The sequence below is a fragment of the Stegostoma tigrinum genome, chromosome 19, assembly GCF_030684315.1.
Source record: "Stegostoma tigrinum isolate sSteTig4 chromosome 19, sSteTig4.hap1, whole genome shotgun sequence".
NCBI classification, from domain to species: domain Eukaryota; kingdom Metazoa; phylum Chordata; class Chondrichthyes; order Orectolobiformes; family Stegostomatidae; genus Stegostoma; species Stegostoma tigrinum.
Window position 1 is genome coordinate 15,030,184 of NC_081372.1, and position 144,179 is coordinate 15,174,362.

At 40.3% G+C, this 144,179-nt stretch overlaps 1 long non-coding RNA gene across 1 annotated transcript; it reads right to left on the bottom strand.

The window, feature by feature from the left end:
• Positions 1-11,803: 11,803 nt before the first annotated feature.
• LOC132210749 (uncharacterized) lies at positions 11,804-85,822 on the bottom strand. The gene is made up of 4 exons (XR_009446920.1): positions 85,714-85,822; positions 67,386-67,550; positions 50,550-50,592; positions 11,804-13,686 (listed from the first exon to the last, which is right to left on the bottom strand). It is a non-coding gene; the product is annotated as an uncharacterized LOC132210749 (long non-coding RNA).
• Positions 85,823-144,179: the final 58,357 nt, after the last annotated feature.

Genomic DNA, 144,179 nt, shown 5'->3' on the forward strand with positions numbered 1-144,179 from the left:
TTACCATGGACGTCCCGTTCCTATACATCTACATTCCCTTTGCAGATGGCCTAAAGGCCCTCCACTTCTTCCTCTCCTGCAGGCCTGGCCAGTCCCCCTGCACTGACACTCTCATCCGCTTAACCGAACTCATCCGCACCCTCAACAACTTCTCTTTTAATTCCTCCCACTTCCTATGGACAAAGGGGATGGCCATGGGTATCCGCATGGGCCCAAGCTATGCCTGCCTCTTTTTAGGCTCCATGGAACAATCCCTCTTCCGTACCTACAATGGCCCTATATCCCACCTCTTCCTCCGTTACATTGATGACAGTATCGGCGCCACCTCATGCTCCCACGAGGAGCTCGAACAGTTCATCCACTTCATCAACGCCTTCCACCACAACCTTAAGTTCACCTGGACCATCTCTAATACCTCTCTCTCCTTCCTGGACCTCTCTGTTTCTATCTCAGGCAACCATCTAGAAACCAATATCCATTTCAAGCCCACTGACTCCCACAGCTATCTAGAATACACCTCCTCCCAGCCACCATCCTGCAAAAATGCCATCCCCTATTCCCAACTCCTTCGCCTCCGCTGCATCTTCTCCAGGATGATGCATTCTACTCCCAAACATCTCAGATGTCCTCGTTTTTCAAGGACCGCAACTACCCCCCCTCAGTAGTCGAGAACTCCCTCAACCGTGTCTCCTGCATTTCCCACAACTCATCCTTCACACGCCCTCCCCACAATAAAAACCAAAACACAATCCCCGTCATCCTCACGTGCCATCCCACCAACCTCCGGATCCAACGCATCATCCTCCGACATTTCCGCCATCTGCAATCCGACCCCACCATCAAAGACATTTTTCCATGCCCACCCTTATCTGCCTTCTGGAGGGACCACTCTCTCCGTGACTTTCTTGTCCGCTCCACACTCCCCTCCAGCCCCACCACCCCTGGCACTTTCCCCTGCAACTACAGGAAGTGCTACAACCTGCCCCCATACCTCCCACCATACCCCCATCCCAGGCCCCAAGAAGACTTTCCACATCAAGCAGATATTCACCTGCACATCTGCTAATGTGGTATACTGCAGCCACTGTACCCGTTGTGGCCCCCTCTACATCAGGGAAACCAAGCGGAAGCTTTGGGACCACTTTGCAGAACTCTGACGCTCGGTTCACACTAAACAACTGCACCTCCCAGTCGCGAACCACTTTAACTCCCCCTCCCATTCCACGGACGACATGTCCATCCTGGGCCTCCTGCAGTGCCACAACGATGCTACCCGAAGGTTGCAGGAACGGCAAACTCATATTCCGCTTGGGAACCCTGCAGCCCAATGGTATCAATGTGGACTTCACAATCTTCAAAATCCCCCCTCCCCCTACAGTATCCCAAAACCAGCCCAGCTCATCCCCACCTCCCTAAGCTCTCCTTCCTCCCACCTCTCCCCTCCTCCCACCTCAACTTCACAAGCTTCAAAATCTTACCTCCCCCACCACATCCCAAAACCAGCCCAGCTTGTCCCCACTTCCCTAACCTGTCCTTCCTCCCACCTATCCCCTCTTCCCACCTCAAGCCTCACCCCCATCTCCTACCTACTAACCTCATACCGCTCCCTTGACCTGCCCACCCACACTCATCTTTACTGGCTCCATCCCCACCTCTTTGACCGGTCTATCTTCTCTCCACCTATCTTCTCCTCTATCCATGTTCTATCAGCCTCCCCCTCTCTCCCTATTTATTTCACAACCCCCTCCCGCCTCCCCCTCTTCCCCTCTTCTGAAGAAGGGTCTTGGCCCAAAACGTCAGCTTTCCTGCTCCTCTGATGCGGCTTGGCCTGCTGAGGCCATCCAGCTCTGCACTTTGTTATCTCTACTTTCAGTGATGTTGGGTTAGTGATGAATGTTGGCCATAGAGTCAGAGGAGGGGATGCCAAGCTGATGAATTATAGCAGAATAAAGATGCCAGCAAAAGCCTCATGGGTGCATACATTCATTTAAAATTTCAAAGTCATCATGTAAAATGCCCACTGAAATTGAAGTGTTACTAAAATATTAGTGTCCATTTAGCTGCACTTTCCATCAGAAACATACCATTTAAACTTGTAAAATGCACTAAGACATTCTCACTTCCTAAAAGAGTATTGAATTCCCTTGCCATAAATCAGACAGGTTAAATAAACTAAATACAACAAGAGTTTTAATTGATGATGAATTTTTTACACATGTCAAATTAGTTTATGCATAAGTAATACACGGGCTAATTGTTCTGAAACAACACAGTCCTGCCAATTATGTCTCAATTTATTATCGCTTCAATGTTTTTTTGTGCTTCATTTGTTTTGGTGGAGTTTTTTTTTAAAGAAAAGTAAAATGGGTCTGAATAGTGAGGCGTTCAAACACTTTGAAAAGGGTCACTGGTTCTTTTCAGTCAAGCTTCACAGGAGGCTTGTCAGGACGAGGGAGCTCAGTTCCAATTTATTTAAAGGTGGTTTGAAGGGAAGCAGCCTTGTGAGAGCTGGTTGCACATCAAACCGTGTTTCGTGCTTTTGTCTTCAGAGTCCCAGTTAATGCAGCAATGGTTCCCCCAGGAGTGTTTGAACGTGAGCTAAGGCAGATCCCACTGAGCATGCAGGTACACTTTCATGTCCCTCAGTGCTCATCACCTCTGCTAGTAAATGATTCAGAAACTCGAAAGGCGATGACCAACCCTTGGGCTCAAGATGCTCAGCCCATTTGTCTTCCTCAAACTCAATTGAAGTTGATTGTTACACACATTGCTGTGATGCTAGTTACACATGGATTCTGTCACTTGAGCAAGTTCCCCTTCACTGTAAACATCTGCCCGTAGTTTCTCTCATTTCTTCACTTCCCTGTGGATTTACCCAAAAATGTTTTTGAAAAATATTACAAGTTATAATTTCAACTGGCCACAAAAGTTACTTTGGTTATTCTTTTCTTCAATGGTTGTCTGCCTATCATGTTGTTGCAGTCTATCAGATAGGTTGGTTTGGCTCAAGACTAAAGTATCACATGGACAGAAGAAGTATTATTTGTTATAGGAATGTGTAAATACCACTGAAACCTGCACTCTGCATCCAGTGATGTCAAGTTGGGCGTATGCGCGCTGACAGATCAGAGTGTGGAGGGATTTATGGATGAATGTATAGTGCCTGGCATCTGAAGAGGAGTATAAATAGGGGTGCACATTGACCGGGTATCAAAGTACTCATCTAGAAGGCTTTGTTATGTAAATGACAAACACATGTAAACAGGCTATTTGCTAAGCCTTACCTCCAACACACATGTTTTCATTTAGCTTCCACCTGAGCATCAGTCCATTTACCATAAGCCCACCTTGTTCCAAGTTCCTGTAAGCCTCTTTCAAGCACTGAGCTAACCTGCTGGTCAGAGTTGACTTGACTTCAGCTTCACTCAGAAATTCCAGGAATTTGTTCCCCAGCCTCTCATCCTTTTATGCAAAAAAAACTTTTCTTGTTGTTAATCCTGAGTGCCAGCTCAGAGGCAGCAGAACACGATTTCAAGATCCCACTCTGGAGACCTCAGTTTATGGTTAGGCTGTCACTCCTGGTACAGTAGTGAGGCCGTGCTAATAGAGATGCCATCCTTTAGCCAAGCCGTTAAATTGACACACTGTCTACACTCCTGGAGGGACATAAAAGAGCCCTTGACATGATTTTGAAGAAGAAGGGACTGAGTTTGATCAGATGTCCTGAGTAACATTTGTCCCTCAAGCAACTACCAAAACACATCACCTTGTGGTTGGTCTGGAAAGGGTTAACTTGTCGGCTTTACAATAGCTCCACCCACTGATACATAATTAAATGTCTCTGGCCAGAGCTGGTCAGTTGTTAGTTTTTCTTTATTTCTACAGTCCACAGCCACATAACTCAAACCTAGTTATTATCTCTTCAAATATAACAAGCCCTTTACTTGGTGACAATGTAATTAACTTGCCCTCAGTTAATAAAACCTGTTCAAAAACAAAATTACTGGAAAAGCTCAGCAGGTCTGGCAGCATATGTGAAGGAGGAAACAAAGTTAACGTTTCAGGCCCTTCCTCAGAACTCAAGAGCTTGTGAGTTTGTTTTTGTTCCTAATTTACAGCGTCCACAGTTCTTTTGGCTTTTATTTAATAAAACCTGTTACCTTATTCATGTTTAGTCCTTCACCAGTTAACACTAGTAAGCCCTATTAACCAATATTAGAAGAAAAGTTTGAGGATCTCTTCTGACTCAGTGGTAATGTCCTACTTCTGAGCCATAAAGCCTATGTTCAAGTCCCATCTGCTCCAGAGATGGGGCAAAAGATGTCTGAACAGGTTGATTCAAAAATGTCTGCATCTAGGCCTCTTGTTCTTACCTCTGGGCCCTAAGATCTGAGTTCAAATCTTGATGGATCACACCAGGTCCAAAAAAATTGATCCAAATGTTTGGAAGAAGTGGACGATAAATCTACTTGAAGAAGATAGTATGGCAACCAAATACCAGTTGTGGAGATCTCTTACAACAATGTCTGTGGGACCACAGAGTGTCCAATCTGGCTGCTACAGTTCCTGCATTACAACAGTGTTTGTATGACAAAAGCACTTCGTTGTCTGCAAAGTGCTTTAGGAAATCCTGACATCAAGAAAGGCGCTATATAAATGCAAGCTTTTTTCCATTTCTTCACATAATAAGCGGCCTTTCCGCTGCTGTTTTCAGGGAAGTTCCGATAGTAACAGTGACAATAGATCCAAGGGCCAAAATTTCTTTTTTTTTGCCCTGTTCATGTATGTTTATTATTAAGCAGGACAGAAGTCTAATTTAAATTATATCAATAATAATACACTTACAATACCTTTGAAAGTGTGCCAGATTTTTTACAGGAAACTCCATGTGGTGCCTGAACAATCCAGTTAAGTGCTTAAATGTCAACAATGATGGGAACTGATTTCCAACATTTAATGTTGCCTGTGCTAATTACATTGATCGTGCATTGTTTCAAGTTTACCCAGTGGCTCAGTTTGACAGGCTGAGTAGCTGAGCCAAATGGTGAACAGAGACCCCAGGCTAGGTCTCTAGTCTGTGCTGAGTCAGTTGAACTCAACACCCTTCTTGCTGCTTGAGCATAGATCTGCATCAGTGCCCTACGTTCTACATTCTGATTGCTGTGCAGTGACATCACGTATGTGTGTACATACATTGATGTGCCGGTGTGTATGTGCTCTTGGCTCTGGTGTGCATGCAATGTCAGGTGACAACTGAGTTGGAGCAGACTGCTGTGCCTGTAAAGTACAAATGCCCTGCTGGCACTCAGTGTCCAGGTTTACATATGAACACTGATCATTTAGATGCAGAACCAGAGAGCAACCAACACCCAAGGAGTTGCAGCCAACAAGAAATCAAGCAACAAGCAAGGAAAGAGAAAGCTAAATTGAGAAACGCTCAAGCAGATTTGATTGTTTGTTAGTTGTTGTAGTTCTAATAAATGAGACTTTAAAGATGGTGGTGAAAGCCTAACTCTTAATTGTCTGACCACATAATTGATAATGATAGCTGAATTCACTTAAGCCCACCCCTTATCCATCACCGTAGTTACTTCACAGAATACTCCCCTTATGTGCAAGTTTCAGCAGACCTCAACTGGTGGATCAAGGTAGGTGTGCAAATCACAAGGAAATAAGATAATGGCCCTTTAACCCTTGCCCAGCTGGATGAAGATAACTTTACACAATTACAAGGCAATTTATTGTGACTGGCACATTCGACCCCTACCCTGGTGAATAAACAGGAAGTCTACTCAGTTGTACAACATGTAACCTTTAACCTGCTGAATAAACAGGAAATACATGCAGCTGCACCAGAGGACCATGTCACCCTTCTGTGTAGCCAGTGCGTAGGAGCTAGTCACAAGTGTGTTCAATTTCTGTGGCTGTATATAATGTGTCTGACATAATCTGATTGGCACTGACTCCATTGCAATATGCCACATGCCTGATGTGCATTGTGTTTGAACCATAGGGTGCACTCTCAGGCAGAGTGGTTTGTGACTGCAGAACCAGATCTACTGTTCAGATAGGCAATTATTCCAATTAAAGTAAGTTCATCTGGAAATCTCCTATGGTCTTGAAGTTACGTTGAGTGGATATGAGCATCATGTATTGATGTACAAATCCATTGTCTGTTACTTCAACAGACGGTCGGCCCTGGTAAAATAAATGCTGTAAATGATTGATTCAAATAAAGGAGCAGTGAAAGAAATTTCATACGAGTGCCGGAAGAAGAATGTTACTATTTGCGTGGTATAATTTGAATGCTGTTGGATTTTAGGTGGAACTGTGAAACTTGGGGTCGAGTTTCGATTTCTGCCTAGAATCACTGTAGCTGAGAAGTTAACTGAAAGAATGCGTCTGGTTTCCCATGATCACCTTTTCCCACAGAGGATGCTGAGTGACCCATCGGCAGGAATAAAGAGATCAAAGCGTGGTTCTGCACAAAGTGAGTTCCCAGACTTAGTCACCTGCTAAAGGAGAAGATTTTCTAGAATGTTAGAAGTCACATGACACCAGGTTATAGTCCAACTGGTTTACTCAAAATCATAAGCATTCAGAGTGCTGATCCTTCATCAGGTGAAGTCAAGTCACTCCACCTGATGAAGGGGCAGTGCTGTGAAAGCTTGTGATTTCAAATAAACCTGTTGGACTATAACCTGGTGTTGTGTGACTTCTGACTTCGTCCACCGCAGTCCAACACTGGCACCTCCACATTCCAGAATGTTAACAAATTTGAGGAGCTTCGGTTGTGTGGATTAATTTGTAAAAATGATTACTCTTTAATAGGGCAGAGAAGATTGAGGATTTTCATTAGAGATGCTTAAAATCAAGAGCGCATTGGGAGACACTGTTTTCACTGGCAGGAGAGTTGGTGACCAGGGAATACAGCATTGAAATAATTGCCAAAAGGACATGAGGAGATTTGTTTGCATGATGAATTTTTGTGATTTGGAGTACCCTGTCTGAAAAGGGAGGTTGGGAAAGCAGTTGGGAATATACACTTAGGAAAGAAAACAAAATGCTGGAGTCTGAGGAAAGAGAAGTGGAGTGAGATTAATTTTTTGGCCTGCTGAAAACGTTAGTATGCACATGATGGAATAAATGACCACCTTCTATATTTTGTCTTACTATGAAATAGCATCAGAGATGGGAATTAAAGGTAAGCAAGATGAATACTCATAGGAAACTATGAGCTGTAACAGTGCTACTTGACTAGCATGTTAACTGCGCTGCGCCCACAGGATGTGCTCAATAGAATGCAATGGATAAGCCTAAGTACAGACTAAGGGATGCTGCCAGTATAGTAGACATCCAAGGAAGTAAGACAGTAATTTGGATAGCAGTCCCAATTTTACTGCAGATCCTCTTCTCCAGGCTAGAACCTAAAATGGGAAACCTATGATCTTGTGTGAAGCATATTCAAGAATGGGCTCCTCAGCTTTCAAGCAGAATATATCAGACTCTTCAACAGTAACCTCAATTGAGTCTTCAAATTTCCGAGAGCTCCATTATGTAAGAGGTATAAAAAGATGACTTTGCACAATTACAAGGCAAATATTGTGACATAGATATGAAAAGAAATGATTCTTAGGAATTATCTTTGAGTTTTCACCCCAGATACCAAACAAAGCTTCAAACAGAATTATTTATCGGATCCCGGTATACTGGTGTGTCATGAAAATAAAATGGAGGAAAATAATTGTTTTGCAGTAAGTAGTAAGTACACCCTGTTGTGGTTATTTGACCTGGTTGTTAAACGGAGATTTAACCATTTGTGATTTTTTTTTCATTTTACATGCCAGTCATACTATTATTTAGCTCTTTATTAAACATGTACACATAACAATTCCAAAATTATGTCATCAGGGAACTGAATTATACAACAAAAATAAAATTATATAGCTTTTGGCGTAAAAAAAATGATGCAAACATTACAAATATAACTAAGTCAGCCAGCTAAGGATATATTAGCTCAGATGACCAAACCTATCAAAGGTGGAGGTTTGAAGAAATGTCTTAACAGATGTCAATGAGGCAGTAATGCAGTGTTATGAGGGATAAGCTTAATTGATGTTGAGGAGGGTTTTCCCATTCAGGTGTGTGATTGGATAAATATTGAGGTCTCCTGGACTTTGTGACCACTGTTGCATATATTCATAAGTTCAACGTTATACTTCATATTCGTAATTCTTAAAAATGAATTTACTTAGCAACTGCTGGCTGGTGCAGTATTGGAACGTACCAGATTTCATCCCTCAAAATTGTTGCTATAGGAGCAGTCCTACAACCACCTTCAAATTCAAGCCATTGAATTCTTCATCACTGTACAAGTCAACTTGTAGAAAAGTGAGTTTGAAGGATAGGTCTGAGGTGCAGTATGGATTTAACTCCTGTGTTATAACAGCTTGACTGTCCGAATTCACTTTTGGAGGATAACTTTTCTGTTAAGGTATTATCTAGTAATGGGCAGTTAAAGTTGATCCTCTAGTAATGTTCACACCCCATGAAGGAATAGAAAAAAGCCTGAAGTCCCCGTGGAATATCACCAAGTACGAGTCAGCACATTCAATCACACAGTCGAGATTTTGTTGTCTTTTTTGCTGTTGTATTTTGGTTATCTAATTTTAAAAAAACCTAAAACCTAAGCAAAGTTGAAACCTATGGTGACTAACTGGGTTGTTTGGAACTGTTAACCTTGAAAGTGAAACGATCTTATCAGTGGTTTGCAATGGACTTCTCAGTATCAAGTTTAAACAGTACAAGCAGGCCTTTTATTCCAAGTTGAACAATTTGTTTTCCAGGAGTTTGAAGTTTCATTCCTTACTCAGTGTGAATGTGGGAGGATGTGTTTGCATTTAGAGAATTGTCCACTTCCGTTAATCATGTTAATATTGCAGAAAAGGACATTAGAGTGGAGGCATCTAACTTCAGATATCCTGTAGCATTTATAATTTGAATGTCGTGTTGGGCTGGTTGGTTCAAACCACTCTCATAGCTCTGATTTAACCTTGAGGTTAGTTAACTGAGATAGACCATCAATGACGGCAAGTTATCTCAATGTTAAACATGGCTTTGTTTTCAAATCACCCCATGATCTCTTCCTTGCTATGCGTAACCTTAACCCTTAATGATCTCTGTGTTCCAAAAGTTCTGGTCTCTTGAGCATCCCCAAGGCTATACCTTGAGCTGCCTCTGTATTAAACCCCAGAATTCCCTCTATAAGTCTGTGTGTTTCTGTATCACCCCCCCCAACCCAATCCTTATGACACTGCTTTATACTTGAATTTTTTTATAATGAATGTTTAGTTGTCTGTCCTTCCCTTTTTGTGTAGCTTAATGTGATCTTTAATTTAATAATGTTCTAGTGAAGCACATTTGAGCCATCCTTTTTACCACATTAAAAAAGATAATATAAAAGGAAACAATTACTCTGACTCTTAGTATCCATTATTGGACCTGCTGTTGACATTGATTTTTTTTTAGACATTCTTTACCTTCTAAATTGAATGGATTTGCTTCTTTCCTGAGATAAAACTCTCTTTTTCGTCTGCATTTTTTCTGAATTCTCATTGTTTTCTGTTTCCACGACAATTTGAATAAATTCTCCAAAGCTGGGTCTTCTTTAGATTAGACAAATCAGGCAAAGACTCATCAATAATTCAAACAACAATTCTGTTTCTCAGGAATTCTGATTTCAAAGCTCCATAGCCACAGTTTTCCACTAATCTTCAGTGATCACTAATGATGTTATCTGCAGATTCCTCAGATGTTGAACTCTTCAGTTAAATCTTGTTTTCATCTATTTTATTTGTTCTCAGATTAAAGTAATTATCAACAGCTTGTGCAACTCAATCAAAATTATCTGTGCCTTCTTTTTCATTTTGGTGAGCTGCAGCATCACGAGGCATAGGTCTGATTGAATATAATAGTGTATTTAATTGTTCAGCTTGTGATTTAGTATTTGCGTAGTATACCTTAAAATGCCTTTTCTTCAAGGCTTCCAGTCCTAAATTGTATTTAGTACATCTTTAAAATTAAATCTGAAAGACCGTCTTATAAATCCTGCCACTTCTTCCTCCACTTTAAATAGAACATAGAACATAGAACAGTACAGCACAGAACAGGCCCTTCAGCCCACAATGTTGTGCCGACCATTGATCCTCATGGATGCACCCTCAAATTTCTGTGACCATATGCATGTCCAGCAGTCTCTTAAATGACCCCAATGACCTTGCTTCCACAACTGCTGCTGGCAACGCATTCCATGCTCTCACAACTCTCTCAACAAAATGTTTTTGATTATGACAATAAACAGCAATTCCATGGCTGCCTTTAGAATATTTTCTAATTCCAGATTTTTTCTGCATTCAGATATCATAATTTGTTATGGTGGGATTCAAAATCATGTCCCCATAACATTAGTCTGGGGGTCCTTAAACAACTAATCCTGTGACAATACCACTGTGCCATTACCTCTTACCAGGTCAAAAGTAAGTGCTGTTGCCATTAAGTGCTGTTTTTCCCTTGTTGAGCTTTCCACATATTTTTCTGCAAGCACTTTCACTGTTCATATTGCTGTACTTACTAACTGGCTGCCTGAATTGTTCTGAAAGCCAGAAAGTTTTTAAAGCTGTAAGTGCCCACTAATAATCCTGGTCTTCTGGAGTTCTCTGCTCTAAGGCATCTTGAAAGTATCACTATTATTGCCTTATGATATTAATCGAAAATGCCCATCATGAATCACCATGTCATCTTTGTTTTTGGTGTACCAACCACCAATAACTTCTGGTTGGGAGTTCACTGACAGCAACTGAGATTTAACAAGAAAAGACTCCTATCTTAAACAATATGCAGTTTATTGCATGATAGCAATCGAGTACAAGTTACATCAGTAAGATAACCATTAGTAAAAACTTTATGACAAGATGGTCTTCGATCTGTAAGACTGTAAGAAATTCTGTTTATTTCCGCTCAAGTCTATATGATATTATTAAATTGAATGGAACTTAATGCGATCTCCAACAGTCACCATTTCTGAATCATTACCTTATACATAAATTGCTTTGTGTTGCTTTTTCTTAGTGGGAAGGGATGGAAAAATTAATTATATCTGATTATTTTCATGGTGTCCAGACAGCTCAGTGTGATAGGCAAACATATGGTAGTGCCCCATATCTTCCACATTAACCTAATCTCTTGGCTAAAGTGATGTCAAGTGAAAGAAGGGGAAAATAAAAATAATCTACATAGTAACAATATTATAAATATAATGAATTACTCCAATTAATCAAAATGCTATTAAAATTGTACTGTTTATAAGTGCAATGCTGTCATTGGACAAATAATTTATAGATCTATTAAATGACAGACTGCATTTTCAACTATTGCTTCACTTTCTGTATTGTACTGAATAAATAGTCTGTGTTTTATACAAAACATACTGTGTATCTAATGTTTTGGTTATTTTATCTTGTTTTCTTGGTTCTGTACTTTCAAACTGAAGAATTCTCCAAGGTATTAGGCAAGTGGCCTAATTCTTTCTCCCTTATTATCTCTTTTTCACACATTATCTTGGTTGTGTAGCCTGGACTCTTTCCACTTACTAAAGATAGAATATCAGTTACATAGCAATCCCAACCCATCATGCAGTTCAGCAATAATGATGTCACAAATGGTTTTCTGATTACTCAACAAGTTTTATTTCAGTTTTGCAGAAAAAAGAGCAGAACATTGTGTAACATATTTTAAACACCGACAAAACACGCAATCCCACCAAAAACACCACTGAACATCATAATACCAGACTGCAGCCAAAAGAACATTCTGTCTATCACACTAATGAGTAAGCTGGAGATCACAGAAAGCCAGACAGCATCAATGGAGAGGGAGCAAGCTAATGTTTCAAATCTAGACGACTCTTCAGTCTAGATGACTTTTCATCAGAGGTGGAGTGAAGTGTGGAGGGGACAGTATTTATGCTATAGTTAGTGGGGGAGAGGGGTGGTAGGGTGGTGTGTGTGGGGTTAGTGGGAGTAGGGCGGTGGGACGGGGGGGTGTCTGTCCCAATGACTGGTGCATAGTATTAAACAACATGACCCTTAGGCTGTTTGCACAAAGCAAGGCACTGACTTCACCAACCAGACTGTGTTGGCAGAACTCATGACACAGTGTCCTAAATTAGCTGCAATTCTGTGATTGGACAACATTTGCTAAATAAAACTGATTATGCAAAGAATTACATTCACAGCCAGCTTAGGGTTGTCATTCAGGCTTGCAGTGTGGCTGACTTGCATGTATCAAAACAATGCCTTGAAATATCCGAGTCAACCCGCTGGTATAAAATTTAAAGAGGGCTTGGCAGTTAACTGTCAGTTGTCATCTAACTGCTGAATCCTCTTTGGTAATATCTGTACCAACCAGATTCCGCTTATAATGAAGTATTTAAATGTGAACAAACTGAGGAGAACTCCCTGAAGGATACTCGTAGCCAATCAGTCAAGACTGTCTTTTCATACAGTATAAGTGTTATTTTTCCTTTACCTTAGTATTTCTTGCAAATTGTCCTGATGAATGAAAGATGAAAAGCCATATTGTTGCAACCTTCAGGGTATTGCTCAAAGTACTCCTGAGGGATGTCTCATCTCCTTATTCTCATTCAACTGCTTCATCATAAGCAACATTCTTGCCAAATTGAGGTTAGGCAGCAATGATACTGAAATGTCTGCAGTCTGTTAGAGCAGAGGACTTTTTTTGATGAACAGCCCTGTCACTGATTGTTTTATCCAGCAGGATGTCACCAGTATGCTGTGGCTGCAGTATGCAGCATCCCAAAAGTGCATTGCAACACCCTGCTAAGCTTATTTCTGTAACAACCTCCAGCTCTGCAGCCTTGAGTGCAGAGTCAGGACAAGGGCAACAGTTCTATGCCAACACTGATTCCAAGCTCCCCTCAAAGTTAAACTTCATCCTGACTTGGTCTTGTGTTCTTGTTCCTTCATCATTGTCAAGGTAACATTTCCTCACTAACGCTGTCATGTAAGTGCCATCACCACATTGATCTGTTCAAGGAGAAGGTTCCCCACCAGTAAATAGTGATGATAATAAAAATGACCTTGTCAACATTGCCAAGGATGAAAGATACAGGCCATGCAAAGCAGAAGTTGATCGGCTCAATAAATAATTACACAGGAAATATACATTGTTTTTAGCATTCCTTCCCATTTTATAAAAGTAAAGAAAATACCTAAAACAGGGGTAGAATTTATTTTTTAGAAACTGGCTGTCTACTTGTTCTTATTGGTGTCTGTTTCATCTGTATTGTTCTGTAGTTTGTACAGCTCACTGTTGGGATCACATTGGTCCTTGGTGTTATGTGGTTAGCTGAGTCCATCAAGCAACGTTGCAAAGAAAATTGTTTTATTTTGATCCTTCTGGAGTTTCTTTTAGTGATCATATTGTATGACTAATTACATTTTAAAAAAATAAATAATTTGATTGAAGACATTATGAGACATATAGATCACCTTTTCAGTATTTGCTAATATATCAATAATTTCATTACTAAACAGATGAGAAAACCTTCCAACAGATTACTTTTGGTTAGGAAATCCAAAAGAAATGCTTGCTGATTTGAACAACACCCTAAAAACAATACAAAGAAATAGTCATTGCATTAGTTTTTTAAAAATTTCAATGAGCAGCAATAATGATTTACATAAGATCTTTCATTAGGCTGTGCTTCATTTTCTAAACTCAGGATAACCTTTGTTTAAGAGAATGATCAAAGCATTGAAATAGTTTGGCTTATTGGTTGGGTCACCTTTCAGGGGCTATTACCAATGCAATATTTGAAAAAGGAGGTGCTTTCTGCACGGAGAAGAGAGGAGTTAAAAAAATTCTCTAGAAATGGCCGGGGCATTTCTAAAGTAAGCCAATGGAAGGGATCCCTTGGGAATTCTGTCAAGGGTATATTCTAATTGGTAATTAATGTGTGGTGGAATTGGTTAGGGTATGAAGTGCAGACTGAATAACAAAGGACATTAATCACAAATTAATGCACACCTTCCTTTTTGTTGTCAGTTAATTACATTTCTTAATGAAAAATGCATTGCGTTTACATCAGTGTTAGAAGAACTGACTAAATATCACTGGGCTGTTGTAGGTTACTGAGGTCCCTTTGCTGCTTCCTCCGTAGAACTTATCGACAGTAGAGTTAGATAGCACATTAGCTGCTACTAGATGCATAGGCAGCAACTTGTTCAATAGATAATGGTTCTCTGATTAATTAAATGTTTAGACTAACTTTATTGAACAATGATCAGGATATCCTTGACAAAGTGAGATTAGGCAGAAACTAAGGGTGAAAAGCCAAGAGTTTGTTTACTGAAGAGGAACTTCTGTTCAGGATGACATCAATTTTTCCAGACATAACCTAACTGACCAATTAAAAATGTTAATTCAGTACAAGTTGAATTAGCATCTTATTTCTGTCTAGGTCTACCAGTTAGTAAAGAATTGGTATAGCTCTTGGTAAAGATCTGATGAAGTTACTTCAGTCTTGTTCCATGGCCAGTTGCTGGCACCTCTTGTGATTAACAAAATAAAGACTTCACTCTATATCAAAGCTAACATCAATGTACCAGCTGAAAAGTAATTATCCCAATGATCTTGAACTTGTTGGCAGAATTACTTAGCTCACTGTGTGCACTGCACTTTAATGCATAATGGATGATAGGCTGAGTGTAGCAATATTCAATCACACATGACAGTACCAGCACTGCCATGTCTGAGTGTGGACACAAACTCCCTAACTTACACGAACTGTACATTGCCTTACTTAACTCTTGTTTTTGAACTGTGTAGCGATTGGAATAAGGTTGACCAGGTAGATCTCATTGAGTATGAGATCCCTGAATGGGGCTGTTAACCTGGGCCAATCAGGGATGCCTGGCTGACAGATATAGCCAGGACCCTCAGAGAGGCTCCTCACTCTAGGGACGGAAACTGAGCTGGCTGGTCAGAGTCCATGTACCGAGAAAATTTAAATAAAGGGTGACTTAGTGAAGGGATACCAGCCTCTGTGCAGTTATTTCAAATTGGAAGCAATGACCTTTCCTACCATGAAACCCTGTAAAGAAGCTGAGGCCAGAGACAATATCAAATATGTGGATATGAGCCTATTTCTGACAATGCCTCACATAATACAATGCCCCTGTTCAAAAGCAAGACATGGACAAAACCTAATCAGTCAAAGGTTCCGAAAACATTCTGTCCCTGAATTTTCCCACCCAGTTGTCTGGATGCGATATTCATGGTAAACAATCTCAATACTGTCATAGTGTCATATTGGAGTGGTGAAAAGTGAACTAGATGAAACTCATTCTGTCTTCACCCAGCAATTTCCAAGTTAAATTGTAGAATCCCTACAGTGTGGAAACAGGCCATTTGGCCCATCAAGTTCACACCAACCCTCTGAACAGCATCCAGGCATATACAAAGGAATGTGTTGATATTTTTAATGAAACTGGACAAGCATGTTATGACCAATGTTCCCTCTATGCTGTGCATAAGCTTCCATGCATGATGATCAGCATCAGCAGACTGATCACAATGTTGACTGCCAATTCTGGCAGTTGTTGACATACAAGGACCTGAGAGGCTTGCACATTCACGGAGAAAATTAGAGGGAACACTGTTTTTGATGCACCTCTAAAGAAAGTGGGACTGGAGCCCAGGTCTCCTGTCTCAAAGGGAGATATACTACCGCAGTGTCAAAAGACCCCCTCCACGTAAATGTATATGTAGACGTATATCTCCAAATGTATGTAAGTACAGATCCCAGGACCGTTAAAAAATTACTATTATACAATAGAGATGTTTCCAATAGAAGCTAGTTATTTGGAAAATTATCCTTGTGACCATTCAGCTTTGGGAAAGTTTGACAAAGTCAATGGCAGGTGCTAATGAGAGTCACACAGCTTAAAAGCACTCTTCAGTATTTGCACTTGTCAGTATTTTTTTAAAATTCTGATTTACTGAAGTGTTGTTATCTCCACAGAGATTAATAATATTTGAAAAATAAATTTAATCTTTTAATTAAAGCTGAAAGAGTGACATCCAAAATTTTACATTTGAAGACTTTTTTTTTAACTGTGCTATCCTTTACCCTTTTCTGTCACAAAAGATTGAAAGCTCTATTGACTAAGCACTGTGCTTTGAGACAACTTATACTTTAAATCACAGAATATCCATGCCCATCTTTTTATTTTGACACAGCTGAAGAAAAACACACTTCAAAGTGATATACTACACAAGCTTTTAAGTAGATATTCAGTTCTACTGCATTCAGTCCAAGTACTTCTCATCATGAGTTTCCATCTGAGGTTCTACCTGCATTCTGGTCCCCAAAAACCAAAAAAAACCCTTTGGCCTCTTGCTATCTTCCCTGTAAGAGCCTGGAGACTAAGCACGCTTCCTGTCATAGTGATGGTTTAGCAAAACCCATAAACTGTTATGGATAGCTTCCTCTGTACAGTTCTTATCTCGAAGCGTAAGTCTATGACGACATGAATGAAATGGACATTATATATAGGCAGGGATGCTAGCTATCTGTCCTTAAGATGCCAACTCTCTCTTATCTTGGAAGTAAATAGCTTAAAGCACAACCCAATATTCTCAACAGGTTAGGGATTATGAAAACTCCCAGTCCCATTGTTAACACAAAGCACAAAGGCAGCTACTATTTTGCTTTTATTTGAGTGAGTTCTAAACTAAAGAAAAGTCGTAATGAACTCAAAATGTTAGCACTGTTCCTCTCTCCACAGATACTGCCAGGCCTGTTGGGTTTGTCCAGCATTGTATGTGTTTATTTCAGACTCCCAACATCCACAGTGTTTCGCTTTTAACAAACTTTTATCATTTTCTGCTGTCATTCTGTACAAGTTGAAGCACCTATTCCCAATGAAAGAATTTGGGTGGTCTTTAACCTCTAACATTCAAACCACCCAGGCTGTCTTTCAGACACGCTTCAGAGCAGGTCATGTGACTCCCTTCTTTCTACTTTAAAGACACAGCCCCAAAGCATAACAGTCTCATAAACATCACAATTGTAACAGAAGACTTAACACAAGAAGTGGTACGTGCAGAATGAATGTCATTTGGGACTCATGTTCTTATTTAGTAGGTATGTGCATGGTATCTAAAGCTATAGGACACTGCAAGCATTTTTGACTAAAATTTGTAAGTCCCGGGGAAAGTCATTAATCACCAATTTACTGTTGAGTGAGAAAATGCCTTTACTGCTTGAGAACAGAAGTGTTGCTCATTGTGACAGGAAATTTAAAAAAAAGTCCATGTTCACTAAAATCCATTTTTTGTCTTTTAAAAATATGTTGTGGACTTAGCGAGAACAGTTCCCCACCCCACCATTATACGTTATTAATGAGTAAGCATTTCATAGTTACTCAACAATTTTTTGATACGTATTCTTAGCACATGACACAAGTGACTTGGCTGAAATTAATATATTTACAGTTATCACTGAAGGACTAGTGCCAAGATGTCTCACCTGATTTAAACTTAATTAACACCTACATTAAGAACCCTAGATACCTTTGAATTACTGTCTTTGTTATGCTGAAACAACCAATAGATTACATGTGTAATATATTACATTTTTTTTGAACTGTCCCTAAAATACCTTCTACAGAAAGATGTTCTGGAACCTCAGTCTCTTGTGACCATCTCTACACAAATTGCATTCCAATACAGCAAACCTTGCATTGACATGATACTCTTAACATAGAGTCATAGAGTCAGAAAATCATACAGCGTGGAAACAGACCCTGTTCTGTGGAACGTTCACCGATCCAAAACGTTAACTCTGTTTTTTCCTTCACACTTGCTGCCAGACCTGCTTAGCTTTCCCAGCAACTTTGTTTTTAGTCCTACCTGCCCATGCTTGGTGCATATCCTTCTAAACTTTTCTTATTCATGTAATTATTCAAATGTATTTTAAACATTGTAAGTGTACCTGCATCCATCACTTCCTCTGGAAGTTCATTCCACACATGAACTACTCTCTATGTAAAAAAAACGCCCTACATGTCTTGTTTAAATATTTCTCCACTCACCTTAAAATTATGTACCCTTGTTCTGAAATCCTCCACTCGAGGAAAAAGACACCTGTCTCATTCACCTTATCTATACACCTCATGATTTTATAAATCTTTGTCAGGTCACCCCTTAACCTTCTACGCTCCAGTGAAAGTGCCTGTCCAGCCTCTCCTTAAAACTAAAAACCCTCCATGCCTGGCAACATTCTGGTGAATCTCTTCTGAACCCTTTCCAACTTAATGATATCCTTATGACAGGGTGACCAGAACTGGACACATTACTCCAGAAGAGGCCTCACTAACCCTCTGCACAACCTGAACACGATGTCTCAACTCTTGTACTCAAAGGTCTGAGCAATGAAGACAAGCATGTTAAACACCTTCTTAATAACCCTGTCTATACATGATGCAAACGCCAAAGAATTAGGTACCTGAACCATGAGGTCTCTCTGTTCTATAACGCTACACAAGGCCTTACTTTTAATTGTGTAAGTTCTGCCTTAGTTTGTTTTACCAAAATGCATTTATCCAAATTAAAGGCCATCTGCCACACAGCACTGATTCCCTGTGCAACACTGCTGATAACAGGCTTGCAGTCTGAGAAAAAAAAAGCCCGCCAATTTCACTCTCTGTGTCTTGCCATTGAACCAATTTTGTACCTAATTGGTAAACGTAACCTGAATCCATAGTAAAAGGAAACATTGCAAAATTTTTTTAAACTGTGGGGACTTCACAGAGGGTTAAAGCAAATTGGAAGTGATAAAAGAAAGAGAGTTTGGAATGAATGACCAAATGTCGTTCAGTGTCAGATCCTTGGGAGTGTTTCAAAGGAGGAGTACAGGTTGGTGGGGGTGGAGAACCTGGGGGTTGGGGGGAAGCGGTGGGCAGCAGAAGGATCCTGTGGTGGCTGGACAGGGTCACCATGATAAGTGGAATATACAAAAAGCTGGACTGTAACAAACGGTTAGCATACCAGGTCTGGCAGCATCTGTGAAGGAGAAAACAGAGTTAACGTTAACTCTGTTTTCTCCTTCACAAATGCTGCCAGACCTGCTGAGCTTCTCCAGCAACTTTGGTTTTGTTCCTGATTTACAGCATTCACAGTTCTTTCAGTTTTTTTAGTTAGTATTTCGGCAGGTCTGGAAGTATCTGTCAAGTCAAAAACAGAGTTAACATTTTGGGTCTGGTGACCCTTCCTCAGAACTCAGTTCTGAGGAAGGGTCACCAGACCCAAAACATTACCTCTGCCTTTTCCTTCACAGATGCTGCCAGGCCTGCTGAGCTTTTCCAGCAATTTTGTTTTTATTTCTGATTTACAGCATTCACAGTTCTTTCATTTTTTTTAGATTGTATATCAGTGTTGGCAGTGGTGTGCATTATTAAAACTAGTGGTCACTGTTTAAAACTAAAGGATAATGAAGTGTGGAGCTGAAGGAACACAGCAGGCCAAGCAGCGTCAGAGGAACAGGAACCTTTCCCAACCCGAAACATCAGCTTTCCTGTTCCTCTGATGCTGCCTGGCCTGCTGCGTTCCTGCAGCTCCACACTTTGGTATCTCAGACTTTAGCACCTGCAGTCCTCGATGTCTCTTAAAAATAAGGGGTTCCCTGTTAAGACAGAGGTAAGGAGAGTTTTTTCTTCTCACTGAATGTTGTGAGTCTTTGAAACTCTCTGACTCAAAAGGTGGCGGAATCAGAATGCTTGAATACCTTTGAGACACAAGCAGGAACAGAAATCATGGGTTCTGGTCTGGAACCATGACAGAACAGCCATGCCTCCAACCCAAGCACAGTGCGCCGCCAAGAATCTTGGGTCTAGGTTGTGGGTCCTGATGTACACCCTCTCCTGTGCCCTAGGTGAAGGTAGCTATGTCCTTGATGTGCAAGGGGGATGTAAGGTTATCAATGGGCAGGCTGGAATGTGAAGTAATCAGAATAGCCATGATCCTATTCAATGACAGAACAGGCTAGAGGGGCCAAATGCCCTATTTCTCCACCTATTTCATATGTTCCTATGTAGGGCTAAAGGCAAATAGAACAGGCAAACTTAAATACTCGACTAAAACAATTCAGGACTTTGATGAACCGATATAATGTGGGTCTATAAATAACTGGGTTTCATCTAGTTTAGGGCAGTAAAACTTTGAATAAACTGGAAAGAGTTAAAAGGCACAGAAAGCAATTTCAGAAGAATGCTTGTTTGAAATACTTTGAAACCAGAAGCTATAATGTCAATTCAGCTTTGCTGTCTGTTGTTAAAATACAGTTCTGTATATGGATGCTGCATATATAGCACTTGTTTATCAGAATCAGAATAACAATGCCTTTTAATGTTAAAGAAAAACTGAAGACTGTTGGTTTTTGCTAGCATTAAAACTGGCATTCTCGAACTTGCATGGCCATTTTCCAGATCACAGAGGTCTTTATAAACTGGTTTTCACAGTGGTTATGGTTAAACTAGAACTAGGACAAAGATAAAGCAATTCTGGGAAATTCTTGGAAATGTTCACTTATGTACCAGGAGAAATTGAATGTTTGTTGAACTGAAACATCAGAATTCTCTTTCTCTGAATCCAATCAAATCGCAATTGTTCCACTGATGTTGCAGAGCTATTTGATTGCATTGTGCGAGACTGAGCTGAGAGGTCAGGACTCTTGTTGTTGAGAAACTTTTTGCCAGTTAAGTGATGATATTTATTAAGTGGAGAGAAAGAGAGATAGAGGTCATCTCTAGAACACTATGGGTTTGTGGTCAACATAATACTCTGTGCTGTCTACCAACCCCTCATTACTCCATCCTTTCCCTGTGGTCTTGCAAAGTCAATGCAGAAGTGATGAATGGTGGATGTCAGGAGCACAGAGATACGAGGGACGGCTTCCTAGAGCTTGTTTCTGCTGCAAGTAATGAAGACCAGCCTCTTCAGTTCTGATTTGTAAACAGGACAACTGTAGGGCAACCACCACGTTTAAGTAAAATTACTATGGGGACGGTGATTGATTTGATAGATACTCAGTTGAGGTCTTCAGTGTGCAGAAAGGTACCCAAAATTCTTTCTCATTTCGGTGTAGAATGGAACTCTCAATTTTTTGTGTGCTCTGATGCCAATCACTATGAGCTTCTGGTTGGGGTAATTTACTGCCATTATCTCATTTCCTTGACTGGTTAAGGGCCTACTTAATTCCCAGTGGTAGAGCAACGCTGTTAGAGAGTCTTAATGAGAAGAGGTACTCATCTTGAACTGAATGTAGTTTATGGCATGATAGCAATCAGGCACTAGTTACATTAATAAGTCAGACATTGTTACAGAGGCTATGAAGAGACGCAAATCTGTCCACTTTGATATCTTAAGAAGTTCTACCATTTCTCACCTGAGTGAATGAGACATAATTAGATTAGGTATGGCTTAATGAAATCTCCAACATTCACCCTTTCAGAACCATTACTTGATGTAACATTGGACTTAGCACTTATTCCTCATCTCTGTCCATTGCACACAGGCTAGATTTGATCCTGTAGGCAATTGCAAATGGTGTTGATAGTAAGTATTTTACTTCTGTCATATTTTGTTGACTCTCTCATTTTAAAAACTTGTTTTATTCTTTATGAATTTTTAATTATGGTATATGTAATATTTGTTGACCATATCATGTGGACGTCAAAAGAAATGCCAGATGTCCCACATTTCTTTCCTTCACCATGCTAGCATTATTGTGATTCATAGGATAGGCCTCTCAGTAAATTATATGGAGTTTATATGAACAAGACTATCTCCATAAGTTAAATGGAAGATGCTGGAATACAGATACCTAACAGTGACTTATTGAGATCAAGACAGAAGTCAGGACTTCTGCAAGGAATATGCACTCGATGGAGTTGAGAAGGATGAATGGGGATCAGATTGAAAAATACAGAATATTCAGAGGCCTGGATAGAGTGGACATGGAGAAGATGTTTTCACTAGGAAAGGAAACTTGAATCTAAGGGCACAGCCTCAGAGTGAAGGGACAATGCTTTAGAACTGAGATGAGAAGGAATTTCTTCAGCCAGACAATGGTGAATCTTTGGAACTTATTACCATAGAGGGCTGTGGATGCCAAATAATTGAGCACCTTTAAGACAGAGATAGATAGGTTCTTGATTAGAAAAGGGATCAGGGTTATGGGGAGAGGGCAGGAGAATGGGGTTGAGAAACATATCAGCTATGCTTGAATAACAGAGCAGACTTGATGGGCTTAATGGCCTAATTCTGCTGTGTTATCTTATAGTCATATGGTCTAATAATGCAATCAGGATATCTCACTGCTAGTTATACTGGAATTTGGGTGTCCCTTTGAACTGTACCGAGAAAAGAGAAATTGGGAAACCTCAGGCAATTATACAGCAAGAAGGCAAATTGAAGCATGTTTCTGATTTTTAAAAATCACTTTCTCCACCCAATTCCATTTTTAAAAATGGAATTGATTTGTCTGGATTATTCAATGGAGGAGAATTAGAATATCGCTCAGTGAGTTTCACATAGACTAGCCAAATGTGGTTAAATTTTAGTGAATTGCAGAAGAGATGGGAATGAGATACCTCATTATGCAGAAGATATTGGATGCCTGTAATTAACATGAAGGAAATCTCTATAACAAGGAAGGTTTACAGAGTATTGAAGAATCTGGAACACCCAGTAACTTTCGCAGAATCCATAGGAAAACATGCAATTTGCTTTATAAAGATCACATGCATTTCTTGTTGTGTTATGTAATGGATACAGCTATGAAGTTATCAATAAGATAGTAGATGGTTAAATGGAATTTACAAGACTGTGATCTAATTAAGGGCCTCATCATAGCCATAATGGAAAAGATTGCTTGCTTTGTATTCATGATCTGATTCCAAAGATTAGATTACAGTTTTGTGATTCAGTGAAAAGTATCCAGTATTATTAACAATATTCATTTTATATTGAACTTTTCCCATAATCTATACATTCTCAGCTTTGATCTGTATACATTATTTCCAGGCCTATCGGAAGAAAGTGCATGATAATTCAGAAAGCAGACATTCAACTGTTTGGTGACATAGGCTGTCAAAGCTGTTGGTAATGTGCTGAAGTAGGAATACAGATTTTATAAAGAATCATCTGCAGGAGAAGTTGAGTGCAGAGATTGGTGTTACATTTGGGTTCAATCTAAATCTGAATCCTCAATTGCAACTTTATGTAATAAAGTTTTTTTTTCCAGTCCTTAGGAGATTTCATTGAATTGAAACATTAGTTCTGGTTCCATGCACAGAGACGCAGCCAGGTCTGCTGAAAAGGTTCAATATTTATATGTTTTTATCTCAGATTTGAAGCATTTTTTTGTATCATATTTGGCCTGGTTTACATCCAGTGCTATTATTCTATAAGTGCTGCTCACCCTCAGTCTGTCCTGGGTCATGTCTCTGTCCTGTTTCTATTGCAACATGAAAGTCTAATATTGCCACTTGAATTAGCCTGCTGGAGATTTCCATTAATACAAGTAAGTGATGAACATTGCTTGGCATTTTATTGCAGGATTTTTTGCTGCCTCTGGATCTTTGTCCAGCTCTGACTGGATAGTTTGAAAGATACTTATAATTCCTCGGCTGATATGCCATGATTTTCAAGTGATCTATGTCTAAGTTAGCTGTTAGCTGCTTTAATATAGAAGTTTACTAGGCTGCATCATTTTTCTTGTGCTTTCTTTTATCAACTTAGTCATTCCCCTTCTGAAGTTCAGCTTTACATCACTAAGTTGTAGTGATAAAGAAAAAGTTGAAGAAGTTTGAGTTTTTTTTTCCACTGCCAGTGAGAAGGTTCAAGGGTGACCTGATAAAGGTCTTTAAGATTACAATGGTTTATGATAAGACAAAGTTAAGTTGTTTCCACTAGTTAGTAACTTAAGATGGCACAAATTTGAGATAATCAGAAAAAGAATTTAAAAAGACTAGAAGCAGATTTGGGCAGGAACTGGTGTACAATGAGCAATTCAATTCAAATACATCTCCCAAGATGTAGGTCAGAGAATTTCATGCAAACCAAATGGGTGAGAGATATATGCCACTTAGACAACTTGCCAAGTCATAACTAGGAATTTAAGACATCTCTACTCCTGAACTGGCATGACACTATATATTGAGTTTCATAGAGGGAGTGTTGTCACTAGACAGATGGGAATAGAGCTGATCAAGCCTGGACCAGAAACGGGGTACAGTATTTCTGACAGAGCCTGAAGAGGTGCAGAGCTAAAATAATTTAAAAAATGCATTATTTTTATGTTCAGCCTCCAGAGGTTCCTTTAGGAATCTTTGGTTAGGCCACTGAATAGCTGGAACAAAGTGACAGACCATGGTCCACACAAACTGCACTCATTTGATGACTAATTTTGACACCATATTCTTACAAACAAAATTAACGTCCTGATTCTCATGTACATGACACCTAACATCTGTTTCAGGCAGGCTCCCTTTATACTCCACAGTCACCAATGAATAGTGCCCTTTCACCAGTCATCAGGCACAGGCAATTACAATCTGAAACTTGCTTCCCTACTAACATTGTTCTTTTTCAATAAATGAGTGTGTGAAATATCACTTTCTTACTCAAATTATTTGTACAGAGAGGAGTGAGATGAGGAATTCTCTGGCATAAACAATCATTGGAGCAAAGTCTATCAATTACTGAACAAGAATTCAGTTTTTATTTGAAAAAGAAAATGAAAGGGCACAAGAAGCCTTATGCACAGAAAGATAGCCACATATGTGTTTTATCCACAGTAGATCATTTGGCATTGTAACATCCATGAATTTAAGAATTATTATTGACAGTGATCAGGCATTCCCATCAAGCAGAAACATACTAAAAAATAATCAATACTATTCTTTGCCCATTGGTGATCAGATCATTCATGGTATCAGTTTCTGTGTTTAAATCTACAATTGTTTGCAAATATCAGATTGTTCAAAATACAATTGAAGCTGTGTATCCATCTGTCACCAATACAGACACGTGTTTCCTTATCTTGGAAATTTCTACTCCAACATGGGATGAATTAGTACATGACATCAAGTCATTTCCTCATGATTTATGAATTTTTTTTTCACTCACACATAGCACACGGGTATTGTTGGCTACATTAATTGTCCATCCCTGGTTGCCCCTTGAGAAGCTGGTGGTGAGCTGCCTTCTTGAAATACTTCAGTCCACATGTTGTAAGGCCAAGTGCTGTAGGCTGACCCTTAGGGAGGGAATTCCAGGATTTTGACTCAGGGACGATGAAGCAGTGGCAATATGTTTCCAAGTCAAGATGTGAGTAGTTTGGAGGGGAACTTACCAGGTGGTGGTGCTTGTTGACCTTTAACTAGGCTATTATTCTTGCTACTGAATTCACATTGAAAAGTAAAGGAACAAGAGGACAGGCTTTCAAGCCTCTTCCTTGCACTGTTACCAATCATTTAAGATCAGACTGTTTAAAATCCAGACATTTTTATGTTTTGATTTATTGGCTCAAAGTCAAGGGTCCACATATGGGTCAGGTTTTCTGTTGAATAAGTACCCTTTGACCACTCCTGTGGCTTATTCTAACAACAAATTAGCCCTGTTGAAGGTAGCAGCTGTCTGACACATTTCACATTTTCATATATATGAGTAAGAGCAAAACACTGCTACTGCAGGATATCTGAAAATGTGCTGGAAAAACTCAGCTGACCTTACAGCTTCTGTGGTGCCAGAAACAGAGTTAACATTTCGAGTCCAAAGACGACTCTTTGAAACTGGAAGAAGAACAGCTCTGACAAATAATTTTTGGAGCTGAATTGTTAAATCAGTTTCCCTCCCCATAGATTAAAGCCAGACCTGCTGTGTTTTTCATAGATCTATAACTGTGCCAACATTCTCCACAGTTTGAAGACTTTAGTTGATTGGTCAGGGTACTGAATGCGTAACCAACACTATTCTATATCCTCACATGTTGGTTTCTCATTGGCTATTGCAGATCACGGAATTTCAGTAAAAGACATTCAATGAATTAAGGAGCAATCTCAATGAATTCTCATAAGTTTGGCATCACCCACATATTATTTATGGTAATGATTGAGGATTCCTATGAAAGGAATTTCTTAATTCGTTGGGGTAACTTCATCTTTACTGAGTGTTAGATTATGATCCCTTCACAAAGGATCTGGTCTTATTAAGAAAGATGCTTGTGAATGTTCAACTCTATCATCTTCACAATGTACTGCTGTGACCAAAATCAATTGGCACTTGATGCAGTGCATCTATTGCTTGAAGTTTCCCTGACATATGCTGGCATTAGTGTCTTCCAAATAAAATATTAAGATTCCTAAGAAAGAATTTTTATTCATCCAATGTCACTTATCCAGCATATTTTCCTATGACTTCAATTTGTTGTTGTTTCATGACTAGTACTCAATGGTCATGAAAATAACCTTCATTTTTATAGCTGCTTTTTTTCTAATTTAACCATTCCAAAGTCTTTCAGAGGAGGAACAATGGATGCTGACCAGGAAGTAGAAGAAAAAGAATAGGGAAAATATACTCAGAGAAATATATTTACATTTGAAGGCGGAAGGCAGAAACACACAAATATTGATGATATGATGTTTGACAGCAAAATGTATGGAGGATCTGCGAGAGATAGTGAAACTGGCTCAGGGCTAGTAGCCTGGATGTAAGGATGAAGGAGATTGTAGGATGGGATTGGGTTGATGATGGATTTAACAATAAGGTTGAGGATTTTGAATGTACCTTGCTTAAGGGCTTGCAACTAGGTGATATAAGACTGGGATTTTTTTACAAACTATAGAGTTTTAAATAAATTTGAGTCCACATAGAGTGTGCTGGGATGCTGATGGAAAAACATTGAGGTGCCAATAATGTGGATAATACGTACCTTCAAGAAGAGAAACAAATTTGCTGGAAAAATTCAGTAGCTATGACAGCATCAGGGGTGACAATGCAGACTTAATGTTTTGGGTCTAGTGAGCCTGGCTCAGAACATGAAGTCTGAAGCAGCGTCACAGGACCCAAAATGTTAACTGTGCTTTCTCTCTCTACAGATGCTGCCAAACCTGCTGAGTTTTTTCCAGCAACTTATGTTTTTTTTCATACTGATTTCCTGCATACACAGTTCTTATGGGGTTTTTTGTGCATCATTGCAACTTTGATCACAATTCTAGCCTCGATGCAGGCTCTCATTTCCTCAATATCAGTGACTAAGATTACCTCCTAGCAAGACCCAGTTATTGAAGTTTCATCTTCAACTAAGTTACCCTGTCAAATATGTCCTTGATGAGTTTTTTAACCTGTAAAAACTTACATGTGCAGGGGAACTACGTGTATCTCCTCACAATTCAGATTCAAATGTTACTTTTCCTCTCAAATATCTTTTCCTTGAAACAAATAATGTCCTTAGCAAGTTGATGTGATGGAGTGGATCTGTTGATTTTTCTGCTGGCAACAATGAGGTCGTTATAGCCATTGAAGCTCTTAATTCTCAGTGTCACCTTCTTGCTTTATGCCAGAATGAGTTAAAATTGAATCTAAACTAGTTTCATTTACTACAGTTTCCAGGCAGAGGTGTGTAGCTATTGCCAATTAAGACCATAGTTCTTGTGTAGTATTCTTTTAAAAAGTCATTTTTTTTTAGGTTAACTAAACTAACCTCCCAAAAGGCATGGATATAGCCTTAGTTCCATAATCTGCAGTGTTGTATAATTTGTTCAGGATCTTGCTTTTGCTTGGTTGTTATCATATTGATTAATTGGTCTTCTATTTATATCCATATTATCTGAAATCTGCTTGTGCTTCCCTCCTGGAGGCAGAATCGCTGATTTGACAGCCTCCGGTTTATGTTCATTCTGTCAGAGCTGCCTTGACTTCATTGGTAGTTCTTAGCATAATATTGCAGGCTAAATTGTTTTCGCAGTTAATTTGTAGTTAGATGCGGGGTAGTTTTCTTTTTATTTTAGCTCCTGGCAGCTGTCTTCACACTGCCATACTGGTACTGATAGTGCCAGTGCAGTATTACATTAATACAGGTTGAATTTCCATGAGGGATATTCCAGTCACCTGTTGTAAACAGTGTCGTAATCTGTTGGTGTCACCTTTCTGAGTTCTACCTTGCCTTCAATTTGAAGCTATAACCTGTGATTTAATTCTCTGCGACCATAGGCTCCCTCAAACAGTGATGTAAAATGACCAGGTGGTTATTATTTTTTTCTTGTGTGGTTCTTATGGAGCTAATATTGATAAACATAACTCCCTGGACTTCAAAACAGCCTTTTATGTCTATCAGAGGGGGTAGATTATGCCTTTTTTAAATTGAGTCATTGACAGACAGCACCTCAGACAGAGTGGCACTCCTTCTGTATTGCAGTGGAATGGTGATTTAGATATTTTGTCCAATATCTTCGCTGGGATTTGAACACACAACCTCCTGACTCAGAGGTGATTACAGCTGATAAAATGGACCTTGCCGTAGGTCCTGGCACAGACTTCTTGCTGACGTTCAGGTCCACTACTGGCATGCACCTGTGTGTAAAACTTAACAACTCTGCTGAGAGGCAGCTCAAGGGGAGTTACAACTTAGGTGTTAAAATGATATGTTAATTAATATTTTGTCATCTGTGATCTTGCGGTCTGTTTATGGATATCACTTACATATGTCCAATCACATCACATCAGCATTGCTCACTACTTAATCCCCTAATAATTCTCCCCTCTCATTTCTCCTTAGCTAACTGAAGACAAGTTAAAAAGAAGTTCAACAAAGCAGGTAAATTACTTTTAGATTCAGACATGTTTTGTTCTGCAATATTTGATATTTTCTTTTTATAAATGTTTAAGAGCCTTTCTTTTCAAAAGCATAGCTGCTGTGCTCAGGAAATTAAAGAAAAGAATTAAAAGGGTTGGTCTTTGACAAATTAAATTGTGTTAAGTGGAATGATGTCAACTGATTCATTGATTCATTCAGCATTGAAGCAGGCCATTGAATCCATTACACCTATGCTATCTCCTTGAAAGAACAGTTGATCTTAATTTTTTCCCCATATTCCTAAAGTCTTTTCCTCTTCAAGCATTTATCCAACTCTGCACCAGAAGTTACCAATGAATTTGCTTTCCTCATTGTTTCGGACTCTTAATAACCCACTGCGTATAAAAATACCTCATCTTTATGATGTCTTCTCTGGTTCTTCTACCATTCTGTTAATGAAAAAGAGTTTCTCCTTAGTTATTGCATTAAATCCTCCATAATTTGAACAGCTCTATTAAATCTCTCCTTAACTTTCTATTCTCTAACCCGAGAGCTAGACATGACTGCTCAGCAGAACTTGCTTTTGTACAAGGTTCATTTGGCTTTCAAACTATTCATAGCTACACCAAGTGTGAGCAGGAAAAGTTTTACTTTAAACAGTGCTCAGCACAGAATGTTTTAAATGCAAATTTCTAGTTGCCTTTCAATGGAATGAAATGTATATCATTCCTTTACTCTAGATAATGGTGGATTACAGAAGAAAGAGCATATTACATTTATTACAACCTTGGAACATGTATCAGTACAGGGTAGGGCGAATGTTACATTTCTGATAACCCTGAGACAGTGTATACTGATATAAAATAAAAATGAATCACAATCCTGAAAAATCTGGCACCAGTGGTAAGTAGTGTATTACATACCTGATAATTATGTGATTTGACTACTACAGAATAAGGAATGTCTCTTTCCATCTAACTCAAGGATTAGAGTTCAGTGTAGTAGAAAGTACATATTTACCCCCTTATTCCTTATACATTAGGATTAGTGATAAGTGCAGAATAAGAAACATTTATTTCTGTTAATATCACTGCTAATAAAGATTATAGTATAAGCTATTCAGGCAAATATTTTAAGGAAATTAAAATCTAGGGCTGTGTCATTCCAGGAATTGGCTATTTGTCCATAAGAAAATCCATGGAAGTTTGATACTGAGAAAGTAACGTTAATTTTAAGTTCTCTTTATTTAACGCAGTAAAGTGAACCTCAATACAACTTTGCATTTGTGCATTGCAACGCTTAGAGGTTCAAGAATAATAAATGTTTACTGAATCAAAGGCAGATCATATTGGTGATGGCATTGTGGTAAAGCAATCCATACCATTCCAACTGTACTGCTTTCTTCATAACCATGTATCTTCATACGAGATGTATATATTTGTTTCACAACAGTAATCCAGAACTGAGACCATTTTGCCATTCACACTAACTTCTTGTCTTCCTCCAATCTAAAAACTTTTAAAACCCAATCTTGACACCTAATTATTAACATTGTTGTGATCAATCACTTTGGCCATTCACCCAGGCTCTAACACCATATAAAAATATTCAGACAGGCAGAAATGTCGAATTATGAGGGAGAGGTTGGAAGTCCCTAACTTAAGTCCAGATTTATAGCAAGCAGCAAATGAAGTGCAATGTCATTGCTTCTATTAATTTGTTAGGAAAGATTAATTAAAGATACATTGCTACTTTTATAAAATTGTTCCATAAGATGTTTCCTTCTGTTTATAATTTTATGCTAATTTCATTGACACGGAATCACAGACCTTTGCACAGTATTGAAGATTCCATTCAATCCCTGATAACTATACTGGTTCTTTGCCACTTTCCTGGGCCCTTTTAAGCGTTTAACTATATTTATCCTTTGAAATCCATTTGCGATTCTATTCTGTTCACGGTTTCGGACAGGCTATTCCATGTTATAATAGACTTATTAAGCTTTTTAAAATATTCTCTCTACCTTTCCCTCTATTATTTTGGTGATGATCGTAACTTTATGTTCTCTCACTGAACTGTGGAAACTTTTTTTTATATTCAAATTACCAGAATCGAAATCCTTCATATAAACACATTATCATAACTCCAATCAACTTTCAATGTAAAAGAGGCCGTATTTCTCTCATATTTTCTGATAACTAACCCCTCTCATCCCATATTATAAAACCATCGCTCCTGTTGCAGAGATTTCTATTGTTGTGGAGATCTTGCACATTACACCATCACAATTAAAACAAGACACAGTTTTACCAGTCTTCTTCCCTCTTCAAATGAGAAAGTATAATTTATTTTTAATATTAAGCAGTGTATATTAATGATTTACAAGTTATTAGTGCCGGAATTAAGCCAAATAGTCAGTTTCTGCAACAAAAGTATACTGTGTGAACAACAAACCACCACGTGAAACTTGTGTTAAATTATTTCTCTTATCAAAAGAATTTGTATTTATTTAAGTATTCATTCATTGAATCTGTAAGGCCATTTAGTCTAGTTGATCTATTTCAGTGGTAATATTCTAGTTCAGTTTGCATCCACTCCTTTTGTCCAACGCTACATTCAAACTGTACTGTTGACAGGATTTAATATGAATATCTTGAAATGGCATATATTAATTTGTATCATTCTTGATGGGTTGATGACAGCTGGATTCCCAATTAACACACTTTTCCTCCAAATGTTCATGTGGCCTCAGTTTAACTAGGAATCCTGCTTCATTCTTTCTGAGCAAACAGATCCACCATATCCCACAGTGATCTCAAGATCTGAAATCTCTATCCTTTGTGATATTTCTTCTGGTGCCAGAACAACTGACTGTTATCTGTCCCTTCATTCTACACACCAATATTGATGCCAGTTTTGTTGGGTTTGGTACAAGCACACTGCAGAGTGTGTTGTCAGAATAATTTTGACTTATTTTAATTGTAGTTATCTTCCTGTATCTACCTTTTTGCCATCATTTCCCCAAGGATTTATGGCAGTTGGTGGACTTTTCTGTGTCAAAATTGAATGAATGAAGAACAAGTCACTGTGGTAGTATATCTCATAATTGTGATTAAATATGGTCTATTGGCCATTTTTTCATCAAATTGACAGAAAGCAAAAATAGTTGAACATTCCAGAATTCTGCAGCCAGTAGCAGTTGAGGCAAAAACTTTGTTGGTGTTATCTCATTTATCATTCAGTACATTTCACACAGATTCCAAAGGACTTTCCAACTTGGACTCACTCGACAATGGAGAATTCAGATTGTTGCGTCCTTCTCTTGCCCCTTTCCAGGTTCTAAATGACCTGTAGCTGCCAACTTCAATCTAGTATCATGAACAAAAAGCAATGCCGCTGTTGGTTCCACTAGTCCATTGTCAGTGCTTTCTCTCTTTAGCTCACAGATGCAGAAGCTTTGATGAGCAAATTAGAATACACTTACTGATTCTGCCCCCTCCAAGTGAAGTTACATCCAATAGGGGAGGCCAGCTTTTATGGTGACGGCGTTGCAAGTAAATAAGCTTTGAAGATATAATGGTATCAACAGAAGTAGTTGTACCAGGCAAAGAGGACATAATACCAATTAACAGATCTTATTGACTGATTGCTTACAACAACATTTGAGGGGAGGCTATGGCCTGGTGGTATTCTTGCTGGACTTTTAATTCAGAGACCCAGATAACATTCTGGGGATCCAGGTCCAGAGCACATGGTGGAATTTGAATTCAATAAATATCTGGAATTAAAAATCTAACGATGACTGTGAATCCACTGTCAATAGTCAGGAAAAACCCATCTGGTTCACTAATGTCTTTTAGGGAAGGAAACTGCCAGCCTGACCTGGTCTGGCCTACATGTGACTCCAAACCCACAGCAATGTGGTTGACTCTTAACTGCCCTTTGGGCAATTAGGGATGGGCAATAAATGCTGCCTAGCCAACCATGATCTTATGAATGAATAAAGAAAAAATAATTAAGAATCTTGCACCAAATGTACGTAAACGTAAAAGCAATTTAAAAAAAGTTTGTCGTTATTCAATCCCCAGTCATTACTGGGAGGATACAAGATTAGAAAGTGTATGAACATCTCTAACAAAATACCTAATCCTTAGGATTACCCATGTTCTTCATGAAGAAGATCTTGCAGCAACTCAAATCATTTCAGTACTCGTACAGAAGAAGCCATTGCGACATCTCTGGATAAGATTTAGTTTAATTTCTGCTCATCAGGATAATGCCAGCTGTCCTGACTGAATGTTTGACCTTGAAAGATACTCAACAGGTTACTCCTTTCACTTTGAGCTGAAAGGCAGGAGAGGAATATTCAGGACGCTTAGAAGCCGATTGTCATTTTTGACAGACATTTACCATATAAATAAAAATATTACTGAACAGGACACTGATGTGTTTGATTAAGTTATTTAGTCAGGCACGAGTTTATTGCACCTTTGACCCATAAATAGTTTTGTATAAACCACTGGAATAATCTCTAACGTGCACGTTATATTTATGTGAATTTCATAATTCCAAAACTAAGTGAATATGAGAACTGAAAGTTCTTCTGTTTCCACAGTCCCCCATGACCTGTGGAATGCACTACTGCTGGAAGCAGAATTACTCGGCATTTTCATCAGGAATCTTGACAAGTACTTAAAAAAGGAAACAATTAAGACAGGGTTAAAGAGAAGGAACAGATTTAATTGGATAATTCATTCTAATAGCTGGCACAAGCATGGTGGACCGAACAGCCTCCTCAGTGCTGCATCATTCTATAATTGATATCACAGACTACCAAAGCAAAGACCGGAAATCTTTGTTTCCATGAGTGACAGTTTCCACACAGAAGTGCATGGACAAAATACCACCAGTACAATGTGACTTTCAGTCACTTAACTAAAATCAGTATTGATTGCCCAAGAAAAATATTTGTTCAGGAACTGAAAGCTATGAATTAGAACCATATTAACATAATATTATCATTGTTATCTGTGGCTGCAATCAGTGTTTAATGTAAAAGTTGATTATAGATTGAGATTAATGTTTATTTTCACAGGAAGCATTGACCCTCCACTTTAATGCATTAATGCAGTACAAAGGGTAACAGTTCTTCCCAGTCGGAATTAATGGTTTCATATTCAAATCTATAATAATCACATTACACAGCACCACAAAGCTAGTTTCTAATAGCTTCTGCACTGGTAAGCAAAATGTGACTGCTGTGCAGGACAGTATTTAAGTGGGATTCCCTTGAAGTGTAGACAGTAATTATGGCTTGCTGTATACGAATGCTCTACCACATTTGTCTTTCTAATTGCAGCTACTTCATATAATATAATCTTATTTATACCTAGATCATTCTATATCACACTACCACTAAATTGCTTTCCGTCCTTGTAATATTGCAATATAATGCTGTTTTCGTTGTTGATGGCTTCCTCACTTATGTCATTAAAACCTGCAACTTCTTCTCCTTTAATATATATTATGGAGAAACTTAGTCTGAATTATTGTCTGTAACTATCACCAAATTATTAAGGAGACCTGATACATTTGTTGCCACATGCTGTAATCCAGACTTAATGACTCTGTCAAGTAGATAATTTTTCCTCAAATACTGGAGATTGTTTTGCAAGCTGGATGTTTTAATTTCACAAGCAGATGCATAGAAAGTGAGGAAAATGTATCTGTTTGTGGGATAATAACTACCATAGACAGTAATTCTTTTTCAGAACAAATTACTGCAGATGCTGGAATCTGCACTGAAAACAAAAAAATGCTGTAAATTGCAACGGATTAGGCAGCAGCCATGGAAAGAGAGATCAAGCTAATATTTCAAGTCTAGATGTCTCTTTATCAGAGTCATGATGAGCCATCTAGACTCAAAACATTAGCTTATTCTCTCTCCGCGGATGCTGCCTGACTCATTGCGATATCTGATATATTTTGTTTTCAGTAATTCTATTTCAAAAGGAGTATGCAGTGTGGGGCTTGGGGCTTTTTTTCAAAGGTTAGTGTTCAGTAAAATACAATAAAACATTGGTCAAAGTCGGCTGGGGTCATCCCTTCCTCCCAGATGTTAATTTTTTGATATGCATTATCTTTATCTGTTCCATTTGAGCTGACATTTTGCTCTCACTCCCTGAAGATAATAAACCTGATAAATATAATTCTCAAGTACCATTTAGATATTAAACACTAACATTAAAATCCAATGTTATTTAACCACGAGCTACAGTCAGCTCTTGATAAAACAGGACAATGGATCCTTCAAGCAATTGCAGTCAACTAATCTTGACAATCCTCCAAGATCCTCCATAGCCAGATACTCTGGTTTAGGTGAAACTTAGAGAGACTTATATCTTTACCAATAGTGGTCCTTAACTGAAATCACACAAGTATTTTCTTCATTTCACACACCGATAGCTGATTAGTGGTTTATTTGACAGATCTACCCGAGGACTTCGATTGCATAAACTTTTCACAGTGAACAAAGTGAAACTCTCAGTGGAGGATCACTAAGCTCACTAAAATTAACATGCAGTCTCATAAATGCCTCTCAGATGATCTTCCTGTCCTCTTTGACAGCTTTTCATAATAGGTAAAGGACTTTACCTTAGTTTCAGAAATCTGGGAAATGACAAGTCAGTTGCTGTTACCTTTCTTCAAGTTGGACCGAAAAATAATTAATTCAAGCAATGTCCTTAGTTGACATTTAAATCAATCACAGTGATTTATTAAGCAGTTCAACATCAGTGAAACTCTGTAAATATGCAGTTCAGCAAAATTGATATTGTCCAGTATGTTGTTCAATATCATTGGGATCTGGCCTAGGTAACTTGAAAACACGATCCCTTCAGCGTACATTGTTACATTTTGCAGTTAGAATGGTAAGGGTTGTGTAGGTCCTGATATTGTGGCTGGCTTTATATGAGCCACAAGCCAATGCAGTACCATGATTGGATTGTGAAGTGGAACAACTTCGTATTACTGTGTATCAGATGATTAAAAAGGTCTTTTAGCGCTTCAGAAGGATGAGTTCTTTTATAGGATCTAAAATAAGGAGGATAATCAGCCCACTGTGCCTGTTCTGGATCTTTTAAAGAGCTGTCCACTTTATCCCATTTTCCTGTTGTTTTTCCACAGCACTGCTGAATGTTATTGTTTGAGGAGTTAATCAGCTTCCATTTGGAAGTTGCTAGTGAATCTACTTCCACAACCCTTTCAAACAGTCATTGCCTGACATAAATCCTTATCAATGTAGTTTAGAAATAAGGATTCTTTATTTTGGTGGGTCATGTCATACCAACAAATGACATACAAAGAATAAGGATTTCTTTCAGTAAGTAACTCAGAAAATGCTGACAGTAGTGTAGAAAGCTACACATAATTCGCTTATACTCAATAGCTACCTTTGTTTTGAAACTGAGTAAGAACTTAACAACTTCAATCAAGTAAATAGGTGACAATTGGCTCTTTAGCCTCAGTGTGGCTGCCGTGTGTCAGTACTGCCCTACATTTAACCAGCATGCACCCCACGACCAATACTACTGAAAAGAAATCGCATTTCTGTTTCTGGGATCTTTCTGTGCATATTTCCTGAATAACCACAGCAATTACACATCCAAAGTATTTTATGTCCTCTAAAGTGCTTTGGGACATCCTGAGGCTATGAAAGGCACAATATAAATGCAAAACTTTCTCTTTGTTACATATCTCAACACAACAGAAAATAGACTTTGGGATAAATTTTAAGATGGCTTTGGAGACTGAATTGGAGGCTAGTAGGTCCACAATTTCCCACCACCAGCCCAGATGTCACTTTTCTGCCAAAGACCTGACTGTAGGCCATTTACATGATAGAAGGATCGGGGTAGGGAGAACGAGGGATGGCCACACATACACAAATTGCAAGTGGTCCATTAGATCAATGAGAGGGCATTTTAATGGTGACTCAGCAAATATTGTAGAGGGTAGAGGGGGCAGTGTTCTATTCACCCTCGCTACCACTGTGGTCACTACTCTTGCACAACCTTGGCCTGTTAACCACAATCTTTTTGAATGTTAAAATAACCTTATCTTCAGATTCCGATTCCCTCTCTTACCTACATCAACAGCATCCATTTCTGAAGGTAGGGCTGCCAAATGTGTCAATGCTCAAGGGTCTCCTAATTGCCCTCTGGCATTACAAGTATGGCCACAGTCCTGAACTGGATGGCGAGCACGGACTGTGCCCACTGATTGGCCTGTTCCTGGAAAATCACAAAGACCATCAATTGTCAGCACAATGTGGGGTTCACGCTTCTAGAATAAAACTTTAGAACTTTGCATCAGCTGCACACAGTGAACACTTAAATCGTACAAAGTGACCTTGCAGACAGCACAGAAATGGACCTGAGGTTGCGATGGGGAAAAGTTTAATGGGGGAAAGATCTAAATTGGAGCAGTGATGGATTACTTGAAATCGAATACTAATGTCTTTTTCAAGAGAATACAGAGAGGAAAGGAGTGCCTGTTTTATTAAACTGTGAAAATGTTTCTCTGTGCAATGGATGATACTAGGAGCCAAAAGTGAATGTAAAATTATTTTGTAAGATTAGATCTTTCCTCAGTATGTGCCTTAGAGGGAGGCTGCACACATTATTCAAATAAAAAGTCACAGCTGATAAGGCTCTTACTTCAAAAATAACAAACTCTGACTTAATTGTCATGTTGAACAAAAAAATAAATACAGCACAAAATAAGTGTCACATTAGACAGATTTAGCTTTGAAACAATAGCAGATTCAGATATATTTCATTGGGAACTTGCCCTGAGTAGTCAAAAGCTGACAAAGTATGTCCAAGCCATTCATCAACACATGCTCATCATGATCTGGTGGAGAAATGGAGAGCCAGTAAGGATCAGATGGGAGATGACATAGACTGATTGCATTATTAGGGTCAAGGCCGCAAGCCACAGTAACACATTGCATGCATATCTTTTTGAGATGCACAGAAAGCATATGAGTGATGAGGGGCTGGCTTATGAACGCGCAGCGGAGTTGGCGTTTGGGTACAGACATGTTTATCCCTGTCAATTAACCTTTTGGACCATCGAGCTGAATTGTAGCAACATTGCTGTTGCTCATGTGTTTTCAATAATGTTATTAACTATGATAACTTTCAGCAACCAGACATTATCAAACATCAGCATTTACGAGCAATTACAGTAACTGCCCTCTCAAATTGTACTATCTCTACATGTGCCAGTGTAAGCTGGATTCTGTCAAAGTATTTCAAATGTATGCTACATCATCATTAGATTTTCAGATTGTAACAAATGTCCTGGCAATTTTCTTCCTCTGGTGATTGAAAAATATATGCATTTTTCTGTAACTTAGAAGTCTTCCAAAATATGAATAAGCGTTGTTACAAATTTTGAATAACTCTCAATGTTCCATTGAATCATGCACAACAACTTTGCACAATTGATTTTATGTAATGTAAAATCCTAAGATCATAACTTTTTTCTTTTCTTACAGTAAAAGTGAAATTTAAACTGGGAATGGAAAATATTTCAACATTTCAAATCTCCTACCTCGATATTAAGTACAGCTTGATTTAGTTGAAAAGTTATGCCTTCTCTGTCCCAGCAATTAACTGAAATGAAAACGGTGGAGGACCATCTATGGCATTCCTGTTTTCACTGATTCTCAACCTCCTTTGGCGTAGTGGATAGCACTTTTACATTTGAATCTGAGGTGGTGCGTTCTATTTCCACTCCAAAACCGAAGACAGGATATAAGTCAAATAGCCCCGAGGCAGCGCTGCACTGTTGGAACTTCTGTCTTTGATAGGATATTTTATGTAGACTTCATTGATGAAAACAGATTGTTGTACTAGTTTAGCAAGAATATAGCTCATTTGTTGGGGGTTTGGGTAGGCAATACATTAGCCAAGGCTTAAAAAGCAGGGAATCTTTAGATGAGATGATACGTGAGGCTCCATCTGTTCTCAATAAGTGTAGATAGAACATCCCATGATGCTAACGCAAGGAAGAGCAGAGGCATTCTCCCATGTTCTGGTAAATCTCCATCATTTAATCAAAGTCAATTAAAATAAAAACTAATTATTATCTCATTGTCATTTTTGAGATCTTGCTATGTCAAATTGGCTGCCATATTTCAATGTTATAGTAAAAATTACTTCAAAAGTACTTCATTACTTTTAACCTTTTTTGGCATGTCTTGCAGTTGTGAAATGAGACAGATAAATGCCTTTACTTTTTTCCTTTTCTTATCTTTCTTCCCTTGCTTTCTCTTTCAATTCTTTCCCTTTCTTTCTTACCCTCTTTGATAGCCATCAATGATCCCAAATGAACCAAGGGAAGTCTTCTGTAATTTCAAGCCAAGATTTACCTGGCTATCACTAAGCGAGGCGATGGTGTGTTTTTTTGTCACTACTATTTCTGGGTCCCTTGTGTAATAATAGCTGCTCTGTTACACTTCATTAAAATGTACATCATTGCACGTCAAACATGTTCAGACATCCTAAGGGTGTAAAAGATTCAATTTCAATGGTTGCTCTTTCTTCTTACAAAATACCTTTTTTTCTCTTTATGTAAGATGTTAATTTATTGCTCAATCTTTAGTCTCGTGTGATATGGAGTCAAGACTGCTAGCAAATGGAATTTGACCACTTAAATTCATTTTTACCTGAAAGGGAAGGTTTTCATTCTGTTGCTAAGCATTGAATTCAAACCCAGGAACACACAGTGAAATGACAGTATTTCTGACAAATCATGGTACATGGACAGATTTTGAATTTTGTGGAAATGCTAGTAGAGCTTGACATCTTCCTAACCCATCCCCACATTCCTAACCTTGGCTGATTTCCCAGAGCCATTGTCTTTTTAATAATTTAAATCATTTTGGCAGGCTCCGCAGGTATTTCAACATCACTGGGTCATGTCCACAGATATTGGAGCGTCAAATGCACATGGTGCCATTTAACGGCTGTCAATGCTGTCTGACGATTTTACGTTTCCCAGCCCACTACCCTCACAATCCAAATGATACCTTGAAGCCCTGAGTGTGTAACTACACTACTTGGACTGCAATGTTTCACTAAGGAGGCTTGCCATGATCTTTGCAAAGGCAATTAGTGATGGGCAATAAACGTTGGGCTAGCCAACAAGAATATAAAAAAAAAGAGTCAGGCACAGTGTTCTGAACGTTTGATGTTTGTATGATCACATGGCAAAAGGTTCTTGGGGTGGAGCAATTAGAGAGGCCCCTGGAACTGATCCTTTTGCTCATCCCTCTCCACCTTCTTCCCTCAGAGAAATTATGTGGATTCCCATGGCTTGTACCAGATTGTCCTGTCATCTAAGTGCAGCTGATGGATTCAAGTAATGTGAAATTTAAGTTCAGAATGGCATTGGTCTCTGACATGGATGGAGTGGAGCTGGTCTCTAATGTAGCTTAAAAGATGGAATTATCAGTGTTCACATCACACATGCACCATATAGTAGGAGATACATAGTTATGGATGTCATACTAAGAGTAATGTACAAGGCAAGCAAGAACTGCAGATGCTGGAGTCTAAGGCAATGCAGTGTGAAACTGGAGGAACACAGTAGGCCAGGCAGCATTAAAGGAGCAGGAAGCATCAATTTTTCTGTTCCTCTGATACTGCCTGCCCAGCTGTGTTCCTCCAGTTCCACACTATATCAACATTGCAAATGTGGACCTCTTTAACGCACACAATTATGAAATATGTTTAGTTGAGATTTTAAAGATCAGTTTTGGCAATCTGCATTTTTTTTATGTGGAGTGATTTTTCCAACTACTTTTATTGTACTGGAAAATTGAAGGAAAGAAGAGACTGTAATATCGACTTACCAGACACTTGGGACTCTGAGTTAGACATTTAGACTGCAGGCACAGCCTGGAAGATTTCAATCAGTTCCTCAGGCCAAATTAGACTTTTCTTCAGTAGAATTAGCATGACAACAATGTCCCTCAGCTGTTTGAATAGCTGAAACAAATTTCTTGTTCACAACTGTGTCCCCCCCAAGTACCTCACCTGATTTGAAATTGGTTAACCGTTTCTGGTCTATGTGCTTGCCCTTTTGCCTTGGAATTGATTGTGATATGATGGTCGGTGATTGTCCTAAATAAAAACTTCACAACGGGTGAAAGACAACCACTCCTGCCCATTTCTGGATCCCATCTTAGTTTCACTTCCAGCAATGAATGCTATAACGTTTATTTCCATTAATTAGGAAATATTCCATCTCAAGAAAAGATCTTACTGTCCAGCTGGTCTAGAATCAAAGAAGTTAAGATGAATATCACATCTTGTTCTTGCAAGGCGACTTCATCATTGTTGTGTTTTAACATAATAATCCTCCCCATTCCCCCTGGGCCAGGAGGCCTGGGTTCAGCTGCCACTTGCTCCAGAGGTCATAACTTAGTAAAGATTAAAAATATCTACACACAGCTGCGGATAATACAACTCAAAGTTAATGCTTGTATTCCTGTCGACGGCAGCTCAGCCCAAGCAACATTGGACTAAATGGGGTGGAGTCACGTGAGGTCCAGTGAGGTCTATTACAATATCAGGAACAACTCGCGGCATTTTCTATGGATTTCCTGAGCAGCAAGGTGAATTTCTCACTAGGCAGTGACAAGTTGCCAACTGAAAGGGGTTACAGCTTGTTAATTGCTGTATTAATGGCACACTACACTTCATTAATGTTCAGCTTCCTATCTTGCCAAATATACCAAAGAAGCTAGACATCAAAAATTCTGAATGTGTAAGTCAAAGCAGGTATCTGATGACTTCAGCTCACTGCCCAGTCCAAATGACATCCATGTTGGAAACTGGGCATCGACATCTCAGGGCATGCCCACCGTCAATAGCATCTAACATGCAACAGCCTAAAGGAGCCTCATGTCACATCTCCGATCCACTCACAGAACGCGTCTGCACTTCAATGCTGGTAACTCTTATTATAACACTGCATCAAGGATGCTGCGCTGACAGTCACACACCCAGTTCATGGACTGGACCAGTGGCTGTATCTGTTTGCTTGCTGCCTTGACTCTGAGCCTACAGACACTCACAGCATCCCTGTCTTACCTTGTCTCGTTTTGCCTTGCCGCTCAGCCACAAATACCAGACTCACAGCACTGCTATATTGCCTTTCTGTTTAGTGCAGGCACAAAGGCAGGAAAATTGCCATGGTTATCACCAGGCCTTCATAAAATCAAGGGGAATAGCCTGGGATTAAGAGGGTTCTGACATGGTGAGTCAATGGCAACCTTCAATATTAGCCCAGGAGATTGGACACTGTCAGTCAGCTACTCAGGGTCAGTCAGAGCGAGAAGACTGTCTACCTGAGGAGTGAGGAGCTGAATGTTGGGCAGCCCACCATCCATCATGACTCTTTCTGCCCTATCAAGGGCTGTTTACCTCTTGGCAAAGCTGATATTACAAGAAAGGAAAGGGTCTAGACCCGAAACGTCAGCTTTTGTGCTCCTGAGATGCTGCTGGGCCTGCTGTGTTCATCCAGCCTCACATTTTATTATCTATTTACCTGGATGTTGCCTGGATTAGAGGGTAAGAGCTATAAGGTGAGGTTGGATAACTTGGTTTGTTTTTGTTACAGTGTCAAAGGCTGAGGGTGAGGCGACCTGGGGGACGTATATAAAATTATGAAAGGTGTGGATCGGGTGGATAGTTAGAGTCTGTTTCTCAGGGTGGAAATGTTAAATACTGGGGGGTACAAGTTTTAAGGTGAGAGGATAACGTGTAAAGGACATGTGCAAGGCAAGTTTTGTTCACAGAGGATGGTCAGTGCCTGGGTGGTAAAAGCAGACACTGTACCAACATTTAGGAGGCATTTAGACAGACACATGAACTGATAGGAAATAGAAGGATATGGACCAAATGCAGGCATTAGTTTAGAATGCATTATGGTTGGGTCAGACATGGTGGATCGAGGAGCCAGTTCTTGTTCGATGATCTAAGGGATGCCAGTCAATTCTGGGATAACCCAACGGCTCCAAGTTATGTTGGAAATGGCATGGTAAGATGAGACTAGACTCAGATGAAGGCTATGCCAAAATGATAGAGTAAGTCATTAATGAGTCAAATTTGGTCAGATATGGCAGGAAAAGTCACTAGGCATTTTGGCAAAAAGCTCTCCATAACTGGCAACAAAAAGAGGTGGGATTCACCCCTTCATTCCAGAAAGCTGCTCTGAAAGAGCCCTCAGCATTCTTACTTAAAGCAAAAAATAAAAATTAAAAAAAAAATACAGTGGTGCAGTGAATAATGTCAAAATGGGATATCAACAAGCCCTGCCAAGGATACACTGGTAAATGGGTCCAGTGTTCTGCACCATTGAGTTCCCAATCTCAGCAACATTAGGACAGTGTTAATCAGATAAGAATGTAAAATTGGAGATAATCAATCTATAACCTGTTCCATTTCCTTCTTGAGGCATTATCCTTGATGGAATTCTACCTCACCACATTTGTGAACATCCTTCTCTCATGTAATGTCATGCCCAGTATGAACTTTCAGTCATTACTTTTAAAATTGAGCACACAAAAACAATAAAAAAAAACTGCTGCAAACCTTGTCCATTTTTTGTTTCAGACAGTCTTGAAACTCAAGTGAGTACCTTATGAGAAAGGAACATTCACAGCCATGCAAGGTATTCACAAAAGAACAGTAGACTTCCAGGTAACCTTTGTCACTGTTTTCATCCTGGACAAAAGAGAACATCAACGTTCATTGCATAGATCTCCAGATAGCCAAAAACTGGGCACACCTCTCAAAGGACATAATTACTGTATAGGATTTGTTTGGGAAGTTTAAACTGCTGATGACCATATACCTTGCATCCAAAATGCTCTGAAAAAGTCTTCAACTTTGAATTAGAGTCAGAGACTTCTAAGGATTCTGATTTATTTTCCTGGTTAGCTACTCGAGAGATGCTAAAGACAGGACTAACTCCTGTGTAACTGTACAACTGACTCACCAAGATTTCCCCACTTCTCTTGCTGAACCTCCATTCCACCCAGCCCTTCATCTCTCCACACACAACTCCTCTTGACCTCACCTCCCTATCCACCCTCCCTGATGGAGCCTCCAGGAATGGCCAGCATTGAACATTTAGCTTGTAAAGACATTACCATTACCATAGCAAAGTGTGGAGCTGGAGGAACACAGCAGGCCAGGCAGCATCAGAGGAACAGGAAAGCTGACATTTCAGAATGGGACATATCTGAAAAAGGGCTTCTGAAACGTCAGCTTTTCTATTCCTCTGTTGCTGCCTGGCCTACTGTGTTCCTCCAGCTCCACACTTTGTTATCTCTGACTCTAGCATCGGCAGTTTTTTCTACCTCACCTTTATCTATATATTTTTTCCTGTAATTAGTGTAGGTTGGAACAGTTGTGGGGCTGATTGGGAGGTTTGGGCTGTGTGTAATATAAATGTGAATGGATTCTGTGAACCTTCCATTGATGGTCCCTCATTAAAAACTAGAATGGCTGTCTGAAACTTAAGCTCTTAAACACCACATGGTATGTGTAATCAAAATACCACCCATTGTTTAAAAAATGGACTTCTGAAGTTTGGGAAGTTGAAAGATGAGGAGGCCATTTTGTTGTCTGCTTTCAATGCAGTGAGAAGCTGTTCTGCAGGCAAAGAATTCCTTCAAAGGCCATTGAATTACCTGCAAGTCATCTGACCAGCCAAGGTAATGAACTTGAAAATGGAAGATCGTAACTGGAAGAACTGCCCTCAACCTGTTCGAACTTGAGGTTTACCTGGGAACCAGACTCAATTGCAAGGAAACTAGCAGCTTATTGAGAATGCTTTGCTTTTACCAAGACCTTCGCTGCAACTATAGGACCATGAAAAAAACAGTGATCAATATAAGCTATAACAATAATTTACCTTTATCTTTATCGAGTCTTGAAAGGTGTGAGATGAGCGATTGAAATGTTGCATTAATTTCGGGTAAGTGGATGAGAATAAACGACCATTATTTTGAAACACATAAAAAGCTTGCTGCTGGAATTATGTAACTGAGACATGCATTCTGAGGGTGAGAAAACAAACATCTCCTACGTATGAACGTCTTCACCACAGGCAATCAAAAGGAACACTTACATTCTGTTTCTACCACTTGAAAGGAACATTATGATGTGGCTAAAATATACTATTTGCCAATCCGTTGCCTCTTTATTCATGCTTTGTTGTTGTTCTGCCTGCTGCACAAGATCCAAGGACAAAGCAAAAGAGCTAGCAACATTTTTTTTCCAGTTTCCAGTTTCTTTTGTACGCATGGAACTGTCCACATCAATGCGAGAAGGAATAAATAATAAGGACTAGGGATTATGTACATCTGCTCTCCCCGCTTCACGTTAAGTTTTCATTGGTTGATGAACAGGTCATGGACTCTTCCAGATTCCCCAAATCACAGTTCTATGCTAATCCAACAGAAGACATATTGCAGAGGCAGAAGACTGATGAAGTGTCGTTTTCCCACCTCTTATCCCCATTCCCGTTTACCTACAAAGCCACTGAAACACAAAGCTGTTGCTGCCCTAAGGCGCCCCAGGCAAGGAGGGGCTGGCACCAAGACTGATAAAACATATATTTAATTATGGCAACATTTTGTCAGGAATCTGAAGAGCCACTCACAGCTGGGTGAAGCGGACAGGATAAGAGATATGCGTCTGAAATTTGAACTGCTGTCTGGGTCTATGTGTTCTGCAAGCCTTAAAGTGGATCACCCGGTGGTTTGGGCTTGTTCCAAAGATCTCTGCAACTGAAAAATAATCACTCGTCGAGTCGCTACGGGCACAGCTTTGGCAACGAAAGGGTGACAAATTCTTTTACCAAAAGTATACCTTAGCATGGGTGCAGAGGCAGGCAGCTCGCAGTTTACACAGATGGAATAACTCACATGAAAAGGAGAAAGACTGAACCACAAAAATTCTGTCTGCTATCCAACTTAGCACTTCTGAAGAAAGAAAAGCAACAGAGATAGACATAAAATATTGTAGACCAAAGCAATCAATCCAGGCTACAAGAAAGAAACTTTTCTGCTGCTCACTGTCCCAAAGTGCTTTTGTCCTCCTTTGCACTGAGGTCATTTAGAATAATATTCTTATTGAGATGAACCAGCATACAGCTAGTTAGCTGGAAACTGAGACATATAAAAAATGGGATAGGTCGTCAGCTACTTTTGTCTAAATAGTCCCCCTTGTTCTGCCACAACTGTAAAAGAGCCGTTTCAAAGCAAGAACCCAGTTAACCTCTGAACACCATTTCAATTATGCTTTACTGAGCTTCTTTGCTTATTAGGAACAAGATTTGCCAACTAGTGGCTTTGAATACAAAGATAGGTGAAGTCCTGTACAAGAGGATGAGAGATGACTTTTAATGTGAATCCCGTACTCGAACAAGTTTCAAGTATTATAGGTCAAAGAACACAGTCCAGTTACGCATCTAGTTTTAAAGGCTGGGCACTTCAGTGATTATGTAGAGAATCTCCAAACTGATACCCTCCCTGCCACCCAAGTCACTGTAATGATAGGAACACTGTTAGCCTCATTTATGCAACCCACAGCATGACAGTTATATTTTCACTGTCGCCTGAGTGTTCACACAGACACTAGGGAAGTGACAAGATGCCGGAAGTCGCATGTGAGTTTCACGTCACTTTCATTCCTGTCTACAGCCAGCCTTACGGAATTATCTTTTACGAGAATCAGTAATATGCAAACGACAATATGATGCAATGAATCAGAGACACACAAAGCCGGAAGCAATGGGCAAGTTTCTTAGTACTTGAAAGATCCTGACTTTTATTTGGAAAGAGTTCCATTTGTTCAGTTGCTCACTACAGTGCCCAGTTTGGAAGGGTTGGGTGGAGTATTGAGTGAGCACCTGAACAGCCTGGAAGTGCTGCAGCATCTCTTTTGGTGTTTTTGAGGCAAAGAAAAGGTTATCTCCAGATTCCAATCCTCACAGCTATCCAGTGACTGCTATTGAAACGTGTTTAAATCCCTTCATACCAAGACCCATCACTTCTTCGGTAATGTTCTCAACAACACCATGAATCCTGCCCCCAACAGCAAACACATCTGTGATCCACTCTGGGCTCTTGTGCTTCTGTAGATTTTTTTCCTAATCAATCCATTCTCCGTGTCCTTGATGTCAATTGCCCTAATCCCTGACGCTGAAGCTTCCCTACTGAAATCTTCCCACCTCTCAACTGCTCATCCTGAAAGACATTCTTCAAAATCTGGCTCTTGTGGTGATCTGCCCTAATATCTCCTTACCTGGCTTAATGTTGTCCCATTATGCTCCTGGTAAATACCTTTGGATGTGTTTGACCACCGATTCCTGAAGGCAGCAGGAAGGGGTTAATAGGGTGGTTAGGAAGTCATAAAGTATACTTGCCTTTATCAGTCGCAGCATGGATTACAACAGCAGGGAAGTTTTGTTGGAGAACTTTGATTGGGCCACAGCTGGGGTACTGTGTGCAGTTCTGGTCACGATACTAAAGAAGGATATGATTGTACTGGAAGAGGTGCAGAGCAGATTCCCCAGGATGTTGCTTCATTTGAAGCAACTTCGCTATGAAGAGAGGCTGGATCGGGCTATGAAGAGAGGCTGGATCAGCTCAGATTGTTTTTTTAGACCAGGGAAGGCTGAGAGAAGAAACCTGATTGAGGTGTAAAGATGATTATGAGGGACAGGGTGGATGGAAAGCAGTTGTTCCCTGTGGCTGAAGGGACAATAATGATGGGGTGAAATTTTAAAGGGGGGACTTGAGGAAACATTGTTTCACCCAGACGGTGTTGAGAATGTGGACTGCACCACCTTGCAGGGCAGTAGAGGTGGGAAACTGTGAGGACAGTCACATGGGAGTTTCATTTCCCCCTTCACTCATTGTTTTATTTACTGCACCCAATTTACAGTTCTTAAACCATTTTGAAACTTTCAGAAAGGACATGGATGAAAACTTGCAGTGTCATAGCATTCAAGGCTTTGGCCCAGTGCTAGAAAGGATCAGCACAGATTAGTTAATACAGACCTGATGGGTCAAAGGGCCTCCTCAAACTGTATGACTCTATGGCTCTATGTGTTACTATGTTGAAGGTGGTATAGAAATGGAAGTCGCTTAACCATTGAGCGAGGACAAGATCAGGTTTAGTTTGGTGGTGCTCCGTATGCCTGGTGAAATTGAGAGGGAAAGAAGATCTTGCAGTATCAATGCTGTCATCAGTCCATGATGCTTACTCTTTCCTTTGTTCTTGAAGAGCTGCTGTCAAAATACCACTACTTTACAGATGCCAATGTCTGTGGCATTGTTTCATTTCAAGCTGGATATTTGTACACAACTTTTCATGTCTGGATATGTGCAGTTGTCATGTACATGAGAGTAGAAGAAGAGATGGGGATTTATTGAGGAATCACTGAGTTTTAGTGCATCTAGATTAAAATGATAATTCAGATGTCAGTGGTTTTGTATATTCCATGTGTGTTGCTTGGGCTTATCAGATGATCGCCACAGTCATTTTAGGTGGGTAATCTCCTATTTTAGGACCATTCTTGTCCATAAAAGTCTCAGGTACTAAAGTTAAATTCTGAAATCTGAGAATCAATTGATTTGATTTGATTTATTATTGTCATATGTACCTAAGTACAGGGAATTTTTTTTGTTTCGTGTGCAGGACAGGAACTCATAACATACAGAGATCGTAAGGTGATTGAAGAGAGTGAGGAATACAAAGTTACGGCTGCAAAGAAAGTACACAAAAAGCAAGATCAACAATAGATTTAAAATTTGAGAGGCTCATTCAGAAGTCTGATAACAGTGGGGAAGAAGCTGTTCTTGAACCTGTTGGTATGTGTGTTTATGTTTTTGTATCTTCTGAGGTTCGAAGAGATTATAACTAGAGAGCGAAGGGCCTTTGACGATGTTGACTGCCCTTCCAGAGCATCAAGAAGTGATGGTCCATTTTCATTATGATCTTGTAACACCACTGACATTGATTGGAATAAAGGGTACTTGAGAGGCATGAGAGTGCATCTAGCACCAAGTGTGAATCAGTTCAGGAGATGGCATTTCAAGTAGTTAATCATTTTGGAAACCAGAAGGGATGTCTGATGAGACATGAATTTTCTCAAAGTCATAGAAGCACAGAAGACAGGAACAGGAGTAGGCCTTTCAAACCCTTAAGGCTGCTCCATAATTTGTTATAATATTGATTGACCATTAAGCTCATATTCAAATCCCGTGCTCCCTCTGTATCCTTGATCCTTTTAGCCACAAGTCTGTTACTGCAACCTTACTGGAAGAGCATCTGTGGATTTAAGCATGTCAGTGAGGTGGATCATGATAGAATGAGAGCTGCTTCACAAAATTCTTGGTCACTGTGTCTGCTCAACCATTTTACAAAGCAGCCTTGATCAATACTATAATCCCAACTCTGCGGTATCAAGAAACTATGTGAAATCTGTCATTTATCACTTATCATTGAACATACAAGGAAGGGTGTTATGCTTCAGTCATTCAGGATATTGGCAAGACCACATCTTAAATGCTGCGTGCAGTTCTTGTCTCCTTATTTCAGAAAGGATGCAAATACTTTGGAGGTGGTTCAGAGGAGGTTCAGTTGTTTAATACCCAAATGAGAGTTTGACTTATGAGGATATGTTGAGCAGGCTGGGCTTGTTTCCACTGGACTTTAGAATCAGAAGGAGTGACTTGATTGAAGCTTGTAAGATCCTGAAAAGTATTTAAAAGGTGAAAGGGCATTTCCTGTTGTGAAGCAGCCCAGAGTTATTGGGTGCAATTTGAAAATTAGTGGTCATCCTTCCAGGGCAGAGGTAAGGAGGGTTTTTTTTGTCTGTGATAGTTGTGTGACTTTGGAACTGAGCCTCAGAAGTTTGGGGTTTCGTAGTCATTGGATAATTTTAAGACAGAGAAGGATAGATTGTTGTTAGGCAGGGGATTGAGGTTGTTGAGGGTAGATGGAAATGTGGAATTCAAAACACAAACAGGTCAGCTATGATCTTAATGAATGGTGGAGCAAATTTGAGGGACCAAATGTTCCGCCTGTTTTGTAATTTGTACCTTTATAATACTGTAACATAAATCTGTATTTTGCTTGTGTTATTACTCAGGATTATAAGGTACACACAATTTAAAGTATGGTGAACCTTAAGTTAGATCTGCAATATCTGGTTCGTGAGTCATTACTATGCTCTGTTATACACAATGACAGATGGCAAAATAAGCATGTCATTCCGTATAAGTGAAATTTTTATCTGTAGCATTTATTTTAGAGAATTTTGTGCAGTACGATTCCTCTAAATAGCACTGTTCCAACCACATAAATTTGTTGAAAAATAATTACTTCAGTTTGAAAACAGCTAATTGGCTACCAGTACACCTCGCTGGGGTAGTGCGCTGCAAATTACTCTCCCATTCCCAGTGTCATCATGAAAGTTAAAGATTTTATAAAATGCATGAAATTTCCTTAATTACCTGTCCTTTAGGCCTGCGTTGACAGAGATTATGGACCAGGTTTCTGTGTGTAACAAAAATGACATTTTATTTACAAGTAAATACATTCACACACAGGTAAACAATTAGGAACCATTAACGTGTAACTCTGCTAGTTCAAACTCTGACTCTCTTACAAAACTCCTCTTATACACATATATACAGGTAGATCCAAAAATAGCATGTTTAGAATGGAGAAAAAGTTTAGGAATACAGTTCAATATTTCCTGTGCATAGGGTTCACTCAAATATTCCTTTTGAATCCTTGACAGGTCTTGCTGCCGCAGGACTTTTCTTCTCCAGGTACTTTCACTGGCTTGCAGGAGGCCAGAGTAATTGGTTCATAACAGAGAAAGTCTCTGACTTATTGATTTAAGAAATTGTGGTTGGTTGGCTCACTGAGCTGGTTTGTTGTTCCGTAAACATTTCATTACCGTGCTGGGTAACATCATCAGTGCAGCCTCTGATGAAGCGCCGTTGTGATTTCCCGCCTGGTTTTTAAACTCTGGAATCCATTGAGCTGGATTTCTTCACTTCCGGGTTTTCCTTTGTAGTGGAATATCTATAGGGTCGAGTTCTGTGTGTTTGTTGATGGCTTTCTTTGCGGAGTATCAGGATTCTAGGAATTCCCGTGCATGTCTCTGCTTTGCTTGTCTCAGGATCTTGGTGTTGTCCCAGTCAAATTGGTGGCTCTCTTTATCCATGTAGATAGAGAAGAGTGAGTATTGGTTGTGTCTTTTTGTAGCCAATTTGTGTTAATTTCCTTCCTGTTTGCCTGATGTAGTGTTTGTCACAGACTCAGGCCGTTAAAAGTGAAGTTGAAAGTAGCTGAAGCTATGCCTTACCACCCACTTCAATTTCAATGGCCAAACATACAAACAGATCAATGGGATACCTATGGCATCACCCATCTCTGGATTTATAACCGAAGCAGTGATGCAAAGACTGGAAAGGACTGCCCTTCCCCTAATCCAACCTGAACTATGGATATGCAATGTGGACAACACCTTTGCCATCATTAAACAGACCAAACTAGAGGAGACACACAAACTAATAAACAACACCCTCACTGGAATCAAATTCACCACAGAGGAAGAGAAGAACAAACAGCCCCCATTCCTGGACATCCTGGTAGAGTGCAAGACAAATGGGGAACTCTAAATGAAGGTACGCAGAAAAGCCACACACACTGACCAGGTACTGAACTTCAACAGTAACCATCCTAACACACACAAACGAAGCTGTGTGCGAACGCTATTTAAACAGGCAACGACACAGTGCAGCAACATGGAACTATGCCAAGAGGAAGAAGAATACCTCTTCCAGGCTTTCAAAGATAATGGATATCCAAAAAACTGGGTCAGAAGATGCCGATACAAACAACACCAGGAAGATACTACATGCCCTGACACACTCATCATGCTACCTTACATCAGGAACACACCGGAACTAACCACAAGACTGCTATGACCGCTGGCATCTGTGTGGCACACAAACCCACATCATCACTACAATAACTGCTCACCCGAACCAACAACCCATTTCCCACTATGGACAGGACCGGTGTCATCTATTAGGGTCCCTGCAGATACTGTGACAAACAGTACATTGGACAAACAAAAAGGAAATGAACAGCAAGGGTACATGACACCAATTGGCTACAAAAAGACACGACCAATACGCCCTCATCTCTCTACACATGAATAAGGAGAACCACCAATTCGACTGGGACAACACCAAGATCCTGGGACAAGCAAAGCAGAGACAAGCACGGGAATTCCTAGAAGCCTGGTAATCCACAAAGAAAGCCATCAATAAACACATAGAACTCGACTCTATAGACACTCCACTACAAAGGAAAACAGGAGGTGAAGTAATCCAGCTCAACAGACTCCAGAGTTTAAAAACCATGCGGGAACACACAATGGCACTTCATCAGAGGCTGCACTGAAGATGTTACCCAGCAGGGTAATGAAATGCCTGCGGAACAACAAACCAGCTCGGCGAGCCAACCAACCATAACATCCACAACTTGAGCTACATATCCACTCCAAAACCTTAGAGATTTAAGAAATAGATAAGGGGTATTACATTGATTTTCTTCAGGTTTGAGATATTCTCTACAGCAAGCGAAAGGGCAGCTCCTTCCTTTTGGAGGTCCAATGGCTTCTGATCATACATTCACACCCACAAACTGTTGGCAGAATTAAAGCCTTTGACATTGATAACTGGTCATGATTCCATAGACTAATCAGCTGCTTGTTGCCAGCAAAATATCCAGTTGTATGCATCATCTGGCTCCAGCCCACCAGTAACTTCCCATTTGGCTTAAACAAGTGTTAATGTAAATTAGTCTCGGGTAACTTGCTTTTCAAAAGTAGACTAATCCTTTTTATAATACTTGGTTCTCTAAACAGCCCTTTTCCCAATTTCAGTTCATAAAAAAATACAGAGAAACTAAAAGAAATGGTCCTTACATAACAATAGTGATAGTGTTCCCAACTGCTTTTTAAATTTTGTTTCAATATTTTCCCCTCATAATTTGAAGATAACATTTTCGCTGTGTGCAGTTCATCGAAGAGCTGCAGGTCTCAACGCCTCAGTCAAGTGGTCATTCAAACAAGAGCCTAGATTTTAATTTCAGCTAAGTTGTTCAACTAGTTGGCTCTGACCATGTCTTCGTTAAATTTCTAAATTCACGCACATGCACATATAACGATGATGACTCTAATGTACACCAGGCTAGGAAACCTGGGCTGACATTTCCTCTTCCTGAGTCAGGAACATTGAAACTCCCATATGGTGACCACACAGAATTAAAAATGTCAACTGTGACCCAGTAAATGACATTCTTTCCTCTGAGTTAAAAGATTGTGCCCCATTCCAGGACTCCAGCTTTAAAAGGAAAGCTGACATTAGAAGACTGAGGGAGTGCTGAACTGGTGGAAGTGCTGTTTTTCACAAGATGCTAAATTGGGGTGCTGTTTCCATGGCACTATTACAAAAAAGATACAAGTTACCCTTAATGTCCTGACTAATATTTATCCCTCAGTCACCTTCATAAAACAAATTACCACTTTGCTATTTACAAGAGCTTGTGCAGAAATTGGCTGCAGCATTTTTTTCATTATGATAGTGACTGCATATCAAAAATGTATCATTTGTTGTAAAGCGTTTCAAGTCATTTGGTGGTCTTATAAGGCACGTTATGAATGCAAGTCTTCCTATGTTTTAATAACTGAACCTTTGGCCTTTGCAGTCCCCGTGGTGCTATGTCCTCATCACTGGTTCAACTATTGAGCTACTGGGTGTGGAAATAGTCAAGTGGTATTTCAGCTTGAGTGCCAGCCTGAGCCATTCAAATTGGTGATGAAAACAGTCACTAGATTAATGGTAAGGCAATGTACCATCGATATATCTCCCCTGACAGAGTGACGTTAAGGCTCTGTTCCAATATAGCGCTTGCTTACTGTAAGCAGCTGCTGCGATTATATTAGGGATCATTCCATGCAATGCAGACCTGCCTGAACAGTTGGCACCATGCCTCAAGTTATGTTTAGCTTGAGGTTTTCCTTGTTTAATAACCATGGCCCTGGTTATGTACTCCTAGTTGTACACAAGGAGCTTCTAAGTTTTCACCTTAGTTATGCCTGATACAACTTCAAGCACTCTAATCATTTCTTATAGTGCTATGAATAAACATTTGGAGCTTATCACTCTTTATTTGCTATGGGGATCACCAGAAAGCAACTTTAAAAGAAATTTAAAGAGAGGGATCTTGTACCATCCTGTTTATTTAGAAAAAAATGATGTTCCTTCTTATAAGAAGTTCATCAGGAACACACTATGAACTCTTAATTCAAATGAGGCTTTCATGTGGAATAAATCCAACTGAAATTGCTCTCTAAATAGGAGTCTTCTGAACCATTCCTCAGGCACCAGGAATTCTGCTATGTTGAATCACACCCAGTGAATTCACTTTACAACTGACACTCTCGTTTCTAATCAGTCACTTTCCCAATCAATCCCTTTTGTTATCTCTTCTATAAAAAGCTAAACAGAATTTTATCACTCAGGTCAAATATTATATTAACAGCTGAGGAAAGCTTTTACATTTAGGACTTAATGACTCTCCATTGCTCTCCACTTGAGTCATTTGATATGGATATGATTTTAGTGCTCAGTAATTTAGACCCAGGAGACACCAGAGCAATTTTTTTCTGCTTTCCATTTAAACAAGTGAAACAATATTCAATGTATGATCCAAATTGAATGCATTTTCACAGTTAAAAAAAAACTATTTGAAAAGAAAACCAAGAACCTAACAATCTGTACGTCAGAAGTAATTCCTTGTGTGTGAAACATTAAGAGATAAGCTGCAATACAAATGTCTCTTTAATTATGTTCACTTTAAATCAACACATAGTCAATGTCTGTTCTTTGGTACGGCATTTTAGGCATTTCTAGCAGGAATTCCTAACTGGTGATTTATGCCTCCTAGGAACAACAGATTTTAAACTTGTCACCCAAGCATGTCATTGGCATACAGAACAGATGTCTATTATAGAAACCAGCAGCTTTTCCATTTTCACTTCTGTCAATCGAAGTGAAGCTCTATAAGCTGAACTGCATTGCAAGACCAGTGTATTTTCCCAGGCTCCAAGTTCAAAATCTATCCCATACAGTGTCACTGAAGAGGAATCAAGGGTGGCGGTTTTATTGCTGAGAAGAAGGGATCAGGGGAAGAAATGCTTGTGATTCTCAGAAGTGTGTGGCCATCAAAAATGGCTTAAAGAACCATTTCAAGATTTTTCTTCAGCAGGAATGAGCTACAGTGGACTAATGAGATATGTCACTCATGATCATTGATTTCTACTGCGACGTAAACTTTACTCCAATGACATTATCCTGAGAGGTGAGAAGTTATTGATGCCCCCTACTAGTAGGCAGTGCAGGAATTCGGCAGCATTGGTGCGCTAAGATGATATCCAACACATTGATAGAGTGTGATTTCCCTTGTCCAGTGGTTCTGTAGAGTCATAGAGTCATACAGCATAGAAATAGATCCTTCCTTGCAACCTGTCGATGCTGATCATAATCCCAAACTAAACTAGTCCCACCTGCCTGTGCTTGGCCCATATTCTTCCAAACATTTCTTATTTATGTACTTACCTAAATGTCTTTAAAATGTTGTAACTGTACCTGTATCCACCACTTCCCCTCGAAGTTCATTCTACACGTGAACCACAATCTGTGTAAAAAAATTGCCCCTCGTGTCTTTTAAATCTTTTCCTCTCACTTTAAAAATATGCCCCTGGTCTTGAAATTCCCCAACATAGGGAAAAGAAATCTGCCATTCACCTTATCTATACCCCTCCATTCCCAGGAACATCCTGGTAAATCTCGTGTAAGTACGTAGAAGAAATTAAGAAGTATTTTTCTTTAAGCATTATAACTTTTCTCCAAAGTAGATATGAACTGAACATGTTGACTTGAATTTGCAGATTTGTATATGGTTCCCGAATAATTAATTGGTAACTTTTCACCCTTTCGAAGACCTTTTAAAAAGAATTGAAATGGACCAGTTTTAGCTACACTTACTGACTCAGTGTTGAGAAGTTCAATGTGAGTAGAAGAAAGATTTGCACCACGGTGGCTCAGTGGTTAGCACTGCTGCCTCACAGCACCAGGGACCTGAGTTCGATTCCAACCTTGGGCGACTGTCTATATGGAGTTTGCACATTCTCTCTGTGTCTGTGTGGGTTTCCTCCAGGTACTCCAGTTTCCTCCCACATTCCAAAGATGTGGAGGCTAGGTTGGTTGATCCCACTAAATTGCCTGTAGTGTTCAGGAATGTGTAGATTATGTGGGTTATAGTGGGATGAGTTTGGGTGGGATGTTCTAAGGGTCAGTGTGGACTTGTTGGGCCAAAGGGCCTGTTTCCACACTGTAGGGATTCTTTGGATAAACCATGCTTCATGATTTCCCTAGCTGTATTCTAGCCAGCAAAGCAATATTGTAATGCCATCCAAATGTGATATATTCAGTTTGTGCACAGCAAGCTCTCCAAAACAGCAATGGGATAATGATCAAAGATCCATTTTAGCTTTTGTGTTGATTATGAACAATATGGTTAGCTTGCTAATAAGAGCCAGTAATTGGGCTGAGAAGCCAGTGTCCCGTTATTTCAGTGAAATGGATAATGTGGTACCTTTCTTTCTTTTTAAAATGGTGCCATGGATCTTTTATCTCCCATGAAAGGGCTCACAGGATTTGGTTTAATGTCTCATTCCTCAGTTTAATAATCCCTAGTAGTGCAGGGGAATGTCAACCTATTGTGTTTGAGTCTCAGGATTAGGATGTAAAACCACAATCTTCTAACCTGGCAGATGAACGTACCACAACTGGCTGTTGCTGTTCTATGGTCACCTACTACACCCATCTAAAGGAGTTTACATCCACCGACGGATCTTCTCAGAGGAAGCTCAATGGCACAGATATATATCTTTGTTCAGGATCATCACTATTGAAATTTCTTTACAACAGCTTAAGGGAACCAAAACAGAGATCCTTGCCACTGCTAAATTTTTTTCTTGCACTTTAATGTTGTAAGTGATGTTGTAGAGAGCAGAGCATGGTGTGAATATAAACAAAAAAATGAACATGGTACCACATTGTCCATTTCACTGAAATAATGGAACATCGGCTTCTCAGCCAAATTAGTGACTCTTATTAGCAAGCTAACCATATTGCCTTATTCAGCATCTTAATACAGGCTCTGACTTTGGAAGACTGTGTACAACGGTCAGACTGATTTCCTAGTGAGTGAGACATTGCATAGAAATAGTGCAAAGTTTTGCTAAATCTATTCAAAAAATTGGCTATAGTTGACAACTTGTCTGTGATAAACCAACTTCATTATGAACAGGCATAGCACTGGCTTACATTGCAAACTTGACTGTTCCTTTTTCTCAAATTTCACTCTGTCATCCTATAAGAATTACTCTGATCACTGGCTGATAAATTAAAACAGCCATCCTTAAAGTGTCCTTAAAAAGTAGCATTATTATTTTAAGTTATATGAGAAATAAATTAGATATTCTTAGTAGAGTGAATGTTCTCATTCATCATGCTGTCAATTGAATTGTGATGATGCCCAGTTGCCATTTGAGGCAGATATTCTGAATTACACATGTGGAAGCTCTGTAGGCCCAAACTGTCCAATGACTAATGCTGTTCTGCATATCTGAAACATTCTATGATCTTTTACATTGAAAAACAAGTTGACTCCACTGTTGTGGTTAACATCAGTGCCCAAGAGTAGTCTCATGCTTACATCCCTTCTTTATCTTGCTGTCTGCTGGACCTGTTTTTTGTAAACTATCACAGAGGCCTTTTTTCAAGTTCTCCAATTCTCTGAAATGAAATCATTTCAGCATTCATTGTTTTTTCTTTTGCTGTATTGGGAGTTAATTTTAGTGTCACCCTTGGCTCGGTAGTAGCAACTTCGCCTCAGTCGGTTGTGGATTCAAGACCACATTATTTATGTTGGAATTTTAAAGCTGTGCTGAGGGAATGGCACAACCAGCAGTGTCAACTTTGGATGGGATATCAAATGAAAGCCACTTCACCCTCTGAAAGTGGAACGAAAATATCCCATGCCGCTTCTCAATGGAGGGTTCTTCTAATATCCTGGTGCATTCTTCCCTCATCTAACTTCTGGCCTTCAACTCGTTGTGTTCTTGATTCTTTCACAAGGTGTGGTCATCACTGGCGAGGTTAATTGCTTGTCCCTAACTGCCCTTGATCTGAATGGCTACCTCACCCATTTCAGAGGTCAGTTAAGAGTCAACCCCATTGCTGTGTTTCTAAAGCCACAGGGATGTTAAGGGACTGGATACCTTTTCACAACAGTCATTGATAGTTTCATGGTCTCTGTAATGAGACTAATTTAATGTTCTGGATTTATTCTACGAGGTAGAATTTGAACCTATGTCCCCAGAGCATTAGCATGGCATGCAGCGATACTAGTCCACTGACGAGATGGTGGAATAATGAAAAAAGTCAGTGGACTAGTAACGCTGCATCCCAGGCTAATATCTTGATCTGAGGGCAGTTAAAAATCAACCACATAGCTGTGGGTCTGGAGCCATATGCAGGCCAGACCAGACAAGGACGGGTACATCACAGAATCTCTACAGTGTGGATGCAGGCCCCTCTGAAGAGAATCCCACCCAGAGCCACTCCATCCCTGCCACTCCGCATTTTTACCACCACTAATTCACCTAGCCTGCACATCCTTGGACACAATGGGCAACTTGGCATGGTCAATCTGCCAAACCTGCACATCTTTGGACTCTGGAAGGCAACTTTAAGTACATTTAAGTCATCATTGGTCAGGCATGTGGACGTACATGGAATAGTGTAGGTTAGATGGGCTTCAGATTGGTATAACAGGTCGGCACAACATCGAGGGCCGACGGGCCTGTACTGTGCTGTAATGTTCTATGTTCTATGTTCTATGAAACTGGAGATTCAGAAGGAAACCGGAGCTCCTCATTTAATGAAGAAATCCACACAGACACAGTGAAAATGTGCAAAGTCACCCAAGGCTGGAATCGAACTCGGGTCCCTGGTGCTATGAGGCAGTAGTGCCAACTACTGAGTTGCCATGCCACCTTAAAGAACATTAGAGCAAGATTTCATCTGCTGCAGAATATTGGTGAACCAAATGGGTTTTTCAGTCACTTGGCAATAGTTTCATAGTTGTCATTAGACCCTTAATTCCAGATCTTTATTGAACTCGAGTTCCACAATCTGCTGTGGTGGGATTTGAACCCATGACCTCAGAATATTACCTGGGTTTCTGCAACAATAGTCAAGCAATAACAGCACTGGGTTATCACTGCCCCGTGTCCTTCAGGCCATCCCAAAGTGTTTTAGAGTCAGTTAAATATTTTTAGAAGCATAGTCATTGTTGTAATGTAGAAAACCTAGTAACCAAATCACACATAGCAGGATCTTGCAAGTTAAATTGGGGTAGATTAGATTAGATTCCCTACAGTGTGGAAACAGGCCCTTCGGCCCAACAAGTCCACACTGCCCCTTGAAGCATCCCACCCAGACCCATTCCCCTATAAGCCACACACCCCTGAACACTACGGGCAATTTAGCATGGCCAATCCACCTAACCTGTACCTGTCCTTGTCTGGTCTGGCCTACCTGTGGCTCCAGACCCACAGCTATGTGGTTGATTTTTAACTGCCCTCTGACCAATTAGGAATGGGCAATAAAATACTGGCCTAGCCAGGGAAATAAATGAGTACATAAAGTTCACAAAAATTACAACAGAAATGTAATTCATCTTTTAGTATTGATGTGTTGATGTTGTAGAAAGTGGAGCAATCATTGGCTGATATGTTGCATCATGAGGTGTGCAAATTTGAATCATTATGACCATGAATTCAAGAACTTAACAGCACTGTTGAGGCCAAAGGTTTTCAGGCCATGTAGGGAAAGAAAGATTATAAAAGGAGATCAGAAATAATGGGAACTGCAGATGCTGGAGAATCCAAGATAACAAAGTGTGAAGTTGGATGAACACAGCAGGCCAAGCAGCATCTCAGGAGTACAAAAGCTGACGAGGCCCAAAATATCAGCTTTTGTACTCCTAAGATGCTGCTTGGCCTGCTGTGTTCATCAAGCTTCACACTTTGTTATCTTATATAAAAGGAGATGTTTCCTGCATCCCAGTCGTAACTTTAATATTGCCATAGTATTAGAATTAGGTGCACAATATGCAGGGCCTAGAAGATTAGGTTTTGAGGGGAGGGCAGGGTGCGGGGGCAGGGGTGGGGGGTGGTGGTTGGATAGGTGGGGTTTTGCACAGAGACTGAGATCTTATTTTCTGAGAAGCTGAATATTACAGCTCATAATAGCTCGTGGCACAACTTGATTGGCACAATTGCTAGAGTGATCAACAGTTTATTTCCACAGTGCTAGATTTTGCGCTACTTTGAAGATTTATCCAACTTTGCTTTAAAAGGTGTAATAGTCACAGCCTTGACCAGCCTCTAAGATGACTCAGTAACTCAGCTCTCCATAATCTTTCCCTTTTCAAAGACTTCAAAGAAGTAATGCTAAATTTCAGCCCAGCTTTGAAGCATTTTCCAGTTCTACTGCTGCTTCTTAAATGTTTATTTATTTTAAACAGGAGAAGAAACCAAATTACTTATATGTGACTGTTGGAAAAACACTCTAACATCCTTAAACTATGCTGACAGATGAGGTTAATAAAATTGTGTATACTTTTGAAGGGGGAAGCCACCAATGAAGACCTAATTGTCTCTCCATATATTTGAAGAAGAGGTGGAATTAGGTCATGGTGGTGAACACAGGGTTGGGCCAAGACTGGGTTGGCGTCCCTTCTGTCAAGCTATCAGGCTGTGATTCAAATTCCCTTGAGCGAGTGCCAGTTTACGCAACTCTGGTAGTCGCAAGCAAATGGGAGTGGTTTTAATTACATGAGTATTTCACATTTCAGGCCAATAATTCTGTGGCAGCTGGGAGAACAGAGCAAAGATAACACATGATATAAACAGAGCAGCAGAACAGAGCAACCAAAATCAGTAGCATAGTGAGAATGAGAGACAAAAAGTCGGGATTGGCGGGGCGGGGGGTGGGTGTGGGGGCGCGTGGAGGGTTAGAACATGACTGGGTGAAGGCAGGCACAGACACCGGATTTGTATGGAAACCTTAATGCCTGACTACTTTGTCCTGACTATTCTATCTGGAACCTTCTTTTGAAGGATTCAATGTATTTGTGTTTTGAAATCATTTTACATCAGCCGTGTAACAGAGCTAGCTCTCACCAGCTGTATATAGGAGGCAGTCAAGAATACTTCTCTGCGACTAGTTTGTGATTGCAAATATACATGCAGGCTTCTCAAACAAACACAATATCATAATTGTTTTTATTCAGCTGACAGCTCTTCCCAAATGAGTTCCACTGAGAAGGCATTTAGTCATCTGTCAGATCTCATAATGTACAATACAGATAGCTGTAAAAGTGTCTGGGCTGTTCATTTACTCATAGTGTTGCTTGAGTTCTGTTATGCTTGCACGTGAACTAGAAGCTATCACATTTAACCCAAGGGAGATGCCAGAATGAAAGCACATCAGTGACTCAACAAACTAAAGAACTCGTAGGACAAAGGGAAATCAGTTTTTATTGGTTTGGGGTTGTGGTGGGGGCTGGTGCAAGTGAAGGAAATCATTGTGCACCGACAACAGAACTGAAGATTTCAGCCTCTCAATGCACTATTAAACATTACTTGCAGCGCTGCTTGATACATCTTTACTGTGAAGGGTTATTTGTAAAGGGCTTTTCACAGAGTTTTTCAAGGCCTCATGTTTTTAACCCTTGCATCTTCCAAACACAGCTCATCCCTGATTTGAGAGAGTTTTTGGGATCAGACCACATCATTGTGAGAAGTCTGACTCACAAATGTATGGAATCTGACTCACTTCTACCACTGAAAGACTCAATTTATCCAACTGACCCATTGGGTTGGTTAGTGCACCTGCCTGCTCTCAGTTTCAACAGAGTGTTAATTATGTGAGAGCTAAATGGTAAAGGGAAGCTCTTATTTGCATCAGGCTGAAGAAATATAATCACTTAATATCCAGTTACCAAAGCAATCTTATATATTCCACAAATGTGAGGCCAATTCATCAGAATATTTGACAGAATGCCCTGGAGTTTGTGATCAATGGTAAAGTGGAAATGGATGTCACTGACTGCATTTAAAACTACATTACTTTTTCACTTGCTTTCCCACTGTAGGTCTAATTAAGGCCAGAAATCACATGACACCAGATTACAGTCCGACAGGTTTATTTTTATTGTTATTATTAAAGTGGCTTAGTGGCACCATTTATTTCCATTGGAACCCTTTTAACATCATGAGTTAAAGATCCCAAGGACTATTACTAGGTCAGTGACAGGTTAAATGTTGTTGTCATTTTTAATACTTTCTTCAATCTACTTTTAGTTAGAGTTAGGATCATGGATGATGAGCAGTTCTGTGGGTACCAGAGGCAGGAGTGGGTATGCAGAGTTGGGGATACCAAAGTATAAAGACTTCCACTGAACATTATGAGCCTGAATGAAAGCTATTTAATGTATTGCAATGTTTTTATTTTGAATGACCATTTTAATGACTGACCTGTGTGCAGCAGGTTTATGTCATAATTGGCGAATGGCACCCATTTCTCGTAGCTCAATGATTTCCTATTTTGTTATATGTAATTGCAGAATAAATTAATCCAATAGGTGTAAAAGTGATCATTTTCCAGAGTTATTATTGGGTGAAAAGGATGTTTGAAGTTTAGCTTGAAAAATCAAAGGTGGGAGCCAAGAAAAAGAGAGGAAAGTATAATTGGGTCAAATTTTTTACTGGCATTTTTCCATCGCCAGTAACCTCCAGTAAAATTGGTGGAAATGCTAGTAAGAATTATACAAACTCCCTTAAATAAATGAGTATAGCACCTTTTGTTACCTGTCAAAACACATCATAACCAGTGAAACATTCTAAACTGTACACAGCCAAGATCCTAGAAATAGTGACAGAATGTTCTTAAAATGATTATGGTGAGGAAAAGAAGATAAAGACTGTATTGGATAAAAGATAGAAGCTTATGAATTGATAGAATAGGTGGTAAACCCAAGGACTGGGAGCAAATTCAATTCTCATAGATGTTGAGCAGGAACTTATCAAAGAAAGGAAAATAAAATATGAGAGCACAATACTGAAAAAAATGAGGTCAATAAAGGCTTCTTCATGTATGGAAAAATCAAAATGTTAATGACTACAAATATGGGCCCAATGCATTTGGATTCAGGAGAATTAAAACAGTGAATAGAGAAATGACAGAGACCCAAAATGATTACTTGTGTTTTTTATTCTTGTATTTGTCTTTAAGGAGGAATCTACAGAAGCTAGCATGCAGGTGCAGCAAGGAATTAGAAAAGCAAGTAGTATGTTGGTCTTCATTGCAAGCATGCATGAGTATAGGAATAAAGGTGTGTTGAGTCTTGGTGACTCTGCACATTGAGTAATTGGAACAGTTTTTCTCTCCTTAGCTAAAGGAGGATATAATTGTAACAGAGATTCCCCAGAGTAATCTTTAGGATGACATGATTGTTTTAAGAGGAAATATTAAAGAAGTTGTGTATTCTCCAAAATGCAATGAAGAAAGGTGATGTCACTGAAACTTATAAAATTCTGATAGGATATTTATCTTCACTGGCGAGTCAATAACCAGTGGATATTGAGCTAAGTCTTTAAGTTTTGGTGAGGGTGGTGAGACTTTGGAATTCTCTACCCATGAGGACTGTTAAAGCTCAGTTATTGAATATGTTCAAGACAGACGTTGAGAGATATCTGGAGACTAATGTCATCAAGGGATATGGGGATAGCATGGGATAATGGCATTGAGATAGATAATCAAGAAAAAAAATGGATTGAATGGTGATGTATGCACATCAGCAGAATCGTCTACACCTGTTCTTGAACTGCTTACATGATGTTGCTTCAGAGATAAATATTGATTTGGACATTTAGGATAATGTCACTTTTCTTCTTCAAATCACACCCTAGAATTCTAAAGCTGATTACACCTCAGTTTAACACCCTACTGAATGATTGCAGTTCCTCAGCATAACTTTGAAATGTTCGCCTGGACTTTATGCTCAGTTCTTTTGGAATTTTGACTCCCAGGCAAGGATGTTTCTATTTCAACCACAGCTAATACTTCAGCCAATGTACACCAAATATTGAAATGAACCAGTGAGGAACTTCACGATAGCAGGATAAAATCTTGTTTGTAAATTGAGGTCTTTGAAAAGGATTGAAAACATTAGCGTTTAAATTTGAAAAGCTAACATTAAATTCAACCAACAACATTGGAAGAAGGATTAAAGATTGTGCATGAAGGATGGTGAGTTTGTAGAATGAAAATGACCAAAACATTTACATTGGATTAAAGTTCTGTTTTAGGTGTTTATTTGCTTATTAATTGGAAAGTCACTGAACTGCTCCTGATGCTGATTAGGTTTAGTTTTGTATTGTAAGCAGTTGCATGCAGCAAGAGAATTGGACATGGGAATGGATGTAGAGGCATAAAGGCTTGAACGGTTTTCTCTAAAATAACAGCAAGAGAAGTTGGGAAAGCAAAGGATATCAATGGAGATGAATCTGAAAGTGAGCTGTTAATAATTAACATATCGAGCCTGCTGTGACTGTTTAAATCCCTGTAAACTTGAGGACTTCTACATCGACAAGAGGAACGCTACAAACAGATCTAAACATTTTAAAAAGCGCAATGCAGATTGTATTAATTCCAAGATACTGAGAGAAATTAATGTTGGAATGCAGGAGTGAGTCTTGATAGGAAGATCACTGAACTTTTCTTACTTTGTGATATTGCTGAATGCGACTAAAACTACAACAAAGTATTTAATTGATAAATTTAGCACAGTTTTCTATAACAATAGTCCATGACTAAATGTGTTACTGGAACTTGTACCATTACCGTGTGGAGGAGTTTAGGGGATTTCTCTCTTCTTCCCTCCATCATCCACATTTAAGTTATCGGTTTAAAAGGAAGGATGTGGTTTCATGTGGTTTCATTCAGAGTGATTCGCTCCATGCCAGTAATTCAAGTTCATTTGTCTTAACCTCATATTTTCTAATTGGCCAGTGGTATTGGTGCCTGGGAGATTCTAATGAAGTTAACACAGCACAATCTATAGAACTAAATAGCCAATCTTGCTGACCTATTGCTGTGTTTATCACCTTGTTACTCCTATCCTTTAAAGTAGCTTTGGAGCTCAATGGATTATGCACATGTTTCAGAAAACACTGGGAAGCCGTTGATATACAATGAGCTTCCTTTAATGCAATAGTTGGAAATATAAACTTTTGAATGTAGAGTCAATAGATTTTCTATTTTTGTGTTTATTTGATCTGTTGATCATTGTTTGGGAGCATTAGATTTAGAAGCAGGAGTAGGCCATTTAGTTTTCTGGGTTTCTTCCACTATTCAATGAGATTATAGATGATCTGGCTGTTGTTACAACCCCATGTTCCTGTCTGTTGCCAGTTTCCTTGACTCCCTTCACTGTCCATACTAGACCTCGAATAAATTCAATGACCCAGCATCCAAATTTTACTGGTTAAACAGAGTTCCACAGGCTAATGACAATCTCAGAGAAAACAATTCTCCTCATATATCTCTCCCTCTAAAAAAATAAGACTTGTTCCTTTTAAATGGTGTCCTGGTGTTCTAATTCCCTGCATTCTAGTCTCTCCTACATGGAGAAACAGAACTCATCCTGACAGGACCCCTCAGGCTCGATCTTGTATGTTTCAAGAAGATCGCATCTCTAATGGTTAAAGTCCGATGTGTTAAACCTTTATTCAGAAGATAAGTCCTTCATCCCCGAGATGAGTCGAGTGAGCCTACCTGAAACTGTTTCTGAGCAATACTATTCCTTTAAATAAGGAGACCATCGCAGTACACAGTACTTCAGAAGTGGCTTCACCAAGGCCCTGTACAGCTGCAGTAAGACTTCCCTATCTTCCATCTTGCAATAAGTGCCAGTGTTCTACTTGTTTGAGTTCTCTCTTATAACTTTGTATCTGTAGCGCCTCTGTGAATATGGAATTTTCTAAGACTAAATTCATAATTTTTAATTTTATTTGTACTCTTTCTCAGTGTTTTCCAGTTTTCTCCTGTCCTCTCCTAAAGGCAATGATTCCAATTGTTGTTGTTACAAGGGACAGGTTGTCCTTTGGAACCTTGTCCTTGGGCATACGCTGGCCATATCAGGGTGAGGGGAACCGCAGTTGAGCATGATCTTAACTTCAAGCAAATCTCGCAACTTGAGCACCATCTAATAGGAGCCCTAGATTGCAGTCAGGAGAAATGATACTGGGATAAGTCTTGTCCACCCTAGTCTGAAAGGGGTGCAACCTGATGTAGCAGTGTGAAGAACCCGGCCAATTATAGCCTTGATCTTGAAGACCAATGATAGAATCTGAGACCTTCTCTCAGCTGCTAGTTTTGGTTTCATATTTTGCAATTTAATTAGCAATAGGGGGATTGGAATAGCAGAGCTCTTTTTCTTCATTCCCATGTTAGACATGTGTCACTAGAAGGTCAGTATTTGCTGCTCCTTTCTAATCGACCTTGCAAAGGTATTGTTGAGCTGTCTTTTTAACCCACTGATGTACATGTGGTGTAGGTAGATGTACGGTACTATTAGGAAGGAAGTTCTAAGATTTTGACCCAGGGATGTTGAAGGAATAGCAATAAAATTCCAGGTCAAGATGGTGTGTAACTTGGAATGGAGATTGCAACTGTTGATGTTCCCATATCACAAACACATCCACGAGAAAATTTTGGTATCAATTTATATCAATGCACTCAAAATTCTCAGTATACCACATGACATCATTTGATGTGAAAAGGCACAATTTGGAATCTCTATTCATTTGTCATCAAAAGTGCCAAATTTTGTCATCTTTGAACGTGATGATCCTTCTACTTTAGGAGTCACCAAAACACTCAAAAGAATTCAAAAGTCGTTATAATGTTGAGTTTAGAAGCTATCATTAGTATTGAAAATTGATCCCTAGGTGTCAGAAGTGATCATAGGATATCAACATAGCTTCCTATATGTTCTGTGTTGGAAAACTGAACAACAGGTCCCACTGTGCATCCTCAAAAATTTTTTCTGAGAATATCCCTTACCCTTTCCACTTCACCTGGCAAGTGTAGCCCCTCCTTACAATCATCTCTTACTGTCTCCTCCACCACCGTTGCTGTTTCTTCTTCGCCTCTTTCAGCTGCTGCTTCCGTCTCCTTTCTCCATGACAACCACCATGCCATGGATGTTGACTCTGTCTTTGTGGCCAACTGTGGGGAAAACATAAAAAATAAAAGATGCTTCACCAGAGAAGCTTAGGATGTAGTGGTGGTAGTAGTAGTTGTGGGGAGTTACACAATCTGCTACAAGTCAAGACCAACCAACCTTCAGACTGGACCAAAACCCTTATCTCTCTTCACCTCCCTCAGGTCTGTCAGAAATATACCTGCATGGGCATAGGCCCCTGACTGATCTCCTAGCCCCAGATCTACATGGCCTCAAAAGCCCAGCATTTGTTGTCCATCCCTGTAGATGATACAATGAGAAAATGAACATGTCCCTCAAAGACATTTTTATTGAGCTGACATGCCCAGGAGAGACAGAATAAAATGTAGATTTAGGGTACAGAAACTTTGCCTGATATTGTGAAGACTTAAAAAAAAAACATGAATTAGTTCTTCTATTCATAAAGATTACTTGAAATTGCATTTAGAAGTTTTGCCCGAATTTGTTTAATGCAGATTTCTCCAGATCATCACTCTTCAGTGAGCTTATATTAAGTAATCTGCCGACATAAAATACACCAGCTGGGCCTTAGAAAAGCAATATATATGAAACTCAGTCCATTTTGCCATGATTGCTAGAACATGGAGGCTTTCCGTCATGAACGAACTCCTTGATCACTTTTGATGTCAGTTGAATGTCTTCCAAACATTTAAATAATGAAAGTTGATTGCAATCACAAATGATATTTTTTGAGCTTTGCGTGATTTTATTTCACACATTGATTGTATTGATCACTACTTGATGTAAAACAATGACTAAATGATCGTGTTTGAATACAGATAAGCCAAAAATGAATGCTGCTGAATGCAGAATGGTGTCAACATTTGTGGTAGGTTCATAACTCCAGACAAGTGAAGAATGTTGACAGGATTGTCATCCCTTCCACATACCCCTCCAAGCCTGACAACAACCAGATTTAGAAATAATTTAATGTTTCTACAGAATCCCTACAATGTGGAAGAAGGCCATTTGACTCATCGAGTCCAGACCAAACCTCCAAACAGCATCCCACCCAGACCTACCCCATCCATTTAACCCTGCATTCCCCATGGCTAATCTTGCCAGCCTAAACATCTCTGGACGCTATGGGCAATTTAGCATTGGTAATCTACTTAACCTGTGCATGTTTGGATGTGGGTGTAGGTCAAAATCCTGGATCTCCCTGTGCACCACCTTAATGGGAACACCTTCAACTGTCAGAGACATAGCTCTGATAGCATTCTCAAGGGCAGCTTGGGACAGGCAATAAGTACTCATCCTTCCAGCATAGATCTCTCTCTCAAGAATGAATAAAAATAATGACATTTCTGGCTGTAGGTTGCATTTGAGACTTAAGAACCAATATACTTAATGTCTCCCTGAGCATTTCTGTACATAAGTCAGAAGTTCAGGAGGTCTACATATGGAGATTTTCTCAGGTCTGGTGCTAATTAATGCTTTTTCACACCTCAACAGAGAATTGTGGTTCAGACTATGAAAATTAAGATGTGCCCCACTGTATTTGGTGTGGCAATAACTCCTAGTGCAAACTATAACTTGGACCCAGCACTCCTTGAGGGAGGGGGATTGCACTTACTGAGGAATTTCTCATACGAATAGACTATGATCACCACAAGACTGGAAAGAATCAGTTGGTTAACACCATGTTTTGAAAAGCAAGATAACAGTGAAAAATGCTTTTAAAAAAGCTTAGTAGTATGTACTGAAGTCCCTTGAGTTTCTATACCAATGTTGCTTGCAAAATTACAGACCTATTTACTCGATGTCCTATTTTTCTTTTAATTTTTTGACCTGAATTTTCATGAGACAGTCAAATTTTTTGTCCATTCCCAAAGATTAACATCAAGATGCAATAATACTTGATTAAACCTATTGCTCTCAAATTAGTTGTTATAAAGATGACAATCGGATATCCTTTCCAAGGGCATTGGTTTACACAATTACAACAAAACATTTGTGCATGCAGGTGCATTTTGTGACAAATCAGAATAATTCAAAACAGTAAAACTGAGTTGATTTCCAGTCAGGTTTGAAAAATGTTACCAGTGATAAAGAGCGGGGTGGGGATGTGGCATGTGGGGACCTACAGATTGTGTGGAGCAGACAGAGTGAATCAGAGAGAGAGAGAAAATAAACAGACATGCCTACAAAAATAAGAAACAAAAAATGGAGAGATTATGATAAAGAACCAGTGAGAAAGAGACAGAGATTCAAAAGTAGAGAGTGACTGAGGTGCAGACTAAAAGGGCAGTTTTAACCCTACCCATTAGTGGATACCAGATGAATGGATTGCTACTTCAACACATCCCTCACCAACATTTCTGTCTTGGGCTTGCTGTGCTGCTCCACTAATGTGTAGTGCATGCTGGAAGAACAGCATCTCTTTTTCTGCCTGGGTACCCTGCGACCGTCAGCACTCAATATTGAATGCAATACTTTTTGACCCTGAGCACCTTCTTCTATGTCCTTAACCCACCCTGACACCCCAGGCTCTGTCATGACATGGGCTGTTTTCAGCACCGACAACCAGTTTCACCTACTTATAGACCCGATCATCAGCTTTTCTTTTCCTTAACATACAATCATCTTTCCCCTTGTCTTGCTGAATTGTTGCTTTCTTTCTCTGGGCTCCATCTCCACTTACCCACTTACTCTATTCCTCTCTACACCTGCAGTTTTTGGCATATATATCACCTTTTCCTGGTTACCATCCGGGCTACTCCAGGCTGAAGAAGGCCCAAAACGTTAGCTCTGCTTTCTATCAACAGGTGCTGCCAGACCTACTGATCCTCTCCACCAGTTTTGGTTTTGGATCTGCTCCCATTTTCATTGCCATGTGAAAATCGAAGTGCCTTGATATAATCCAGCACTAATTATTGACAGGATTGGGAAGCCAAGTACAGGACTGACAAAAAGATCCGTGGCTCAAAGGGACCATTGAAGAAGAATTTGTTGACAAATTGGGAGTGGGAATAGGCAATTCAACTTTTTGAGCCTGCTCTTATGGGAGCAGAAGAAGTAGGAGTTCATCTCCCAAACCCTTTTTCCTCATTTCTTCCCAAGAAGCTTTCACAGAGTTTGTTCCCCATTTTTCCCAGTATGTCAGTGTATAGCCACCCTGGCCTAGAGCTTCCAGAAATGGGAGATCAACCTGAAGGACACTGCCGAGGGACAGACATTGGAAAACTTAATTGGGGATATTAAAACAAGTTGTGTCTTTTTTTTTCTGTCTATTTTCTTGGAGTTGCCTGTTTCTTAGGCATATGAATATTGGCAATGGGAGACTCCTGCAGATCCATCTCAAAACTGCAATAAGAGTCTGCTTCTATGAAACAGTATTTAAGAGCTCCAGATGCCCAGTGCTACTGAATACATTGGCCAATGCATAATAGTGATTCTCAGAATGGTCAGGAGTCAATTGAGATGACACATAGGTTTTCATATGCAGTGCTGGAGGTCCTTATAGTGGAAGCTCAGAAATGGGGAGATTATCTGTACCTCACTGTGTTTCACCTTCCTTTCCCTACTAACACCTGCTTTTTTTTAATAGCTCCGCTAACAGTGATGGCTTGGCTGTAGGAAGCTAAAGATAATTAGGGATTGAAAGACATGACTGGGAGAGGAGGTCCATTTTGAAGTGCCAATTCAGTTACTAATCCTTTGCTTCTAACAAGCCAGAAGGTCTCTGATTATCCCTCCAGTTTAAAGAGCTCTCCTTCTGCCCCTAATTTGAGAGGGAACCTGTCTCTATTCCAAAGAACTGCCTTCATGAAAACCCCAATGACTAAAAGTTTCCTTCTGAGAGCAAGGTTAGAACCCAGAAACAATCCCAACTCAGTTTCCTATCCACGTAAAGTTGTTTAAATTCACTTGCAGAGACTGAGTGAGAGAGAGTGTGAGAAACAGAAACTGATAGAAACAGGACCTCTCCTGACCAAAGAAAGAAGAAAGGCTAAGTTTTTGTTTAATTGTAAAGCAGGTAAAAGGGGACATTGGATTTGATGGCATTTCCTCTATAACGGGGAAAGACTTTCCTCATCTCAGTCTGGCATTTCTGGCTAACATTAGATGTGGCAGGAGAATGTTCAGGTCTGCCAGTCAAGTAGTTTGTGGTCTCTCATCATCAAAATTCATTACTGAAAATGATGATTTTGTTGTTTTCAGCGCCAATGCAATGCCACACACTTACGTCACATGCTACAGTGATTGGGAGCTTGGGGACCATGTAGTTCTTTGTTGCTTTCTCCATGGCAATACCACCCATTCATTATCAACTTGATAACCAATCAGCACCATTCATCTCCTGAAGCATGAATTATTGTGATTGTTTGAAATTTGGCATTCTTGTTTTTGTCCTGATGAATATAAGATGAAAAACTCCAACAACTTAAATAGCACTTGTGTGAAAATAAATGTGAGTAGTGTCCTTTGCAACTTTAGGATGTCCCTAAACACTTTATAGCCGAGGAAGTATCTTTCTAATTTAGTCACTGTTGTAATGTAAGAAATAAGGCAGCCTGTGTGTACAGCAATGTCCCACAAATAGCAAATATTGACTCTGTTTTTGATGATATTGATTGAGTGATAAATATTAACCATGCAATCAGAGATAAATTCCCTTCTGTTCTTTGAACAAGTGCTGTGGAATCTTTTGCGTCCACCATACTGAGCTAATAGTACATTAGCTTACTGTTTCACCTGAAAGATAGCACCTCTGACAGTGAACCACCCTCCCTTCGTACTGTAGTGTTATGTCAGCCTAGGTTTTGAATTAAAGTCTCTGGAGTGGGTCTATAAACCCACAACCTTCTTACTCAGAGGTTTGGACACTACCAACTGGGAAATGGCTGTTAGCAATGTGATAAAATGAGAACTGAGTGCTTATTCATGATTTCTGTTTAAAACAAAATAATGTTCTTACAGTAATAGAGTGAAGATCGAATTCACAGACAGTAGTGACCTTGCTGGTGGTGATAAAACGGTGTAAGACTATGCAGATTTGTATTTATAGCAGAAGAGTCCCTACTGATAGGCTGAAGATCTTAGAAAGAAATATCATATTTAAATGTTTCCATTATCCCTTTGTTCATGGCATTTAAAATATGCTTCTCATTGTTTGTGCTTGAAAGAATACAAGAAACTCTTTGAATGTCAATGGTTAAAATGGATGTTCATTTCAGCTATCTCTCATATGCCCGCATTGATTTGTAACCACAGTTAAGGGTCAAAGTTCACTGACACCATGAATGAGGTCCTCTACATTTAAACAGGAAACAGGAAAGAAATGATGTTAAAGCAATAATGTTGAATTCCTACCGAAAATATTAAATGGTTTTAATGCAGTGATGTTGGAAGCACATGCCTCACTTAATCTCCCACTCTGCGAAGAAGTCTATCTGTTTGGCTACATACTGAAAAGGCTTCAACACATTCTCATAAATTGCTCCAAGTGAACATGCCTGGCTCTTTTCAAATAGACTTTGTAGATAAATAAGCAGAATAATGTTGTTCAGCATTTATATTAAATATTATCTCTCTTGAAACTCCCCACTGCAGTAAAATTCAGCAATTTTTTTCTACCCGAAAATACTGAACTTCCCTGGCAGCACTAGCATTGCTTTAACATGTTTTAACTGTTTTCATTTCGTGAGGCTCAGAAATGGGCCACTGGGATTTGAAACAAATGCTTTATTGAAGGGAAATAATGACAAGCATTAGAATCATCTTTTTCCTGATGTTTTAACTAGAGGGGTTCAGGGAAGAGAGCAGTCTATTCTCTGCAGGGTCATTAAACAGGTTTCAGAGGTGTCAGTGACAGATACTGTCACACCTTAACCTGACAGTCAAAAACCAGCTGTTGAAATTCTAATTCAAACTATCCAATCTGTCTATCTGTTTTTGTTCTGACTTCTGCTAGCAATTGGATTAAATCGGCTTTTATTTAATTCCAGGACTGTGCATTAAAATACTCTGCATTCAATATTCATGCTGAAATAAAACAGACACTTAAAATTGAAAAAGTGATTTTGCTTCCTCCCAGTTATTGATCTGGAAGATAATTATTGTGTATTTGATGTTTGTAGAATCCAGATATGAAACATATGTAGAAATACATATCTTTGTGAGGTCATTAGGAAGAGGAACTGACATGTGGGGATACTTGGCTGGTTTCTTCCCCATTATACTATGGACACACACAACTATTATTAATTTTCACCTTTCTCTATTGACAAGTTAATAGCTAGCTTATTCCACATCTTAGAATGATTGTAGCATAGAAGGAGGTCATTCAGCTCTGTCGGTCCTATGCTGCTTTCTCCATGTGCAGTTCTTTCAGTCTCATACTCTGCTCGCCCCACTCTTTTTTTTCAGGTGCTAATCCAACTTAATTTTGAAAAACACAACTGAGTCTTCCTTTGCCATTCTCTCAGTCAGTTCAATCCACGTTGTAACTAGGTTCTGCTTCAAATCAATATTTTTCAAGTCACTTTTGGCTCATTTGTCAATCATCTTAAATTGGTGTCCCTTGATGTCCTCCACCAAAGGTTCTCTCCATCAGTTCTTTATGGACTTTTCAAGATTTTGAGCACCCCTGACTAATTTCTGCGCAATCTTCTCTTTTCTAAAGAGAAAAACCCCAGCCAATTCAATCTGTCATTCATCATCCCATCTTTTCTATACCCTTTCCTGAAGCCTTCCTAAAGTGACCTGACCAGAGTTGGACATAATAGTCTTCTTGATTCCCTGCATCCCAATTTAATGATTTGAGGTTAAAAGGCTATCAGTGTAGTGATTGGAATGAGGTCAGACAGGTGGACCTCATAGAATATGAGTTCCCTCATTGGGACAGTGAACCTGGGCCAATCAGCGAGCCCTGGCTGACAGATAAACAGGAGTGTCAGACATCCTGTTCACTCTAGGAGCTGGCTCTGTGCTAGCTGGTCAGTATCATATACTATGTTTGAATAAATAAAGGGCGACTTGGTGATGGGATACTGGCCTTCGTGGAGTTAGTTCAATTAACACCTTCAATATAAACAAATAATCTTCTCATCCTCATGTTCAGATCCTTCTGTGGATCTGTCCCTGCCAATCTCCCAAATGCTGCCCACTTTATGCATCACAATTTACAGTGCAAATACAAGGACCAAGTGTTTATGGATGTTGGAATTCTGAAATAAAAGCAGAATGTTGGAATGACTCAGCAAGTCGAAGCAGCAAGTGTGGAGAGAGAAAGAGTTAATTGGCCATGTTGGCTCCCCAACCAAGCACGGGCAGTCGGGAAAATTCCCACTAACTCAGGAGAAGGTGACACAGAATTTCAAATTTTCTTTGGGAATTGAGGCTGTTCAGGGGAACCAGGCCCCTCCGGCCAAGAAAGAGGCAGCTACTTGGACTGCCAGGGCCTGCCTTGGTTCTTTCGGATTTAATCCCGGCTGATTAAAAAAAAATTCAAGAACAGAACCTCATAGGTGTCTGAGGAATGCTGAAGGCAGAAAGACGTAGGGCAGGTTTGGGTAACAAGTGCAGCGTTGGCTATCTTAGTTGTCAAGATCATCTTGCTCTGTTGTTTTGTGACTTTCACAACAAAATTCCCAATAGACAGTGTCAAGATGACAACTGATAAGGATCATTAAACACGTTGTTAGTGGCACGATATATCTCATGAATATTCAGCCTCCAGTTGTACCAAATTTGCCAGATGGGTTCAACGTTGGGAGATCTTGACAAGGAAACAGGAGTGTGTACCTGCAGACTCAGCTTGCTGCTTGCCCTAAACAAACTTCATGTTGGAAACTAGGCACCGACATCTCAGGTCATTGTCCTCGGGCATTGGCCCTGCCCACCTTGCATCGACAATGTTAACATCCAACCTGTGCCAGTCTCTAAGAACCTTCATCCGATCCACATTGACACATCTCCAATCCACTTATAGGATATTTCCGCAATTCAATGCTGCATCTCAGCTGTATCAGTAACTGTCATTGTAACACTGCAGCAAGGACACTGGGTGTTCAGGAACATGCACCCAGCTCATAGACTGGACCAGGCTGTATCTCTGGTGTAACAAGGTGTAGAGCTGGTTGACCACAGCAGGCCAACCAGCATCAGAGGAGCAGGAAGGCTGACGTTTCGGGCCTAGGCTAGGCTTGGCCTGCTGTGTTCATCCAGCTCTACACCTTGTTATCTCAGATTCTCCAGCATCTGCAGTTCCTACTGTCTCTGTATCTCTAGTGTCTTTGTTTGCTCCCATGGCATTCACTCACTCTGATCCTACCTGGATGCTTGCAGCATCCAAGCAATGCATTGCCTTGCCTTGCCTTTTTGCAGTTGGCCTCCGCAGTCACAAATACCAGGATTTTATGGAACAAAAACAAAGTTGCTGGAAAAGCTCAGCAGTTCTGGCAGCATCTGTGAAGGAACAAACAAAGTTCTGAGGAAGGGCCACCCCACCTGAAATGTTAACTCTGTTTTTGCCTTCAGGACTGAGTAAGGGTCACTGGACCCAAAACATTAACTCTGTTCTTTCCTTCACAGATGCTGCCAGACGTGTTGAGCTTTTACAGTGACTTTATTTTTGTTCCTGATTTACAGCATCCGCAATTCATTCGGTTTTTATTCTTTCTGTCTTGCTGTGCCTTTAAATGCAGACACAAAGTCAGGAAGCTTATCATAGCTGGCCTCAGCCAAGTCAAGGGGATAACCTTTGCTCAGGGTGCCCTGGCACAGTACGTCAAGGGCTGCAGACATGTTTTAAAGTACTTTTAAATATATTTCCTTCACAGCTAAGCTGGATTATGAAGTGTATCGCCCTTGTGTTTACCTGTCAGATATAAAATATACAGCAAACATGTTTGCCTTTGGGGTGAATTTCAGGCGTCACTGTGCAACTAAAGGCAGGTACTTCAGCGGCATCTTTCTTCCTCAGCATTTAGCAAAAAAAGGAGCAAAACTTCTGCGGGCAGTCTATTACTTTAAAATACATCTAAAGGAGCACAGACATCATTTTGATTTGGACTTAGATCCATACTTTACTGATGCCCAGCTAATATCTTGAAATGCCCCATCAAATAGAATTGCTGGGAGTATTATCGTCAAAAAGACTGAAATGCTTCAAGGAGTAGGCACACCTCCACTGTCTCAATACAACTCACAGAGTACAATAAATTCATTCTTGCCAGTTCAGAGCCTTTCCTACTTATATATTTACCGATGTGCTTGTTAAATACAATGAAGCTCCACTAAAGCAACAGCATATTTCAGAAAACCCAATACTTTGGACAAATACATGCTTTGCTCAATTCTTTTCCTGCCAATTTTTCAGTCTTAATTGAATGACTGAATGAGTGATTTAATGGGCTATGTTTCAGGGATTTGTAAATTGGCCATTTTTATCTCAGCTATTGGGAATGTAGATCCAAGCAGACCCTTTCTTGGCAAAGCAGTCGTGTCTTGCTCAGAATTCAGCCCCATCACTAAACATGCTTCTACATAGAAAGCAACATCTGTCAGCGCAGTGAACCGATGTAGGATCTCGAGCCAGGGGTTTTGGAAACTAGATAGAAGTTTTAATAACAGGTGGGAGTGTCTTGTATTCTCTCAGCCAGCTTGATTTGCAGTTTAGGGCAGTAGAACCAAGGCATGCTGAAAGGAATTGCACTTTCTGCTCTTGTTTCGGCAGAACTGAGAAACAGTTGGCAGCTTTTTAAGATCGAGTTCAGGCTTTGTGAACACTTTTGCAAATGAATTGTGAGCTACAGAGTTCCAGACATCCACTGTGTGAATTGTAAAGCTGAACCTCAGTGAGAGTTTGAGCACTTTCAGAATAAATTACCGTTATTTTGCAAAAATGGTAAACCGCTTCTAAATATAATCTTATTGTCCCTGATTGTTTGCAACAACACCAGCTTATAGTCATTCCAATAGTTCAGGGCAGTGGGATTAGATAAGTGTCTCACCAGGCAAGGGCTGGCAAAGTCATACTTATCTCTAGTGTTTACGGTTTTGACTTATTGTTTGCTTCGCTTTATCACACCCATTATCAGAAATCCAGGGACTGCTTTCCAGAGGCAGAGAGTGAGAGTCATGGTCACATCCTTAACTCTTCTCATTCCACGCTTGATGCTTTTTATTGTGTGTTATTATCAGAGCTGTTAGCCACTTTGGAATGAATAAGCTAATAAGAATAGCATTTTTGATGACCTATTTAGAATAGCCATTTGCTTAGGATAGATATGCCACTCACAGTCGTCTTCTTGTGAGTGTATATTTCTAACACATGCCTGTAAGATGATAGGAGAAAGGGAAGCCCAAGGAGTTCACAGTTTTCAGGTGCTATGGAGGAATGAAAAGCTGCAAAAATTCAGGGATGACATTTAACACTTGGCCAACAACAAAAAACAAAATTGCCGGAAAAGCTCAGCAGGTCTGGCAGCATTTGTGAAATTTAAAAAAACGGATTTAAAGTTTTGGGCCCAGTGACCTGAACCAGACCTGAAATGTTAACTCTGATTTTTACTTCACAAATGCTACCAGACATCCTGAGCTTTTCCAGCAACTTAGTTGTTATTCCTGATTTACAGCATCCGCAGTTCATTCGATTCTTATTTAACTCTTGGCCATCTGTTTATGAGGCTTTCTGCTTACTTATGTTAAAACCTGTAACACTTTGAGAACTTAAGTGCTTCTCCAACTTTTGCGCATATTTCCTTTATCGTACCGTTTGTGGCCATGCCTTCAGGCATCTACAAATTTGCTGTCTTAGCTTCACCAACACCCTGTCCTCCTTTAACATACCCCCCTTGTAATTGATCTCTTTGGCCAAACATTCTATAGTGGCTTTGTCAAATTACATTCAATTATCCTCTTGTCAAGCAGCTTATAGGTTTTACTACGTTGAACAAGCTAGATAAATACAGTTTGCTGTTGCATGGTAGTTAAAATGGCAGGGAAATTGTAGGACCTGGACTTTTGTCCATATGTCATGTTCGTGGAGTTGGCTTCACAGTCTGACTTTTGTAAATGTGTGACCGAATGTCAGCTTTTACGTTCAGGGAAGCAGGCCACATGAGGAGTCAGGGCAGATGACCTTGGTCATAGGTGACCCAGCAAGAATTAAGCAACTTGAACTCAAAAGTAGGCTTTCATAAAGACCCCATTGTGAGATGGGCCATCCATAGAGAAGTCACTTGGCCTTGGAGGAGATGGCTTTACTTGACAGGTGAGCAGAAAGTATGTAAATGTTGTCTGATGGCAGATCCTTGAATGATTGGCTCATCATGCGCTTCTCTTCAGAAGAAAAATACTGTTGTTTCTACCTGTTCACAGTGTACCGCACTGAAGCACTGAAAGCATGAAGTGAATTCATGTGACTCAATGTGGTCATGGCATTGTGCTAGCATTATTCTGCAGTGATACAGTTGGCTGCGATGTGGATGAACCATGAACAATATCATGGTCATTATCCCATCCGGTTTCCCTCTTCCCTCATAGATAACAAAGTGTGGAGCTGGATGAACACAGCAGGCCAAGCAGCATCACAGAAGCACAAAAGCTGACAGTTCGGGTCTAGACCCTTCATCAGAGAGGGGGATGGGGAGAGGGTTCTGGAATAAATAGGGAGAGAGGGGGAGGCGGACCGAAGATGGAGAGAAAAGAAGATAGGTGGAGAGGAGAGTATAGGTGGGGAGGTAAGGAGGGGATAGGTCAGTCCAGGGAAGACGGACAGGTCAAGGAGGCAGGATGAGGTTAGTAGGTAGGAAATGGAGGTGCGGCTTGAGGTGGCAGGAAGGGATAGTTGAGAGGAAGAACAGGTTAGGGAGGCGGGGACAGGTTGGGCTGGTTTTGGGATGCAGTGGGGGGAGGGGATGAGCTGGGCTGGTTTTGTGATGCAGTGGGGGAAGGGGAGATTTTGAAGCTTGTGAAGTCCACTTTGATACCATTGGGCTGCAGGGTTCCCAAGCGGAATATGAGTTGCTGTTCCTGCAACCTTCGGGTGGCATCATTGTGGCACTGCAGGAGGCCCATGATGGACATATTGTCTAAGGAATGGGAGGGGGAGTTAAAATGATTCGCGACTGGGAGGTGCAGTTGTTTATTGCGAACTGAGCGTAGGTGTTCTGCAAAGCGGTCCCCAAGCCTCCGCTTAGTTTCCTCAATGTAGAGGAAGCCACACTGGGTACAGTGGATACAGTAAACCACATTGGCAGATGTGCAGGTGAACATCTGCTTAATATGGAAAGTCATCTTGGGGCATGGGATGGGGGTGAGGGAGGAGCTGTGGGGGCAAGTGTAGCACTTCCTGCGGTTGCAGGGGAAGGTGCCGGGTGTGGTGGGGTTGGAGGAGAATGTGGAGCGGACAAGGGAGTCGCGGAGAGAGTGGTCTCTCCGGAAGGCAGACAAGGGTGGGGTCGAATTGTAGGTGGCGTCAGTGTCGGAGGATGATGCGTTGTATCCGGACGTTGGTGGGGTGGTGTGTGAGAACGAAGGGGATCCTCTTGGGGCGGTTGTGGTGGGGGCAGGGTGTGAGGGATGTGTTGCGGGAAATGTGGGAGACGCGGTCAAGGGTGTTCTTGACCACTGTGGGGGGAATGTTGCGGTCCTTGAAGAACGTGGACATCTGGGATGTGCGGGAGTTGAATGCCTCATCCTGGGAGCAGATGCGGTGGAGGTGGAGGATTTGGGAATAGGGGATGGAATTTTTGCAGGAGGGTGGGTGGGAGGAGGTGTATTCTAGGTAGCTGTAGGAGTCGGTGGGCTTGAAATAGACATCAGTTTCTAGCTGGTTACCTGAGATGGAGACTGAGAGGTCCAGGAACGTGAGGGATGTGTTGGTGATGGCCCAGGTGAACTTGAGGTTGGGGTGGAAGGTGTTGGTGAAGTGGATGAGCTGTTCGAGCTCCTCTGGGGAGCAAGAGGTGGCGCCGATACAGTCATCAATGTAACGGAGGAAGAGGTGGGATTTGGGGCCTGTGTAGGTGCGGAAGAGGCACTGTTCCATGTACCCTACAAAGAGGCAGGCATAGCTTGGGCCCATGCAGGTAGCCATGGCCACCCCTTTATCTGTAGGAAGTGGGAGGAATCTCCACGTAACCTCTCCTCTCCACCTATCTTCTTTTCTCTCCATCTTCGGTCTGCCTCCCCCTCTCTCCTATTTATTCCAGAACCCTCTCCCCATCCCCCTCTCTGATGAAGGGTCTAGGCCCAAAACGTCAGCTTTTGTGCTCCTGAGATGCTGCTTGGCCTGCTGTGTTCATCCAGCTCCACACTTTGTTATCTTGGATTCTCCAGCATCTGCAGTTCCCATTGTCCCTCTTCCCTCAATCAGGTTGTACTCAAACATTGATCCTTGACCAAGCCCCATATATCTGTAGTCTGTAACAGGCTAAGGAGTAGCACAGTGGCTCAGTGGATAGCACTGCTGCCTCACAGCGCTGGGGACCTGGGTTCGATTACACCCTTGGGCGACTGTCTGTGTTGAGTTTGCATCTTCTCCCCGTGTCTGCGTGGGTTTCCTCTGGGAGCTCCAGTTTCCTCCCACAATCCAAAGATGTGCAGGTAAGGTGTATTGGCCATGCTAAATTGCCCGTAGAGCTCAGGGATGTGTAGATCAGGTGGGTTATAGGGGGATGGATCCGCGGCGGGGGGGGAGATGCTCTGATGGTTGTTGTGGACTTTTTGGGCCGAAGGTCCTGTTTCCACACTGTAGAGGTTCTATGACAACAGTGTGACTCAGATAGAGTCAACCATTATGGCTGTCAGAGGTTATGGAGTGTAGCACATTTCCTTGGACTGACAGCTGCAATATCGATGGCATTGTGCATTTGTGCTAAAATGGATAAAAGTGACTGAAAACTTTATCACCTGAATGGCTCATGACCCTTTCACCTTACATTTATACTGATGGAGTACCACACAGAGGAGATACAAGGGAGGGATAGGTCCAACTTTCCAACACTTTTTTTGGGTATTTGTGGAAGAGGTCCAGAACCCGGGTCCCTGGCACTGTGAGGCAGCAGTGCTACCCACTGAGCCACCGTGCTACCCCCTAGCCTGTACCCTTCTGATCAATGTAACCCAGCGGTACAGAAAAGAAGGCCTGGAGAGAAATTGTGGATCTGGTGAGTGTAGCAGGAGACCGTTGGTGATCGTGACTTCAATTCCGGGAAAAATTCAATGACCTGTTATGTTCCAGCAAGCTAATTTGCTCAGCTTCTTCACAAAGAAACCTGAGCAGAAGGTGACACCTGGCTCTATCTAAGGTGCAAGACCTGGCACTTACTCCTGTTTTTACATTCAGATTTGTAAATGTAAATATCACATTTGAGCACTTTGTGATAGGACCAGATTTTGAAGGACTTTGCAGCATATATGATTCCAATGTAGTGGTGCCATGTTTCTAATAATATAAATGTGACTGAGTCAAACAGGATGGTGTTATTTCTCTCTCTCCTGAGGGATGAGCGTTCATCTAAATAGTTCTGGTATCAATGTTCTTTAGTTGGAAGTTGTTCACCAGGGACAGATTGATAATAAGTGTGATGTCAGAGGGCCTTGTGAAATTCTACTTTACACAAAGACACCTCTGAAGATGAAGTTCTCAGAGAGAGAGCACAGAGACAGCACTGGCTCCATGAGCATGTCCCCTAGCTGCTTGGCCATTGATGGCCTCCTAATCCTCCTCCTATTGGGAATCATCAGAATGGACATGTGCCTCCTTCCCTTCCTTTTCTCCCTTCTCATCCTCATCTTCCTCCTCCTCAGATGTTAGACCTCTGACCATTGGCACAGTCATCATTGATTTGTAGTCCCCTCTGCTGGCCAGTGTTGTGAAACAGACCGCACACCACGTTTGTTCTTGATATCCTTGTTGGGGCACACTGCAGATCTCCACCTGATCGATCAAGACCTGTAATGTGCATTTTTTAAACAGCCAATGTCCTTGTTGATTATGTTCTCTGTAAGGACATGGCTGTTGTTTTAATCAGACATAACCTGAGGCCTCTTGAAGAGGACTATTAACCAAATTCCAGAAGGAAGAACTTGTAAAATCTGTGTTATGGACTGGACTGAACCCCTTCAAGTATTTCAACATGATAATCTAAACCCTGACTTTTATTTTATTCGAAGGCAAGTACATGGTGCTGTGTTCAATTGTTACAGTACTCGGCTTTAGGGAAAAAACACTTTATTCTTATCCTACCGTTAAAATACTAAGTAAAGGAAGAAGATTCAATATAACTTTAACTCTATTGGAAAACTTAACAGAATAATAGCTTGTGTTAACTACTGAACAGCAACTTTTCCAACATAGTAACATCCCATAAACATACCCCTGACCCTTGGCGAAGGCAAATTCAGTAAAATAGATTGTTTCGCATGCGATTTCTCCAAGAGAAAATTCTGGTAGAGAGACAGAACTCCACTTTGCTGCTGTGGCAGAGAGATGTATCAGCTTCTATAGCCAACTTTCAAAGCCCAACAACTGCTGAAAGTGAGTTCGAAACCCGGTTCTGTGGGAGCCTGACCCCACCCATTAATGTTGCTTCTATTGTTCCAAAATTAAAAGTAAAAAGTCCTGAAGGCCTCACAAGCTGTTTACTTTATTGGACTTGAATGGGCAGCTCATAACCTCTGTCTAAAACCTCTCTTTTTAAAAAAGGACAAAATGCACCTGTTAAAGCTACAGTATGGTCACATACTAGTCCAGCATGTCTTCTGTACTTCAAAATGGAGGGCCAGTGTGACCAGTACATTCATTTATGAGGATTACTTTTTTTTAAAGTCATGTTTTCCTCTGCAAGTAGGTAACCCTGGCCTCCTCAAAGTCAACCACAGCTCTGTGAAGGTGGCTGAACAAGTGAAGGAGTTGGGAACTCCACAATATGAAGGAGCCATGACAGCTACCTTGCACAGACATGATGCGAGATCTTGCTGTGGTCACAAACCATCTAGACCATGAATTAGTGAAAGGACCCATTGCCGAGGAAAGTGTCTGAATGCTGGCTTGGAGTTTTTATGGCGATTTGGGTGCAATCGATGACACCCCTAAACTGAGGCAAACCCGCCAAATGGGCAAAGGATGTGGTTGTCTGTGTCTGAGACAGCAAGCCCACAGATACATTAATGTGAATTCCGATATGAGCACACAGGGTACTGACTATTACTGAGTACTGTTGATATGTCAAACAGGTCTCCTGGTAAGCCCTGGAATGAGACTAAGGCATAAAATTCACTTTGATGGTCACCTTTACAGCCACTGTCAGGGCATGGCCATGTGACTCATGACTGCTACTTCACATCTTCAGCTCAGCCACCTTTGGCTGGGGCTATCCAGCACATTTCAATTTGATGTCCCATTTTATGCTCTTCCAGCAGTTTTGCAACTGGTTATCCTCTGTCTCCATGGTGGCGCTTCTGGATGTTGACCTGTTGACCTCCCTCCGCCCTCGAACTGTCCATGTTGGCTTGTTTCTACGGTGTCTACATGAATGTGTGCCATGCTCATCTCGTATCTTCCTTGAAACGCAACATCCCTTTTCAAGCACAAAGTCCTTCCTGCAGCTTGAGAACATGTGGGGGTCAAAAAGGTAGTCGAGGCAACATAGTTGTCCTGTCCCAATCACTTACTCCTTTGGATTAAAGCAAGTTTCACAGGGGCAACTGCATCTTTGCAAACGGTACTTGACTATCCAAAGCCATTGGCAAAGTACAGGCCTGCTCCTGCCGGTCTGCTCTAAACACTTCATGTTTTAGCCACCAGTAGCACCCAAAAATCACACGAGTGAACTCAGTTGCCACAGAATTGGAGAAATGCAGAGAGTTCTGGAGATAATAAGCTGCAGTAGACTCAGTGATTGGAGAGGGACGTGTAAAACTGTGGAGGGATTTGAAAGCCTGAATGAGAATTGTGAAATCTAGGTATTGACAGTCTGAAAGTCGTAACAGCTCAGTGAAGGGGTAATGGGTGAACAGAACTTTAGCTCTCTCAAATTGATTGAGTATTTCTTTGAATTAAACTTTACCTTACCCAAGATGATATTATTTATCTTCATGTTTCTGGGGTGAAGCTTGAAATCAAGTGCAAAGAAAGGTTACAGAGATAATGGGAACTGCAGATGCTGGAGGATCCAAGATAACAAAGTGTGGAGCTGGATGAACACAGCAGGTCAAGCAGCATCTCAGGAGCACAAAAGCTGATGAAGGGTCTAGGCCCGAAACGTCAGTTTTTGGGCTCCTAAGATGCTGCTTGGCATGCTGTGTTCATCCGGCTTCACACTTTGTTATCGGGAAGAAAGGTTACAAATGTTTTAGCAAAATTGCAACCTCTTTGAATTCTCAGAAAGGTTATGGACAGTGTGAAAGTGAAAGCTTTGTTTGGGGTTTGAAAGACACTCCTATTGCCCAGAATGAAAGTTTCTACCTTCTTGAGTCCTGACCTGAGCCAGTTAATAGATTGTGTCTCCAGCTATCTGCACAGGCAGAGGAGATTCAGGTCAGTTGAATTGCATCCAGGTCTGACCTTAATCCCCAGTCTAAATGGCCCTCTGTAAATAACACTGTTAAACAGTTACTACGGTTGTTTGAGTTCTCTGTTCAAAGGTAGCTTCCCCTGAATCTTCTGGAACATGTCATTTTTAAAGGACAAGCATTTTGGGTACAAAGAGTTAAAAATACTTCTGACAGCCACTCAAATTATTGTAAATTGCCACTAAATATGTACACACTGCTGACTAGATCTTTGTTAATCCAATCCTGTATTTATTTATTTTTTGGAACATACGCGTGTCATTTCTAATGTAGATTTGATGAGATTATCCAGCACTGTTAATCCAGAAGGATTTCTGACTAATGCAGTTTCTTTATTAACTCTCAGGTGTATGCATTACTACGGTAGCTTCATCACCATTATTACCACTCACATTGATTTAAGCGGACAATTACAGCTTTTAATGCTTTGCAAGTCCCTTCATCACTTTTCACACATCGGGTAACATTTTCCAGTAAAGAATTCTACAGATTCACTATGTTCTGAGAAAAGAAATTCCTCCTTATCTCTGTCTTAAATGTGCAACTCCTTATTAATTCTGGTCTTGGACTCTGTCACACTTTCCACATCTACTCCAGCAAGTTCCTCAAAAATCTTACCTGTTTCAGTTAGGCTCCTTCTCATTCTTCCACATTCCAATGAGTATATGACCAGCAACAATGTTCTGAAGAACAGTCATACCAGACTTTAATTTTGTTTACTTTGTTTCTCTTTCCAGTGATGTTGCCAGACCTGCTGATTTTCTCTAGCATTCTCTGTGTATGTTTCAGATTTCATAACACACACAGGAATGTCTCTCAAAGTTATTGCACAAGTGATTAAAACCAACTCAATTTCTACATAGTAGTGTTCTTACCTTTTCTCACCAGCCTCAGTCTTAATATCTGGAATTACTTCCGTAAAATACTCTATGTTTGCCTCTACCGTTAAGACATTAGAACCAACATCTTTAATATAGCTTTCAGTTACTCATAGATGATGAGATTTTCACTCAACCGATTGAACATTACCAGGCTTTATTAAGTATAATACTCTGGATTTTTTGATGACCAGCTAATCGTTTCTGCAGTGCAGGTGGAAGTTTTGTGTTGAGACCCCGGCAAGTCCCTGGCTTAATTGCCCAAGAAATTGAAAAATAAGCTGGGCAATTCCCCTGTGCCTGGAACACTCAGAAAATCTCCTTTACAATTGGACAATTCAGAGGGATCCACTGCAATTAAGTTAATGGTTAACCAGATGCAGTTAAATGATTAAAAAACTAATCTAACTCTTGGGTAACTATGAAATGACTCTCTAACGTACCACAAACACCTCTTAACTACACCTGCCCTGGGCACTTTATACATTCTGGAACCTAACTGACACCCCAGTCTCTCTCTCTCTCTTTCTTCACACTTGCAGGGACTTGGCACCCCTTCTGACTCACAAGAACCAACACTCTCTGACCACTGGACCAGACAAGACCCTTCCCCCAAGATCAAACGCCTCCCCACCACCTCCAGGACTCAACACCACCCCTGTCATCCCAAAGCCTGAGAACCTCTTCCCCCTCCTGAGATCTGACAACACCCCCTTGTGCCCTTGGACTCAATTGTCCCCCTTTGCACCCGGCTCCCTCTTCAGTTCCCAGAACATGAAAACCCCTCTCTTCTTGGGACCTGATAGCCTCCATTCCATCTGACACCCCCTCACCCCAGGACCTACCACAGCCCTTCCTGGTCACCAATCCCATACTGATACACCCACCCCTTTTGCTGGACAAAACTTTTGGCACCATATCCACTTGGCAGCCTACCCACCTGGCAGCCGAACCGCTTGGCAGCCTAACCATACATTTGCCTTTTATACTAATCACTTCTCAGCTACTGCCAAAGTGGCTGTCAATGCTGCTGGATGTTTAACTCTCACAATACAGCAACTAATGCCATGAGAAAGTGGTCATGGTGAGTTTTCACTAACTCTTCAGCACTGCAAGGGCAGACTTGGATTGAAGGAATGCTCTGGATGTTTGCATCCAGATATCGGAAACTCCTGTCAGAAACACAGAGCACTTCTCAACATAAAATAAAAACGAGCAGAGCAGCAAACCAATTGATACATCTCAGATAATTCAGCGTAATTATTTAAAAGGCACACTAAGAGAGGGTGTCATCCTGGAATCTTAACAAACCCGATTCAGTTCCATGTGATTTATTATCACCATGAGTCCTTTTATATGGAGTCCATGGGTATTCTTGGCGTAAATATATAATAAACTGTTACTCCACAGTCACCAGCCATAATGGACACTATTTGCTAGAACAAGGTATTTTACACCATCAGTTACATTTTTTCTTATATTTGTTATGATCACCTTCTCGCTGAGGATCACTGATTGGTTACAGTTCCAGATGAGACACCCAAATTGACAAGCTCCCAGATGAGGAGGGATGAACTGACCCCACTTCCATTTACACCCATTCCCTCAATTTGTTGCGACAACACTAATTTTAAAATGAGCCCCTCCCTCGTGGATGCCTTTCTTCAAGACTCAAATGAATTTGTGGGTTAGGGGGAATTGATGTAGCTAGTCATTCATAAGTTAATAAAAATGTGAGAAGGAATAATAATGTAATGCAAACACATTGAATAGAAATAGAGGTGCATCCAAAAACAAGGTAAAAGTTAAATAACATATAAGGATCAGTGTTTGAGTTATATGAAGTGTATACAGTGGGAGGCTGCACTCCTTAACATTGGCCGATACCAGCAGCACTAATGTTGAGAGGTGAGCACTTGGCTTTGCAGGTCATCGGAAAGGCCTTTGTCCTGTTTCCTTTCAACTTGAACAACAAAAACAGAAGTTGCTGGAAAAGCTCAGCAGGTCTGGCAGCATCTGCGAAGAAGCTATCAGAGTTAATGTTTCGGGTCCAGTGACCCTTTCTGAGAACTGGACCCGAAATGTTAACTCTGATTTATTTTTCACAGATGCTGCCAGATCTGCTGAGCTTTTCCAGCAACTTCTGTTTTTGTTTCTGGTTGACGGCATCTGCAGTTCTTTCAGTTTTCCTTTCACCTGCTGGTTTCACTTGCTTTGTGGCTTCCAACATAAAGAGAGAGTGATTTCCTTCTTTTTCACCTGCAGGACAGAGATATTTAGGAACAAAAACAAAGTTGCTGGAAAAGCTCAGCTGGCTTGGCAGCATCTGTGAAGGAGAAAACAGTGTTACAGCATCTGCAGTTCTTTTAATTTCTAGAGATATTTAGGAGTTTTGTCAGTTATGAACCTTACAGCACGGTTTGGAAGATTGATAGCTCACTCAATATCTTTTCATACACAGCATCACCTCACTGATTCGTGGAGTATTAACACAATGTTACTTACCTTGGAAGATCTAGCCCAATAAATGCATATGTGATTCAGTGATAAAAAATCTATTTCATAACACTCCTGTGAAGCATATTTGCATGTTTTACAATGTTAAAGGTTCTAGAGAAATGCTAATGTTGTTGCATGTGGTCCCTCGTATTATTAAAACTTTCAACCACCACATGACCTGCCAGCTGGACAGTCTTTTCTTTCCCAACTCCAATATTTTAAGATTAATAAACAAGAATGCTATGAAGGAATTTGAGGGAATACCCAATTTTTCTTCAGTTCCTCATAATTTATTTTATACTGGGCGGTGTTCACGCTAGTGTCCAAACAATCAATCTGATTTTCCTGAGGGACTCTAGCAAAATGCTTAAGGTTTGATAACCCAGTGCGCATGTTAGGTTATTGGGTTAAACTATGGAGTTAATAGCCGCAAAAACAGATTTAATTCCTTAAAGGGTCTAATTCTTGAAAGACCAGTCGAGAGATTTGCAATCCGATTGTGATTAAACCGTTGATTAAAACAGCCATATAGTTAAGCAGTATCCAAAACGATTGAAAAAAATAGACTCACAGAATATGTAATGTAAGTAGATCAGACAGCAAATATTTAAATGCTAGACTCAGTTTTTATTGTAGTTATGTGCTGGCTTCTAAAATAAATAAAAACCACAGCAGAGTGTAGTTGTGGTGTTCCTCAAGGAATATGAACATAGAAGCCAATCCCTTCATGATTTTTTCTGACAGATAAATCTTCCTGGGTTGGGCGGCCCAGTGGCTCAATGGTTAGTACTGCTGTCTGACAGCGTCAGGGACCCAGGTTCAGTTCCAGTCTCAGGCCGGTCTGTGTGGGGTTTGCACGTTCTTCTTGTGTCTGAATGGGTTTCCTTTGGGTGCTCCAGTTTCCTCCCACAGTCCACAGATGTGCAGGTTAGGTGGATTGGCCATGGGAAATTATCCTGTAGTGTTCAGGGTTTGGTAGGCTAGATGGATTAGCTGTTGTAAATGTAGGATGCCTTTCGGAGGTTTCATATCATCATCATCATAGGATCCCTACAATGTGGAAACAGGCCCTTTGGCCCAACAAGTCCACACTGAACCTCAACGCATTCCACCCAGACCCACCCTGCTATAACCCATCTAATCTACAAATCCGTGAAGACCATGGACAATTTAGCATGGTCAATCCACTTAGCCTGCACATCTTTAGACTGTGGGAGGAAACCGGAGCACCCGGAGGAAACCCGCCCACGAATGTGCAAACTCCACACATTCACCCGAAGGTGGAAGTGAACCCAGGTCCCTGGCTCTGTGAGGTAGCAGTGCTAACCACTGAGCCACTGTGCCGTCCCAAACGAAGACAAGTAATTAGGGCTTGGTGTGGACTCAATGGGCCCAACAGCCTCTATTTGCCCTGTAAGGATTCTATGATTGCATCTGACCTTCTTCACTATCAATGAGGTACTTTTGAAGCACAGTTCTTCAATAGGAAAGTAGGAGAGTCAATCTGTATTCAGAAATGGCCCACAAACAATGAGATAAACCAGACAATACGTTAATTGAGGGACAAATACTAACCATAGTAGCAAGAGGACATTGTTCAATATGTTCAATATGAGGCCTTTATTGAAGTAAGCTCAAAGTGTGTGTGTGTGTTTGCCTCATGGTACAGATCACATGGTTATGGAAGGAGCTTTATCCATGATTGCACTTCAATCTAAACAGACATTTTGAATGGCACAATATAATATTTTCTGTCTGTCTGTTATTTGTAGACAAGGTCTTATGCAGAAGGCAACAACTCTAACAATCCTTCACCACCGTGTGCGTGGATCAGTTAATGGGTTCAGAAAAGATTTACAAGGATGTTGGAGGATTTGATCTATAGGGAGAGGCTGAATAGGCTGGGGCTATTTTCCCTGGAGGGTTGCAGGCTGAGAGGTGACCTTGTAGAGGTTTATAAAATCATAAGGGGCATCAATAGGCTGAATAGCCAAGGTCTCCCCCCACCCCAGGGTGGAGGAGTACAAAAGTATAAAAGAATAGTGTAGGTTAGATGGGCTTCAAATCGGTATGACAGGTCGGCACAACATCGAGGGCTGAAGGGCCAGTACTGTGCTGTCATGTTCTATGTTCTAAAACTAGAGGGAGACAATAGGACTGACGATTCTAGAAGCCCGAGTTTATGGGTGTGTGGCTGGAAAAGCACAGCAGCCAGACAGTATCTGAGGAGCAGGTAAGTCAATGTTTTGGGCTGAAAACCTTGCCCAAAGCTAGAGAGGCATAGGTTTAAGATGAGAGGGGAAGGATTTAAAAGGGACCTAAGGGGCAGCTTTTTCACGCAGAGGATGGTGTGTGTATGGAATGAGCTGCCGAGGAAGTGGTAGAGGGTGATACAATTACAGCATTTAAAAGGCATCTGAGTGGTAATGTGAATAGGAAGAGTTGAGAGGGATATGGGCCAAATGCTGGCAATTGGGAATAGATTTAATTTAGGATATCTGGTCAGCAGGAATGAGTTGGACCGAAGGGTCTGTTTCCATGCTGCGTGGCTCTATGAGAATATGATTATGATTCTAAGTCCTGGTTTGGGCCTTTAATCTACTATCTTACACCTCAGGTTGATACTAGGGAGCCAAGACGAACTGAATTTGTTGCCAGGTATTCATTGTTTTAATTAATATGAGGTTTAATCCAGCCACAGACTAGTGACATGAGTTATGGGGTTAGGATTCCCTCCACTCTTGACTATGCTAAAGGTCAAAACCTTTGGAGTACTGTGTGTTCTTTGCAACTTTCCAAACAGAACTCCAGATGCTCTCTATCATCTTATGCCTTCCAACAACAATTTTCTGTTAATTTCTGAGGCAGAATGAAAGTAAATTTGGATAAAGTAGAGAGCTGGAATTAACTAAATACACATCATCTTGCTCGATATTTAACTTCGGTGAGAAGTGTGAACTATTTTATCCAATGCTGACAGTTTATTACTTTACTTTTAATCATGGCCATATGTGGCATTCATATGAGATTTGTTACGATCCTAGATTAGCTTGCTGAATTTATGTTACAACCTGGTGGGGGACCAGTAATTCTTTCTGTTTAAAATAAGCGAGTTTGAAATCTCAGTTACTTATTAGAGAACTGCACGACTCCACGGTTTTGATCATTCAATGTAAACTTTACCATACAAGTTTAGAATTTAAAAGAAGAACTTTAATATACACATAACTTATACTCTAACATTCAGAATTAACATGAGGGAAGTATAAGTAATAGACAAACTGTAGTTGAACGCAGACTATGCACATCAAACAACAAATAATACTGAGGTAGATTCTACGGATTTCTCAGCACCATACACCTCCATTGCCCCTGCAGATGTAAGTGACAGTGTGGTCACCAAACCTTATAAAAGCTCAGTGTCCTTCAAAAAGGATTTAAATTCTTCACCTTTGAAGATCTAGCCTTGAAACGCCTTGATAACCACTCCACCCTGGGCCACCCCAATAAATGCTCATCTTTTGTTGCTTGAATTTCTTTTCCTGGGACTGACATCCATTGGATTTTTGAGGCTGCACTCAAAAACCTACTATCGATGCAGTCCCAACTCAGATAACTAATATCACCAAGATAGCACCATCTCTGGCTTTCTCCAATTTTTTTTTAGCTGGCCAAAGCAAATACTGCTGTTGGCTTCCTTCACCATACACTTACATGCAAACCTGCTCGTGGGCCTTCAATGAGCTCCTATCTGCTCAGCACGAACAGTACTTTACCTGCAAAGAGACAACTTCTTTGGCTGTTCTCCTTCTCTAACCTTGTACCTCTTTCTCAGCTCTTCTGCCTTCTCTTGAACTGTGACTTCCTGGAGGTTGCTGCCGGCAGCACCTTTGCTACCCTGAACTTCATCAACGTGCTCCTAAGCACCAGACTGACCAGCAGCCCCAAGGTAGTGCCTGTTTCACAGTGTGAAGCTGGCTGAACACAGCAGGCCAAGCAGCATCAGAGCTGTGTTCATCCAGCTTCACACCGTGTTATCTCAGATTCTCCAGCACCAGCAGTTCCTACTATCTCTGTAACACCTGTTTCAACTGCCTCTGACCAATTGATTGGGCCCTGTGGGCTTCCCTATTAAGATCTCTCTGGTTTTGTCATTTTCTTTTGTGGACCTGTTGTGTTCCACATGTAGGAACACAGTTCCCTTTAATTGGCAATGTTCTTCAGTTGTATAAAAAAGAGCAGCACAGAGCATATGCAATTTACCAAGCTGCTTCTCTGTCTATGTGCTGTAATGTGTGGCCTGTTGGGAACTGGGCTTCTTGCTGGATCCTGAAATAAGCTAAGTTCATGTTTTCTAATAGGTTTCTGTCTATATTCTTGATCTCTATGAGTTTCACTTCATATGTAGGAAGCTCCTCAAAAACAATTTACAACACGAACTATTTTCCGTTACCACGTTATACAAATGCTTAAGTGGATAGTCAAAAAACAGAGTATTAAACTTTGGCACCATACTTCATTTTCTAAAATGATTGGAGGTGAATCGAAAAGCTGCTTTGGTCTGGAGTTCCCACCAGAGCATGTTCTGGGAATAATGACAAAACTACCCACCAATGAAGATAATGCATGTTTTGTACAGCATTTAGTTAGCTCTTGGTGACTTAATCCAGTATAAACTCCATGAGGACATTCATTATGAGGACAGTATAAAAGTATGCCAGACAACTTCAGACTGACAGGTACTTTTTAGGTTTTTGCATTGTTTGTTCGTATCTCCATGTCAACAATTATATTGACTAGAATCTTTCTTGACAAGTGTTTTGCAAGAAACATTTGAGGCTACTTCCTTATTACTTCTGCGCCATGGAGCCCGTGATACAGATCAAGTTTTTGATATGCAATGCAGCCACACATTTAAAATTATTTGCTGCAGCTAGAGGGATGTTTCACAGTTTTTGTTGTTCCAAATAAAATGAACTTTTGTTCCAATGTTTGGATCTACTTTCGCTCACTTCGGTTCACCTCCTTCCCTACCCCTGTGCTTCTGATCTTGACTTTCTGGCAGTCCCAGTTTTTGACCCTTTCCTCCTGTTGGATGCTGATTTCCCAGCTCCCTTGTGTCATCATTCAGTTAACAGTTAAAAATCTCATCAATTGTCATTGTTATGTTGCGGCCCAAATCTGGACGGGGCAATAATACTGACTGCAAAGTTGTTAAAGATAGGACCATACGTCCTATACAGTCTCTCAGTAAGATGAATGGCAGTTACCACTATGGAAGAACCTACTTAACCTTCCAGTGCAATTTTCTGTAGTAGCATTTTGTAGGTCAAGCTTCTTTTGTGGGAGCACCCACCACGTCAGGAGCAATTCATTTGTTGTTTTCTAGCTGTTGAAGAAGTTTGAGACCAGAATTATTTACCTCTTGCAAAGTGTGTACACTGGGATGAGGGAAGGAGTCCTTTTTATATGTTAATTGGGAGACATGGAACACCCTGTCAGGCTGCTCTGTATTGTATGTCTACAAAATGTGTGAAAATTTATCTATGAAGCACTGAACACTCAGGTTTTCAGAGCTTACATTCAATGTGGTCTTGAACCCTCTTGAACCCAATAAGCTGGAAAATAGAGGGCCCATTGGAACTGAGTGGAGAAGGCTGTCAAAAGACAGTGAAAGAATGGTCAAGTCATTCAATACAATATGTTTGGAGTACAATCGGATACAGTAGGGCACTGGGTAAAGGCCAAGAGCATCAGTCTAGCTATGTTGGTCATGTAATAAATCTTCAAATCATTACTCTTCAGATTATTATCCAATTCTCTTCTCAAGGTTTCAGTTGAGTCTGGCTCCAATTCATTCTCAGGCGATGCATAGTAGATCCCGTAAACAGTATTGGAAGGTTTTTCCTGATGTAACTATTGTTTCTTTAGCCACCAACTTAAATTGATGTCCATTTATTCTTGACCCTACCACCAACTGTTTCTCCCTTTCTACTCTGTCCACAGCCCACGTGAGTTTGACTACTTGTATCGCATCTTCTGTCAAGCATTTCTAGGAAGAACAGCTTGTCCAATCCACTCACTGAAGCTTCTCATTCCTGGAATCAATCTTGGAAATTTATTCCACAGACTCTTTAATGCTGGAAAATTCTTCCTAATGTTTGATGCCTGGAATTGGATACAATTCTCCAATTGAAGTCGAACCAAGTCTCTTAAAAGGTTCATCAGAACTTCTTTGCTTTTGTACTCTGTGACCATATTTATTAACGACATGAACCTATTTGCCTTATTAAACACTTTACTAACTTGCCCTACCATCTTGAATGATTTATGTACATATAATCCAAAATCCCTCTACTCCTTGATAGCCTTTAGAGTAACACCCTTTAGCTTATGTTGCAAATTCTTGTCCTTGTAACCCCAGAAAAGTATCACTTGACACTTGTTTGCATTAAACATTGTCTTCCACCTGTTAGCCCATCGCATCATCCTGACTGTGGTCTTCTGGAGTTACCATTATCCTTCCCAAAAGTTCACAACACTCCCATGTTCTGAGGATGATCACTACTGTTTGGTTTAGAAAGCTAGATTGTACATTTCCAAAGGATATCTCAAAAGTTACCTGCAGAGCACAGAATGCTCAAGTTTTTAGAGCTCATATTCAGAATGCTCTTGAATCCAATAGGCTGGCAGGAGAAGACTTCATTCGAGACTGAGGGAAGAAAGCTGTCGAAAGGCAGTGAAGGAAGTGGTCAAGCCATTCAATGTTAACTGCACATTCCCATATCACCTGATGGGAAAGAGATGGGCTGAGATGGAACATTGGATTTTCAATGTGGTGGATATTACCTTCAATGGAGAATAAAATATGTAGGTTTGAAAACTGCCTTGCTCCCAGATCTTTAACAGATTTCCGACTGGCAGCTTCAATTAAAATAATCTACAGCTGCTCAATTCCACATGAAAATTTGTTAAATCAACAATGTAACACATTACACATTGATAAGTATAATGTGACTGAGAAAAGCTCTAGTTACAAACATAAGTTCAGATTTTCACCAAAGTTTTTGTTGCACTAAAGTTAACATTTATTCAGATATTGCTTTTGGCAAGTCCTCAGAAGTGGTTTTCTTGGTTTAAGGAGAACCTGGGTGTGTTGAGACATGCAGAGAGGTGTTTGGAGATAGTGGCATATTTGCAATGGGTACAAGATATTTCATTTTATTGGAAATCTATACTGAGGCACCCATTTAAGACAAAAATGATGAATTTCTTTTCTGAGAAGGTCATCAGTGTTTGGCATTCTTTACCATTAGAGAGGAATGGAGGTTAATTCATGGCAGACACTGAAGATACAAAACAAGCACAGAAAATGCTAGAGAAACTCAGCAGATCTGGAGCATCTTTGGAGATAGAGACAGGTTTAAGAACTAAAAGGTCCTGAAAAATCCCTTTTTTGATTTACAGATTTTGATCTCGAAGGGAGATGAAGTCAATGGACAACAGGCAAAAAGTGGAATTAAGGGGACAGTCAAATCAACTATTGTATTCTTGGTTTGAGGGGCTGAATGGCTTAGCCTTATTTCTTACATTCTTACGTAAGAGAAAAATTGTAGAAGGGACTGTTTAGATGGTGAACAAATGTGACTGTTAAAGAAGGATCATGTGTGGCACAGGCCTCTGCATTCTGTTCTTCAAGCCCTTGAGTACTTCCCTCTTTTGCAGTGTGCTTAAAGGGACTTGTTTATAAGAAGGCCCCAGAAGTATGAGTAAAAATCCTAATAGTGAGCTTTATGAAGAGTTTGGTGGCAAAATGAATCCTCATATTGAAGCTGAGAGGTGCCTTGAAAAATCTATGGCTACAGAGACTCTTCGACTTCTGGAATGTGCTTTCAAACTGAGAAAGCCCACGCATGATGGATGGCCTTAAAATGTAGGCTTATGCCAGCTTCTTTTCTCATTCAGCCCATGGGATGTGAGCATCATTGATGAGGCCAGTTTTTATGGCCTGTTAGGAACTCCATATGAGAAGGTTACAGTGAGCTTCCTTTTAAAGCTGCTGCAATCCATGTGGACTAGGCCAACCCACTGAGCTGTTAGGAAGGGTGTTTCAGGATTTTGACCTATTGGCAATGAAGGAAATTACAATATTGTTCCAAATCATCACGATGGGTCACCGGAGACGTCCTTGTAGGATAGAATCATAGAATCCCTACCATGTGGGAGCAGGTCATTTTGGCCCATTGAGTCCGCACCAACCATCCAAAGAATATCTTACCCAGACCCATCGCCCAACCCTACTCCTGTAATCCTGCATTTCCACAGCAAATCAACCTAGCCTGCACATCCCTGGACATGATGGGCAATTTAGAATTGTCAATCCTGACCTACCCATCTTTGGAAACCAGTGTGCCCGGAGGAAACCCATGCAGACACAAGGGAGAATGTGCAAACTCTACACACGGTCGCTCAGGAGTAGAATTGAACCTGAGTCCCTGGCGCTGTGACGGAGCAGTGCTCACCATTGAGCCAATGAGGCACCTGTTGTAGGTGATGATGCTCCCATGAATCTACAACTAGGCAGTATAGGTGTGGATTTGGAAAGTGCTTTCATCAAAGGAGCTTAGCTGAGTTGTTTCATTGCATCTTGTGGCATAAGCTGTTGCCACTGACTGTGTTGGAGATATTGAATGTTGAAGGTGGTGGAAGAGGTGGCAGTTAAGCAGGTTGCTTTGCCTTGAATGATAGTGTGCGATGTTGACCCTACAATCAGCCAAGCAAGTGAACAGCATTTTGTTTGCCAATTATTTACCAAAATTCACTGGACTCTGAGGTGGTTCCTGCAGATTGGAAAACAGCCAATGTGACACCACTGTTTAAAAAAGGAAATAGTCAAAAAGCAGATAACTATAGGCCAGTTCGCTTAACTTCGGTAGTGGGGAAAATGCTTGAATCTATCAATAAGGAAGAAATAGCAAGACATCTGGATATAAATTGTTCCAACCGGAACACCCAGAATGGGCTCATGAAGGGTAGGTCATGTTTAACCAATTTAGTGGAATTCTTTGAGGACATTACTTGCATGGTGGGCAATAGGGAACCTGTGGATGTGGTGTATATGTATTTCCAGAAGGCATTTGACAAGGTGCCACACCAAAAGCTGCTACATAAGATAAAGTTCCACGGTATTTCAGGTAATGTATTGGCATGGATAGAGGATTGGGTGACCAGTAGACAGCAAAGAGTAGAGGTAAATAGGTGTTTTTCTAGTTGGCAGTCTGTGGCTAATGGTGTGCCTTGGGGATCAGTGTTGGGACTGCAATTGTTTACAATTTACATAGATGATTTGGAGTTGAGGACTAAGTGTGGTGTGTCAAGATTTGCAGATGACACTAAGGTGAGTGGTAGAGCAAAGTGTGCAGAAGACATTGAAAGTCTGCAGAGGGATATAGATAGTCAAGTGGGCAAAGGCCTGGCAGATGGAGTACAATGCTGATAAGTGTGAGGTCATCCATTCTGGGAGGAATAACAGCAAAATGGTCTATGTTTTACATGGTAAAAAATTGTGCAGTGGGACTTGGGTGTCCTTGTGCATGAATCGCTAAAAGTAGGATTGCAGTGCATCAGGTAATTAAAAAGGCAAATGGAATTTTGTCTGCCATTGCTAGAGGGATGGATTTTAAAAACAGGGAGGCTATGCTGCAGCTGTATAGAGTCCTGATGAGGCCACACTTGGAGTACTGTGTGCAGTTTTGGTCTCCTTACTTGAGAAGAGATATACTAGCACTGGAGGGGGTGCAGAGAAGATTGAGTCAGTTGATTCCAGAGTTGATAGGGTTGGATTGTGAGAAGAGTCTGAGTAGACTGGGATTATACTCATTTGAATTCAGAAGAATGAGGGGAGATCTTACAGAAACATATAAGATTATGAAGGGAATAGATAAGGTGGAGGCAGGGAGGTCGTTTCCACCAGCAGGTGAAACTAGGTCTAGAGGGCATCGCCTCAAAATAAAGGGAAGCAGATGTAGGACTGAGGTCAGAAGGAACTTCTTCATCCAAAGGGTTGTGAATCTGTGGAATTCTCTGCCTAGTGAAGCGGTTGAAGCTACCTTGCTGAATGTTTTTAAGGCAGGGCTAGATAAATTTTTGAACAGTAAAGGAATTAAGGGTCATGGTGAGTGAGCGGCTAAGTGGAGCTGAGTCTCAAAAAGATCAGCCATGATCTTATTAAATGGTAGGGCAGGCTCGAGGGGCCAGATGGCCTACTCCTGCTCCTAGTTCTTATGTTCTCATATTCTTATGTCACACTCTTAAATTGTTCCCTGCAGAAGGTGAACAAGTTTAGGAGAATCTGCGTAATTCTGAGCTTTTTACTTGCTTTTGAAATGAAAATAAAATTATTTGTTTGGCCTGGTTCTATTTCTCTTCATGATAATCCACTGGATGCTGGTAGTGGAGGGATTCAACATCGATATTAACATCAAGGGGTAATAATTAGATTCTCTGTTGGTAGAGATGTACATTGCTTGGTGTGAATGTTACTCGCCCTTATCAACCTAAGTTTTTGCCGTAATGAAGGGCCATTTGTATTCTGCGCTGCTGGTAATGAGAAATGAGCCGGGCATCAATAAAGTGACATCCTATCTTATTGGCACTGGTGCCAGGATTAATGAAGGGAGCATGCTTTTCACATGGTGCCATTTACCACTCCTTGTACTTTGGAGAATCCTGCGACTCAGTACAATTACAGTGCTCTATCATTCTAATTGTAACCACTGCGTGGTTATCAGATATAACTCTATAAAACTTTGGTTAGACCGCACTTGGAATACTGCGTCCAGTTCTGGGCGCCCTATTATAGGAAAGATGGGGATGCTTTGGAGAGGGTTCAGAGGAGGTTTACCAGGATGCTGCCTGGACTGGAGGGCTTATCTTATGAAGAGAGGTTGACTGAGCTCGGTCTCTTTTCATTGGAGAAAAGGAGGAGGAGAGGGGACCTAATTGAGGTATACAAGATAATGAGAGGCATAGATAGAGTTGATAGCCAGAGACTATTTCCCAGGGCAGAAATGGCTAGCACGAGGGGTCATAGTTTTAAGCTGTTGGTGGAAAGTATCGAGGGGATGTCAGAGGCAGGTTCTTTACGCAGAGAGTTGTGAGAGCATGGAATGCGTTGCCAGCAGCAGTTGTGGAAGCAAGGTCATTGGGGTCATTTAAGAGACTGCTGGACATGTATATGGTCACAGAAATTTGAGGGTGCATACATGAGGATCAATGGTCGGCACAACATTGTGGGCTGAAGGGCCTGTTCTGTGCTGTACTGTTCTATGTTCTATGTTCTATGTTCTAACTCCTGTGGTGCATCTTTATTCTGTTCACTCTGAAGATGCAAAGGCATTCCCAATAAGAAATCCACCTGTGGCCGTATGTGAATTCAAGAAAGAGTTGGAAGATACAGAAAGTACAAAGACAGAACATAAAGCAGTCGTCAGCAGTGGAAAAAAAGTAAATTATCGTATAAGCCCTTTAAACTTGGTTTTATTTTCCTTTATAATTCCAATAGGCTGTGCTAAATCCTTGTTTTACTCCAACACCAGAAGAAGTGATTTTGGAAAATACGGGAATGAAATGTGGCTGGAATTTTGTGACTGCATTTTCCCTCTCTTTGTCTGCCTCAGTACCGTCTCAAAATTGGGTGGGATAACGAACAAAAACTAACAAAAACAGAAATTGCCGGAGAAATTCAGCAGATCTGGCAACATCTGTGGGGAAAAAAAGAGTTAATGTTTCGAATCCGGTGATCCTTCATCTGAACATAAACTAATATTTGGAGGTTTAAATTAATCGATATAATACAAAAATGCACTGGGGTCAGTATCTGTTAACAAGGCTGTTAGGTTAATATTATTTTTAAAAATCTGCTTAATAGACTTTATAAGCTGAACAAATGCTTTAAAAAAATGTGCCTTTGTTCGCATAGGCTTGAATTTTCTACCTACCTCAGAGATTGAGCAAAGAAAGAAAATGCAGTGTGCTGTGATCATTGCTTTCTTTTGAATGTTAAAATTCTAACCTCTGCAGGTCTATCTGCAGGGACCAGAGCAGAGTTCAATGAGAGAACCCTACTTGGATTACTCGAGAAATGCATACATGGCCAGGGCATTGTAGATATTCTCTAACAGTGTATTGACAGATGAGGGAAATGGTCCAGAACTCTAGGCTACAAGCTGTAGCTGCCCAAACTTGCACTGATTGAAGTTGAGAGTCACATTCAGAACTGGGAAGGTTCACTTGCAGTTTTACTGTTAGAATCAAAAGTCATTTTATTGAGGATCAAACTTTAATGTCATTAAAATCAGTATGCATTAAATACTTCACCAATCCATTTATTCACAACAGCAGCCTGTTTCCAAGCCTAACTTCGAATGAAAGAAGAGAAAAATAATTGACAAATAGATTAATTTTTTTGTTATTCTTTCCATGGCAACAGGAAGGAAGGCTCAAACAGACTGGGTTTTGTTTTGTGTTAACTGCAACACAGTAGCCCTAGTCCACAATGGTTCATTGTACCTGACATGTGAGTGGTGGTTTTTTTTTCATCTATAGTTTAAAATTAATTATTGGAAGGAATTTTCAAATCAAATTTTTTCGGAGCAGAAAGGGAACAAGAGAAAGAGCAGAAGTAGGTGGCATTCCTATAGCTCCCACTTTCAAAGCGTAGAGCATTTGAGACAGCCTGGCAAAGCAGCATGGGTTCGTACATCCTAGCAACAAGCATAGAGAAACACTGAAACACTATGGTGAGGTACTTACCATGCCTACTCTTTAAATAATCGGTTAGCAAGAATGTAAAACTTTGACTGGACTGCCTCCATAGGGTACAGCAAGCAGACATGATGGAAAGGTTAGCTCTTGAGTTTCCAATTTTTCAATTCCCAAATAGACTGGTAAGAAACTGGAAAGGGGCATCTCGTGGAATGAGCCCTCTCACATTGGTTTAGATTTGAGTAATATTGTTAATCTTATTTATTCTCTATGATCTGTCCAGTTACAAGGAAGCCATATAGGGGATGAAGGTCCAGTGGGTGAGGCCATAAAACCAGTCCCATGCCATGAATAATGCACTCCATTGATACACGGTTCTGCACAGGATTTAAATATGGCAGAACAAGTGTAAAATTACTGGCCCTCAAGCCCCACCCCATCTCCTACCTACTAATCTCATCCTGCCCCCTTGACCTGTCTGTCCTCTCTGGATTGACCTATCTCCTCCCTACCTCCCCATCTACATTCCCTTTTACTGGCTCCATCCCTGCCTCCTTGACTGGTCTGTCTCCTCTCCACTTATTGTCTGCTCTATCCATCTTCTATCTGCCTCCCCCTCTCTCCCTACTTATTTCAGAAACCCCTTTCCCTCCCCCATTTCTGAAGAAGGGTCGAGGCCTGAAACATCAGCTTTCCTGCTCCTATGATGCTGCTTGGCCTGCTGTGTTCATCCAGCTTCACACCGTGTTATCTCAGATTCTCCGCATTGGCAATTCCTACTATCTAATTAATTGCTCATCTGCTTTGCCTTTGTCATTAAGACTGATTTGAGTCTTGTTCAAGTGCAGAGGCATTGAATGGGTTAAAATTAGGTAATGACTGTGAATGTGAGTGCTGGAATTTGTTTTGTACAAGGGAATTGAATTTCATTGTTTTGGAAAAACCAATGGAATTATAGAAATATGATGCTGAACACACTTGGAAAAGTCTCATTGTAACAATGGATTAATATATTCAGTCACCAAAAATGAATAGCTCCAAAATTAGTATAGACAATTTGATCAATGACATTGCAGAATTAAGTCAGCCATCTTGTTTACCAGTCACTTACTTCTCTAATAGTAAACAATGAGAAAAATGTGCCACTCTTTATGTTGGAAAGAGAAAGGTGGAGAGTGAATTTTATTAAAGGCTTTGATAAGTTAGGTATGAAACTGGTGAAATGGTACTTTAAAGTTAAGCCACTTGTACAAGACAAGGGATCAAATTATAAACTGGACCGAGGGCTCATATTAGGAAGCATGTTTTACACAAGAAATAATCGACAACTGCAGTATACACATTGGCAAATATCTTTATATCTATTCAAGAGCTGGCTGGATGCTATAACGAAGGGTGTCAAGCTGGATGAACACAGCAGGCCAAGCAGCATCAGAGGAGCAGGAAGGCTGACGTTTTGGGCCTAGACCCTTCTTCAGAAGAGGTGGAGGGGAAAGGAGTTCTGAAATAAATATGGAGAGAGGGGGAGGTGGATAGAAGATGGATAGAGGAGAAGACAGGTGGAGAGGAGACAGACAGGTCAAAGAGGCCGGGATGGAGCCAGTAAAGGTGAGTGTAAGTGGGGAGGTAGGGAGGAGATAGGTCAGTCCAGGGAGGACGGGCAGGTCAAGGGGGTGGGATGAGGTTAGTAGGTAGGAGATGGGGTGGGGCTGGAGGTGGGAGGAGGGGACAAGTGGGAGGAAGGACAGGTTAAGGAGGTGGGGATGAGCTGGGCTGGTTTTAAGATTCGGTAGGGTGAAGGGAGATTTTGAAGCTCGTGAAGTCCACATTAATACTATTGGGCTGCAGGTTCCCAAGTGGAATATGAGTTGCTGTTCATGCAGACTTCGGGTGGCATCATTGTGGCACTGCAGGAGGCCCAGGATGAACATGTCGTCTGAGGAATGGGAGGGGAAGTTAAAATAGTTCGCAATGGGCAGGTGCAGTTGTTTATTGCGAACCAAGTGTAGGTGTTCTGCAAAGTGGTCCCCAAGCCTCCGCTTGGTTTCCCCAATGTAGAGGAAGCCATACCGGGTACAATGGATACAGCATACCACATTAGCAGATGTGCAGGTGAACATCTGCTTAATATGGAAAGTCATCTTGGGGCCTGGGATGGGGGTGAGGGGGCAACTGTACTGGCAGGCGTGGCACTTCTTGCAGTTGCAGGGAAAAGTGCCAGGTGTGGTGGGGTTGGAGGGGAGTGTGGAGCGGACAAGGGAGTCCCAGAGAGAGTGGCCCCTCCGGAAAGCAGATAAGGGTGGGGAGAGAAAAATGTCTTTGGTGGTGAGGTTGGATTGCAGATGGTGGAAGTGTCGGAGGATGATGTGTTGGATTTGGAGGTTGGTGGGGTGGTACATGAGGACGAGGGGAATTCTGTTTTGGTTGTTATTGCAGGGACGGGGTGTGAGGGATGTGCGGGAGACACTGTTGAGGGCATTCTCGACTATTGAAGGGGGGAAATTGCAGTCCTTGAAAAGCGAGGACATCTAGGATGTACGGGAGTGGCATGCCACATCCTGGGAGCAGATGCAGCGGAGGAGAAGTAATTAGGAATAGGGGATGGCATTTTTGCAGGAAGGTGGGTGGGAGGAGGTGTATTCCAGGTAGCTGTGGGAGTCGGTGGGCTTGAAGTGGATATTATTTTCTAAGTGGTTGCCAGAGACGGAGACAGAGAGGTCCAGGAAAGAGAGAGAGGTATTAGAGATGGTCCAGATGGACTTAACGTTGGGTTGGAAGGTGTTGGTGAAGTGGATGAACTCTTCGACCTCCTCATGGGAGCATGAGGCAGCGCCGATACAGTCATCAATGTAATGGAGGAAGAGGCGGGGTTTAGGGCCAATGTAGGCACGGAACAGGGATTGTTCCACGTAACCTAACCCTAACCCTCTTGCTGTGTTCATCCAGCTCTACGCCTTGATATCTCTGATTCTCTAGCATCTGCAGTACCTATTATCTCTGCTATAATAGAGGGGATGGGATTCATGTTCAACACGGATGAACTAAGATGCATTTGATTGACTTTCCTTGCATTCATTATTTTGTGATTTCTTTGTGTACATAAAATCGATGCTAGGGGTTCTTCCCTAAGAACCTTCCTCATGTAGGAAAACTGCGACTGCATCTTCATCTGCTCCTGACGTCAGTCCTCTGCGATGCATTGTCCAAAGCAATTACACAAGACTAGTGACGTGGTGAAATCAGGGCATAAATATTTCATGTTTCAAAATCGATTATACAATGATATTCCAGCTTTTGTGCCACCTATTATTCCTACCTGTGACCTACATTCTTGTTCTGACAATATCTTGATTTAAAATTCTTATCCTTGTGCTCAAATCCCTCTGTAGATTTGGAGGATAAGTATAATCAACCTTTAAAAGGATAATCATCTTCCTGCTACAAGATCTCATCAATGTCACTTTGCATTGTTAAACAGATAGGAGGATGTCCATGTGAGCCATCTAATTCCAGGCTTCATTCCACCTTTATATGTTTAGCTGAAGTGTATTTTTGTGCCTGACTCTATCCTTGCTGTACTTTGATACAATACCACTGCCCTAAAAAAGAGATTAAGAAAAGTACATTTAAGAAGCATCCCTGCTTTTTTTTAAAGATGGCAAAGTGTAGAGCTCGATGAACACAGCAGGCCAAGCGGCATCAGAGGAGCAGGAAAGAATTTTCTGAAGAAGGGTCTCAACCCGAAATGTCAGCCTTCCTGCTCCTCTGAGGCTGCTTGGCCGGCTGTGTTCATCCAGCTCTCCACCTTGCTATCTCAGATTCTTCAGCATCGGCAATTCCCACCATCCCTGCTTCTTTTAAAACACTTTTAGAAATCTTATTTGTCTTTTTTTAAAAATGGATCCAAGCAATAACTTTGCAATAGTCTATAACTCTGCAAGTATTCTAAATATTTTTGTGCTGGAAGATTGTTTTCAAAGATCCTGAACCAATTTCTTCACCGTTAAAAGTCGTTTGAAAATGTATGGATACTTTTGACTCCATTAAAGACATGCTTTTGTAAAGCACCTTTCATGGCCTCAGGATGTTCTTTTTGAAGTGCAGTTTCAGTTGTAATGTTGGAAAAAATATACTTAAACAAAAATAAGCATCCTCCATATCCGTTCTATAAGGACTGTGACAGCAGGACATTTACGTGAAAGACAAGATCATTTTCTAATCACTTTAACCGAAGTACACACATTTAATTGTTAAATGTTGGAGTTAGGGATCTTTCTTATTACCTGTCAATCACAGCTCAAACAATGGAAATTAATGAATCTTTGCTGGTTGATGGCTTTTGTCACTTATGAGAACAGCTTCTTTGCATATTAAGTAAGCTTTTAGAATGGTATCTATTTAAGTCCTATTAATAATATTTATTAAAAAAAGGATTAAATAAGTCATGGGAACATAAACCAATTAACAAGTTAGTGGCACTCTTAAGGAAAATAAAGCAAGAATAGAAACTGAAAATACAATAAAAAGTAGACAGCATGGATTCCAAAAGGTCACGTTTGACCAGCCTTGTTTAAATCTTTGAACAAACAACAGAAAAAGTGACTCATAGAAGTTTACAGCACAGGAGGCCAATTGGTCCATCGTAGGCATGCTGGTCAATAAAGATCTGACTGCAGTAATTACATTTCCCAGCTCTTGGCCCTTAGCCTTGGAGGCTATGGCAATACAAGTGAATGTTTAAATACTACTTAAATGTTGTATGAGTTTCTGACTCAACCATCCTTTCAGGCAGTAAGTTCCAGACTCCCAACACCTGACGAGTAAAAAAAAATCTCTTCAGCTCTCCTCTTAGCCTCCGACCTCTTAGCTTAAACTTATGCCTCTCGTTATGACCCATCGACTAATGGAAAAAGTGCCTTCCTATCCACCCTATCAAGGCCCTTCATATTATTAGCACTTTTAAGAGGTCTCCTTCACTGTTCTAACAAAAACAGCACCAGCGTATCCAATCTTTCCTTATAGCTCAGATCCACTAGCCCAGACAGCATCCTGAAAAATCTCCTCTGAACCCTCTTGAGTGCAATTAAATCCTTCCTATAATTTAATGACCAGAACTGCATGACCATTTGTGGCCTACTTCCATTATAAGTTTTTTGCTCATGTTTTCTATGTCTCAGCTGATAAAGGCAAGTACGCCAGGAGCCTTCTTAATCACTTTCTCTCCCTTAAGGAATGAAGTGGGGCCAATAATTCACCTGGAGGGGACATGTGATATCCAGTGCCATGTAATGGAGAACACAAATATCCACTGCAAAGACCTGAGGGGGTTTACAAGAGGGAATTTGTATGGCACATTCCAGCCGGTCGGTGCAATGGATTTAATGCCGTCTGAGCTGGTGATGTCCCATCGGTTGTGAAACTGATACGTTGTACAGCCTTGGTGAAGTGAGCGCTGGTCATCTTGCAGGCTCACTGGTGTGTAATGGTTTGCAAAGAGCCACAGAAATCCATTTATATGAGTGGGCACAGGTATCTGTGAGCTGTAGTTCTCCTTTGACACTGATTGTCAGTCATCTGTGGGTCTCTCACCTCTGCCTGCAGATCCTGTCTTGAGGTACTAATCCCTCAGCCTTTGAGTTCATTGTCTCTAGTCTCAGGCTTCCTACTGCTCTGCTGATCTTGCTGCTTTTTATTCTCACCAATCATGATATCTGAAAGTACGGCATTCATTTCTAGCACGGCTTTCCTGGGAGTCAGTTAGAGTACAAAATGTTGTGCTCAATGCTCTGGTGCTAACATGATGCCAGGTATTGCCCAAAAGGGTGATGATACCCCACACTAGTAATGTTCTAAATGGGAATCACTCACTGGCCTGTGATTGGTAATTGTAACTCTGACTTCTAAGGTTCAGCCCTTTAACCTTTGAAAAGCACAAAGATATTCCCTTTTAAACTTCACTTGTCTTTAATGAATTGCCCCCCTAAAGGTCCTCAGCTCCCTGCAGCTCAAGTCACACAGAGGACTGTCAAATAGCAGCCACCCTCAGGAAGATTTAAAATGTTACCAGGATTAGGTTTTTATCAACCTGTCAACAGATTTAAATGGACTGTTCAGGAATCCAGGGGACTTGAGGGGCTCACACCTGAGAAAAGTGAAATCCAGAAGTAGGCCATACATCCTGCTACTCAATGACCCTGCCATTTTGCTTAACCACCTTCTTGTTTCTAGTGCTAATTGCAGGATACAGTCATGCAAATCACTAAAAATGAGTGAAGCAGATTGATAATGTCATCAAGGAATTAAACAAAACCCTGGAGCATTCATTTCCAGAAGGATAGATCTTAAAAACAAAGAAGTTAGATTAAACTTAACTTGACTATATTTGGAGTACTGTGAACAGACCTGCATCCGTGTTGTGAAAAAGAAATAGATGCACGAAAATGATGGAAAATGGTTACAAAATTGATAGCAGAACCAAGAGTTTAAACAAAAGGTTAAAGCTACCAAGGAGGCTTGAACAGTCTGGCATCTATGAGCAGAATTTTAGCATTCCCTGCCAACTCTTCAGAGAGCATCACCTAAAAAAACCTTGCAGTATATATTTCAAGAAAAGAGAAGACGGAGAGTCAACCTGATAGCATCTTTAAGATTATAAATGCATTTGTTAGCCTTTGTGTAGGGAAGCTGTCTCGAATTGTTGGAGTGACCAGAACTATGGTTCATACAGACAAAATAATGATTATTAAACCCAATGGGAATTAAGGAGAAAATTACTTACCTAGAGAATGGTTAGAATGTGGAACTTCTTTAACTACAAAAAACAGTATTTAAAGTGACCAACATACTTGTATTTCATTCAGTGATTGGGTTGTGTTTTGTTGTGTTGCTGGATTGTATTTGCATTGAGGTTTTACTATGTTAACTCCAGTTAAATTGACACATGGGCATGTTTCAGGATTAAAGTTCTTTTTGCTTGGTTGGTTTGAAGTGAAGATTGGTTTGGTGTTCAAGTTAATGTAAAATGTTAAGTTAATGTTGGATTATTCTGAGAGTTGATTTAATGTTAGGACAGTACTGCCTTGAAACGTGAATGCAGCTTGAAATGTGGTTGCACAGGCATGGAACACCGAAGGGCTTGTTCCTATGCTCTATTGTTCTTTGTTCTTCTTTTTTCATTGAATTCAATAATAAATTGCATTTGCTGACCAATGAATATCTTGATTTGCAATAGTCAAACCTTTGATTTGTGTCATTATTTTTGACAGAAGTTGAATCAGACAATAATTTTTTAACAGGGGGAAGAGAACACATTTTTTGAGAGCATGGTAGATATTTTCCAGCCAGCCCTTTCAGAGATGTTATTGCACAGCTTTGCAGCAGGTGGGACTTAAAACCTGGCCTCCTGGCTTGGAAGTAGGTACACTTCCACTGCACCACAAGAGCCCTTGTTGAGTATATGATGTAAAATATATAGTAGCTCTCCTTTACATTTATGTCAATTTGAATTATATATTTAATAAAAGCAAAGAAGAATTTAACATATGAAAATATGTCAGGAAGCATACATTCTGCAGCTGAGTTGCAGAACAAATCATTTTTTCAATGTCTTTAAATGCTTACAACCTGATTGTAAGTTATGAATAATCTGAAATGAATTATACCTGATAAAACCCTTCCTCTATGTATGTGTCAGGTGTGAAAGAAAAACAGTTGTTCATGAGAAATATGATTATATTTCAAAATGTAAGCAATAATTCAGAGATTCATGTGAATATTTCATTACCTGGCATATAGACATATAAATAACATAACATGCAATTAGACTTATAGTAGAACAAAAACATTTGCTTGTTTTGAAAAAAAACTCATATATGTTTCTCTTTTTCTCTATCAACAGCAAGCAAGAGTTTGAATGCTGATCACCTTTTGCTCCAAAGCACAAGACATGAAACAAAGACTCTGAGACTCTTCTACTTAAATATTAATTTTATATAGACTTTACCTGGTCTTCCATTGACTAAGCTTTTGCATAAAATTAAACTATAGCTCAAGGATTCTCCTGCAGCACAGTCTGTTATTGACGTTGGTAACATCACAAGTGAAACTTGCATGACTTTTTCACCAAAACATGGAACAGAGTTCGCTCCAGCGATGGACAACATTCTTCAACTCGAGACAGATCAGCCTCTGCTTGCTGTATCACTCCTTGCATGACTTCCTCTTGTCACTTCATCCCTGACCACCCATGCTACTCACACATCCTGACAAGTACTGATGATATCGATTTTGAAAAGAACTTTTCTGGATTAAAACCTTTACTATGTGAAGCAACTCCATTTTTTTCTGCTCTCAATGAGGGCTGGCCATCGGATGTTGACCAAACTACAGGGGACAGCCCTCACTACCTACCAAATAAAAAAAACAAAGAAAGGAAAGATTTCTGTATTGGTGTTAACAAATCTGAGATAAATAACCTTTGTGGTCCAATGGACTTATTGCACCTTGGAGGTACCAGGACAACCCAATTTGTTTTCAAATAAAGATAAGGCCGACAGTGTTTGTAATCTCTTGTCATATAACATCATGAATGTAAAAGACAGTGTAAAACCATAAAACACCAGCCCGCCACTCGCATAGTGTTGATGCCTGACTGACCTGCAGTATTTACTGCTTATTGCCTTGTTGCACTATTGAACCACAAGATACAGTGCAAAGATACTGCAAAGACATCTTTCTGGTCTTCTTCTGAAGGTACAGAAGCAGAAGCCAGTGATTCTGTATCATCATCAAGATAACAACAAGCAACCAAATGGTCCATCACCAGGATCAACACCAGCTTTTCAAACTTCTGTTCTTTTTTTTAATCAAGAATGTATTGGTACCTCAAGGATATGTTATCAGTTGATGATTCACAAATGTCTGCTCTACTACCAAGTCAATCTGATAAAGTCTTATCTTGCTGCTACACCAGGACAGATGAGATGCAAAGTCCCGCTGCTTGTATTTCACAGGGACCACTCAATATGAGTGGCATCTTTTATTTTTAACCCAGAAAGATCAACCAAACTGAACCATCAGTATAAGTAATAAAACTTCTGCAATCAAGCAAAGGTTTAGAGCTGACTTTTTTCTGTTTGAATAACAGTGCAATAGCCTGTATTTATTATGCATGCAGCTGTTGGTAATTTTTTAGGAGAAAATTAAGTTAAAGCCTAAGACTAAAATTGAACTCTGGAAGGCTGAGGAGGAAGCAAGAAGATGAAGCAAGTGTCCTGATAAACTTCAGTTTGCATTATTGATTCACTAGCACTTAAACTGAAGTCATTTTCTGTTTGTTGCAGGATCTTCTCCACTTTGCTTAGATAATTTGCTTTCTTCTTTGCCTTTTAAAGAAAGAAAGTTAAAAATGCTCCCCTGGGTTTTACGCTTTAACTGCTTAGATTCTAGGCAGCTGGTCCCTTCCTTTGCGTGATGCCTAAGGCCATAGTTGGTAGCATAATACACCCCACGAACATAATAAAGTTTATTCCACCTACTGTAACTGTGCCAGTTTATGACTAGATACTCCCTATTTACTTCAAAACCTAAATAAATCACTTCCAAGAGAGGGTAGAGTCAGTTTTGCTTAGGGGATTCGGTGGGGAAGAATATTTATCTTTAAAGAAATCACAACCTATCAGAAAAATGGTAAGGCTATGCAAGATGGTTAGTGGAAATCTATAGAAGATAAAAACAAGCAAGTTTATATTTGCACTTCTTGAATGATTTAAACTGCTAAAGTAATGTTGTGTTATGTGTTTCATATGAGATTTCACTAGATCTCCAAACAGAGTCACATGAGATGTTATGATCTCAGTTTCCCAAGTATTTTTTTAATTCACACATACTTAAAACAAATTGCTTAATGAAAATACAATACTTTGCTATCAGTAGCTTTTTAGCCATGGGCTACTTCCAGATAGTTAATTTTAAGGAGCTTCCATGGCATCTTTGTAATGAACTTCTGTTAGATGGCCTGGGGTCATAATGGTATTGAAAACCTCCAGGCAACAACTTTAAATATTACTCTGTAATTTGGGGACTGATGCATTAATGTTGAATAACTTTGCAGAAGAGATAACTCTTGGGAAAACTGAGATATAGGTGGCAGGCAGGAAATTACTGGATGTGGTACATGTATGCCAACTGTACTCTCGATCTTTAAAAAATGGATTTAAAGTTTTATGAATCATAGCATACAGCAAGAATTATCGGAACAATTGCGAGTTGCTTACATTTATTAGCAGTGAAGCTACCAGCAGCTAACTTGACCAGGCACTAATTGGAAGGCTAATATCTGGGAAGATAACTTGTATTTATATGATTGGAGTACCATGCTAGTGTGCTGAAATTTTAATTCTCCTTATGATAGGTGAATGAATTTTAAAATATCTAATTACTGCTAAAGTTTGTGCACAATGGATGGAAAACCTGTCAGGTGTGAATTATACCATCAAGTCCGATCACACTGTTTAAGCAGATTCCTGAGAGCGGATTATCCCTGGTAATAAGCCCAGGAAAAACTCATTGAACCTTCCAATTTAGTGACAATCACCATGAGAGAGATAGACATCTAATACAGTGACAAACTCTACAACACACTGACATACTGTAATATAGTGACACTCTCCACAGAATAATGACACTCTTCAATATACTAACTCTTGTTAATTCATTCAAGCTTGATGGTGAAGTAGGAAATCAAAACCAGTTCTTTACTTAATACTAGGTTTATTTACAGAATATGACATTACATACGTCTGCCTCAACCCTAATAAGCATCCAATATCACTGAAGTTTCTCTTCATACTTTGCTTTTTAATTCAACTTGTTTGGGCATGCTATAGTTTGTTGAATCTGGACCTGGACCCTAGACTTTGGACCTTTTAGTCCAGAGGTCAGTATGCTACCACTGTACCACAGCAACCCCTACCCCCCGCCATGTCTCTTTATGCGTATTTAATCAATCAATGCTGTCCACTTGTATATCCTTAACCTTAATAATATAGTTAACATACTATTAGGAACATCTCTCAATATAATGACATTTTATTCACTAAAGTGACACTATCATCAATATCATGACAACTCTTCAATATATTGACACACTGTCTGATATAACACCGTTCATTTCAATATAGTTATATTCCTCAATATAATGGCACACATCAATATAGTGATAGATGTGGCAATACAGGGACTCTCTTCAATCTGTTGGCATATCCTGCAACACAGTGACACTGTCAACAACATAGCAGAATTCTTCAATATAGCGACACCAAAATATTGTGTCAGTCTTCAATACATTAACATCTCTTCATTATAATGATACACTCTTCATTCCAGTAAGATTATTTTCAAGGGAGACTCTCTTTAGTAATCACAATTTAACGTAGTGACACTCTTCAATATAATAATACACTTCAATATCATAATATTCTTTGATATTGTGACACTTTTCAATGTTATGACATTTCAGTGAAGATAGTCAGATTCTCTTCCACATGTTGATGCATTTCTTAATACAGTGACATTAGAATTCCATCCTCCAGACCAGACAGGAATCTCAAGCCCGCACTTGCTACATCCAGATTGAAGGAACTGTTTTCCCAGAATGCCCTGCAATTTAACCTCCTGAGAATTCACCATCCATTCAAGGTCAGCGGCTGGTTCCCAATGCTGCCTGTCCAATCAGATAGCCAGTTGTTCTGCTGCTGAGATAGATCCGGAGGCATCCCCTGAGGTGGGTAGTTTTCAAATTAAAACTGTGGCATCATGCATAACGACCCTTCAGACTGGAGGGTAAACCATTCAGGATGGTTCATTGGAGCTGTAGGGCATCCTTTCCTGTCTGTGGCCCCCTTTTTATAGCATGAAGCCCTTGGATCTGATGGTCTTTGTAACTTTACAGAGAGGCTATATCTTCAAGCTGGAAACTTGCCCTTAATGAATCAGGGTGCCATTCCAATAAGGCTCGCCACCTCTTTCCACAACTGGCTGTGCCTCCAAGCCGTTCATCCCAGGGCTAATAATGTTCCATCGCAGGGCTAGTCTATTGGTGCAAATTCCCATTAACTGACATCTACCCTTGAGAATGATCAGTAATGTTTGTACAGTTATGAGAAAAAATGTGCAAGGAATATAGAATCTATTCACACTATAACTTCTTTGCTTTCAGCAATGTGAGTTTTGCAGCTTATAACAACAGATTTCTTCTAGGTTGAAAGTAATAGTCCATCAGGCCTCTGTTCTAGGAAACCATGCTGAAGTTTGCTGTTAACCAGCTGTACAGATGTCTTTCATTTTTCTGGAGAGATGTGCCTGACCTGAGCTGTGAAATATGAAGGCCAACTCACTTTCTTTCAAACAAAAAAAACCACACCTTATTCTTCATCTAGTTATGAGCAGCAGATTCAAAGACTGGTGTGAAAAGTAGAGTAAAATTTCTTAGCCGGTGCTAATGAAATAACTGTTTTCCAGTGTTCATGAATCAATCCAATAGTTATTGAGAATATAAAATAGGGGCATAGCTGAAAGGCAGTATTCTATTTTGAAAAAAATAAGAGATGGATAGTGTCACAGATCCCTGGATATGGGACAGAATCTCAGGTTGCTCAAAATATGCATAGGGTAGTATGGCAAAGGTATTAGGTGAATCACTCCTGAATGAACAGACATTGCTTCATGTAACTCATCAATGTATGGTAGTAACACTGTTTGGAAGGCAGCTATCTCCCTTCCCATCATATCAATTACATAATTATAGAACACTGGAAGTCTCAAGTACAAATTGGTGTTGAATCTTTCAGGTGGCTGATCACATCTTGGTAATGCTTTGCTTTATAGAAGAAATAATAGCTTTCTTTATGGTTTTATTGAAAACAAGGTTTGAGTTCTTTAGAGATCCTTTACCTACAATTTAAATCTAATGATTATAATTATTATTTGATACAATCAGTGATAGAATGCTGGAAGATAAATTATATGCTGAATCTAAGCTTTATTGTTATGATAACAATTTACTTATTCCTTACTTAACTCGTGGTGTACTTCTAGTATTTGCTAAGTTCCCTCCTTAATAGTTGTCACTTCATCCTTCTCCTTTCAAAGTGGTTTATTTGTACCATTTCCAACTTGCAATATTCGCCAATTAATTATGCAAAACTACTTTTAATTTAAATGCTCTACCAGAATTATGTATTGCAACAAATTGCAAGCCAGCGAATAAACCTGTTCAATCCAGATTACACCAAACAAAATTGCAGCAACAGATTGATAATGATTGTCAGTCTTTCCCTCCAACTGTCATATGGGGAGGAAGGTTTACTAATATTTCAGTAAACCATCCAAATTTTAAATAAGGGGGTATCTTGTCTCCTTTGTAAAGTAGAAGAAACAAAGCCTCCAGAAACTTTCAACTCCACTAATATCTTGTTGTATCACATACCTGTACATCCCTTGTCATGCTCACCTCCTTTCCATTTTGAATTTCAGTTACCCTTGGAGGTTCACCCATACTCCTGAGTATGGGCTTAGGTTTAACAGAATTTTAAAACCTTTATGAAATCCTATCTCCCCAGCAGTGCTGGACCACAGATATCAACCTGTCAGCCAACCTTACACTAAGACCATTCAGAGGTTTGCTTAATGTAAACTCCAACTAGCAGAAAGCCCTGTCATTCTTCAGTTTGTTAGAAATGATTCTAGAGATTCACTTGCAAAAATAAGTTATTTTATTCAAATATGTAGAATTTTAGGTTAAAAACCAATAGGAATTAATTATCACAGGTCAAATTCCAGTTGTTGCTTCATCAAATGCTGCATCCTAGAGGTTACTGTTGGAAAAATTGTTTGAATGCTAACACATTTTTGTTTAATACTCCTTTCTTTGTTATTTTTGAAAAAAACATTAAGTCACTTAAAATAAATTGGCTCTTCCCTTATTTGAATAGTGAAATATGATATGAATACATCAACTTGCATCCATTTATGTCACTGATTCTAATTAATAGGTTATGTTCATACAGCAACCTGACTCTACAGTAAGAATGACATATGAATCCAGGGACAGAATGAAAAGGCTTAAAGATGAGTGCCACTTCCTGCAGTGGTTACTTCCCTTGTGAATTTTGCTGAAACAAGTTTGTAATGAATCTAATTATAGACAGGTATGGGTAATCAGTCATATCAGCCCTGATCCTATTGATGGGCAGAGTGGTCTGTAGGTGCCATATCGCCAACTCCTGCTCCTATTTCTTGCATTCATAGGCAAGTTGTAATATAAAGACAATTCAGTCAAAGATTTTGGGCCATATTTTACTTTTTTTACTGAATAGGTTTTAGTGTGTGCCTGAGAAATCAGACAATAAGGATAACACTACCATTGTAGATGCTTTCTTGATTTTTCATCCATTGATTTACTGGATCAAAACTGGTTGGCTGCATTGCTGTATATATTAATCCCTGCTTAATTTTCCTCCATGCTGCCCCAAATTAATCCTTTATCCCCAAACCAGTGATAGAAAACTTTGTCCTGATACTTCAACAATGATGTAAAATTGCAATTCTGCACTATTAATAGCACAGGGGTAGATGTTTACATAAGTTTTTCTCATCTTTTTTCCCTGAATTCCACACACTGCCCCACCTGCTGCGTGAAAAATCAGCAGTGTTCCAGAGAAATGTCATGAATGATCTCAGTTTTCACTCCATTAAAGTTGTGGATTATCTGGGAATTCTGTGAAAATTGTACCCAGTGTTCTCACTTGTTATGATAGTCACAAGTCTCTGATGGTCAAAAGTCAGGAAGAAAAATATGAACTGAGGAAACTTACACCTTTAACAGACAATCCGGTTTACAAATGCAAAGAATATTTTGGCCTTTAGGGGCGGTTCGTTTGTCAGAACACCCAAAATATTAACCCATCTTGTTCTGTAGATTCACACTCAACATTTTGGCCTCGTCTTTCTCATGTTTGTTGTAAGTTTCTAACAGTTTCTGCTTTTACTGGTGTTGTTAAGTAAAACTACAGTCCTAGTTCCTGTCCGCAGGTCCTCAGAATGTTTAAAACTTGACTGTTAGTTATTCCCATCTGGATGTATGCTTTCCTCATAAAAAGACTGAATATGAGTTCAGCAGATCATGTACACATCATTTGGTTCAGGGCAACCTGGCCTCCTGATAATGTATTTCTAGAACTTATATTTAAGAAAACTGTCTTTGGGAATAGTCTCCCTAGCCGGTGGAGATACATAAAAGAAAGTACCACAGGTTTTGAGAGACATCCGTCATAACTCTAATTGGAGGCTTTGTGATACTTTGTGTTTTCCTTTATTTTCTTGTGGGATGTGGATATCAACATTTGTTTCTTCTCCCAAATTGCCCTTGAGCAGAGTGACTTTCTGCAGTCATTTCAGAAAGCCATTAATTGTTGTCAGTCTGGAATCACATGTAGGCTTGACCAGGTAATTATGGCAAGTTTCCTTCCATTATGGACATGAGACACTAGGGTGGGTTTTTAATAACAATTGGCAATGCGATCATGGTCAACATTAGTGAGACTAATTCAGATCTATGGATTGAAATTCAATTCACCTAGCTTCCTTGATAGGATTTGAACTTTTACTCAGAGAGCATTAACCTAGACCATTGAATTATGAGTCTGGTGACATAGCCAGTGTATCACCACCTCCTCACAACTGTAAGATTCTTCCATGCAAGTGGTTGCAAGGGTAACCTGCTCACCATATATTGCAAGGTAAATTGAGCACAAGCTGAAGTATATTCCCTTCTCACTAATGTATGCAGTGGACCTTGAGTAAGTTACTGTTTCTGTTGCTGGCATTGTAATGGACCCTGAGATATTGAAACAAACATGCTCCCCATTCAACAGATTCTGTGAGAAATCAGACCATTTGGAACTTCAGAGAATGTCACAGGATATTCCCCTCTCACTGGGCTCTGTGAATAATCTTGAATAAATGCCCTGAATATTCCCCATTAAAAACCCTAAGCAAATACAATTCCTGAAAGATGATCTCTGTCTTATCTGAAACTCTGAACGAAAATCCATCTTTACTTTATTTAAAAGAAAATGGTAATAGTATTTGTATAGCCCTGTCATGAAGAATTAATTGTTCGCAATTATTGCAAGTCATTAACTGTTTAATAGTTCGACTTCCTCTTGAAGCGCACTGGTTAAGTTTCATGTAAATTTCCTCAATGTGTTATTTTAAACAGTCATTAATCCCAGTTAATGGCTCCACTAAAATAGCACAGCAAAGGAATTTTGTACAAACATTTTAACCAACGTAGGTGAAACTAAAATTCTCAGGAGGCAAATGGGAAGTAATGTTCTGATTGAACTATTACCCATGGAACACTGCAAAAACATTACGCTCAGCAGGATCTATCAGTGGTCATGATGATAGTGAGGGGATGGCTTTATTTTGGTTTCAATATCATTTGAAGATCAACGTCCGTTTATGAAAGTGTGCTCCTCTACACAATTGAGGTATGTCCTATTGGAACATTTATATTTGACATAAATAAGTGTTTTTCATAGTATTTCTAAATGAGACATAATGCACAAAATGTGTGTGCCATATTCAAAATTATAAGATACAACTTCATGCTACATTTGAAGCAGTGGGCTGTTCTGCTGCATGTGTATGTCAGAGAATGCCTGTGCTTACATTTATGCAAAGGCCTTCCTGTAGTTTGCAACCCAGGACAGGCTTTCAGTTCAAGCAGATTTTTTTCATGTGGGAGCACATTTTATGTTAGAGTAAACCTCATGTGTTATGTGGGATCATATCTTACGGCATATCCTGTCTTTGCCAGTCTGTACCTGTCTGTCACTATATTACTCTATTTGAGTAACTTATCAGTGCTTCCTACAGATACTGTCATTCTTCACTGTAAGAGTACTTTTTATCTTTTAAAGAACCACAAAGTAAATGGTTACTTTGCACTGTTTATTCTAGCCCTAATTCTTTTTTCAAGTTATTTTGCATTTCTACTTTTCTTGGGACTGCATCTCCAGGAAAGATTATATTTGGACTCACTTTTGGGCTTCTGTCAATGCTGCTTTACATCTGTATGCTTGGCAGCATGTATAAGCAATCTGAGTGGTGGGTGATTAATCTTGATATTTCCTTTTCTAGCCTTCTCCTGACTAAATGTTGGTATTGCCATCAGGTCTAAATTTTGAGGTGAATCCTGAGCTGTGTTAGAAATATGCTGCTCCCTAGAACTTACAGACATGTAACTGAAGCCTCCTTTCTAACTGTGTACAGAGTGAGGAAGCACAAGGCTGAATGCTGGAAATCTGCTATCATATCAGAATTAGATGCTATGCCACGAGGACCTAGGAGTCATCTACTCTTATCTGAAACTCTACAAGATGTGTATTGCCTCGATGCCTAATGAGACTTGATTGTCAGATAGTCACTTGGAAATACATCCCAACATGTTTGGAGTCTGAGTTCTGATAAGCTCATTATTCCTTGAGAAAAGGATTGAGCAACAAGACACCACAGCTTACTTTTCTATTGAAAGCAGAAGGGAAAAGATACCAAATAAGATTATTAAGTGAATGTTCAGTCTTTTTAGCCAGCTGCTAAGATCTGCGTTACTCACTTGCATCATGGTGAGATGGATAGCAATGCCAACACCAGGTGGCCAGTGAAACAAAACAAACTAAATGTGTTGAACTATTTAAGCTGAAGGCACAGTGAGTCACATCACTAATGTTAGTCTTCCCAAGAGTCTTTGTGTACATTATAATACCTACACGATCAGCAGCAATTTTCCTTTTTTTAACTGTTCTGCTTCAAATCCACTCGCTCTTGTGTAAATGATCCAGGTCTAGGCTGTAAAACGACTGTTAGAATCTCTAAATTGGAAATACTTCCTCTTAGATGTATGAACAGTCACAAACTGCCAGTCCCCAAGCTGGACAAAGGCTTCTTTAGTGGGTGTGGAGGATTGTTTATACAAGTTCATTAAGATTTCTGGTATCATGTGAAGAGGTTTCACTTCTGCACTTGGATTGTGACCTGCTGCCACAGGGCTGCACTTGACACACTTTGTCAAACTCCATTTAGCTCATTATAGTTCTCTTTTTTTTGGGAAAGCAACGTGTAAAATATTCACATAATTAAGTGCCATTAAAGGGACAGAGTCGTGCTCTTAAAGTATTAAGCAACTGAAAGCGATGAATGCGTCATATGGTACATTAATGCGCTGTGTTGCTATTTGCAAACTTTGTGCCAAGTGTGTGCTCCAGCTGATGAAGAATCCATGGAGACACCAGTGTCATGTGATTCAGCACAACCTGCTCCCCACCATTTCTAAGACCTGAGCCAATTTGATAAGATTTACACCTGGAGTAAATGTGTTTCTGTTTCAGAAAGGGTGTATTTTTGGCATTTTTAATTTTTCCTCTTTCCTCCCTGCCACATAACTGTATCTGTGGTTTCCATTCTACCCATCATTGGCAGCTTGAGCAGGATGATAATTAGTCAATATTTTGATTCTTGCAGTTTTATTGCTGGCACATTGCTGTGAAGGAAAACTGTTCCACTTATGAAACAAGACATCAGTAAATGTTTAAATAACAAAGAATACAGAAAAGGCACACGCAATGCGAAAACCTGACCTTAAAAAAGGAAAGATCCCATGGGAAGCAATGTTATCGTACAAATAAAAAATAAATTCTATGCATGGAACTTTTTATAGAATTTTGCTCTGTAGTAAAACAGTAATGATTTTAACTGGACAACAAAAATACTGTGAAGTAGCCTTTCTTCAGTACCACAGTAGATTGTATATAGTGTAGATGCAGGTCAGATGACAAAACATTATGTACATATCTGTATATAATACAACATGATGCATGCTTTATTTATGCAATGACTAGAATACAAATTTTCACTTTCAGATGGAAGAAAGAACGCATTTAGACATTCACAAACAAAGCTGTCAAAGAAAAATGTGGTGAGAAAATCAGTGGGTTCTGGATTGTGGTATATGGGAGTAGGCAGAAAGCAAAAACAAATTGTCAAAAGTACATCAAAATGGCTTGTTTTTGTTTGAAAACAGTTTTGTAGATGATTTCTTTAAAATTACTGTGATTACATCTAAAGGATCTGGCAAAAGAATGACGTTCAAACCTGAATCTCTGTTTGTGTCTGTCTGTGGCAATGCTTCTCCATGGTCATATAAGGATGGTGATTGAATAAATAAATCTGAATAATTATGCTGGACCCTGCCTTGACTCTTGTTAATGTCTTCCAAGAAATCTTGTACCACTTCCACTATGAACAGTTAATTAATTTACATTCAATATAAATTAATTTACTGCCTTCTCATATAGGAAAGGTGAAACAGATCATATGTAAACTCATACAATGAAAAGCCATCCATCACATCCATAATCATAAAAAAATGGACCAGCACTAGACGCCCTCATCACTTTGCTAATTCATTCCGGATAAGACACTGGCAACTTACTCATCAAAATCTAAGAATGATTCCCTATCCATTAAAAGTTATACAGAATTAGTCAAATCTAGCCAATTTCCCAGTCTATCCACCTCCAGCCATCAGACAATACCTACTGGGTAATAAGCTATTCTCTGATGATCAGCTTTGTTTCTCTCAGTTTCTACTTCATCACAGCCTTCATCCAGCTGTGGACATAAGAGCAGGGAAAAGGATAGAGAATAAATGCCATTGATGTGAAGGCAGCATTTGACCAGCTTGAATACAACTAAGGTCAATGCGGATAAAAGAGAAACCCCTCTATAAGAATGGACTGATGTTAATCTTTGTAGTCCCTGGACAATGTTGGAGGAGTTTCTGAAGGTAGTATCTGTTAGTATCCTGGAAAATCACCACTGACCAGTAGCTTATCTGTATCAGCCTTATGGATAACCTGGTTGCAAGAACAAAACAGAGTCTGGGCATTTTGTGATGAATGGTTTATGTCTCGAACCATCAGTGCCTGTCAGTGATGAATTAGGCTTATCGAGTGTGATGGAATACTCACTACACACCTGGATGTGTGCAGCTGCTACAATGCTCAAGATATCATAATCTCTTTAATTAGTGCTACTGTTACTGAGCTCAATATTCACCTTGTCACAACCAGCATGTATAGCTGCAGTGCGTACAGTATAGAAGATGCATTCAGAAACTCAACAAAGTTACTTTGCTAGCACCTCCCTGGATTTGTTGTCAAGTCAATGTAAAGGAAAGCTGCACTATTGGCTGGGGGTGGGGGGGGGGGGAGGTGGTGAATTATGCCTGCTGCTTGCCTATACATTGCAACCATTTCATTGGCTGTAGGAGTTATAAATATTCTGAGGGCTGCACGAGTAGGTCTAACATGCATAACTCTAAGAAAGTGATAGGCACATTGTTCATTATCGTTCATGTTATTTCCCATGGATCCAGCAGAGTTAATAACATGTATCATTGGGCTCATAGAGCCATCAATGTACCAGGCTAATTCCTGGGATGACAAGGCTGACATGAAGAGAAACTAGATCAGTTGGGTCTATATTTTCTTGAGTAAAGAAGGATGAGAGAGAATCACATAGAAATCTATAAAATTCTTAACAGGACAAGACAGGAAGGATATTCCTGATGTCCAGGGAGCCCAGAGCTGGGGGTCACAGTCTGAGAATACTGGGTATGCTGTTTAGAACTGAGATGAGGAGAAATTTCTTCACCCAGTCAGTGGGAAGCCTGTGAATTCTCTGCCACAGAAAATGGTTGAGGCCAAAACATCAAATATTTCAAGGATACAATTATAGTTCTTAGAGCTAAAGAGATCAGAGGAAATGAGGAGAAAGTGGATTCTGCACACTGAATAAGATGATCAGCACACAGTGGGGCAGATCTGAAGGTAAGTGGCTGAGTCCTGCTACTATTTTCTATGTTTTTATGTGTGGTAATGACATTTTCATATGAGCATCCATTGAGCTACATTTCCAGAAATGTATTTTGATTTATTCAATACCCAGCTCACGTGTGGTACCAGCTAAATTATACTTTAAATGAATATATACTGACTAGGAAGTTCCAGAAGGCTTTTTATGCTTCATTAACCTACCACAGATACTCTTGCAACATGTAAGAATTATGTGGATGAAAAGTTAAAGCATGGTAGGCTATGGACTAAGTGCAGGCAAATGGGATTAGCGTAGTTTGGTGTTTGTCGGCATTGACATGGTGGTTGAAAGACTCACTTCTGATCTTTTCAACTGAAAGTTGAGCTGCACTATATTGTCTCCATCAAATACTCTCAGGTCAGGTCTAGCACGGGGGTTAGATACAAAATAAAGCATGCCTGACACTTCCTCATCAGACAATTCTAGGCTAGGGACAACATAGGATTAGATACAGAGTATACCTCTCTCTATGCTTTCAAACTGGAAATTAACTGAAAGTAAGAGTTTTCTCGACAACATTCCCATCAAACACTCCTGTAACAGGGACAGCACAGGGTGAGATACAGAGTGAAGTTTCCTCTACTCTTTTAAATTGAAAGCAAAGCTTTCTTTACCTTTTTAAAATGGAAGAAAAGTTCTCTCCTTTAAACTGAAAGTAAAGTTTCCTCAACTCTTTTAAAATGAAAGTAAAGCTCTCTCTACTTCTTTAGACTGAATGCAAACTGAAAGTAAAGCTCTTTCTAATCTTCGAACTTGAAAGTGAAGCAGCCTCTACTTTTTTAAACTGAAAACAAAGCTTCCTTGACTGTTTAAAACTGAAAGTAAAGTTCCATTGACACCATTCCTATCATACACTCACAGGACATAGACAGCATGGGGTTAGTTACAGAATACAGCTTCTTCAACTCTTGTATTGGAACAGGAAGTCAAAAACAATGATGCAAAAGCCTCTGCTGGGGTACCAAATCAAAATAAAACACAAATTAACAATGGAAAAGTAAGTTATATAACAAAACAGAAACTTACCAAATTAAAATAACACCATCTGGGGTGATGATGCACCCCAGCACCTGTGGTGCCCACCAGTCTCTACAGTCCTCAGCTGTGCTGGTCAGCACTGCATGCTCCCTCTCCAATGACACCTGAGCGTGGGTGGGACAGACAGTCAAAAATGATGAGCCCTTCCAAGGCCCACTGCCTGGACCTGTTGATAGACACCTTGTTCAAGCCCAGGAGCAGACCCACTAAGAAGGCCCTCTGGCCTAACCACACCTCCCCGCACCATGTGAGAGCCTATTTTTATGCTGCGTGACTCTGTGATTCTATGGCACTTGAAGAGTCACAGTTTGTAACAATGCCCATTCATTCATTCCCCACAATGACTGACCCACTGGGGTTCCTTGTTTGGCAATGTCTTGACATAAAATTCTCAAATCAAATCTCTCCCTCACCTTTTTCTATCTGCACAAACCATTTCAGCACTGCAATCATCCAAGATAGCTACACTCCTCCATTTTTAACCTTTTGAACATCCTTGATTTTTATAGCTTCACCATTGGCAGCCAAGTCTATAGCTAACTGATACAAAGCTTTGGAATTCCGCCCCTACAACTTCTCACTTTCTCAAACTTCATCTCCCTCTTTAACTTATGCCATACCTGGATGACTAATATTTTGGCCGTCTGTTCTAACATGTTGTGTATGGCTCAGTGTTAGATTCTGTTTAATTGTCTTCTCAAGAAAGGCCTTGGGGTATTTTTCTATTGTAAAGGGATTACATAAATGCCAGTTTTTATCATTTTTTAAAAATTAGATTAGATTAGATTAGATTCCCTACAGTGTGGAAACAGGCCCTTTGGCCCAACAAGTCCACACCACCACATCATTGATCATTGAGCTGTGGCAGCTCAATGATGTGAGCTTTCTGCTGCATCCTGGGTTGATAAGGGCATAATTTTAATTCCACTCTTGATATTGAGTGAAAAAGAACATGGGACATGGTTTACTCAGGTAACAAATTCACGGATTTAAGTCATGCCACAGCACATTTCAGCAAGAAAATGTGAGCACAGCAGAATCTGGAGCTTATTCAGGGAAATGTGAGTTTTGGGACATGGTGGTTTGGATAGAGTCGGCTATTTTTTGTTTAATAATGAACTTCCCACTGTCATGAAAATGAGTATTATTTTAAAAAAATGATCCTCGACTCTGTTGGCTGGAAACCTCTAACTTTTTTTATCGAGAAATGAAGAGACTTGAATAAGATTCCAATAACATAAGCTCTCAGCTAAAGATGGCTACACATTTCGTATCTCGGTACTTTCCACATTCAAACACCTCTGAGGTAGAGACTATCTGCTTGCAAAGTCCCACCAAAGCCAATGACCTTAAAGAAATATGAATGAACTACACTTCCTACCCTTTCAGTATAGCATTCTGACCCTGGAAAACAACACCTTCAAATTGAGACGAAAAAGAATGCTTATTATTGGCTCAGGTTTTCATTGGAATGGGATTCCTAACAGTGACCTTGTTGACATTGTAAAGGAAATGATTGAGCAATGCAAGACATTCAATCTCTTTTTGCTTGCTATTCAATAAATGTCTTCATTTGCTTATTTTACAAAGAACAACAACATTCAGGCTTCAGTGTTCGCTCCATAAGTCAAGAAAGCAGAGTGGAAACTTTCCTGCTCCACAAACCCAATTTTTCAGAAAGTACAGCAGACAGTTGGATATTCATTCCAGAATGGCGGTGGCAGGGGTTGGGGGGGGGGGGGGGGGGGGGGGGGAGGGGGGAGGCGGTGCAGTGTTGATGAGTGCTCGCAGAAGTTCTGGTCCCTAGAAAGAGTTTGAAAGCAATCACAGGAGCTATTGGTTTTGGAGGCAAATTGTGGGAAAGGTCCTCCTCTTCACTCTGGCACTTCATCTCAGCTGCAAATGAAGACAATGAAACAAAAGATAGCCCTTGAGCTCCCAGCAGCTCCCCCTCCTCACTCCTGCCACACACACACGTACACTCTCCAGGCTCTATTCATTCCAACCCACAGTATTCATGTTGCCCCACCAACCCCACGTGGCCCCTATACGTTCCATGCCAGCCTATGTTTCCCTACTCAATCCCCATGGACCCTCATACCCCACATGCCAACCTATGCATGTCTACAAACCACATATGGTGCTCTAAAGTCCCAATGGCAGCTTAGTAGCAATTCATGTTACACCCTAACACCTTTTCATAGAATTTCATAGAATCCCTACGGTGTGAAAACAGGCCATTTGGCCCAACAAGTCCTCACTGCCTCTCCAAAGAGCATCCACCGAGACCCATTCCCCTCCCCCTGCATTTGCCATGTCTAACCCACCAACCTAAACATCCCTGAACACTATAGGCTATTTACCATGGCCAATCCAGCTACCCTGTATATCTTTGGACTGTGGGAAGAAACTGCCCAACAATAATGTTCCAAGTGTCTGCTGATGGATTCACTAATGTTAAATGTACTCTCTGACAAAACCCATTCACTACACTTAACTTCCTTTAACTATTTAATCCCACCTAAAAATAAGCATTCGTATTCAGAGTCCCCACTTGAAAGACTTGAAAAGCATATGAAGCAGTCAATCAAATGGTGAACTGGTGGCCACAACAGTCAACCAATGACAATGATGGGTAGCATGTCGTGGAATAAGGAATGCAATACAAACCTTTTACTGTTAGCCCTCAAGATAAGATGAATGAACAGAGTGAAATAGCAAGCACTATTTTATAATTTACACTGCAGACAGTTATTGCAAAAAAATACCAGGGCACTTAAATGCATGGCATCTTCATAGTTCCTTTCAAGGTTCCCATAAAAGCCCAACATGATCACTGAGTATGAATGTTCCAATAAGTTTACCCACATTTTAAGTGTATTTATCTCAACTTTTAACAATCCCAAAGGATACTTGAAATCTCCCAAAGGGCATTTTTCTTCTGCCAAATATTCCTCTGGACCAATTAATAGGATATCTTCCCTTTTTATAAGCGTAATCTCTCTCTGCAGCAGCAGTTCAGAGAGTTAGATAGAAAGTTAAAGAGCAGGACCTCCAAAGTTATAATCTCAGGATTATGCCCTGTGCCACACGCTAATGAGGCTAGAAATAGAAGGATAGTAGAGCTCAAAATGTAGCTGAACAGGTGGTATAGGAGGAAGAGTTTCAGATATCTGGACCATTGGGATCTCTTCTGGGGCTGGTGGGACCTGTACAAGAAGGATGGGTTGCACCTCAGCAGGAGGAACTCAAATATTCTAGCTGGATTGTTGTTGGTGTTACTTGGGAGGATTTAAACTAGCTTGGCAGGGGTGGGGAATGGGAACCAATGCAAAGGTGAATTGACCAATGAGGAACTAGAGAATAGGCCCAGTAAGACTCAGGGGAAGAGCAGGCAGGGTGTGGTTGCTGATCAAAGCAGATCTGGTGGACTGAACTGCATGTTTCAATGCAAGAAGAGTAACAGGTAAAGTAGATGAACTTAGAGCTTGGATTAGTACCTGGAATTATGATATTGTTGCTATTACAGAGACTTGGTTAAGAAAGGGACAGGATTAGCAACTTAATGTTCCAGGATACAGATGTTTCAGGCGGGATGGAGGGGGTTATAAAAGGGGTGGGGGAGTTGCACTACTTGTTAAGGAGAATATCACAGCTATACTGCGGGAGGACACCTTGGGCAGCTCATACAGTGAGGCAAGATGGGTAGAGCTCAGGAACACGAAGGGTGTATTCACAATGTTTGGGGTTCACTATCGGCCTCCCAACAGCCAGCAGGAGATAGAAGAACAGATATGTAGGTAGATTTTGGCAAGATTTAAAAGAACAGGGTTCTTGTCGTGGGTGATTTTAATTTCCCATATATTGATGGGGACTCACTTAGTGTATAAGGTGTGGATGGGGCAAAGATTTCCAGGGAGGCTTCTTGAAACAGTATGGAGACAGTCCTACTAGGTAAGGGGCTGTACTGGACCTAGTATTGGGGAAGGAGCCCGGCCAGGTGGTCGATGTCTCAGTAGAGGAGCAACTTGGGAACAATAATCATAATTCAGTAAGCTTTAAGGTACTGATGGACAAAGGTAAATGTAATTGTCAGGTGAAGGTGCTGAATTGGGGGAAGGTTAATTACAACAACATTAGGCAGGAACTGAAGAATGTAAATTGGAGGTAGATGTTTGAAGGCAAATCAACATCTGGTATATGGGAGACATTCAAGTGTAAGTTGCTGGGAACTCAGGACCAGCACATTCCTGTAAGATGAAGGATAAGTATGGCAAGTTCAGGAAACCTTGGATACCGAGATATTGTGAACGCAGTCAAAAAAAAGTAAACATTTGTCAAGGCTAGGAGGGTAGTAACACAAAACAAGGGTGAGACACTAGGAAAGTCAAAGGAAACTTGAGCAAGGAGTAGGAGGGCTAAAAGGGGTCATGAAAAGTCATTGGCCAACAGGATTAAGGAAAATCCCAAGGCTTTTTATACATATACAAACAGCAAGTGGATAGGCCAGGCAGAGGGTTGGTCCCAGTCAAGGACAGGGAAGGGAATTTATGTGTGTAGCCTGAGTGAGGTATTAAATGAGTACTTAATGTCAGTTTTCACAATACAGAAGGACTTGGTGGATGATGATTCTGGGGAAGGGTGTGTAGATAGTTTGAGCCATATTGAGATCAAAAGGGAGGAGGTACTGGGGGTCTTGAAAAACATTAACGTAGACAAGTCCCCAGGGACGATGGGATATACCCCAGAATACTGAGAAAGGCAAAGGAGGAAATTGCTGGGGCCTTGAGGGAAATCTTTGTATTCACACTGGCAACAGTGTGAGGAATGGGAAATAGCCAATGTTGTACCTTTGTTTAAGATGGGTGGCAAGGATAAACCAGCTAATTACAGGCTGGTGAGCCTTACATCAGTGGTAGGGAAATTATTGGAGAGGATTCTTAAAAATAGGATTTACTCCCACTTAGAAATAAGTGGGCATATTCGCAAAGGGTAACATGGTGTTTTTTTGAAACTGAGATTGTGCCTCAATAACTTGGTTGAGTCTTTTGAGGAAGTGATGAAAATGATCGATGAGGGTAGGGCAGTGGATGTTGTCTACATGGACTTCAGTAAGGCATTTGACAAGGTCCCTCATGGCAGGCTGATATAGAAGGTAAAGCCACAGGGGGTTGGTGGTGAACTTGCAAGATGAATAAAATCTGGCTCGGTCGTAGAAGACAGAGAGTAGAAGTGGAAGGAAAATGTTACTTTTGCATTAACTAACTAATTTGATTGAAATATCCCATGAGGAAATCGTTATGTTGTGTTCTGGCAGATTACTAGCAATACAAGGTTAATCTCAAAGGTAGTCTCAGCTTTCACCCCAGGGTCAATTCCTCCTGCCACGCCTGGTCAAACCTTTTGATGTTCTGTGAAACTCATTCCACTCAGCTTGAATATCCTGGCAATGGCTTTTATTAGTGAGGCTCTCTTTGACAACTCCTTGTTCTTTAAATCTCAACAAAAAACCTGATGGCCCTGTTCCCAACAAAAATGCAGCAAAAGCAGATCAGACCTTGGGAATTCTCAGCAATTGTCTCATGACCTGACTCCCCAAAGCTTTGTCCTGTTTCTACAAGGTACAAGTTAGGTCCACGATGGAATACTCACCACTTGCCTGCATAAGTACATAACAACAACTTTCAAAGAAACCGATACCACACAGGGCAAAGCAGCCCATCCACTACTGTCAGTATTCATTCCCCCACTACTGACACACAGAAGCAGCAGTTTGTACCATCTACAAGATGCATTGCAGAAAGTTACCCAGGCTCCTTCAACAGTGTTTCCCAAACCCACATTTTCTATCACATAGATGGACAAGAATAGCAGATATATGGCTACAGCACACCAGGTTGCCTTCCCAGTCACATGCCATTCTGACTTGGAAATATATTGCTGTTCCTTCACTTTTGCTGGGTTAAAATTTGAAAGTCCTTCCCTAACAGCATTATGGTTTACACAAATCACGTGGACTCCAGATGGTTAAGAAGGCAGCTCACCACCACCTTCTCAAGGGGAAGTCCTGATGGCAATAACTGTTGACCTAACTAGCAACATCCTCATGCCAGGAAGATTAAAACAAATTGAATAAACTTCCATCTTTGATGATGCAGAAATGAAAGACAGAATTTTAACATCTATCTGTATTCTCCAATTAGTAAGTGCAGATGGATTTAATGTTGAAGAATGGTGCAAGATAAATGACTTGAAATAGTTCATTAGAAGAAAGGTGGAATTGGGAGCAATCAATCTGCCAACGTCTTCTTAATCAAATGTATTGTGTACATATTTACAAAGCTTTCTTCTGGCTTCTTGTGAGACATGAAACATCCACATTACCACTGTGTGTGGACCTGAGCACAAATTAATTGCTCTAACCTAATCCCAAAACACTTAGATTATTCTCTAGCACTCATTTCCTGCCAACCATGACACACTCAGACCAGTAAAATCAGAATTCTAGTTGCTGGTGGCAAGTGATGATTTGCAGAATGCCTTTTTTTTGTCTTACGTTATTTCCTGGGGTTTGTCGGGTAAGGCATACTGGGCAAATGGGCAAGGATAACAGAAGGGTCAATGACACTGGGTAGGCCTCTGATGGCACATTAAGGTATCCATTGTGAACATGCACTGTGGAATATGAAATGTTTCTTCTGATGCTGTAAACATTGTGTAACAGGCCACAGTTGATCATTTCTTTCAGTTTTGGTGCAACATCGCTTTGCTCTAAATGCACAACGCATTGTTCACCAAGGGTCTGAGGTACACGGGAGAATTCAGCATTCAGCAATGCAAGAAGGAGGTACCCATGCAATGCCTGCCATGGGATCAATGCTTCAAAGTGGTAACAATAGTGCAAACATAGCCCTCTTCTTTTTCCTACTCACATAGACTTTACATAAAATGTACAACACAGAAATGGGCCATATATTCTACTTAGTCCTTGACACTGTTTATCCCACACAAAATTATCTTTAAACCCTCTTCAGCTAACCCAGTTAGCATAACCTCCTTTTCTTTTCTTCTTCATGTGTTTATTTAGCTTCCCATTAAATATAAATATGCTTTTTGCTTCAACTAGTCCTCATGCTATCAAGGTCCACATTTTAACTATCCTTGAGGCAAAAAAATATTCTCTTAAATTTCTTATTAGATTTATTGGTGACTATCTTGCATTTATAGTCTCTGTGCCAGCTTCTTGCAAAACCATAAACATGTCCTGTTAGAATGATTTTATAATTCCACTAGCATGAGAAAAATAGAAAATCTTCCCAAAAGCTCACTAACTCATAATGACCAGAGGAAATCTGCCCCCGAATGTAAATCAGATATATTGCATCTCATAACCGCAAATGAGTTTTCCTCATGAATCAACAACTGAAAGTAAGTAAAACATAAAATAAAATCCTGGCATACATGAACTACTGGCTTGTTGCCCTGCTACATCCAAGTTTTCAATTTTAAGCATTCTAAGATTCACTACCAACTCTGCACTTAGGAATGAGACAGTTCACAGGTTAATGGTCACCAAATAAGGTGTGGCTTAGATCAACGTGACAATACTGCCACTGGCTTAGCTGCTTCATTCCTTCTTTCCTTATTAGTAAAACATAGGAGATTGGAAATGGGCTAGGCATGGTAGGAGAGATAGAACACCGTCAAGTAATTCTTTTCCTGTGGCAAGATGTGCTTGTGTCATGATATCTGACATGAGTATTTTTATGGGACATAAATTGAAACAATTCAATTCTTATTCATCCAGTGATCCTGAAAGATCTATGCAGAGATTTCTACACTCATGCAAATTAATACATCGACATCAATTCATACCAGCTTTCTATATTGCAACATGCCAGAGCGGTCAATTCTACACTAAAATCGCCTGACGTGATTCAGGAGATCTACTCCGCCATTGCAGTCGCTGCTGTATTCACTGCAGAGGGTGATGATGAAAAGGTGCATGCTTCATTGGTCTCTGCTTTTTTTGTTTGGCTGTCTTTAAGGCAAATTGATATCATCAATTCTGTTTGCCTCTTCCAATGCCTTTCCAATAGTCAGCCTGAATGAACAATAGAACACAGTCTCATAGCTGTCAATATGAAAATGGTACAGATTCATATCTTGTTTGTAGGTATCCTTATAATGGATAGATGAACATTCAAGATGGCATATCCCAGTAGGAAGAATTTGGGTGTATGGCTTTCATTGATCTGATGACTGTAACTTAGCCTGCACAGATGTTGTTGGTTAAACAATGAATGTATGCTGCTGGAATTATCATCCTCTAGAACATCTGAGCGGTGACTTTCTCCTGTCGTGAGATGCCAATGATATGTGTTGAGTCAGTGCAGGTGTAATCTGTTTGGCCTTTCCTGGTTAGGTGGATTCCTAGTTTGTTGTTCAGTCAGCTTTTTGCTTTTCTACATTCTCTTACTCAGCTTGGATGTAATAGATGCAGAGTTTGCAATGTGTGTGTTGATTTCTGCGTCAAGTGTCAAATATTACCAATCTAGAGCATCAGTGTCATGTCCGATAGGTGGTGACATGACAACTTCTTGAGCATTTGTTTTCCTGATATTCCAAGTCAAACTGAACTTTTTACAAGTACAAGATGATCCATTTATTCCTTCAGGTGTTCCTCAGCATGAAATATTTATGTGACATCCTTATTGCAAAGCATCGCTCTGATGAGCTTTTGGCCCACTTTTGTCTTTGGATCTCAGTAATCAAAACTGATCTACTTTCTGTCAGTTCTGGTAAGTGGACATGTTCTGTAGGTGATCTAAAGGTGTAAAAAAGTAGAAGTAAAAAAGATTATGCCAAACAACCCTCAGATGTTGCTTCATGATAGCTGACTTTACCGGTAATATTCTCATAAAAAGAGGAGATCATCTTGAACAGCTTCAGTGGGCATCTAATTTTCTTAGCTGTTTAATTAGACCACCTCTGATTACATGATTGATTGCCTTGGTCAGAGTGATGAAATAGGCACTGGCCTCCTCTGTTTAAGCATTTCTCTTGCAGCTGCTGGACTGAGATTATGACAATTGTCATTTTGAGACCTCATTGGGATTTGTAATAGATGCATTCAGCCAGTATCTGCATCCTGGCAATGAAAACCCAGGCAAATACCTTTTCCACAATAAGCAACAGGGAATTGCCTTGATAGTTATTGCAATTTCTGCAGTTGCGTTTGGTCTTGCGCAAGATCACAAACTTTGCTTGGTGTATATCCCAGTGTACTGCCTCCCTCCCTCCCTCCCTCTAGCAGCAACCGAAATGTTTGTGCAGATGCTGCTGGAGTACGCTTTTCCTATGCTTGATGAGTTCAGGTTATATACCATCACTACCTAGAGCTTTGCCCATGACAACTAACTCAATAGGCTTCCTAGGTTGTTTCACTTGTTCCACATCCAAGACTGCCATGACAAGATAGGGTTTCTATAGCATTTACAGCTAACTTTGTGATCATGTTTTTCCTAATGTACAACTCAGGGGAGTGTCCACCCACTTCTCCAACTATTCATCACGTTGTTTATTTCCTCCCCTCAATTTATTTTCAATGAAGCTGCTGTCTTTACGGATAAACTTTTTAAATCTCATGATATACACCCTGGCTGTTGTCAAGACTGGAGGGTTCAAGCTATAGGGCAAGGCTGGGTCTTTCTTCCCTGGAACGTTGGCGGCTGAGGGGTGAACTTTACAAGGCTTACATATTCATGAGGGCTGAGGATAAGGTGAACAGTCAAGGTCTTTTCCCCATGGTAGGGGAGTCAAAAACTAGGATCATATGTTCAAGATGAGAGGAGAAAGATTTACAAGGGACCCGAGGGCTACCTTTTTCATGCAGAGGGTGGTGCATGTGTGAAATGAACTGCCAGAGGAAGTGGTGGAGGTAGATACAGTTACAACATTTAAAAGGCATCTGGAACTGATCTGGATGGGTATATGAGTAGAAAAAGTACAGAAGCATATGGGCCAAATGCTGGCAAAGAATACTAGTTGAGATTTGGATGTCTGGTCTGGACAAGTTGGATCACAAGTTCTGTTTCCGTGCTGTATGACTGCACGACTCCATAAAAACCATGAATAAGTCGCAGCTAAATGTAATTTGTGGTAGGAAATCTCATGCCTGTTTATTATTTTATCATTTTATACATAGCTTATGATTATGGGCATAATGTTCTCTGTACTTTTGTACTCACATTGCTGAGATTTCCCAAAGTAATTGGAGTTCAAAGTCTTAAGCAATCAACTTCTAAACAAGATAGCACATGGTCCAAAGTCACAGTTTGTAATTACTTTTCTCAGTATCTTTATGTTATTCATTTACATTCCTGTGTAAAGGTTGACTCATTGGATGGTGAACAGGAAAATTTCAATGTGTAGGAAAACAGCCTCTTCCATTTGGATTAGAGGAAGGTAGAATCTCTCAGAAGCAGAGATGGATTATTCAACAGAAATATTGCTTCTTGTGAGACGCAAAGCAATGTCATAAGCTGACAAAAATCCTCAAGATATGCTTGACCAAAATTGGAATCTGACAATGATAATCTCATATTTAGGAGATTACATCTCTGGATAAAATAACAAGCATAATTTAAAGACCCTTCCTCCCTTTCCCCTCTCCACTTGCTCCAGCCTGAGACAAGTCCCAAGGCAGGAGGGGCATTTGATTAAGTGGGAGGGTGCAAACATTTTTTCCCAGGAGCAAGCTCCAAGGTGGGAGAGATCAAGTGTGTTCTAAGCATCTGGAAGCCAAGAGAATGCAGTAAGTGGCCACTTAAATCCTCATCCTGCTGCCATTGGAATTAAACAGCAATGAATGAAGGACTTGCCTTACAGGAAAACCACCTAACAGAGCCCATCAACTTTCCTGCAGTCTAGTGGGTGTGGGTCTGGTGGGTCCCTGGTTCAGAGATACTCTGTCCAGTTGAGATATCTAGTGCCTGGAGGAATGCACCTACCATACTACAATCCCCAGTGCATTTGAATGTATATTTTGAAATAACCTGATCAGAGGTGTTGTTACACACCTCCCAAGCAGGTGGCACGTGAAACCAGAATACCTGGCCCAGAGTTAGGGACACTATCACTTTACCCTATGAGTCTCATGATCCTTCACCAATGAATTCACAACAACTGTTTGTCTTGTTACCTTTAACTCCTACGCATTTAGTTTCCTATGACCAGATTTAGATGTGGTGTTTAGGGGGTTGCTTTAACATTATAATGATCCTAAACTTGAAGAGCAACTGGCTGATTTCACCTCTGCAGACAGGGGTCACTTAAGCAAATTTTTTGTCATCTCGTTTGAGCTCAGATAATTGAGGATCTTGGGCCTTTAGTCCTATAGGACTCAACTGCTGTTCGGACAGAGGATCTTGATTCTCCTCACATGCAACACTATCCTACAAAATTTCAACTTCAATGACAGTTTCGGATGAGATGCTGAAATTGAGGCTTCCTTTGCCCACTTGGGAAGTTCTAAAAGATTCCTTGAATTTATTTTGAAGAACAGCAGAGAATTTCTCTCTCATGTCATGGCAGATACTTATGCATTTATCGATGTTATTAAATTCATTGCTTGCTGATTGTGGGACATTGCCGTAGGCAATTTGTTTAACACATTTCCTACAGTACAATAGTAACTGCAATTCAAAAATACTGGAATGACTGTAAAACACTTTGGGATATTGTAAGCTCCTGTGATCTGTCTCTGAGAATTTCATAAACTCTGTGCCTCTCAAAGCAGTTTGCATCCTTCACAAAATGGAACATCGTAACTGATCTTAAGCAGTGCCCTTTGTTTTGAAATATATTCCTTTCACAACATTCTGTGGTATATGTAGGAATAGGGCATAGAAACACAGAAACATTAGGCTATTTGGCCCTTTGTGCCTGTTTCTCTGTTTAACAAGGGCATGCCTGATCTGCAAGCAATATCAACCCACCTTGCACCCTATAGCCATTAACTCTGAACTTTATCTATTTGATGGCATTACAGATTGATTGTTTAGTTAATACTTCATAATAATATCGGATAAAAAAATTGTTTAATTTTCCATGGCACAGAATGAGTAAGGTAATGCTGCTTCCAAAAAATCAAAGGTCAAGAGAGTCTTAACAACACAAATTTGGAAAGGTTTGTGAACCACAAAGTTTGCAATGTGAAACAATTTTAGCAGGATACATTATATAAGCATCAGGCCACAACTGTATTTATAAATATAAGGAAGCTCATGAGTTTATGACCATCAGAGACCTTATGCATCGATAGGGTACTTGAATTTGGGCCCACATAACAGGGGAAGCAAAAGCAGTTTCATGACAATGCTGGGAAGGATGAAAAATTCTGGAAGGTATGTCAAGCATTTTCCATTGTGGGTGTAGAAATGGCAAGAGTTCACCTGCAGACCCACCTGTTAGTTTCCATCTATTCTTTGCCCTCTTCCTGCCTGTTCTGGGCACATCCCACTCAGGCCATTGAGTTAAAAATTCAGTCAGGCATTGATATTGAGTTTAGGGTAGATGTCTTTGCCACATTTGCCAGGGTGGTACAATGGCTCAGTGGTTAGCACTGCTGCCTCATGGTGCCAGGGACCCAGGTTTAATCCTACCCTCACGTGACTGTGTCGAGTATGCACATCATCCCCGTGTCTGCACGGGTTTCGTCTGGGTGCCTTGGTTTTCTCCCATAGTCCAAAGATGTACAGGTTAGGTGGACCGGCACTGCTGAATTTCCCAGAATGATCAGGGACGTGCGGGGTGGTGAACTAGCCATGGAAAATGTAGGGTTATGGGGATAGTGTAGGTCAGGTGGGTCTAGGTGGCATGCTCTTTGGAGTATCAATATGGGCTGAATCTCTTATTGGTTGAGCAGGTTAAAAGTGCAATCCATTTGAACTGGAGACACCTAGTAGCTCCTAGGTGGAAAAGTAACTCAGATAATCCTGACGGTAGGTGCGCAGCCTCAGTGGGATGGGTAGGCCTCAGTGGGATGGGTAGCTGTTATTAATTAATTAATTGTTAATTCACTCACACTCAGCAGTGAATGGGTCTTCAGGGCTTGGCGTAAATAAATTGCAAGTGTGTAAAATCCCGCAATAATTCACAAACAACTTATAGCTATATTACAACTTAACATAATACCTCATGTTGCTTTCGAAACAAATCATGGTATCAAGCTACATAGGCTATATTAATTCAAATGATCAAAAGGTTGATCAAGAAGGTAAGTTTTTATAAAGGAGGTGACCAGGCTAGGGATGTGCAGAAGTACTGGGGAAAAGTTCTTGAGCTTCAGGCCTAAGCGACTAAAAGCATGACCACAAATGGTGGAACAATTTTTGGTACCAAACATGATTACACAGATAAGAGGGGTAAGACGAATGAAGGTATATGAAAATCTCTTACCTTGAGCATAAATCGTTTTTTTTGTTCAGGAGGTTTTTCACTTCACAAATGGGTTATTCAACTATTGTGGCATTTCTACAGTTCAACTGGCAACACTTTTTCTCCAGAAGCACCACCCCACTCTGAAGGTCCTACTGGCTTTGCCTTTCTCCTTTTCATCAATTTTATTCATGCATACAAGGGTAATTCCATTTGATGCACCCTTGCCCTCTCCTTGTGGCCTAAGCAGCCCTCTACTTGTCTTCCGGAGCTGCAAGCCCTCTTATTGAGTCAGCAGCCTTAGGAAACCACCTACTGTCCTCAAGTGGACAACGGATGAGGAGGCAGCCAGATAGGAGGCTGATTCCAGGAAGATCAGCCTACAGTTTGCACTGCAGACCCATACAGGGTCAGGATCTGGAAATGTTCCTGGCTCCCGTAAATAAACAATGCACATAAGAGCCCACACTGTGTATTTCCACAATTTTATGCGTGGGCTGAAAATAAAGAAAAAGGCAAAAGTCTTTTCTACCTTTCCTCTCCAAACAAAGTGAAACAGAGTGTCCAACTTCTTAAAGGCATAATTTGCGTTTGGCTTATTTAAACAAATGAGCATTATTTCCCATTGAGAAGTAAGGCAAGGTCAGGAGTCAAAAAGTATAGGAATATTCAACAAGTGATGGAAGAGAGTATGGTTTCTCAAGATGGAAGATCGAAGATGGGCATTTTTTGTCTGATTCCACTTCTGTGAAGTGCCTTCAGATGCAGAAGGCACTACGGAAATGTAAGCTGTTGTTTTTGAATGGCCTTCCTCCAACAATAGTTATCTGTAATCTTATGTAAAGGAAAACACTACCCTAAATAAACTTCAATCATGTGGTTCTTCAGCTACCCCTACCCCACTGTGTTTTAATTTAGTCCACTCATAAAGGAAAGACAAACAGCTGTCTTAGCAACTATTGCCTGGAGGGGATTCGTTTTCTCTCCCTAGATAAAAGATTTGGCTGGGGGTTTGAGTGTGCATATCTGTACACTGTATCTTTCATCTTTTTTAACAAAAACAACTCAGAAGTTAATATGAAAGGAAAGTGAGTATTCACTGTGAGAGAGATTCATTTAAGTACACAGCCTCGAAGTTTGAGTCATTGGTGCTCAGTAACTGCTTGTTCATCATCATCCTCATTCTATGCAACACAATTAAGAAATATTGGTTCAAGCAATTTCAGAGGAAGCAAAGAGCTGAGTAAGTTGCTCAATGAGTTTGTCCCTGGGCAATATTACTCCAGGAAAATCTATACTAAACCAATAAACTATAGTTGATCCTGCCAGGAGTATTCATTAGGATCTCCAAAAGATGACAAAATAAACTGTATGTGAAATTGTAATACAGAATATTTGGATTATAAGTATTTTCAATTGTTCAATTTAAAAGTAAGTAGCCTTCCTGAAGATTTTATTACAAAGACATACCATGAATTGATTAGGAAAGAAAAATAGTTGAATATATATCACTTCATTTGCTGTTAACTAAAATAAGGTTCTAGCCAAGCTTGGGACAGAATTATGCAATGCATTGATACTTTAATAAAGGGTGATCTGAACTGGAATCAGTTTAGGAGTTTTCAACACTATTGTGAGAATCAGGCTGATCTATAAAGCTGTGAAAGATTTGATTACGACGGTTCAGATGTCAGAAGCCCCCTTGACTTTTCTTTCTGCTGATTATTTCTGGATTGCTGTTTTATTCAAGAATTTCATCGGACCACATACAAGGGAAGTTAATAAACTTTGAATGAGGGATGGAGGAGGTGAAACAAGCGATAAATTGAGCAGTGGATTCTTTGAATTGGCCCCAGTTCGGCAACAATTAGAGAACCAGAGATACCATGTCACTTTGAGACAATAAGGACTGCAGATGCTAGAAGCTAAAGACAATAAATGTGGAGCTGGAAAAGCACAGCAGGGCAGCCAGCATTCAAGGAGCAGGTAAATCAATGTTTTGGGCTGAAACTCTTCTTCAGCACTGGGGTCGGGGAGGGGGGAGCTGAGAAATAGAGGGAGCAGGGTAGGGCTGGGATAAGGGTAGAAGAGGTGGTGATTGGTGGATGCAGGTAGGGGATTATTGAGATTAGTGTGTGGGAAGGGTAGAATGGATAGGTGAGTGAGAAGATGGACAGGTTTGGTGAACTCAAAAGGGGGAGGGCTGGACACGAGATAAGGTGGAGAGATTTTGAAGCTGGTGAATTTAAGCTTCCAAGGCAAAATATCACCTACCTGCTCCACCTTTCCTACGCACCAATCACAATAATTCCCGTCAGGCATCCATCTATCACCATCTCGCCTCCCCTTTTCCCAGCCCAAAGCTCTTCCCTCTATTTATTTCTGGGCTCCCCTCCCCCTCCCTAGTCCTATCGAAGGGTTTCGGCCCAAAACGTTGACTTTTCTGATCCTCAGATGCTGTCTGACCTGCTGTGCTTTTCCAGCCTCACGCCTACAGACTCTACCATATCACTCAGATTTGTTTCACTTTAATGGCACAAAAATCTTTATTTAGGAGCAACATGCAGTGCATCAAATGTAAGTCATTGCAGTCCATAAAATAGAGCAAAACTAAATTCTTGAAAAGGCATACCTTTTGAAATTTAGGAGGATTTTCTGTTTGTAATGGATGAGATTTCCAATTGTAGAAAGTAAGGACTGAATTTTTTGCTAGAGAACTCTTGATAGCTGACAAGTTATGATTAGATTCGATTCCCTACAGTGTGGAAACAGGCCCTTCAGCCCGACAAGTTCACACCGCCCCATGAAGCATCCCACCCAGACCCATCCCCCTATAACCCACACACCCCTGAACACTATCGACAATTTAGCATGGCCACTCCACCTAACCTGCACATCTTTGGACTGTGGGAGGAAACTGGAGCACCTGGAGGAAACCCATGCAGACACGGGGAGAATGTGCAAACTCCGCACAGACTGTTGCCTGAAGCTGGAATTGAGCCCAGGTCCCTGGAGCTGTGAGGCTGCAGTGCTAACCAGTGAGCCACCGTGCCGTATCTTTAGACTTAATTCAAATACTTACATTAACAACGTAAAATACTGCAGATGCTAAAAATCTGAAATCAAAAGAGAAAAACCTGTAAATACTCAGCAGGTCAGGCAGCATTTTTAGTGGAAATCTGAAGTAGATAAAAATAAAAAAAGCCAAAAGAACTGCAGATGCTGTAAATCAGGAAACAAGACAGAAATTACTGGAAAAGCTCACCAGATCTGGCAGCATTTGTGAAGGAAAGAACTGTTAACATTTTGGGTGCGGTGGTCCTTCCTCAGAACTTGCTCAGAAGAAAAAAACTCTCAGAACTTTCCAGTGACAAGAATAGAAATTGCTGGAGAAGCTTGGGAGGTCTGATGGTAACTATAGAGAGAACTCAGAGTTAACATTCCTCTCCTTATACTGAGTATCTGGGTACATAGCTCAGTACCATTAGCAAATGCCATTATAACATTAGAACTGCAGTCCTGAGGAAGGGTCACTCGACCCAAAACGTTAACTCTGATTTCTCTCCACAGATGCTGCCAGACCTAGTGAGCTTTTCCAGCAATTTCTATTTCTGATTTATGGCATCTGCAGTTCTTTCAGTTTTTATTCAAAGCTACCAATATCTGTAAGAAACTCTCAAGTTGCCTCTCTTCGACAAGAATACTTTTTATAAAGTAGGACTGTTGGAGAGAAAATGAGTAAGGTTTTTAAATAACCGAATAGAAATGCCTAATTTAAATGCTCTGATACGTCCAGAAGCCTTTTGAGTGGACAAATGGATGGTGTTGCCACTTGCATGGTGTTGAAGCCTTCATAGATATTGCAAAGTCCAAATGCATTTAGAAAGGGTTAAAATATTGCATTATGACATATAATGAGATACAGTCAAGGTAGACTGCATTAGACTGCATCTACAGTTCTTTGGATCATGTATTTTAATTTGTCTAAATCCCATCTGAATACTACCAATCTTTCTCATTCTGAGCATCTGGGCACATAACTCAGTACCATTAGCAAATGTCATTACAGCATTAGAATTGCCCTTCTCTCATAATTTTTATGAATAATGTAAACAATAAGGAAGTCAGAGCAGACTTTGGTAGACTGCCACCAGTCATTGCTTCCTGGCAGAACGTTTGATATCCATCCTCATCTTCCAATTTCCTTTGCCAAAATAAATTTCAGTCTGGTTGACTAAATCACCATTAATTCCAGACACCTTTATCTTCCTCAGAAGCCTGAGATGCAGAACCTTGTCAGATGCCTTCTGAAATTCTAGATATATTGTACCTATTAAATGGAATTTGTGCACTAATTAAGTTACCTCTTCAAATAATTGCAGTAGATTTGTGAGGTATGACCAATTGCTTCTAAATTCATGCTGACTACCCCTTACGACAAACATGCTCTTTAGAGGAACAGTCATATCATCTTGTAAAATGCTTTTGTACAGTTTTCTCACTATCAATGCTAAACTAACTGGCCTATGCTTCCATAATTATCTCCCTTCCTTGTATTTTTTTAAATCGGCCGTTTAAGTGCCATTTATCAAACTGCAGATCAATCTTTATGTTTAAATAGAACATAGAACATAGAAAAGTACAGCACAGTACAGGCCCTTCGGCCCACAATGTTGTGCCGTGGAATAATCCTAATCCAAAAATAAAATAACCTAACCTACATTCCCCTCAATTCACTTCTGTCCATGTGCATGTCCAGCAGTCGCTTAAATGTCACTAATGACTCCGCTTCCACGACTACCGCTGGTAAACTATTCCACGCGCTCACAACTCTCTGGGTGAAGAACCTCCCTCTGATGTCTCCTCTATACCTTCCTCCTAACACCTTAAAACTATGGCCCCTCGTGGCAGTCAATCGTGCCCTGGGGAAAAGTCTAATATTTGCAATATTAGCTCATAAACTTTTTTATGAGGAACCATTGATGTTGCAGCAATTGTGGCCAATGTTTCTTTTATGTATGAAAGTTTTGTTTTGATTATTTTTGCTTTCCAGCCTTCTGTTGTAGTGCGAACATTTAACCTACAGACTACGTGATCCACCATACTAAAAATGACATTATTTCCAGGTTCCAGCCTTGTTATGTTCCAACTGGGAAGCTAAATATGTTCAATAATCTTCAGAGGTTACTCAATGATTCAGTAGGATTGCTACATCATGAGCAAGTCAACCTGGAAAAAGCCTGGGGTTAGAATGGAGGGAGGAGACAGGGAGAGGGGAAGCATTTGATCCAGCATGCTGAAGCAGTTTCTTTTAAGGAGTATGATCTTTCTAGCACATAAAAAAATTCCCCTTAAGCATTTCAGGCCGATTTTGGAACAGCCTCTTTTGATAATGACACATCAGATTGCTCAGTGCATAGCTCACAACGAGAGAGGATGTGCATCGGACACTGTGTTCCCGCAGGGTTTGAAAGGCTCATACAGGGTACACCAGTTCAAATATTCAGCCAACCCCTTGCCTGCTTTAGGTGGGAATGTTGGCCACCCATGTACACATCCTCTAACAATCATATCAGGCAATTTTCCAACGTGTAGCCTCTAGATCCCTGCCATTTTCCAAAGACTTGTGGCTTGGAAGAGGGCAACAAGCAATAGAAAATTACCACCATTATATGTAATCCAGTCAAAGAGATCAGGTATTTGTAAGAATAGAGTGTTAGGAGGCCCTGGTTAAGTACCAGCTCCTCCAGCGCATTGTCACAACACGTTAGAAAAAAGTCAACAATTTCTCCCTCCAATCCCATTTTCATTTGGTTCCCTTCCTCCCTCCCCACCTTTCCCTCACTTTATTGTATTGCACTGCTTCGACAGGCTTTACATGTAAATTGGGAATTTAGTTGGAAACTTGGATGATTTTGGCTGTGGAGGATAAAGGGTGGAAAAAGTAAGGCACATGACTTGGTGGTGGCAAAATCTTTTCTAAAGTATCTCTAGATGTCGTGGATTCAAGTCTCAGCTGCACCAGAGGTGCGTTCTCGCACATCTGAACAGGTTGAATAAATTTTTTAAAAAATCACAATTTCTGCCTCCAATTCCATTTCAATTTAATGTCCTTCCCTCTTTCCCTACCCTTTTGTTATTCATGCTCCAGCAGGCAGAGCCTATTATTTGTTAATTCTTTAATTAATGACAGGAGCAATTTGGTGGTAGTTGATCAAAAAATGTCACTAATTGTATCTTCAGGTAGAGTTATCTGTGAGGCAAGTTTTAATAATGTATTAATTGCATTGACAAGAGAAGGACATTGTTCAACCAAGTACTTAGCACACTTACAAAAAGTGTCTTCAGGTACACTGGGTTGGTACGTAGGAAGCAGAGACATGCATTTTGTGGCTAAATCTTTTACCAAGAAAATTGCTGGTGTCAAGTTTCATACTTCACTAGCTGGTTTGGAATCGAAGCAAGGGAGAGAGAGAGGAAAGTCTTATTTTACACAGCAAGTTGGATTGTGAATGCTTTGGCTGAAAAGGTGGCTGAAGTAAATCAAATAACAACATTTAAAATCAGAAATAGATGAACGCTAGAAAAGGAAGTCTTCCAGACTTCAGGAAAAATTGGAGATAGTGTTAATTAAAGAACTATCCCAAAGAATTATTATGGATACCGTAGGGATTGCAATGAGGTCAGCCAGGTGGACCTCCCAGAATATGAGTCGCCTGATTGGTGCTGTTAATCTGTTAATCAGGGAGCCCTGGCTGACAGATATAAACAGGTGTGTCAGAGGTTCTGTTGTTTCTTAGACCCGGTTCTGAGGGAGCAGGATCCGTGTCAAGGACTCTCCACATGTGCATAAAGGGTGACTTATTGATGGGATATTGGCTCCTGTGGAGTTATTTCACGCACAATAGATGCCAACTTGCAGACTTGGTGAAACTACAGATGGAAAGTAAGTGTCCTTCACCTGAACATCAGCAATTATGTCTGTATCCTAATTTCAAGAGCACAGCCCCTCTTTCTGGTAAATTTCCATGAGGCAGTTTTGCAGCTTAACTCAAACTCTACCAACTATACTAAGCCTCGTGCCTTGAGCCTATATTTATGCTAGTTACTATGTTCAAACTGATGTCAAAGTGCAAATTCGGGCTTCATGACTACATTCTCACTTGTGAGCCACTATGTTGTGGTTTTAAATTCATGTCTGGGTGCATAATCCAAACTAACAATCCCATGCAATACCAGGGAAACACAACACAATCACAAATGTAATCCATTGGATGGCATGAATTAGTACTCCATTATCTGCTCAGATGCACATAAAATATCCCACAGCAGTTTTCAAAAAGACAACATTTTCCTTGGTGTCTTGACCAATATTTATCCTTCAGTCAACATCACTAAAAACAGATCATCACAGTGTTATTTGTGCAGATTATCAATGCGAGCAGATTTGCTGTCATGTTTCCA